Raw genomic sequence first — 144,179 nt, 5'->3', positions numbered from 1 at the left:
AGTTGATTTGCTCCAGAGGATAAACTGAAAATGCCCAGATTCAAGCCCAGGTTTCACCAGCTGTTATGGAGTTCAAATTCCCTCCTCCAAGTCTTACAGAATTGTATTAGTCTGCTCAAGCTGCTATAACAAGATATCACAGATGGGGTGGCTTAAACAACAGACACTTACTTGTCACAAGCAGGTTCCCTGATCGTCTCCAAATTGTCTTCAGAGTCCTTCTTCCTTTTTCTTGTAGAACAGCAATATCCACAGCTAAATAGCTCTGTGGTCCAGTCCTACAGGACTGAAGAAGTCTGACAGTTGTCCTTTATTTCATCTCATATTTTTTCTGTTCCCTGTCATTCAAACTGGCAGTGTCTTCACTGGTATAATTGCATCTCTGTTCTTAGCTTCTGTTGAAACGCCTGAGTAAGTCTGTGAGTCACACGCATGATCTCCATCAAACGGCTGTTCAGTCACTCTCTTAGTGTTCTCTTCGCAAGCTTTCTCACGTGTTGCAATATGGAGGGGCTGAGAAGTTCCCCAGTCTTTGAGTTCTACTTCTTTTTTGCTGAACAATCTCTTTTTCAATTTGTCTCTTTCCTTTCACATTTTACTATAAGTATTTGGGAGGAACAAAGCTCCTCCTTCAGTGTTTTGCTTAAAAACCTCCTCAGATAAATATCCAATTTCATCACTTGCAAGTTCTACAAACACTATAAACACTAGAAAACAGTTCAGCCAAGTTCTATGCCACTTTATAACAAGGACCACCTTTCCTCCAGTTTCCTATAACATGTTCCTCATTTCTGTCTGAGATCTCACCAGAATCGGTTTTAGCATGTCTATCCTGCACCTCAAATCTTGTCCAGCCTCTACCCATTACCCAGTTACAAAGCTGCTTCCACATGTTTAGGTATTCGTTACAACAGTGTCCCTCTTCCTAGTAGCAAAATCTGCATTAGTGTGCTCGGGCTGCTATAACAAAATACCACAGACTGGGTAGCTTAAACAACAGATATTTATTTCTCACAGTTCTGGAGGAAGTTCAAGATCAAGGTGTTGGCAAATTTAGTTGCTGGTGAGGACCCTTTTCCTTACTCGCAGCCAGCCACCTCCTCACTGTGTCCTCACATGGCAAATCTCTCTGTCTCTCTCTCTCTCTTCCTCTTCTTATCAAGTCACTAATTCCATCATGAAGGTCCCACCCTCATGACCTTATCTGACGCTAATTACTTTCCTAAGGCCCCCATTTCCAAATGCCATCACAGTGGAGGTTAGGGCTCCAGCATACAAATTTGGGGTGGGGAGACTACAATTCAGTCCACAGCAATAATTTTTTTTTTCACAGCAATAATTTAACGTTGACATTTTTACTAAAGCCTCTCCTGGTCCTAGGAGCCCTCTCTCCTATATTATTTGACATCCACGAATATTTTTAAGGAAAAGCAGGAATAGCTGCATCTTCCATTTTCCTCTATCCCTCTTCTTTAATTCCTAAATATTTGGTCAAATGATAACTGCTAGTATTTGTTGAGAATTTGCCATGTGCCAGGCACTGCTCTAAGTAATTTACAGGTATTATTAACCCTCATAACAAACCTACAAGATAGGGTTCTCTTCATAAGCTTTCTCACTTTTTACAATATGGGATTGGTATTACTAATAACCTTATTTAAGGGAATTCCCTGTTGGTACAGTGGTTAGGACCCCGTGCTTTCACCACTGCGGGCGCAGGTTCAGTCCCTGGTGGGGGAACTAAGATTCCTCAAACTGTGCGGCACGCCCCCCAAAAAGTAAAAAACCATATTTAAAAGATGAGAGAGTGGAGGCACAGAGAGTTAAGTAACGTGCTCAGGGTCTAGAACTGAAAGATCCAGAATTTAAACACAAGCTGTCTAACTGGAGAGCCCACCTCTTAATCATTATACCATATGTCTCTGATCATGTTACATGCTGCCACACCTCTGTGTGTGTTCCCTCTAAAATTCCCTTCGTGCCCCGTTCCATCATATAGCAAGCTGCTACTCACCCTTCAAGTTCATGAAGTCTTTCCCTGATTCCACTGGGAGAGTTAGACCTGGGCTCTCCTCTCTGTCCCCACAGCACGCAGCCCATAACATGGGAACGTTTCTCCAGCACTCCTGTGATGGTAGTTCACGTACCCATCCTCACCAGACCAGGCAAGGCACAGGATCCTCAGCGCAGGTCTACGTCGTCCTCATCTTTGTAACCCCAAAACCATGCACATGGGGTTTAGTACATTGTTGTCATTCAAAAAATTATTGTTGAAGTTAAAACTAAAAAGCAGAATTTGGTAATAAACTGTTTGAAATCAACAAACTCAGTAAACTGCTTGAGTTCTGACCTCATAATGAAATAGCTGAAGTCTAATTTTTCTGCTGCAAATTTGTCAAGGATGAAATAGGATCCTGGATCCTATCAACTCCTCCTGGGAAATGTTTCTTTTCTTTACCACCGTCCTCCTCAGCTCTTGCCTGAACGACTGCAATGGCCCCCTCATGGGCCCCCTGTCCCTTGTCTTTCCCATTCCAATTCACTCCCCTAGGCACTACCAGAATGATCTACATAAGCAGATCCAACCATATCACTTTGCTGGTGCTTTATTTAAGCTATGCTTTGGTTTATCCAAGCACACCTTCTAGTATGCTTACCTTGGTACTATCCTTTCAATGTACCCACCTCCCTCTCTCCTTCCACACACCCAAGGGTGGCCAGCATACTCTGTTGTGGGTTATTGGTGCAACCCCACTCACCCAGCTGCAGTGATGCATTTTTAAATACTTAAATAGCATCACATTTCAACATCAGCATTCAGGGTTGAGGGAAGATGCTGAAATCATCTTGCAGGCTCAAAGTAGAGAAATTTTAAACTCATTGGTTTTCCATGCTGACCAAGTTCTATTTGGCTGGAAGCAAACAAATCAATTGCATCACTTTTCACTTAATTAGCCTTGAAGCTGCTGGCCTGGGCATTCTCCCTGCCAAGCCAGCACAGCCATGCCTGCTTCATTCCCCTCCCCATTAATCAACAGAAGGTGTCACCCCTCCACAGTTAACTCCTAGTCCTATAGCCATGTCCCCTGGCCTCCTGTAGCCCTTCACTCACATCTACATTGTGAAGCTTATCTCATTCTGCCTCATGGAGTAGATATCTGTCTCCTCACCAAGCTCCAAGTCTGAAGAGGCAAAGAAAATGCTCACTCATTATTTAGCCCCAGGACCTGGCATAGAGCTGATACTCAATTAATTTTCAATAAATGATGTCACATCCCGGAGGAAAATTCCCAAAGCCATGCTTAAGAATTAAATTTCTCATTCCACTTCAATAATTGGACAGGTGTCCTGCTGGTTCTCAACACAGGGCACCCTCTCCCCCTTTTCTCTTTAGGTGGGTGGGTACACAACACTCGCTATGCATCCAGCTACCAGAAGTTCAAGCCACACCCTGGCATCTGACTGACATCCTCTACCCAGTCCATGTGGATAAACTCCTCCTTGGGTTGTTAAAAAAAAAAAAGTAACCAGCCTAAGGTCTTGCTAGTCTTAGAGGCATTCAGAGAGTTCAAGGATAATTATGAGATGGAGAACATGAGTGCTCTTTTTTGTGGGTCAGTGATCTTTGGATGGTCCTAAAAAGAATCCAACCCACATCCCCTCCTTGATCCTAGTCTTCTCATGAACCAATGACTGCCAACAATAATTCCATTTGTGCTCCTAATCTAAGGCCAACCTCCTTTTATACAGTGTATCCTATTCCCTCTTACTTATGGAAGGACATCACTCTAGCAACTGTCCTTATTCTCTCCAGTATCATTATATTTTTCTCTCTTTACTGAATCATGTCTCTCATTATACAAAAGCACTGTAATAAGTGAAGAAAAAAGAGAGAGAGGATTTGGAAAGTAAGAAACAAAACTCATTATGTACTAATAATATGACTTCTCCACATAAAACCCAGAGAAGAAGAGAGAATAATATGAGAGGTTAGCAAGGTTTCCAATTTTTTAAATGAAAAGCATCTCTATATTAAAAATAATTACCCCAAAATATAGTTGTTAAAAATTATATGATATCAGGAGTAAAGCATGAACAAGATATTTTGGATTTAATTATAAAGCCTAATTTAATGGCATAAAAGAAGACTGAAATAAATTAAGTGATATACCAGATTAATGGGTGGGAAGATTCAACACATTAAAGATGACAAATTCTCTCCAAACTTAATCTAAATTATCAGTGAAGTCCCAATCAAAACTCCAACAAAGTTTTTGGCAAAACTTGATAAGCTAATGCACATATTTATATGGAGGAGTAAAAACTCAAGAATAACCAAGAGAGTTTTGAAGAAGAAAAATATGGAGGGACCTCACCTTATCAGTGGACTTGTTATTACACAATAAAAATTAAAATAGTATGGCAGGCATGGAGGTTGCCTGCGCAATATCCGTTCCCCCTTATTCCTCTCTAACAAAATCCCAATTTTGTTTAGGGTGGCAATGTAAACAGTCAAAATGACTCACCTTCTCAGACTCTCTTGCAGCTATTGTGTCCATGTGACTCAGGTCTAACCAACATGATAGGTTTACTGATTGGAAATGCTATTATCTGAAAAGTAAAAGGAGGACTTGGTGATATATGTCTTTTCCCTTTGCCTTTATTCTTTCTTCCTCCATAGAATGAAAGTGCTGTACATGAAAGTGCAGGAACCATCTTGTGACCATGAGGAAGGAAGATAGATACACAACAAGATTAGTGGAACAGGAGGAGGAATTCTGGAGGGTTTTTTTCCTTCTCTCTTCTTACCTCTGTTTTTTGCTTACTTTCCTACTTCCCTATTTTATTCTCCTTCTTGCTTGTAGTTTTCACTTCCCTTTTCACACTTCTCTTTTTGGGGGGTAGGGGGGCAGCACCGTGGCTTGTGGGGGTCTTAGTTCCCCAACCGGGGATCGGGGATTGAACCAAGTTCCCAGCAGTGAGAGCGCAGGGTCCTAACCACTGGACTTCCAGGGAATACCCTTGCACTTCTCTTTTCTTCCTTCCTGTTTTAAAGAAAAACTTTAAAAGAAAATATCTATGACTTTTTTGTAGAGAAAAATATGTATGACATATTTATGATATTGGGGTAAGAAAACATTTCTTAAACAACACACAAAATCACTGACCACAAAAGCAAAAAAACCCAAAAACCTATGAATTTAACTAAAGTATAATTTTAAATATCTATACAACAAAAGTTACCCACCAAGAAAAGATTGACAGGAAGAGAAATAAATGAAAGCATAGCTAGATAAGGTGATGAGGGAAGGTAAACTGAGATTGGAAGGACCATGTAAAGAGCATGAAAGAGATTGTTATAAGCAAAGGAAGTCTCTGTGCAAGGCCCCAGAGTTAGGAAGGGCTTGGTAGTTAGGAACTAAAAGTGACCAGGGTGACAGGAGGTAGAGACAAAGAAGGAGAGTCATGGGCAATAAAGTTGAAGAGACAAACAAGGGAAAGTCCCACGGGCCTTGTAAGCCACAGAGTAAGAAGTGTGGACTGACTTGTGCAACAGGAAGTTCTTAAATGGCTATGAGCAAGGGGACCCACAAGTTCCATGAGCTGATCACTTACAGCACAGTGCAAATAATGATTGAAGAAGGATGACTTACAAGGAGCTCTGAAGACCTACTTGCTTCACATGTTGAGACCAAAATTATGAGGACACATTCTCTAAGTCATCAGAGATCTAACAGAAGGAAGAAAAGGAATCCAAAAATGATACCACACCCCCAGATATATACATATACATGTGATCTTCATCTGGAATGGCTGAGAACTAAGGTTGCTGAGGTGGGAGGCCAGGGCTGAAGGAAGGATTCAGAGTGGGGGAACTAGGTGGGTGACAAGGAACTGGCCTGGACTGTTAGGCAGCCAGAAAAGGAAAGCCAGACTGGCTTATATCAAGATTATTCAGGATATTTTGACATTTGGGGACAAAACTAGGCGGGAAAGCTGAGCTGAAGACTCTTGACCTGAGTCAAAGCCATTTAGATGTGCTTTAGTGGTCCTGTTTCAGGGCAATTGCTGCTCACTGGCTGATAAAGACAAAAGCAAACCATCTCTGAAGGAAGCTTCCCATATTGGGCCTCAAGAACTCCTACAAACTAAGATCAAGCAATGAGCTCACATTTTTTTTTTAAGTATTAAATGCATGAGAGGCCACTATGAGTGAGAATAAGCTGAAACAAGAATCCGTAGATTTAGATCCCCAGGAACCCCAAGGATGTGAGAATATATTTTTTAAATAGTTATGTATAATGTGTTTAAAGAAATAAAAGATGCAATTACAAAGACGAGAACTCAAGAAGCTATTAGGAAAGAAGAAATAAGTTTGGAGTAAAAACAAATGGAACCATTAAAAAATGAAAAATATAAAATTAAAATCTCAATGGACAGGCTAAACAGCAGTTAAGATGCAATTTAGGAGAGAATCAGTGAACTAGAAGATATCCAAAGAATTGTCAGAATATACCAAAGAGAAATCAGGAGGAAGAAAATACAAAGGAGGGGTTTGCAGGCATTGAGAATAGAGTGAGAAAGTCTAACATATATATAATTGGAATCTCAGAAGGAGAGAACAAGGAGAAGGCAAGAGAGGCAATATTCAAGACTCCACAAATTTGATAGGACTAATAAAAAGTATAGGTCCCAAAATGCAGGAAGTAAAAACATCCCAGATATGAAAAATAAAAGAAAATCCACACTTAGTATAGTAGTAAAACTGCATAACACAAAAGACAAAGACAAGATTTTGAAAACAGCCTGACAACAATGGCAGTTTACTTACAAAGGCATAGCCATTAGAAAGACAGCTGACTTCTCCATGGCAAAAATCAAAATTAAAAACAGTGGAGTTACAACTTAAGTACGTTGAGAGAAAATAACTAACAATTAAGAGGATATACCCAGCAGGAAGAGGGTGTGGAGAAAAGGGAACCCTCATACACTGTTGGTGGGAATGTAAATTGATACAGCCACTATGGAGAACAGTATGGAGGTTCCTTAAAAAACTAAAAATAGAACTACCATATGACCCAGCAATCCCACTACTTGGCATATACCCCGAGAAAACCATAATTCAAAAAGAGTCATGTACCACAATGTTCACTGCAGCTCTATTTACAATAGCCAGGACATAGAAGCAACCTAAGTGTCCATCAACAGGTGAATGGATAAAGAAGATGTGGCACATATATACAATGGAATATTACTCAGCCATAAAAAGGAACGAAATTGAGTTATTTGTAGTGAGGTGAATGAACCTAGAGTCTGTCATACAGAGTGAAGTAAGTCAGAAAGAGAAAAAACAAATACCGTATGCTAACACATATATAAGGAATCTAAAAAAAAAAAAAAAAAAGATCATGAAGAACCTAGGGGCAAGATGGGAATAAAGACTCAGACCTACTAGAGAATGGACTTGAGGACACAGGGAGAGGGAATGGTAAGCTGGGACAAAGTGAGAGAGTGGTAGTGTATATATGGACATATATACACTACCAAATGTAAAATAGATAGCTAGTGGGAAGCAGTCGCATAGCACAGAGAGATCAGCTCGGCGCTTTGTGACCAGCTAGAAGGGTGGGATAGGGAGGGTGGGAGGGAGGGAGACACAAGACGGAAGAGATATGGGGATATATGTTTATGTATAACTGATTCACTTCGTTATAAAGCAGAAACTAACACACCATTGTAAAGCAATTATACTCCAATAAAAATGTTAAAAAAAAAAGAGGATATACTCAGCAAAATTATGTTTAAAGAGGGTAAAAGAATAACATTTACAGACAAATAGAAACTGAGAGTTTACTACCAAGAAACTTCTCTAATTGACATACTTCAAAAAAAAAAGAGAAAAAGATCCAGAAAGATGACCTGAGATGCAAAAAAGAATGGAGAGCAAAGGAAACCATAAATATGTAGATAAATTCAAACACTGTGTAAATAAAATAAGAATAATTGTTTTATTTGTGGGATTAAAAAGTTTAGGACTAGAAAATGAACTTGGATAATGTATAAATTGATGGGCAAAGATTGGAAATAAAGTGTTTCAAAATCCTTAGAGTATTTGGAAACTGGGGTCAAGATACTGTTTAGTGTGTTTTAATGATTGAAGAATGGCAAGACTGGAATTGGGGAGACCCATTAAGAGGTGGTTGCAGCAGTCCAGTAGCGAAATAATGGTTTCCTGGACTAAGACATGGCAGTAAAACTGAAAAGAAACAGATATTTTCAAGATTTATTTTAGAGAGAGAAGATATGGGAGGAGCCAAGGATAACTTCTGGTTTTGAATTGAGTTATTGAGTAGATGGTGGTGTTAAATGAGATGGAGATGCCTGGATCAGTAAGGTGGGTGAAGGAGAAGTTAAGTGTCCCATTTGGCATGGTAAATTTCAGAAGTAGGGCAATTCTGTAGTTTTAAGTAGAATTCTGAGCTGGGGAGATCAATGTGGTCATCATTAGCATAGAGATGTCTTTTTAAATTCATGAAATTGGATAAAATTACTTAGGGAACGAATTTAGAGAAAGATTGAAGGATATAAGGCATGTCTTAAGGTCCATTTGCCTTTAGAGGTCAGGTAGAGCAGAAAGAGTCATCAAACAGAGATGCAGGGGACAAGTAAGAGGAAAAGAGGAGAGAGTGGTGTTACCAGATCCAAGAGGGGAAAGGGTTTCAAGAGTGATTTCAGTATGCTGAGAGGGTCAAGGGCGACGGGAACAGAAGCCATGATCTTGACAAGAGTTCATTTAAAGAAGTGTGGTGAGCGGAGGAATTGAGTGGGAGAAGAAGAAGCAGCGAAGTATATGAGACCTGTTCATAAAGGTTGGGTATGAAATGAAGCAGAGAGATAGAATAGTACCTACATAGAAAAGTGAGGTCATTGGAAAAGTTTTTTTAGATTTGGAATTATCCGTGTTCCTGTATAGTATAGGAATGATTCAACAGAGAGGGGGAGGCTGCTGATGCTGGAGAGAAAATGAATCATCAAAGCGATGCAATCCCTCAGAGAACAAGAGGAGATGAGATCCAGAGAACAGTGGAAATATTGGCTTTTAATGGGAAAAGAGATGCATCCTATATGGCTAAGCTGAGGGAAGAGAATGTATTTACATTTTTAGGTCTAGTTGTAGGAAGATGAAGGGGTTCATATCTGACAGCTTCTATTTTCTCAGTATAGCCTAAGGCACCATGATCACCTGGGGGTGAGGAAGAAGGAGCTACAAGTAGTTGAGGGGAAAGGTGTGAAACACTATCCCCCTTCCTCTATATCACAGCACTCCACTTATTTCCTTTGTGGAGCTATAACAATCTTTAAGAATCTTGTTTATTTTTCCATTTACTCATTTACTCTCTGTCTCCCCTACTAAAATGTAAGCTCCATGAGGGGCAGGAACCAGGTCTGCCATGTTTAGATGGATCCAGTGTTTAGCAGGGTGCCCAGCACATAGTACGTCCTGAAAAAATATTAGCTGGAAGTTGAATGAATAAACATATTAGCATATTCATTGCTTGATGATTATAAGGGAATTAAAATCTCCTAAGTGGAGGTTGTTCTGAGACCATTGTTGAATCACCTGCCAGCAGCACCTCCACTCCCAGCCCATTCCCAGCCCCACCACCAGCTCCACTCGGGTTTCAGGGCCAGTCAAGACCCTCTTGAGATCCATCCACTCTCAGTACCTAACACAGAGTCCACACACAGCCTGACACCTGGCACTGAACAACCCTTGCCTCCTACTCTCACTGGCTGGAACCTGAAAAGTGGCAGGCGCTTGAGGAAAATCCTGACAACCTCCAATACCACCAAAAAAAATTTTTTTTGCCCTTTCTATCATAAGCAGATGGAATTTAAGATGGCTGTGACTGTCTATTGTTCTTAAGTACATTACACCAGGATCGGGGCGGGGTGGGGGCCTTTCTGAATAGACACTTTGGAAGATGAAGCAAATGTAACAATGACATTTAAAGCCTCTTTATTTAGAAACCAGGCTGGCTTGATCTTTATGCTTCTATCAGCATCCCAAAGGAGGCAACAGAGTTAAAATTTGATGTCTCGACAGGTCCATGATTTCTGCTCCAGGGAAGGTAATAAAAGGCCTCACGACACCCCTTCCCACTCTCACCATCTCCACCACCACAACTCCCAGGTCTTGGTGGTGCTCACAAGGCTTGACTGTGAGCTGTGAGCAACCCCTCTGGATCTGCCTCCAAAGTCTGGGACTGTTCACACATCTGAAAATTCCACCTTCAACAGAAGCCTGGACAAAGTGCAGATGTCTGATGATTGTTCAGTGCTAAATTGGAAAAGGAATAAAAGAGCAGTGAGAACCTTCTAACAATCTCTCAGATTCCTGAAACTTCTTATTGTTGTTAAAGGATTAAATAAGATTTGACCTTTGGAAGGGAGTCATCTTATTTTTGTCTGATTCTAAAACAGTGATACACAAGACCACAAATATGCTCACACACACACATCCTCAGACCCCTGCAAGGTTAGGAGTAAGCATAGGGGTTAGCAGCCTTGACTAGTATACATCACCCATCAACAGGAATGAGAGAAGACTCTTCCTATACATATGGGATGCAAAGAACTATGTCCCACACACCATGTTGACTCCATTCCCCTCATTGCTCTCTCCCTTGCCTGAAATGTCCACTGTATACACCCCACCAGTCTGCTTATATTTCAAGTCTCACTTCTTCCATGAAGCCCTCTCCAAATTCTCCAACACTTCTCTGAGCTTCTACGTTACTGACCCTAGTCATTGAGTATATACTGCCTCTTAATGTTATTTAAGTGCTTCAGATATTTTATCTCATCTGCCCAACAAGAACAGGGTAACTTTTACATATTGCATTCCCCCAGTGCCACCAGGGTACTGGACACAACTGCACATGCTCAGTAAGAATTCAATGCATATTTTCTCACTAGTCATATGATCAATGGGTGTATACAGATGGAAAATCACACAACAGTAATAATAACAACACCAATATCTACTATATTTGAGCATCACTATAGATCAGGTACCATGCTGAGCACTTTCTAAGTATCACCTAATTTAAATTTATCAACAACTCTATGAAGTAGATTCTATTTTTATCCCCACTTTACAAATGGAGAAATTGAGCTTTAACCCAAATTAGGTATTTTGACCAAAAAACTGATTCCAGAAATATGTGTGTATATTTTTTAAATAGGGAATTACAGGCTCAAGCAATACTTTCCAAACAGATTCACAAAATACTGGCCCTGGAAAGGACTTCAGAGCTCATCGAGTCCAACTGTCTTGTCTTATAGATGAAGGAAACACATGCCAGGGATGTGCAGCTAGTAAGAAGCAAAGGTAAGACTAGAACTGATTCCCTTACTGCCAGGGTATGTGGTTTCTACTATTTGCAATCCTACCCAAATATGTTATCTTTTCTCCTCCTCCACACACCTTTAACATCTTCAGGTTCTGTGCCTAGCACACATGGTTCAGATATCTTGGGTCCAGAGTCTGCTGCCACAACCCATCTGGAGTGAGCTAGGCTTTCTTCAACGCTCCTTACCCTACCATCCTTTCCCTACCATCTCCCCCCTTCAACACCTCCTCCCCTGGCCTGGACTCCTGACCCCAGACTGCATTCCCCCCACCTTTGCCCTTAACCAAAGCTTCTCTGTGGCCAAGCAGAGCCGTTAGAATGCTATTCAGGCTGCCAAGAAGCAGACGGTAACACAGACGGTGACACAGGCAGTCCAATCAGGACAAATGCCTCGACTGAAACCAAATTACCTTCCACATGAGCCAGAGAGGGGATTTATACCCCTGCCTCCATCTGGCCTTGCATGGCAGCCTCTGCCTGCCCTGGGTGGGGAAGGAAGGGAAGCGGCTAATTGCATCAGGGCCCTCTAATCCAGTCACAATTTAATCAAGCTTGGGGCTGTCAGCAGCAATGCAGTTTTCAAAAGTCACTTGGATCTCCTGAGTTGTCACTGCCAGAGCTGCCCACATCAATCTCTCTGGAGCCAGAAGCTACCAGACTCATGTGCCCATTAGACCAGGGACTAGCAAAAAGGTCAGCATTCCAGACACACCAAACCAGATCGGAGCAGTCCCCAGATGTTTCACTCAAAGGGAAACTGGGCGTAGACCTCTCAAGGAAGAGCCTGACAAGAGGAGCAAACAGCTCTCTTCTGCTTCCAGGAGGTAAGTATTTTCCTTAATGTCTAATTGTTAACACGGATGGTCATGTACACTAGGACTGACAAAATGTTTCCCAATAAAAAGGCAGAAACAACTCTGAGGAAAGTGTCTTTCTTTCTTTAAAGTTAACAGGGACAAATACAATAACTGACCTCCCCAGGCTCCAATCTCCCCTCTCTCCATTCCGTCCTTCAAAAAATAAATTCATTGGTGTATATAACAAATCTCACTTGAGCATCCAATCTGTGGGCCACTGAGGGACAAGATGAATAAGACCTGGTCCCTGGGAAATGAACATGGAGCAGACCATTTCAGTGTGATATGGGCAATAAATGGGCATGTGAAGTGGGCACTCAGGAGTTGAAAGCGTCACGTCACTCTCCTGCACAAAAGCTTACAAGCGCTCTGCACATTCTCCGTAATTGCAGCAGTCAAGTGCTCTTTTCACCAGTATCCCTGCTGTCTTCTTTCCAGGTCCAGAGTGGCATTGTCCTTCCCTCCCCTCCCCATGACCGTATGACTTATCTTGACCAACAAAATGTAAGTGAAAGTGACATGTTATTTTTTGGTGGAAGCCTTTAAGTACTGGTGTGCAAATTTCCATGTCCTCTTCCTCCTACCATAGCAAATTACAATGTTCTACATGGTGGAAACTCCATCAATATGAGCCCGGATTGAGGAGGACAGGGAACAGGTTCCTTGCTGACCTGAGATGGACTTACAGCATCAGTTAAAATTAAGCTTTGTTGATTTAAGCCTCTGAGATTTCAGTCTGGTTTTTCCTGCAGGATAATAGCCCATCCAGACTCCTTAGGCTGGCCTTCAAGGCCTTTCCATACATCAGAGTACCTACTCTTCTAAGCTTTTGTTTCATAATACTTACATGAATCTATACTCTTAGTCTATTTACCATCTTCCAGCCATATCCAGCACCATCTGACAAGCAGACCTTTTCTCATGCTAGTCTTCTGGCCTGAAATGCCACTCTCCCATCTAAATCCTATCAGCCTTATAAAATCCAGTTTAGTAACTCTCTCTCCCGAGAGGTCTTCCTTGATGGCCTGAGTTAGAAATGAGTCGTACCGTGAATTCCAATAGTTCTTTAAGTATTCCATTCGTGGGTATTTCCCTTACAATTTTCTAGAATCTTTGGTCACTTATTGTCTGTGTCCCTGCTAGATAGACTGTGAATTCCTTGAGAACAGGGCTTGGGGTCTCATTGGTCTCTGTGACCCACACTCCATTTAACCTGCACTTTGAGTGCCTTATACATCATACCCCATGACCATTATTTGCACAGGCTAGAACACTCCCTAAGCCAGTTTTCATGAGTCCTTTTGTCTTATTCTATATAGAAAATATGATGAGCTCTCTCAGTCACATTATAAATCTGAGCCACTACTAAATTCAACCTCCCAGTCTTTATCTTAAAATTCTATCTTCTAGCCCACTTTCTTAACCCTCTTCATTTTCTTTTCACCTCCATCCTCAACACTAGTTGTTGCTTTCTTCTAGAGGCCATTTTTCACCAAGACACTAAGCTGTTATTTCATGAGTTATGACTTCTGATGGATTGAGGCACAGGCACTGAGCAGTTCCCCAGCCAAGTAGTTCCCTCTGCACCTAGCCTCCAGCACAACACAGATTCAGCCTCTGCAGCACTGCAGATTGCTACACACCATGGACCTCCAGGTTGCTTGAGAATAGCTGAAACTGTAAGTGATAAATACTGTAATTGCCAGCTTGCAGGGTTTTTTATGAGGGTTAGAGACAAGCCTGGACAATGCCTGCTACACAACAGGCACTCAGTAAGTGACAGCCATTGTTCTACAAGACAGCCTCAGTGAGGTCACACATGGACACTCACAGGTGCCCTAACATAGTGGCCATAGTGAGACCTAAGGCATGGCCAGCAAGGCTTCTTCTTCCTCACAATGCCCCACCAGCCCTGGTTGGTTCTTTCTCTCTTCCTCCCTCCCTCTTTCTCTCTCTCTCTCTCACGCACACACACACAGAGACTCCCCCACTCCCTGTATAGTACCTCAAATTCCAACACTAGAAATTCTATCATTTATGTTTGAAAATATTATATCCTGAAAATATATAATATATATTATATTATATAATATATATCCTGGATATATATTATATCCAGGAAAGAACCCTAGGAAAACTAAAATAGTTTTATGTAGCAATGTAAGCCTTCATCATGCAACATCTCATAGATGATTCCATAACCAGGAGCCAATCCAGGGAGTGGGCCATAAGATCAGGCACACCTCCCACTGTTGGGATAATGGGGAGAGGGAGACCCAGAAATATAGAAAGAGAATCATTGGCCTTCAGATCTAAAGCAATCTTGGAAGTCATTTAGGCCAACCCTTCATCACATATATGAGGACACTGAGTCCCAAGGATGTGAAGTGATTGCCCATAGTTCCAGACCCTTAGCAAGAATGCTGGTTCCCCATCCCAGACCTCCTGACCCCCTGTTTGCTGTTCTTCCTACACCATGCATCTCCTGGAGACCAAAGATGGAAGACCATTTTGCTGGGTCCCACCCTTCACCACCATCCTTACCTCCTTCTCTCCCCTGCCCTGGGTGTCTCATCCTACAGAAGTTCACACACCCACACAGCAATCCCCTTTTCTATACTACCACCATTGACAGAAAATTCCAGCAATTTTTTTTTGAGCTGATGGGGAGTAGAGGAAAGAACCAAAAAAAGGGGCTTCCCACACATATAAAGCCCTGCAGGCCCCAGGGAAACATACAGCTGCTCTAGCTTTCTGATTTGAGCTGTTAGTAAGGATTCCAGAATTTCAGCTGCTAACAGCAGCAATGGAAGTCTTGCCTGCTCAGCCTCCCACATCTGCTCCTGGGCTCCAGAAGGGGGAGAGGAGCCCAGCCTGGAAGGCCTCTGAGCAGATGGCAGCTCTGTTCCCTGCAGATGACTTCACTGGACTAATTATGACTGATGAGGGGATAGGGAAGCCTCCTTGCTGATGATAATTAGCCAGGATAAATAAACTGAGCCCTGCTCGGAGGTCTGGGAGGACATGAAATATTAATATTAATGACTGCTGATCACAGAGCACCTACTAAGTGCAAGCACTTTACAAAACTTTTTTTGGTTAATCCCCACTATAAGCCTGTAGGTGTAGGTTTTATGATTTCATTTTACATGAAAAAAGAAAAAAGAAACTAAAGTTCAGAAACTACTAAGGCAACAAGCACAAGATCACACAAGCAGTAGGTAGCAGCTTCAGGGTTCAGACATGAGTCTGACCAGCAGGGGATCCTATGTTTTTTCTGGGGTGCGACACACATACCCATGATACCACTGGTGATCCAACAATGTGGGTCCCTTTAACCAATATGAATCCAGCCCCTGCTCTGTGACAGATACTAAAATAGCCCTGAGCATCCAAAAACAAATAAGACACCATCCCTCACCCAGGGGCTCACAGTCAAGAGGAAAAACAAAAAGAGACATCAACAGTAATTACACCACCAAGTGGGAAATGCCTTTGCAGAGTTAGGTAGTCAATTGCATGATTTTTTTTTAGTCTACTTCTTTTCCAATGTCCTCAGGACCCTAAGGGGTCATAAGGGCCACACATAAATAATAAAATGCTTTTGAGATAAAGGGGAAAAGATGTAATAAATTCAGGAAAGAAAGAAGAGAAAAGAGAATTATATATCTATGTGTTAGAATCCCCAAACTAAGCTAAGAAAATACAATAGGGCACTTGCCACAGTCACTCAGGTCCTAGGAGTGTTGGCTACCAATGACCAGTGCCTCCTCCCATGGCTCAAAAACTTTTATAGAAGATACAAGATCACTCAAGTCAGACATCCACCTTTCTTGTTTGAAAAGAGACCCTCACCTCATATCTTCCCATCGTTGGTCTTAAAAGGTCATCAGGCCTCCCCATTGCAATCATTTTTCCCCCTGAAAAGTAAGACTGGAAGTACAGCAATTCCATACTCATATCAGTTAGTTCCTATAAGGATCTAAAGAGGTTGGATGGTCATCTTCCAGGATGGGACAAAAGGCTTCCTGCACTGAATTAGTCAGAGAATTAAATAGTCTATAAGACCCCATTCCACTCCAAGGTCCTATGCTATGTAAGGTGATCCCAGACAAAGAAAAGGATGAGAAAAAATCCAGTTAAGGCTTTGAAGTTATTGGAAGATGACAAAGGACCAAAAATGAAAAGGTGAAGAATGTCATAGGCCATTTTCATTTGTGAGTCTATTTACTGAGCACAATTATTCACCAGGCAGCAGTTCTTATGAGCAGTGGCCAATATAAACCAGAAATTGTCACCCTCAAGACACACACATTTTAGTGGAAGGAAACAGACAATAGGCACATAAACAAAGAAATGTAATAAGGTAATTTCAGGCACCAGTAAATTCTAAGAAGAAAGTAAATAGGATAATGGGATGTAGAGGTATTGTGAAGCTGGCTAACTAGAAAGCACGGGTAGAGGCTTCCTGAGAAGGTGACATTCAAGTTGGATTATGAATGATGAGAAAGAGGTAGCTCAAAAAAGACCTGGGGGAAGAACATTGCCCAGTGACAGAGTAAGGCTGGTATGTTCAAAACCAATGCTGCTGGATCTAGGGAACCAGGAGGAACATGGAGAGAGAGCTAGGTGGGTGTCAGATAATAAAAGATCTTACAGGTCATGATAAGGAGTTTTATTTTATTCCCATTACAATGGCAAGTCATTGGAGGTATTTAAGCAGCAGAGTGACATGATCTGATTTATGCTTTAGAAAGATAATTCTGGCTGCTATATGTCATTTGGAGGGAAAGAGTGGAGGCAGAAGGACAAGTTAAACTATTATGAGTGGGACTCTGTACACTAAAAAATCATCTCCAATGTTGAAGCAAAGTTTATCTCATAAATATAAGGATAGTCCAATACTAAGAAATCTATGAATATACTGTATCACAAGTTACATATGACAAAAGCGTATGATTATTTCAATAGGTGTGAAAAGAACATTTAATAAAATTTGAATACACTTCAAATAAACAACATTTTAAGATGTGAGACTAGATGAGTTGTTTCTCAACATGATACAGAGATACTATTTTCAGCTGGCATCATATTTGTGTGTAAAATACTAGAGGCCCAAAACAAAGATGCCCACCATTTCTATTATGGTTTATTATGTTGTTTATAAAGTTCTAGACAATTCAATGAGACATGAAACATAATAAGAAGCATGCATTTGGAGAGCAGAAAATTATCATTATTGATAGAGAGTATGATTTATTTTCCTGCTGAGAATGTAACCCTTGGCATGAGCCTAGGTGCCAGGTGCTTCTGATATTTTATCTCAGCAAATCCCACAACACATTAGGGGTGACACCTTTCTTCTCTTTTGATAGATGAAGATAAGTAATCTTCCTAGCTATTAAGCTGAGATTTGAACATAATTTTGTGATTACAAAGTCTGTGTTCTTACACCATGTTGCCAAAACAAAAAGATAACTCAGAAGCTGCCAGCACTTCCTCTTTCCTGAGGTCCCAGAGCTGTGGAAATTTCAGCCCCGCTCTGGGATCAAGGTAGAAGCTAAAGCTCACCAGAATCTCAGAAGTCCTAGCGCCGGAGAAAGGATGGCTGGCAGCTGCCTCCTTCCCTGCATCCCGTGGGCCATTCCAACTGGAAAGAGGCCCCAGAGCCTCAGCTACTCAGCACAAATAATGCTGAGGAATTTTGCATTTAAGTGTGAGTCTTAGCCCTTCCAGGGAATATTTAAATTTTAAAAGAAGAACGTTTTTCACCCAGATGAGTCTACAATTGCTTGAATTGTGTGAACAATATTTCAACTGTGGGAGGGGTGGGTCTTTGGAGTTTCTCCTGCTTCCTCCAAGCTGCTGCCACAGTCACCTTCCCTTATGCTAGAAGAGGCTAGCACCTTGGCCTACACCTCTGGAAGTGTGCTGACCCTCTGCCCAGAAGTCATGTGTTGTTGCATAAGGTGACTTGAAGAAAGAGGCCAGGCTTTTGAGGTATGACTGCATAACTTGGCTTGTCTCTTCAGATGCAAAGGAGGCTCAACCCCACATTGAGGGTTGCCAAGACTTGTCCCAAACCAAGGAACTCTGATATGTGAAGCTCCAAGTTCCTGCCAGGATTATGGAACTTTCTCTTTCCATTCCAGATGATATCAGAATAAAGCATAACTCCTTCCATTTTCAATAAATCCTCAATTCAAAAAATTGAGGCCTATGGACTCTCCAAGATAGATGGAACTGACATCCCTACATTTTCCTCGTTACTCTTGAAATGTGATGTAATGTGTCATGGGCAACAGGCAGTTCAGCAGCTGCCTCACATCTTCCTGCACCCACAGTTTGTAAGTCCAAACTGGCCTCTTCCTAGTTGTCAGACTCCTTGAAGCTTTTCATTTTCCTTTGGATGTTTTCTTTCCTTCCACCATGAACAACACAAAACCCACCTGCAAGCGGCTGCTGCAAGCTGGCCCTTCTCCCATCTCAGCCCTCCATCATGGAGCAGGTATGAAGCTTGGATATGGTAGAAAGGAGAGGGGCAGATGGAGAGGACATGAGGAGGGGAGGAAAAGGAGGGAAGAAGGGCCAAGAGGGTGCCAACAGAAGACTGAATCCACAGGGTGACAGCACTTGGCACCAGCCTTGTCTCAGAAGCATGAATCCTAAGGGAAGTTTCTCTGTCATAGCCTGAAGCACCTGTCACTGTACCATGAGGACCAAGCTATTCCCAATTTTCTCAACTCATATTCCAGCCAAGCACTGAGGAATGTAGTGTTTCCCTGCCCTGGAACCTCAGGAAATCTGCCCTCAAGGAGGCCTCCCATTTCCTCCTGGGAAGAAATGGCCAGCATTGCCTAACTCTGTTCCCCATCTCAGAACCCTGGACAGCTCCCTGCAGGCTCTGCAGACCCTGCAGCCACGGCAGCCCATTCCTTTCAGAGATTTCCAACAAAACTACACAGTCTGCCTCTCTTGTATTCCAGTCCCATAAACAATAGAGACAGACAGTTTTTAAAAAAATAAATTTGTGGGGTGCTTCCCTGGTGGCGCAGCAGTTGAGAATCCGCCTGCCAATGTAGGAGACATGGGTTCGAGCCCTGGTCCGGGAAGATCCCACATGCCGCAGAGCAACTAAGCCCGTGCGCCACAACTACTGAGCCCTTGTGCCACAACTACTGAAGCCTGTGCGCCTAGAGCCTGTGCTCCGCAACAAGAGAAGCCACTGCAATGAGAAGCCTGTGCACCGCAACGAAGAGTAGCCCCCGCTCGCCTCAACTAGAGAAAGCCCGCACGCAGCAACAAAGACCCAACACAGCCAAAAATAAATAAATAAATAAATTTATGAAATAAATAAATAAATAAATAAATTTGTGGCCACCTAATCCACAGGCAGTGTTGAGTATTCTGCAGAACACGAAGTCTATTTAAACATGGCTCCCATGTCCCCCCCAAGTTGCCCTGTTTATCATTTATGACAAGATGTTTATTAGCAGCAGATCAGTAAACGGTGAGTGAACATCTGAAAACAGGGTTAAAATGTTCATTGCAGCTCTATTTACAATAGCCAGGACATGGAAGCAACCTAAGTGTCCATCAACAGGTGAATGGATAAAGAAGATGTGGCACATATATACAATGGAATATTACTCAGCCATAAAAAGAAATGAAATTGAGTTATTTGTAGTGAGGTGGATGGACCTAGAGTCTGTCTGTCATACAGAGTGAAGTAAGTCAGAAAGAGAAAAACAAAGGTCATGAAGAACCTAGGGGCAAGACGGGAGTAAAGACACAGACCTACTAGAGAATGGACTTGAGGATATGGGGAGGGGGAGGGGTGAGATGTGACAGGGTGAGAGAGTGTTATGGACATATATACACTACCAAATGTAAAATAGATAGCTAGTGGGAAGCAGCCGCAGAGCACAGGGAGATCAGCTCGGTGCTTTGTGACCACCTAGAGGGGTGGGATAGGGAGGGTGGGAGGGAGGGAGACGCAAGAGGGAAGAGATACGGGAACATATGTATATGTATAACTGATTCACTTTGGTATAAAGCAGAAACTAACACACCATTGTAAAGCAATTATACTCCAATAAAGATGTTAAAAAAACAAAAAAATAAAATAAAATAAAATAAAATCCTGTAAATCACAACTCTGCATAGGCAGCCACCAGCCCTGGGACAATCCCTCCTTTCATGGCTCTGGAAACTGTGGCAGGTATCCATCTGCACTGGAGTCATTTACCCTGCTCAGGTGCTGCATAGTAGGATGTGAAGGGCTTTTTCCTAGGTAGACTCACTTTGTCCCCTCCTCACTTCTTTTGTAGAGTCCCTACTATGTGCCAGATGCTGCACTCAGTGTCAAGACCTGAAAACGGCACTAGCCTTCAAGGGACTCATGATCCATGAGCAAGAGGCGGGGGACCAACACTGCAGTTGCATTGTTTGCTCTCTGAAGGACCCAGTCCCCCACTTCTTTCTGTGTTTCTGTTTCCTATCATCACCATGCCCCCTAAGCTCATATTTATTATAGAGGACCCAGTTTGTATGTGTCCTGAGGTGAGCTTAGCCATGGATGGCTCAACATTAGTGATGACCTTCCAGATTCTTTTTTTTTTTTTTTTTTTTTTTTTTTAAATTTTTTTTTTTTTTTTTTTTTAAACTTTTGGGTTTATTTATTTATTTATTTTTTTATTTTATTTATGGCTGTGTTGGGTCTTCGTTTCTGTGCGAGGGCTTTCTCTAGTTGCGGCAAGTGGGGGCCACTCTTCATCGCGGTGCGCGGGCCTCTCATTGTCGCGGGCTCTCTTGTTGCAGAGCTCAGGCTCCAGACGCGCAGGCTCAGTAATTGTGGCTCACGGGCCTAGCTGCTCCGCGGCATGTGGGATCTTCCCAGACCAGGGCTCGAACCCGTGTCCCCTGCATTGGCAGGCAGACTCTCAACCACTGCGCCACCAGGGAAGCCCCCCAGATTCTTATAGGCCGCAGAGAGGAGGGTTTGGCCATACTTAAAGAACTATTCATTTAACTTCAATACTATCTTCATGGCAAAGGTCACATCATTATAGTGCTTTACCTACATGGCCAACTGGACCCACTGCTACAGCTGCTTCCAGTCTCCCGTGTTGCTCAAGGTACAATGTTGCAATGTACCTCACATCTCGCCTGTCATACCTCCTGCCTCGTGCATCCCACCCCCGACACTGAGGAACCACTGAGCCCTGCTAAGCTCCTGTGCATACACACTGGCTGGCCCACAAGGTTTCTGCTGCAGGCAGGCAAGGAAGGAAGGTGTGACACTGGCCTATGCCACGACGTATGTCATCAGATCAGGCTTCCCCAGCAGCTGCCCACAGAAACCAGATAATACAACCTAGGAATACAAAGGAATTAAGGCCCTGTAGGGGAGAAATTTAAGCTATCACAGCAGCAAGATAGGAAAAAATAACGAATCAATTCTTCTCCCTTCCTCCTCCCAACAGACTATTACCAGACTCAGTATTTCTGTACAACCTCTCCAGAGACCTCCGATTTGATGCATCAATAGCTATGCTTTTTGGTAAACTGTAGCCAGTTTGGTAACACACTTCCTTGTATTTGCTTTCCCTTCCACTTTGCCTCATTTCCCTTTCTCCCTCACTGTCACTTCCCTGGGATTGCACTCTTGCACCCTTATAGAGCATGAACTCATAAGTTTTTTTTCAGTCTCTGTTTCCTAGGAAACTCAGGCTAAGACACTTCTCAACCAATCTGGAAGCTAAAAATACCAAGATAAATATGACCTAGATGCTGACTTCAAAAAGCTTTAAGTCTATTCCATGGCACCAACACATTCGTAGTTTTAATATGATTTGGTATCATAATAGAAATGCATATTGGGAGCAAAAAGGAGGATATCAGGTCTAGTCGGGAATGCTGAGCTAAGCCTTGAAAAATTTGTGAGACTGTCTTATAAGAGAAGGCCATACAGGACAAGGGAATGGCATATGAAAAGGCTTGGAGGGGGAATTCCCTGGTGGTCCAGTGGTTAGGACTCCGCACTTTCACTGCCAAGGGCGTGGGTTCAATCCTTGGTCGGGGAACTAAGATCTCACAAGCCACGCTGTGTGGCCAAAAGAAAAAGAAAAAAGGCTTGGAGAGATTAAACCTTTCTAAATCTCCTGCCAAATATTTCTTCAAGTGTTCCTCATTCAGAAGTCCCTTGCTCAATGTCCATCAATAGATGAATGGATAAAGAAGATATGGTACATATATACACAATGGAATATTACTCAGCCATAAAAAGAATGAAATAATGCCATTTGTAGCAATATGGATAGACCTAGAGATTATCACAGTAAGTGAAGTAAATCAGACAGAGAAAGACAAATATCATATAGTACCTCTTATATGTGGAATCTAAAAAGAAAAGGATACAAATGAACTTATTTATGAAACAGAAATAGACTCAGACATAGAAACAAACTTTTGGGTACCAAAGGGGAAAGGGAGGGTATATAAATTAGGAGTTTGGGATTAACAGATACACACTACTATATATAAAATAGATAAACAACAAGGACCTACTGTATAACTTAGGGAACCATATGCAGTATCTTTTTAAAATTTTATTTTATTTATTTATTTTTATACAGCAGGTTCTTATTAGTTATCTATTTTATACGTATTAGTGTATACATGTCAATCCCAATCTCCCAATTCATCCCACCACCACCACACACCACCCACTTTCCCCCCTTGGTGTCCATAAGTTTGTTCTCTACATCTGTGTCTCTATTTCTGCCTTGCAAACCGGTTCCTCTGTACCATTTTTCTAGATTCCACATATATGCATTATATATTCAATATCTTGTAATAACCTACATTGGAAACGAATCTGTGTTGGGCGCTCCTTCAGTGCTTAGCCAGGCATTTATTGTTCTGCCTTAGCCTTCACTTCCTGCTTGCATGGATCCTAATGGTCAGCCACAGGTGGAAGCATAGGGTCTTCTCAGGTTTTTCCTGAGCATGTGTCCAGCCATGAGCATGTGTGTGGCCTTCTAGATGCCCCAGTATATACGGGGAGGTTTTCAAAGTCTTTATTCTGCATCTCCTTCCCCAAGCTTCGTCCTTTCAGGATTTCCCATCTGCCTCTGTTTGCCCTGACTGTTCTCCCTTGCCACAGGTGGCTACAGCTAGTATATTCACCTTTACATGCTTTCAACAAACACCACCCAGGGAAGTCACTTCAACCCTGAAAAAGTTCCAAGGCAGGAGAAACAAAGGCAAGCCCTTGAGCCTATTTTCCAGGGAACCACAAGACAGGTCAAAACACACAGCACAGCTCTTTGAAAGAAAGGTCCACGTTGCTCCCTCTGGAAGCAGAAAGCTTCTGCAGAAATGCAGATCACCGTCCTCACGGCTGCTGTCCAGCTGAGAAGCGGGGATTTGTAAGTGGGTGACTTAAAACCATAGTGCTCCCTTCCCCAACTTCAGCAGCTTCTTTCTTCATTAAGCATTCCCCTGATGATTGTAAGTTTTTTAGGAGATTCCAGAGTTCTGAAAAAGTTGATTCTGACAGTTTTTGTCAGTTTAATCATTCCTTTAGTGGAGAGACATAGTTTTTCAGTTCCCTACTGTCATTTTTGGTGACATGCTTACTCTGTATATGTTTCAATGTTTCTATAATAAAATGTTTTTGTAAAAGCTTCAGGTAACTCTGATAAATTATAATAACTTCCCCTCAACCGAGTTTTCAAAAATCACTAGTTTAAGTGAATTCCGGCTTTCTCTCTTCTCGTCTGAGCAACTTTAACTCACTGCCCCCTTGTGGTCCTTTAGGGTTAACGAACCACCCTTCATCAGTGTCCTCCAAGTCTCCAGACACTTCATGTTATTTTCTGTATCTACCAGGGCATCCTGTGTCATCCATCTCTGTTGGTTCATCTGCAGCCCCTGGAGAATCTAGAAGTGATGAGACATAACACAGTGTGCCTAGAACAAGACTTACTGGACAGGTGTCAGTTTTCGTCCTTCCCCATTGTGAGCAACCTGTCTTCAGTTTTTCTCTGTCCTTGCATCATTTTTTTCTTATGATAAGCAGCACACAGAAATGATAATGAGGAAACTGCACCCAGATAAGCACATCTGCAATCTCAAGGACAATGCACTGCTAAACAAGGTTTGGTTTTATTGTTGTTATTTTGTCTTGCTTTTAACCACTGTGGAAGTTACTTAACTCCCACTCCCCAGAATCTTCACCAGACCCTTGGCAGATAGGCACCGAAAGGATTAGGTTTTTCTCTTCTTGAACATATTTCAAGGAAAGCTTTTCTAACAGCCACATACGCTGCTAAGCAGCTGAGTACTTTTGAATGCTTTCTCTGACTTCTCTCTCTCTCTCTTTTTTTTTTTTTTTTTTTTATTTAACCATTTTAGAGGATGTTTCTGGCCACCTAGAGGGAACTCTTGAGTAACAAACAGATCTCCATGTGCTTGTTTTTCCTAAAGCAGATGCATGTAGCACCTGGCAGCTGAGTGATTTGAGGAAAACAGCTTCTTGTCACACCTCTCTGCACTCCATCAGCCCTGGGAATCATTAGAGATTTCAGAAACGGTGGCATGGAGCTTGGCATTGCCAGTTCTTACTTTTCGCAGAACGATGGGGAATGTGAGCTCCTTTGATTCTTCTTTCTCTTTTCTACAGCTTCCTGGTTTCATCTCAGAAGAACAAGATGGGAGTACATGCCTTCTTCTTTGTTAATATCTTGTTAATGTGTGACTCTATACATCATGCTACTCTGTGCCCAAAAGAAACCAGTGTCTCCTCACTGCCAGCAAATTAAATCCAATATCTTTCCAAGTCTCAAACAACTGAACCTGACCTCTTTTCCTAATCCTATTTCACACTGTCTAGGATGCTATGATCCAGGCAAAATCAATCATCGTCCATTTTCAGAACTTGCCCCTCGTGATGCCCTTTGTGCAACTGCGTGCATGTCATCTCCTCCACCTCAAGTACCCTCTCACCGCATTGTGCCGCTGAGCAGCCCACCAGCTTTCTGGAGGCAGCGCAAACCTCAGGCCAACTCAGAGCTCACTTCCCTCTTCCCCAAAGTGGATGCCTAATTTCCTACGTGTCACATTCTGCTTCGTATTACAGCTATTGGTCAGCTACATCCGTCTCTTCCACTGCGTTAAAAGTTTCTATTAGGTAGGGAAGGTGGTAGAGCCACTTTTGGTGCTGACAATATGTCATAGACACTCAACAATGTTCTCCTGAATGAATGAAAGTTAAATAAAAGGAAAAAGAAATAGCATGCCAGTCATTTCTCAGGCTTCCAGCAGCTCCCAAGTAAAATTAAGCCAATATCTATTTCCTTCCGATACTCTATTTAGTGCCATGGAGACAGTGAGTTTCCCAATCCAAGTCCTAGCCAGCCAGTGTAGTGCTCGTTGAATTGACTGATCAATGCTAAGGGATTGGAAAGACTCCATTCCAGATGCCTTGCCTCTTCTCTTGCTAATTATCTTCAATGTCTCCTGAACAAACTGCTCCATGATCAGTAACTTCATCTTCTGCAGAGAAAGCACCAGGGTCTAACTTAAGATGTCTGAAAAACAGCTCCATCCTTTCCCACCTCCAACAGGGATAAGAGGGCAGTCAACAGGCCTGAGAATGGGGCCTCAACACTAAGTGGGTTTAACACACAGAAAGGAAGCCTGCAAGAGCTCAAAGGAATCTTTATGACTATCTGGCCCAATGTTCTCCTTTTACACACAAGGAAAATGAAGACGAAGGAAGGGAGGTGGTTCCTTAAGCGTAGAAATGGGACTGGAACACTGGAGTCCTGGTTCCCAGGACTGTCCTTACCATTAATTATGCCAGTGTTTTCCCAAATCAACCTGAGCACACAAATCACCTTTGTGTTAAGAATCATCAGAACTTTGTTACCCCTGGGTTATGGGTGATGCAGAAAATGCAGACTAAAAGGTTTCATGCTTAGGGGGTTGGAAAAGGAGAGGGGCTTAAACAGAGGAAGGGAAATCACAAGCTGATGGTAGAATTGCAGAGGGGGGTGGAGAGGAGTTCAACTTTAGAAACGTTGACAGCTGCAAACCAAGCACCGAGCTAGGCACTGCAGGCAACACAGAAGGGCAGCAAAACGTTTTATGATCTGATTGTTAAAAACTAGACTAGGGGGTGCCACACCAGTGGCTTGGAATTAAGCCCTACTGGCATTTGGAGGAGAGGAAATGACCATGATTACTAAATGATTAGTAAAGGCTTTCTTGGAAGAAGTAGTGCTTGAGTCAGACCTTGAAGAGAGAGCAGGGCTTACACGGTGCTGCAGAGGCGTGAGGAGCTAGAATACGGGGAGGAGGAGCAAGGTGCAGGGGCGTTTGAGACAAGCCATCATCAATTAAGGGATCAAGGAGATGAGAAAAAATATCAGAGTTAGTTAAGTAAATTATGCCTCCTGGGGCTTCCCTGGTGGCTCAGTGGTTGGGAGTCCGCCTGTCAATGCGGGGGACACGGGTTCAAGCCCTGGTCCGGGAAGATCCCACATGCCGCGGAGCGACTGGGCCCGTGCGCCACGGCTGCTGGGCCTGCGCTCTGGAGCCCGCGAGCCACAACTACTGAAGCCTGTGCACCTAGAGCCCGTGCTGCACAACAAGAGAGGCCCCCGCTCACCGCAACTGGAGAAAGCCTGCGCACAGCAACGAAGACACAACACAGCCAAAAATAGATAAATAAATAAATTTATAAAAAAGAAAAAAAATAAGAAATACACACCTAGGTATTTATAGATGAAATTATGTGAAAAAAAAAAGTATGCCTCCCTCCGCTGGTCTCTTTCACTTGCCTCCTCTTGGTGCTCCGTCCACAGCCCTGCATGCTCACTTTCCCACCCGTGTCGCCCAGGGCCTGCTCATGGACAGCACCCCACTTGGATCTGTCCTGCCCTAGACATCTCCCCTATTCTCATCCTTCTCAGCCCCTCTCCCCAACTCCTAGCATAAACCATACCTGTTCCATTGCTGATCACCTGCTGGCCTTTCCAAATGACTGGCGGATGAAACGATTACCAAAGGGTCAATGATAGAAAGTAACTCAAGATATTATTCCAATAATAACAGTTAGTTAACAGTTACCGAAGGTTTACTCTGTGCCAGGGCCTGTGCCCAACAAATGACACATAGCATCTCATTAGTACTCACAGTTTATACTTATATAATAAATAGTGTTATTATTGGCATTTAGCAGAAGAGTAAATGGGCTTGGTAGACCAAACAAGGCACCCCCTCCAAAATGCCCACATCCTAATCACCAGAACCTAGCAATATGGTACTTTCCATGGCAAAAAAAAAAAAAGTTAAAGATCTTGAGATGGAGAGATTATCCTAGATAACCACAAGGGTCCTTCTAAGAGGGAGGTAGAAGCACCAGAGTCAGACTGGAGGCGTGACGGTGGAAACAGAGGAAAGCTTAGTGCACCTTGAAGATGGAGGTAGGGGTCATGAGCCTGGGAACAAGGCAGCCTCTACAAGCTGGAAAAAGCAAGGAATTCCATTCTCCCCTTGAGCCTCCAGAAGGAACGAAAACCTGCCAACACCTTGATTTAACCCATAAGACCCATTTCAGATGTCTGACCTCCAGCCTGTAAGATAATAAATTTGTGTCATTTTGAGCTATAAATTTGTGGTAGTTTGCTACAGCAGCAATAGAAAACCAATACACTGCATTTTCACAATACTTGCACTTAAACAGAGACCTTTCCCATCTTAACTCAGTGCAGTTTCTTCAAACAAAGAAAATTTTGTAAAATCTGGCAGACCAGCAGGGGAGACGTGTATAAGTGTGTGTGTGTGTGTGTGTGTGTGTGTGTCAGTCTGTCTTGTGGAGTGTGAGCAGGAAAGTGTTATAAGGAGTAGGTGTTGGAGTATCTGGAAAATCGTCCAAATGGCAACAATCTGTCCTCCTGGAGAGAATTCCCTGGGTGGTTAATGTCACACCCAGAACGAGATTCTGATCCAGGGACCTAAAGAGCCCTGGGCAGGATGGACCACGAGGAGTCCTTACTCCTTGTGGGGCTTTCATATCACTCTCGCCGCCTTTGTGCTGGCATTGGTGACTGCCAGCTTTGTTCACCAGGAGGCTGCTGTCAACCTGACTAATTAGGGTGGTGCAAAGATCAGAAATGGGAACCGTAAAAGGAAAACTGCTGAGCAGTTGGCTGCTCATTAGAGGAGGGCTGTGTCTATCACTCCCCATTAATAAAGGAAAGGTGGGACTTTGTGTCAGATCTCAGCTCTAATATTGCCTGACTGGCTTTTATCGGCCATAGGAGACTCTGGGCAGGAGATGCTGGAACTGTTCTAAAGCACTTTACTACACAAGATTTACTTTGCACTCACCAGGGCAAGAGTAAAGTGGCTGTGCTGGTGGTTACCTGGAGTGGAGGCATCTGAGCATTTTTAATCAGTTATTGGGGGAAAGAAGTAAAAGCTACCCTGTGATGTGATAAGACTCAAATGACACTTTACCTCTGTGGTTTTCCCCCAAAACTCATATCCCAGACTAGTCCTGAGACAATCATCAGACAAATCCCAATTAAGGGACAGTTTGCAAAATATCTAGCCAGGTTTCCTCAAACTATTGCATATACTGGCAGCTACCGAGACTGCCATTCCCCAGAGTGTGTGAAAGCCCTGGCTCCCTGCTATTGGTCCCTTACCACCAAGGCTCCCCCAAAAGCCTTAGGATCCAGGCAGGCAGTTCTCCTAACTTCAGAAATAACCATGATAAGTGAGCACCTAGACTTGCACATTCAGGGCTCAGAAGACAGGAGTCATGACCTTAGGCAAGTTGCCCCCTCTGCAAGGCCATCTCCCCATATGTCAAATGAAGCAGTCGGTTTAGATCAGCACTTGTCAATCTCTAACTGCAGATGCATCGTCTGAGGAACTTGTGGAGTATCTGAGGTCCAGAGTCTTCGTTTATAACAAGTGTCTAGATGAGGCCGATGTTACTGGACCATGGACCACGTTTTGAGAAGCAAGGGTCTGGATCCATGGTTTTCAAGTAGAGATGATTTTGCCCCATAGGAGACATTTGGTCATGTCTGGAGACACATTTGGGTGTCACAGCTGGAAGGTAAGTACTACTGGCATCTAGTGGAGAAAGACCAGGAATGCTGCTAAACATCCTACAATGCACAACAAAGAATTTTTCAGCCCAAAATGTCAATAGTGCTGAGTTTGAGAAACCCTGGTCTAGATCAGTGTGATCCAGATCATTCTTAGTGTGGGTAAGAATCACCTGGATGACGTGTTAGAACACAGATTGTGGGCCCCTTCCCCGGCGTTTCTGATTCAGTAAATCTGGAGTGGAACCTGAGGCTTTGCACCTAGAACATGTTCCCAGGTGGTGTGATGCTGCTGGCCCCAGCTCGCGCTTGGGGAACCACTGGTGTTGATGAAGGCTAAACTCCTTGCAGCTCTAGCATGCCTTGCTTCTCCCACTGCCCACACCGAGGAGGCAGCAGCTCCTTACCTAGAAGCCCCACTGCAGTCAGAACTTGTTGATTCCAAGGTAAGAACTGGCATGGCTCCCCTGTGAGAACATTAGATCTAGAGATAAGGCAGCATTAAGAGTGTGGAGGGGGATCGACTCCATCTTGAGGAATATTCCTGATACATCTCGCCTCATGTTTAGGTGGATCCACTTTTCAAAGAAACCAAGGACTGTCCTTGTTTTGAGGCTGAAAACAAAATATCGGGAGGACAGCCTACTTCCAATTTTACTGCCCCATTTTTTGTTGCTCACAAGTCACCCATTAAATGTCAGAACCACGGTATTCAGCTAATAGGCAATGAAAGTTGGCTGGCTATCCGTCGAGGAGGACATCTTGGTGGGCCCATGAGATAGCTCACGGTGTCACCAAGCCAACCCAACCCTCCACCCTCTCCCCATAAAACAGCACAGAAAAAGCTATCCCACTTAATCAGGATGACCTGGGAATGAATATGTGTGCTCTCACCGCCCTGTTTGCCCACTTCTCTGTGTGAACTTAGGCGAGTCACTTCTCCTCTCTAAGCCTTCGTTTATGATCTGCAGATGAGAATGACACAAGTACTCCACAGGGCCATGGTGAGGATTCCTGCGTGAGGCAATTGTTATTGATTCCCTATTGTGTGCCGGCACCATTCTAAGCATCGAGGTTACAGCAGTGAACAAAACAGACAAAAAGACCTGCCCTGCTCGCTCACAGTAGGCCCTCAAAACTTTTTTATTGAATTTACCCAAGGAAAATGAATGGGGGCTCCTCTCCCTAGGAGATCTGTCAAACGCAGCCTCCAGTTCACTCACAAAGAAAAGCTCCGACAGGCAAGGCAGCTGAAGCAGAGAAACTGGAGCCCAGTGAGGCCATCTAACCAGGATGATTTATCTTTAGTTCAATATGGTACAGGGCTGCGGCTCCTGGAGCTTTAAATATTAAGGGTTTCATTATGACTATTTCATTATCCCGATCAGTGCTTTGTAGGAGACAAAGTAGCTCAGTGTGACCAGGCGGCAGGTGAGGCCCACTGGGGTCAGAAATGGGGTCGTGTTGGGCAGGGAATTGAGAGCTCAGGGCAGCAGGACTGTGTCTCGAGCAGTGATATGGAACAGGCCTCACTTTGTGCCAGCCACTGCCGGGCACTGGGGACATGGTAGCACTCGGGAGGGGTGCAGAGTGTTTGGCCCTGCAGCAGACTGTCAGACCCTGCTCAAGGATGGCTGAGAGCCAGAGTCCTTTCTGGGTGAAGGCTTCTTCTAGAAGACAGCCATGAGCTTCTGGCTGGTCCACACAGCAGGTTGGTCCAGAGCCTCTGCCGGCCCAAGGTCTGGTTCAGTTCAATGGGGCCAGCAGCCTAAGCCAACCCCCCGCCCTTAGCCTGCCTCCTGCCCTCCCTCACGACTCCCCTTTTAGAGACCGACCTGGGTTGCTTCTCTTGTTACCTCCTCCCAAGGTAAGATCTCCCCCAGTTGTCTGGGCCTTTCTAGCCACATCTTTCGATACTTACCCAGCCTGTGTCCCTTTCTCTCTGTCCCCACTCCCTGCTATTCATGTCTTACTAGATGTGATCAGCTAGCCCCAGGGCTGGGGTTAGTGGATGCATCTTTACAGGTGTTGACCCTCCTGCAACATTGATTCCCTAAGCATAAGTTTAAATATTTTCTACAAATCTTCTGGAGACTCTTAACCCAAGGGGATAACAGATGTGGAAATTTGTGACTATGGAAAAATGCAGGGGGATTAAAGATAAGATGGGAGGGAATTTACTTAGAGCTGCGATGGGCTGCTAAAGTCACAATTACCCTAAGAGACAGATAGTATTGACGCAAATTTTTACAAATGAAGAATCTGTGGATAAGAGAGCTCAAGGGACTTTCTCAAGGGTCACACGGCTAGCAAAAGACCCATCAGGATTTTCTGAGTCTAAAATTGCAAGCCCGGGGCTTCCCTGGTGGCGCAGTGGTTGAGAATCTGCCTGCCAATGCAGGGGACACGGGTTCGAGCCCTGGTCTGGGAAGATCCCACATGCCGCGGAGCAACAAGGCCCATGAGCCACAATTACTGAGCCTGTGCGTCTCGAGCCTGTGCTCCGCAACAAGAGAGACTGCGATAGTGAGAGGCCCACGCACCGCGATGAAGAGTGGTCCCCGCTCGCCGCAACTAGAGAAAGCCCTTGCACAGAAACGAAGACCCAACACAGTCAAAAATAAATAAATAAATAAAAATTAAAAAAAAAAAATTGCAAGCCCATCACCTATCATGGGAAGAGGGAGAACTAGTGCTGATAAAACGTGGATGGGTGAGCCTGGAGAGACGAGGATTTCCCCTAACATCTGCAATGAATCCACTCTCGTACTATTTTTTTTTTTCTGATAAGGGGTTCATTTTTTTTAAAATTTTTATTGAAATATAGTTGATTTACAGTGTTGTGTTAGTTTCAGGTGTACAGTAAATTGATTCAGTTATATATATATATATTTAAATTATCTTCCATTATTCGTTATTACTACTGCGCTATACCGTAAGCCTGCATTGTTTTATCTATTTTATATATAGTAGCGTGTACATGTTAATCCCAACCTCCTAATTTATCCCACTCCCCCCCATCCCCACTTTGGTCAACTAAGTTTGTTTTCTATGTCTGTGTGTCTATTTCTGTCTTGTAAATAAGTTCATTTGTATCCTTTTCTTAGATTTCACATCTAAGTGGTATCATATGATATTTGTGCGCTCCCTCACTTTCATCCTAGCTCCCCAAAGCCCTAGACCCTGGGGTGGAGCTGAAGCAGTTAGAGGAGGAGGCCAAGCAGTAGGGCCCAGCCTGTGCCGATGGTGCGGATGAAAACAGTTCAGGTATTCCCTGGATCCAAGCAGCCGCCTTACCTGAGAGCTCAGAGGTCCAAACCAGCCAGTCTGACTCCGGGCAGCTGGCCCTCCGCAGAGCCGCTTCTCCAGCCTCTGCCCTGGGGGCCGACTGAAGCTCCGCTGGCCAGATGAGCAAGCTTCAGCCTAACAGCTGGTGGAGGCTTACAATGTCAGCCCTCCCGACACTGGCATTTTCACAGCCATCTTCACGTTGCCACACTGGAGAGAGGCAGACATGTTTGAGAGAGAAGCAGGGCCTTTCCTAGACCCAGAAAAGTTTTTGATTCCCCGAGCGCTCTTATTTCTTACGTAAGTCTCCCCACCAAGGCTGCTTCTCGTTTCTTCCCTCTGGGTGGGAAGGGCTCGCAAGGCAGCTTAGCCTCAGCTGGGGCTCCTAATTAGGCAAGAGGTCTAGCTGATGGGCTCCCCCGGCTCTTCCCCAGCCCAGGCTGGAGTCTGGGAGGGGTCCCTGATGCCCTTTCTGCTGCCTCCCTCCTCCTGACTGGGGGCCACTCTCTTGCACCTCAGCCCCACCTCCCTCCTCCCTCCTCCCCAACCCTGCCTTGGATTTCTATGCCTCAGACCCAGTGCCTCTGACTACTACACTCCTGCCAGCTCCAGAGCAGATTTGCTAATCGTGTCCCCCACGTCCCCTCCCCTGGCATGTGGGATCATCACATCACACCCACACGTGCCCATGGTGAGAAGGAAAGGGCCTCGGGTTCAGAGCTACATGACCCAGGTGTGATCCCAGCTCCACGTGGGATCTTGTTAACTGTGTGGGCTTGCTCAGGACCCGTCATCTCTGAGCCTCAGTTTACTCACCTGAGAAAGGGGAAGGAAAGTAAGACCTGCCTGTCTCTTAGAGCTCTTGTGAAAGTCAAATAACATCATGCATCTAGGGGGTCAATAAATAATATTCCCATCCTCCCTTCCTGAGCCTAGAACTAGTTAAGAAAAAAAGACAAAACTGAAGCAGAGTGAATTTTTAAAATCAGTTTAGGGGACTTCCCGAGTGGTCCAGTGGTTAAGATTCCACGCTTCTGCTGCAGGGGGAGTGGGTTCAATCCCTTGCTGGGGAACTAAGATGCCACATGCTGTGTGGCACGGCCAACAAATTAAAAATAATAAAATAAAATCAGTTTAATTGGTAGAGCTGAATTGGAGAATGTGGATTGAATTCGTGGCCAATTTGTGGCTAATATATCCCTCCTGCATTCGTGCATGGCACTCTGGGCTAATGGATGTACCATTTTTATCTCCAAGAATCACCCAGGAGACCTGAGGCAGGTATGACTCTTACCTGTTACAGAAGAGGGACTAAGGCCCAGAGGGATTAGGAATCTTGCCTAAGCTCACACAACTAGTAAGTTGCACAGCTGGGTTCTGAACCTGAGTTAATCGATTGCAAAGCCCAGGCTCTCACCACCAGCCAGCAGGTGAGAGACTTTCCTGCTACTAGAGGCAGAGGCACTGGACAACGGTCTCGACCTACAGCTAACGCTTCCACTTTTCAGGGCGATTTCCCGTGCCTTATCTCATTTCATTCATTCACCTATTCAACAAATATGTACTGAGCCTGTCCGTATGCTAGACAATTGGCTGAGGGTTTGGCAGGAAGCAACGCAAAGTCCCTGCCCACAAAAGCGTACATTCTAGTGAGGAGACAGACCCCAAAGAATTATCTATAGAAGGTAAGATAAGTAGGTGGATATAGGCCTAGCCATAGACAATCTCAATGAAAAAATTAAATCAGGGTTAAAGGATAGACAGAGGGACAAGGATAGCTGCTCTGAGCGTCACATCCAACAGAACCCAAATGAAGTGAGAGAATGTGAGTATCAGAGGAAGGGCATTCCAGGCGGAAGGAACGGCCAACGCAAAGTTCCCGAGAATGGAGCAGTGCAGTGATCAAGGGCTAGCAAGTAAGACATTGTGTCTGCAAAAGAGCAAGAAGGAGGGTGGTAGGAGGTGAGGTCTTAGGGCTGGGGGCAGGAAGGGGGCAGTGAGGGGAATACGTAGCCTTGTTGGTCACAGGAAAGACTTTGGATTTTTTTTCTTAAATGTGTTGGAACCTGGAGGATTACAGAACAAGTAGGTGTCTTGATTTGATTCACATTCTTAAAATATGGCTGCGGCTTTTCCGGGGAGAACAGGTTATAAAGGGCAAGAGTGGAAGCAGAGTCCTAGCCCAGTTACAATCCTGATCCTAGCCGGGGACCTCGGCATGGGAGGCAGCAGAGCAACACAGAAGGTCCGGCTAGAGGCTCAGCACCAGCCACGGAACCGTCCTTGGTTCCCCGCCCCTCTTTCGTCAAGATGGCAGGCCAGATGCACCATCTAACGCTTGCTGTGTATTTTTCGAATGACATTTCCCCAGTAGTGAAAACACCGCGTGCCACTTTAATGCAAGATGGTGGGACAAAGGCAGAACACTGAGGGAGGCGCCTCAATTCGCTCCCATTCAGGGAGCTACGCTGTGTGCCCCACCAAGAGGCTGGGGACGCTTCATTTCAATACATGTTCCTGAGCACCTTCTTGCCAGGTGTTGGCTGGGGCACCAAGCTGCACATTACAGGGTGTTGTGCTCTTAGCCTGGTGGTGGGGAGAGAGGCTGGGGGACACAAGAGAAGGAGTGAAGGATGAAGCCAGGAGTAAGGGAGAGGGACCAGGAGAAGGTCTTTAATGTGTGTGCCCTGAACAGGTCTAGGGGATGACCATGTATAAACAGAGGCAGGCAGGTGTGCAGAAGCATGGGCCCCAAGCAGTCCTGTGCAGGGGGAGTCCCTGTGGCCTGAACAACAGGAGCTGTAGCAGAAACAACTAATATTTACTGAGCAATGTGCCAGGCAAGCCGTGCACGAAGAGCTTAAAGGCAATTGCTCACTTGATCCTCCCAACACTGGGAGGCAGGCGGTACCACAGCCGCATCATACGGGGTGAGGAAACAGGCTCTGAGGGCTTAAGTGAGTTGACCAAGATTATTTAGTAAGAAGAGGAATTTAAAAAAAAATTTTTTTTTAGTTTTTATTGAAGTATAACACACATACAGAAAAGATTACAAATCCTAAGTGTTACAAAACAGAAACAGATTCACAGATTTAGAAAACAAATTTATGGTTACCAAAGGGGAAAGGTAGGGGGGAGGGATAAATTAGGAGTTTGGGATTAACATACACACACTGCTATATTTAAAATAGATAACCAACAAGTACCTACTGGATTTCACAGGGGACTCTACTCAATATTCTGTAATAAACTAAACAGGAAAAGAATTTGAAAAAGAATTGATATATGTATATGTATAATTGAATCACTTTGCTGTACACCTGAAACTAACACAACATTGTAAATCAACTATACTCCAATATAAAATAAAAATTAAAAAAATAAATTAAATTAAAATTTTTTTTTATTGAAGTATAACACACGTACAGAAAAGATTACATATCCTAAGTGTACAGATGGATAAATCATCACAAAGAGAATACACCTCGTAACTACCAGCCAGGTCAAGAAACCGAATCTCACCCTTCCAAAACCTCTCTCCGGCCCCTTCCCCAACTCTTCCTTTCCCTCCTCCCCAAAGGTGAGCACTATCCTGAATTCTGAATCCCTAGATTCGTTTTTGGAGTGGAGGTTTGCACCCAGGTCTGCGGGGCTCCTGAGGCCAGGGTTTTTAGGAGGCACAGGACTAGGTGGATGGACGTCCCCCAGTCTGGTTGGGTCTGCACACCACTGCCAGGACTGTCTCCCTCAACCACATCCCATTCTGTGCCATTCTCCTTGCAGTGTCCTTGGTGGCACCGGAAGGCAGGTGACAGCTCTAGAGCGAACTCTGGAAACAGGTGTGGGAGCTGCCTGCATCCAGGCCAGAGTCCCTCCCTGGGCTCAGTGACAGGGATACGCACGAGACCTTAGGTCAGTGAGGTTGTCCACGTCCCTTCTTCAGGAACATATGATTTAATGACAAGTCTGTCCTTTAGGAGAGAGCAAATCGATAGCCCTGAGCAGTGTCCTTGAACAGATATAACCATATTCTCAAAGCTAAGAGTTTTTATTTTGTGAAATGTGAAGAAAACTTGGGGCGGGGGGAGGGGGAATGGGGAGTTAGTGTTTAAGGCAGAGAGTTTCAGTTTAGGAAGGTAAAGGATTTGGGACATGGATGATGGTGAGAGTTGCACAACCGTGTGAATGTACTTGGTGCCACTGAACCGTACAGCTGAATATAGTTAAAATGGTATGTTTTATGTTATGTGACTTTTACCACAATAAAAACAACATTAAAAAAAAAAGCTATATAGTCACTGCAGAATAAAATAAAAAGACTCCAGTTTGTCAACAGGACAATAAAACACACCCTCCGTTCCCCCACCTCACCCCCTAGTCTCTGTTCTGGTCCAAAAACAAAAAAGAAGCGTAAACTTTGCTGAGATAGTGATTAGCTTGGGTTCTTCTGAAGCCCTGAGTAACACAAGCTCTAACCCATGTGCTGCCCCCTTCACCCCCAAGCATATTTCGGCCAGATCCTTAATACAGAATTCTGTGGTCCACTCCCCTCTTGACAAATCTTATTTTTCTTGTGTCCTTTCACTCAGGACAAGATGAACCCCTGACTTTCTCAGGCAGCACCCATCAAGGCCCTGCTCCCCTTCCCTGGCCGTCCTGACCAGAGGATTTTGGATGGAAGCAGTCTAGTGAAGGAATATTCCTCCCCTCTAAGCCATTGTGAGCTCAGGGGGGAGCCACCTGAAGGGAGATGGGCCAAGCCACAGACCCGAGTAAAAGAACTGCGGGTGGAGTTGGAGAGGTCAGTGAAGAGGGACTTTAAAGTGCAGCTGTGATCGATACTGTCCCAAATGGGGATGTTATCGGGAACATGAGGCCCAGGCCAGGTGGCCGAGGTAACCATTTCCTGGTCAGGTGAGCAGGAAAACTAGCTTAGTGGAGAGCAGCGGAGCACTTGTAAAGCTCTCCAGGTGGGGGAGATTGGGAGGCAAGAACCCTGTCTTTGGGACGCAGGACACAGAGGAGGCAGCAGAGTGTAAGGTATAGAGTTGAAGCTCTGCAATCAGAAAAACGTGGGTTCCAATGCCAGCACCTCCATGCATTGCTGACTTGGCATAATTTACTTAACCTCTCCTAAACCTCAGTTCCTTTCATGGAAAGTGGGGTAATATAATCCACCTCATATGTCAAGTGAGATTTAAAATAAAATAATGTATTTCAGCGACAGACACACAGCAGAGCCTAGGTACCTGGTTGATCAATGAAATGATTAGGAGAAATTTCAATTACGCCCCCTGGTGGAATTAAGCCTATCACATTGGAAAATGGAAGGAGCATTTAGGAGACGGCGTGTCTATAGGATGTCATGGTTAACACACACACACACACACACACACACACACACACATGCAGACACACTCACAAGAAAATGTCTGCATAGAAATCTCATTTTAACTAAAGTTTTAAAAACAGTGATTGTGATCAAATTTATTAACACATTGTTTTTAGGCTTTTTTTAAAATTTTTATTTATGGCTGTGTTGGGTCTTCGTTTCTGTGCGAGGGCTTTCTCTAGTTGCGGCGAGCGGGGGCCACTCTTCATCGCGGTGCACGGGCCTCTCACTATCGCGGCCTCTCTTGTTGCGGAGCACAGGCTCCAGACGCGCAGGCTCAGTAATTGTGGCTCACGGGCCCAGTCGCTCCGCGGCATGTGGGATCCTCCCAGACCAGGGCTCGAACCCGTGTCCCCTGCATTGGCAGGCAGATTCTCAACCACTGCGCCACCAGGGAAGCCCTAACACATTGTTTTTAAAAGAGACTCTGGGGGACTTCCCTGGTGGCACAGTGGTTAAGAATCCGCCTGCCAATGAAGGGGACACTGGTTCGATCCCTGGTCTGGGAAGATCCCACATGCTGCGGAGCAACTAAGCCCGTGCACCACAACTACTGAGCCTGCACTCTAGAGCCCGCAAGCCACAACTACTGAGCCCATGAGCCACAACTACTGAAGCCCATGCGCCTAGAGCCCATGCTCCACAACAAGAGAAGCCACCGTAGTGAGAAGCCCGTGGACTGCAACAAAGAGTAGCCCCCGCTCACCGCAACTAGAGAAAGCCCGTGAACAACAGCAAAGACCCATCACAGCCAAAAATAAATAAATAAAATAAATAAATTTATTGAATTAATTAATTAAATTAAATAGACTCTGGTGGCAAAGAAATCCAAGAATCCCCACAGGGGTGTTCCCTGATGGGGCAGGAAGATAGCATGGTAACATGTCTCCAGGCTGTCCTCCTCTCCCCTCTTTCCATGGACCATGGGAAGGTACCTTGAGTCTCCCGTTGGCTAGAGGACTTGGTCCCCTTCCCTCAGCTGTGAGTGGGATAGGAAGGCCCGCACTAGCCACAGGTTCGTTTATCACATTTGTCCCGAAAAGTGACAGAGGATTTTCCTCTTGGAGCTTGTTTCAGGGATTAGGACAGAGTCACACTCCACCCACACTGTCCTACTTCCCCCTCGATGTCATCTTCCTCAAGGCCCCTGCGTGGGGAAGGAAAAGAGCCCCTCTCCTCAGGCTGAGGCAGACCCCTCCCACAGAGCCTGAGACAGGAACTCCTGCTGCAGGAGGCCTCCCTTCTTGGATGTCAGGCTGCATCAGACCCAGGGAACATCAGAGCACGAGGCTCAGCCCAGCACTTCACTGACACTGCTGTTTCCTTGGCTCCGAACCAGCTGGTACACATCAACCAGCTGTGGGCCTCCTTTTCTGGAAGAGCTTACATTCTTTTTTTTTTTATCTTTTTTTTTCTTTTGGCTGTATTTGGTCTTTGTTGCTGCACACAGGCTTTCTCTAGTTGCGGCGAGCGGGGCTACTCTTCATTGCAGTGCACAGGTTTCCCATTGCGGTGGCTTTTCTTGTTGCGGAGCAGGGGCTCTAGGGCCCGCAGGCTTCAGTAGTTGTGTCACGTGGGCTCAGTAGTTGTGGCGCACGGACTTCATTGCTCCGCGGCATGTGGGATCTTCCTGGATCAGGGCTCGAGCCCGTGTCCCCTTCGTTGGCAGGTGGATTCTTAACCACTGCGCCACCAGGGAAGTCCTTACATTCTAATTCATTCAACAAATGCCCAAGTGGGCCTAACCTTCCCTGAAGGAATTTTAGAGAAATTTATATGAACAATTATTTTAATGCCTCCTAAGTTTATGGCACTTATGAATTTTCAAAGCATTTTAACCTTTAATACTTCACTTAAATGTGACACCATTCTGGGAGGTGGTAAGGACCGATATTATGATCCCTAAATGAAATTGAGGCTTAGAGAACAGTTAATCCAGGGTCACGTAACTAGTCAACTGCAAAGTGAGGCCTAGGAGGAAAACCTGATGGGAATGATAAGATATATACACACGAAACAACTGTAAGAAGAAGTTGGGTGAGACTGGGAGGGGGTGATACGCTCCTGGAGGCTCCTGTCTCATAAACTGACCAATCTGAGTCCTGCAGGGAAGAGGTCAGTGGTTCCTCCTTCTTAAGACTCCCTGGGTCGGGCTTCCCTGGTGGCGCAGTGGTTAAGAATCCGCCTGCCAATGCAGGGGACACAGGTTCGAGCCCTGGTCCGGGAAGATCCCACATGCCGCTGAGCAACTAAGCCCGTGCGCCACAACTACTGAGCCTGCACTGTAGAGCCTGCAAGCCACAACTACTGAGCCTGTGTGCCACAACTACTGAAGCCTGTGCACCTAGAGCCCATGCTCCACAACAGGAGAAGCCACCACAGTTAGAAGCCCGCACACCACAACAAAGACTCGCTGCAACTAGAGAAAGCCCGTGCGCAGCAACGAAGACCCAACACAGCCAAAAATAAAATAAACAAATAAATTAAAAAAAAAAAAAGACTCCCTGGGTCTAGGAACTTGAATGTGCACATACCATTCTGCCTCGGATACATGCTGTGTCTATACGTGAGTGGCCACTGGCCATTTATGAGGTCCCTGAGGGCAGAGAAGGCTTGGCACAGTATCTGGCACATGACAGGCGTTCAATGTTTTTGAATTGACTGCCTTCCAGCTGTTCTGAAGGTTAAAGCAGGACTTGACTTGCTGTGGCTCACTCTTGCCATCTAGTGGCCAGTTCTAAGAGAAACAGACCACAGATGGAGCCGAGTTTCCCAAGCCAATCTGGCTGCAGCATAGTCACACCTAGTCTACAGCCCATTTTTCTGGTCAGGACCAACTCAGACAGATTTCCGTGACACTCTTTAAAAATATGTGTGCATCTCATGCTAACACTGTGCCTGGCTCCAAAACAAAAGTCAAGTAAATGGCCAACTATTAGGCACGGATTATGTGGACAAGTATTGTATGTGCAGGAGCACATGAAGGTATGAGAAAAGCACATTTCACAGTTCCTGAACTTAAAGAGCCTACAGTTTAACTTGGAGTAACACACTCCACACCCTAGGCATCCCAGCACACTCACATACTTAGAACAATGGAAGTTTTGGAACTCCCAGTAAGACTTGATCCTGTAGACAAAGCAGAATTTTTCTGGAGAAAATAAGTTTGAAAGAAACCAATGGGATACTTTTATTTTTTTCACTATTGTGAGTCAGATAAGCAGAAAACCCTCTTGCTATAAAATACTAGAAGTTCTAGATAAAATACCAAAAAATGTCTTGCTTAATGCATAGTGGAGTACATAAGAAAATTAAAAATTTTTACAGGGGCCAAGAATAGAAATTGAAAACGTAAGGATAAGATACTGTAGAATATCAACAAGCAGATTTGTCATAAGATGAAATAGTTTTTCTAAAAGCTAAAAATATGGTCAATGAAATTAAAAACTCAATGGATAAGTTTTAGACAACAGACTGAACATGGCTAAAGAGACAATAAGTGAATTGGAAATAGATCTGAGAAACTTTGCAAAAGTAGTTAAAAAAGGAAAAAAGAGAATGAGAGTAAGAGACTTAGAGAAAAGAATAAATGTAATACATGTAACTACAGATCCAGAGGGTTAAAGGTGAGGAGGCACATTAAAAAAGATAATAGCTATGAACTTTCCAGAATATATGAGACACAGAGCTCTTGCCAATCAGGAAGCACAAGTAGGATAAATAAAAATAGATCCACGTCTCAACACTTCAACGCAAATTGCAGAACATCAAAGACAAAGAGAAGTCTTTTTTTAAAAAAAGACAGGAGAAAAATATGTTCCAAATGTTGAGAGGAAATATACAGCTAAATTATCTTTCAAAAGTGAAAGTGAAATAGACAGTTTCCAACAAAGAGCATACCACTAACACCCTTTGTAAAAGTATCACTAAAGGGTGTACTTTAGAGAAAAAATTGAACCTGGAACTAAGAAGAACAATGCAAAATGAAGTAGTGAGCAAAGGCATTATAAAACTCTGGGTAAATATAAAACAAGCACTGACAGCATAAAACAATAGTGATTTTTTAAAAACAATAAATGATAACTAACTTAGGGGATATAAAAGCAAGGTGAATATAATGGAAAAGAATCTGAAAAAGAATATATATATATATCTGAATCACTTTGCTGTACACCTGAAACACTGTAAATCAACTATACCTCAGTAAAATGAATACATAAATATTAAAAATAAAAAACATTAATTTTTCATTAAAAATTAAAAAGCAAGATAGAAATAAAACTTAGTAATGCTGACATGTAAGCTGGACTGCGTGATCAGAGTTAAAACTTTCTAAAGCTCATATTGTTTGGTAGGAGATTAGAGATTTTTTCAAGTCAAGTATGCCTGTCAATTTTAAAAGATAATCACCAAAGTAAGAAAAATATGAGTAATTTCCAAACCTGTAGAGATTATGAAAGTGAATACAGAAATCTCAAGAACTTTTCATTAAATATGATAGATTAAACCACTGTTATATCTCTGCTCGCTCCTGAAACTACTCTAAACATAGTATTAACATTAATAAGTAAGTTTAGCAAGGTTGCAAGATAAAAAACCGGTATACAAAAATCCATAGTATTTCTATATGCTAGCAACAGACAATTGGAAATTAGAATTTTTAAAAATACTATTTACAATAGCACCAAAAATTATGAAATACATAGGAAAAAATCTGATAAAAAATGTACAAAATCTGTAAACTGAAAACTACAAAGTATTGCTGAGAGAAATCAAAGAGCAAAATAAGTGGAGAGATATACCTTGTTCATAGGTCATGATGACGTATTGAAGATCATTTAAAAATCAAAATGGAGTAACTCTGGTTCAAACATTCAAAATGGAGCCAGATGGCCACTGTGGATGTGGTTTCAGACATGTTTCTGCATCACTGAGAACTTAAATTTTCTGAACTCTATCAAACTCAAGGACGCCACCAGTTGTTTTCAAAATAGTATTTGCTAGCAGCTTCCAGCTGCAATCTTGTAACTATGTGACCATTTCGGATCCCAATCAATCCTTGCTTAATAAGCACCCTTACTTCTTCCCAGCTCCAATACCAAGTTTTGACAAACAATTTATATAACTTTGCGGTATTTGCCTGTATAAGCTTCCCCCATTTTGTAGTCCACAGAATACAATTCAAGTGCTTCTTGAATCTGTGTCTCCCAGGCTATAGTCCTCAGCTTGGCTCAAATAAAACTCTTTTCTATTCCTATCATAGATTGTTTGTTGATTACTTGCATTGACAGTCAAAAAACAAAACATTGTTAAGATGTCAGTTCTCCCCAAACTAATCTGAGTCTCCAACGCCATCCCAATTAAGGTCCCAACAGGACATTTTGTGGAAATTGACAAGCTGACTCTAAAATTCATATAGAAATGCAAAGGACCTAGAATAGCCAAAACAATTTTGAAAATGAACAAAATTGAAGGGCTTATACTACCTGATTTCAAGGCTTATTATAAAGCTACAGTCATCAAGACAATGTGGTATTGACATCAAATAGACAAATAGATCAGTGGAGCAGAGTCCAGAAACAGACACACAAATATGAACAGCTGATTTTTTGCAAAGGTACAAAGACAATTCAATGGAAGAGAGTCTTCAACAGTGGTGCTGTTGAAAAATGGATGTCACATGCAAAATAATGAACTTCCATCTATACCTCACACCATAAACAAAAATTAACTCAAAATGGATCACAGACCTAAATGTAAAACCTAAAACTGTAAAATTTCTAGAAGACAAACCAAGAGAAAAATTTTGTGACATTGGATTACACAAAAATTTCTTAGATATGACTCGAAAAGTGTAATCAATAAAAATTTTTTGATAAATCAGACCATCAAATTTTTAACATTAGCTCTTGAAATGACACTGTCATAGAACAGACAAACCACAGAATAGGAGAAAATACAATTGACCTTGAATAACACAGGGGTTAGGGGCACCAACCCTCCACGCAGTCAAAAATCCATGTATTGCCTTATAGTCAGCCCTCCACATACAATGTTCCACATCTGTGGATTCAACCAACTGGGGAATCTTGTAATACTTTGATATGTATTTATGGGGAAAAAAATCCACGTATAAGTGGACCCGCACAGTTCAAACCCATGTTGTTCAAGGGTCAACTGTACTTACAAAGCACATATTTAAAAAGGATGTGTATTCAAAACATATAAAGAACTGTCAAAATTCAATAAGAAAACAAACAGAAAGGGCAAAAATTTGATATACACAACATGGATCCATATCAAAATTATTCTGAGTGAAAAAGCCAGACCAAAAAAAAAGGAGTACATAGTGTATGACTCCACTTATATAAAATTCTAGAAAATACAAGATAGTCTATAGTGAGAAAGCCGATCAATAGTTACTTGGGGGAAGAGGAGGAAGGACGCTTATGAGTAAACTTCAGGGAATGATGGATATATTTACTATCTTGATTGTGTTGATGGTTTCATGAATATATACATATGTCAAATTTTATCTAATTGTAAACTTTAAATATGTGCAGCTTATGTCACTTATAATAAACTTTAAATATGTGCAGCTTACGTCACTTATACCTTCATAACTTTTTTAAAAAACAAAGCAAAAAATTACATTAACAGCTATCATTTATTGAGAACTTGTCATGTTTGATTGTTTTTTTGCTTATATTATCTTTGCACATTTCTATGTTACTCAGAGTAGGAATGACTCAGCTAAAAGACCACATTTCTCAATCTCCCTAGCACGCAGATACGGACATAGGCTAAGTTCTGGCCAATGAGATATGAGCAGAAGTGTGTGATACTTCTGAAAAGTCTGTCTTAACAAGAATAAGCCATGTCCTTCTTTTCCTCCTTCTGTATGGAATGCAAACCTGTTGACTGGAGCTCTAGCAGCCTTTTTGGAACACAAAGTAATCTTGAAAATATAAACCAAGTGCTGATAATAGAAACAGAAGCCTGAGTCCCTGACAACATGATGAAACCACCATGTTTGCCTTGAACTTCCTGTCCCTAGACTTGTTTTGTGAGAAAAATAAACTACCTTGCTTAAAGCCAATTATTTGGGGCACTTCGTTAGTTTGTTTTGTTGTTGTATGCAACTGAACCTAATCCTAACTGACAGAGCCTCTTTCAGTGATGCTTGGTATGTTGGAGCTACTTCTCAGACTTTGGGAAGGTTAGATCCTGTGACAGGTTGACACTTTGACCAGAGGTAAAGAAACAAACATTGTCTTCATGCTTCCTGCAGGTTCACGGACACTGCCCCAAAGCCACGCTCTCTGAGTGGCTGACGCAGGCTTTCACTCCATTAATCCACTTTGCTGTTTTCATCTGCTCTCACCTCCTTTCTGGCTATGTACAGACATCTTATTTTCCTCACCCACACATTGGTCTGAGTCCAGCTTGATCATTTCTTAATACCACTTTGGCCCAGTTACACTTTCCACTGAAAATAAATAACACATTTTATGTTTGTATGACAGCTTTTATTGCTCTAATTCATGTTATAGCTGTTCTTTCACATGATCTACTAAACCATTAAGTTGAGGAGGGCAGAGAGGAGTCTCTCATTTCTCAGATGGAGAGGCCTGGCAGGAGAAGTGATGTGACTTGCCAACATCCCAAGGAAAGAGTGGAAGCTCAGACCAGATGAGGTTCCCTGACTCTGTGCCCATCTTGCACTGCATGCAGAGCTCTCCGCCCTCATTCATTTATTCCCCTTTGTTTTTCAAAAGTTTGTCAAACACCTGCTCTGTGGCAGAACTAAGCCATGTCAAGCATTGGGTTGGGATACTAAGAGTAGCCAGACATGTTCTATGCTCTCAAGGAGCTCCCCATGCAGGAAAGACAACTTTTTACACACGCAGACAGTACCGTGGACAAGCATGCAGCATCTCTACCTAGTGACTGAGCTGAGGTGAAGACAATTCCCTGGTGTCTTCCCTTATCTGTATTTAGGAAAAAAACAGAAGATTCTGGGATTTCCCCCTTTTCTCCTTTCATTACCAGTCACTTCTGCCTTCCATTTCATAATCATCTCCTTTGGACCTCTGTGCGATAAATGGATTTTTTGTGTTCCCATCTATTCAATATCATCTCATAGATTTTGCCTTATTTTCCTTTTCACAAGTTTTCTTTTTATTTCCCTCCACTCTGAATTGGTCATTTCATCCTCATCCATTGCTGAACCAACATATGTTCTTCCTGCTGTGAGGTGACCCTCCACTTCTGTCATCACTGAATTCCCCTTGAGCCCTTCACTCCTCTGGGATTTTCTCTCTTTGGCTGTTTTCCTAGCCCTCTTCACGGGCTTTCAGAGGGGGCACTCCCAACACTTAGGTCTCTCCTGAAGAACTCAAGGCCTTCGGGACCCAGGGCTGGAAAAATGTAATCTTTCCTGAAGGGTAACATAAAGGCAGAAGCCCCACTAGACAAAGGCCTAACCAAGGCCTGGCTCTCTAGTTAACTAGCCATGACCTTGGGCAGGTCACTTCCTCTCTCTGGACCCCAGTACCCACTTTGGTAAAAAGAGAGTATTTAACGGGAGCCTTGCCTGACCCAGACACAATATAATTCTAACTATACTGACCTGCACTGTCCAATAAGGCAGCCACTAGCCATGTAGCCATTGAGCCCTTGAAATGTGCCCAGTCCAAATCAAGATGTGCTGTGAGTGTGTGGTAGACACTAGATAACAAAGACTTTGTACAAAAAGAAAATGCAAAATATCTCATGAGTAATATTTATATAGATTACACGTTGAAATAATGGTATTTTGGATATACTGGGTTAAATAAAATATAATGTTAAAATTAATTAATTTTTTTTACTCTTTTAAGTGTGGTTTCAAGAACATTTTCAATTACACTAGGGTTGCTCGTTGTGTGTCCGCTGGCCAGCACTCAGACAGCTGTCACACAAGCCCAGTGCCATGGCTGGGTCCTGACTCACTCAACCCAAGACACATAGTAAAAGGGGACAAATTCATCTACCTTAGTCACCAGGTGACCTGGAAGATTTGGATCTAGACCAGTGTTTCTTAATCTGAGGATTAAGGACAGAAGCCTTGGGCAGAATTCAGGTAGTCTATGATCTTTAAAATTTACATCTTTATTTTCACTGGCCTCTACTTGAAATTTTAGCCTTTCCTTCCATTATGAATGTAGGAAACAAACCACAGGAATGAATATTAGTTGTACTTGGACTTGTTTGTCAGCAATAGAAATCAGAGTTATGTTCCTAACACCTTACAGTTGCCGCAGAATTTCAAAATACGATTTAGTTTCATCACTATGATACCATGTAGTAGTTATTAGACCTGTCACTGAATCTTGTTATTTGATGTGTTAATAAAGAAGCACACGTATCACAGATTTGTTTTTATATTTTGGTAACTGTGTTTCAATATAATTTATTTTCTTAAATTTCTTTGGATGTTATTTCATACGTGTAAAAACATTATTCTGACAGGTGTCCTTAGACTGCTAGAGGGGTCCATGGCACAAAAAAAGACTGAAAAGCCTAATCAAGAAACACAAGGCACGTTCATTGGCTGGAGTACCAGGGGGGACCCCTAACCCTGAAGGGGCTGCTAGGACAACATAGGCTGTCCCACTGGAGAGGCCCAGTGCCCCCTCAGCTTGTTTGCCCCACAGACAGAATCTTCAGCTATAGAACAAGAGAACAAAATATCTGACCCCTTTGTTTTGGTGCCAAGGCTTCTGGATATTCACCATTTTGAGGTCCTAAAAAGCACATCATCAAGTATTTGGATCCATTTAAAATAACTAAATGATATGTACAACAGGTATCCTTCCTTATTCCATCCCCGAATCCAACTCCCATCTCTGAGCCTCACACACCCCTGGGAGGTGTCAGGGTCAACAAGAGGGCCAGAAATGGGTGGGTTTCAGCCTGGGAGGCTCATAGCCCTGGGGGCGGGCTAAATCTCTGAAACTATTGGGTTGGTCTTTGCATCAAAATACCCTATTGTGGTTTTGCTAAACCCTCCTCCAGCAACTCTGAGATTAGCCCTGGGGCAGGGCTCCAGCAGTAGCTACAGAGAAATCTGGTTTAGGAATTATTCCCCAAGCCAGCCAGCCTCTCCCAGATGCCCTGAGCTACTAAGAAAAAGCGTTTTAGGAACTCAGTCTCACCCACTGCAGTCCAATTACTAAGAGTATAAGGACAGCCGCCACTCCCTGGACACTTTACACGCAGGCAGTCCTGCCTGTGTACAAGCTCTCATTCAACACTGAGCAAAGCAGGGGTCCTTATCCCTAGAGTACAGCCTGCACAAGACCACATAGCCGTTACGTGAAAGAGTCAACATTTACACTAGATCTGTCAACTCCACAGTGATTTCGCCCAACAGGCTTGAAGTCTCCCTTTGACTTGAAGCCAGACAACACTGAAATCATTGAGCAGAAGGTGGAATCCCTTTTACAGAACTCAGCTGACCCCCAACTAACCAAATACAATTTTTAAAAGATGTTCGATTCTCTCTCTTCATTCTCCTGCCTTCCACCCACCCAGGTCCTTCTTCCTGTAGCTGCCAAAAAGAATCAGTCCAATGGCAGTGGTCCGCCCCAACTTCTGCCACCAACGCCTGCCCTGGAGAAGCTCTAAAGGACTACAGGAGGAGGAACTTTTGTTTCAAACCCTGAAATCAAGTCCACTGCAGACCTACAGCCCAGTGAGTAGTAGGATCCGGACCCAGTTGTTTTGCCTCTGGGCCTTAGGTTCCTCATCTGTAAAATGAAGGGCTTTGACTTCAATGGCTTCAAAGAAAACCCTGAGAATTCTCAAGGGAGAAGCTGCTTTTCTGCTTTCCACATTAGACTTCAAGGAAGACTTCATGAAGGGCTCCATGACTAAAAGCATGCTTGAAGGCACTGGGCTAGATGACTTCTAAAAGCTTGCCCTGCTCCCAGGACATCTTAGGAACTTTCCCAGGGCAGACATGCAGCCGTAGTTTAGTGTCCCCTGGTGCCGGGTTTTGGGGGTGGTGGGGGGTGTCTTACAACCTAAGAGGCAGTGCTGGACTTGAATGAGCTTCTGAGAAGCCTTTAATCCCCCTTTCCAGTCCCCATGCAGGCAGCGAAGGGCTTTAAACAGCACAGATGACATTTCCGGGAGAAATGGGCTCCCCAGTGCTGGTGAACATCACAGATTTAAACGGTCTACGTGATTAAATACACAAGGTCCTGGGTTTTCAACTCTGCCTATGCATCTGACTCACCTGTAGTCTGTTATAAAAGATCTCCCTAGACCTACAGAATCAGAATTCTCAGGAGTGGATCACAGTAGTGTCTTTATCAAGCCCCGGTGATGATGATGGCCAGCTTGGGGAACCACTAGAGTAGACTGCAGCAACAGAGAAACTAAGAAGTAGGAGCTGATGCTCCTACCTGCCCTAGTGAAGGCTTTAATAAAGATCTTCCAGGAAAAAAAAAAAAAAAAAAAAAAAGAAATCACATCAGTAGTTAGACTTCTAGGCCCTCTGACCATTCTCTTCGAAACCGTGATAGCCAAGCAAATAGTATTAGTCCAGCAACCCAAGGCATCCCCCCACCCCCGTTGAGAACTGAGTTCCACCACTAGATGGCAGACACGCACCAGGCAGCCTCCTCCTACAGCATGTCCTACTTCCTAGCTTCCTCGGTAGAACTGGAGCAGGACCACATTCCTTACATACTTTGCAGGACTGTTTGAAGGCTGGAAAAGTCTGATGTGAGTGTTATCAGGAAAGTTGGGAAATTTCAAGAACTGAAAAGAAAGCACATGTTGTACATGGTGCCCACTGATAAAGAGGAATCTGGAAATATCCTCAACTCTAATTCCCTTAGTGAGAGCATCCTGGGCTTGTCAGATAAAACCCCATGAAGCACATGAGCTTGTAAGGCAGAGGCCAGGCTGGCTTTCCCTGGCCCAGGGCAGTCAGCACTTAACACCGTGGTGAACCCCAGGCCATTTTCATCCCCTGCATCACAGGCACCACTGACCTAGTCCCAGCAAATCCTCATTGTAAAAGGGGATGCCAAGCATGGATTGGACTGTGCGAAAAATGAGTTTGTGTAAGGCACAGTTTCATGTTCTCCCACCCTTAAGCTCCATCCGTTCATCTGAGGAGATATGTCTAGATAAATCTTTAGTCCTAGCTCAAATTGATTCAGTTGGCTAGTTTGTTATTTTAGTTCACGGTGTAATTGAAAAGATACATAAGCATATATGCAGGTATAGCCCAAGATTTAGCAGGAAGGGTAACTTCATTCTGGGTTTTAGCAAATGTGTTTAAACTCTGCTTTAAAATAGAAATCTAAACATCCCCCAGCCCCAGACGATGACAGAAATCAATCCCTATGGTCCCATCCTCTCAAAGCTTTCCCACATCCTAGGTCTCCTTCTCCACCTCTTGTCTTTAAAACTTTTATGCAGGTCCTAACAGGTTTCTTTCGGTCTGAGCCGATGTGGTTTGATTAAAGCAGCACTCACTGGTCAAAAGGGTGAGTCCAGGATGCAGAGCAGAAAGTGGCTCAAAGGATGCTGTGACAGGCGGGTGGGAGGCAAAGCAAATCACTCAAGGGCTTCACTGGCCTGCACAACTGTGCCTCAAATTACAACAAGGAAGCAGAACTGAATTCTGAGAAATGAGCAGAGTCCCAAGCAAAGCATCCAACTCCAGACGTGGTCCACAGATAGGGGAAATGTGAGAGCAATGCACAGAGCAAACTGGATCACAGCTAAAGCGGCTTGCACAACCATGACTCACGTCTACATCTGCCTGCAGGTAATAATCGAGCCTGATAATACACACCTAAGTGTTATGTAAAAACACAGCGGCCTTCTGAGGATGGATTCCTCTTAAATCCAAGTTCTTTTGGATCTGAATTCCTTGAAGGATTTGCCTCTGTCCTTGGAACAAGTGGCTGGAAATAGCAGGGCAACTCTGCACATCAATGAGGGTCATTTGGTGCCTGGGAGGCAGCAGGTGAAGGGATGAAAGGGAAGCTGAGAAAAGGGGGGGCCGGGGGGAAGGGGTGCTACAAAGAGCACAAAAGCCAATTACTTTAATTATTTTAAAATCCTCGGTGGTGGGTGACCTAGATCTTTCAGTAACAAGAGATAGATGATTATCTGCATTTGATTGATGTATGACTATAAACTAAATAGATATAGTCATCCAGGGTAATCACACACACATATATGTATGTGTATTCAACTTGAAGTTGTTCCCATTGTCATAATGTCAGATTTCCTCCACCCAACCCCAATAAAGTTTTCTTTATTTAGAAGGTTTTGTTCTGGCTTTTATTGTGAAAGCTGAGGAAGGGATGGGGAAGGGAGGGCAGGGAGGGAGGAGACTGCACAAACCGGATGACCTCAGAGGGAGCCGAGCCAGCCAGAGCCAGCGAAGAGAAGCCTCCCAGGGACCTTGACCCGGCTTCGGAAGCAGAGCAGAAACGCACAAGTGCACACATGGTGACCTGGGTGCAGCCCAGGAGGGCAGGCATAGTGACAGCAGGCTGGTGCCCGTATCCGCACAGCGAAGGCCTGGAGGCGCTACTTTCCCATCAGCTCGCTGGTCTCAGCCACTGTTCCTCCTGCCCAAGCACCACAAAGAAGGCAAGAGTGGGTTCTTCTCTGTTCAGTCTTTATTTACAGCAAAGTACAGAGTATGTGGTCATTTATGTAACTGCTAACAATAAAGGCAGGGCAGTAGAAAGAAAAGGGGGAAGCGCAAGCATCTAAAAGACAAAAAGAAGCCTACGTCTTTATTTACCTACTCACCCTGTTCCTAAGGCAGGACTGGCTAGGCACTCACTGCCTCTAAGGGTGGCCGGATGCTGACCTGTAACCAGCCCCCTGTCCCGGGAGGGCCGCAGAAGGCCCAGAGACCAAGAACAGAGGGGACTCAGCTCCAGGCTCACCTCGATGGTTTCCCCAGCCTGCTCTCCCTCTCGTTTGCTCGGACACCGAGACTTTCCCCACTCCACCCTGAGGTCAGGGTGAAGGGGAGGAGTGGCAGAGAGGTCCAGTCAGCCCTTCTCAGAAGCCCAGCCCTGGGACCCAGAACCTCCCTAGCCTGCCTCGCCCACACGGTTGTGGACAGGCAGGTGGGAGACTCCAGGGCAGAGGAAAACACTTCCCTGCAAGAGGCTACTACTTCCCTCCCATAGCCTCGGGCCCTAGTGCAGGTCAAGGATGTTAAATCAGGGAAGCCACACAAGGACAGCAAAGGAGGTGATACACAAACGAGCTGGGCTCCAGTCCCTCCCGCACACAAGCCTTAGCCTGACCTAGTGGCCTCATGAGACTGGCAACCCACCCTGGGCACAGAGACAAGTGTCCAAGCCAGCCCAGGAGAGGCAAGAAGCCAGTGTCCTTGACTGCCCAGCAGCCAAGACCACAGTGGGTTGCCGCAGAGACAACAGGTTCTGAAGGGTGAACCGGAGACCTTTCCCTGCCACCCTCCCCAGCCTGTTCTTCAGAGACCACTGCCTCTTTGAGGGCCTACCCTAACCATTCCAAATCAAAGGACACCTGAGGTCACAACACTGCATCTTCCGTACACACACTGCCATCTCTCTGCTCCTATTGGTCTCAGGCTGCCCAAGAACAAGAAACCCAGGGCAGCAGAAGCTCCACTGGGGTGAAGGAGCATGGGACCAGGCCTTCCCATGACACAATGCCTGTTCCCTAAACACATGGTCCTCGGACAACACCTGCGCAGCTGGGAGAAGCAAGCACCACCGGGTACGTCTGAAGCCAGGGGACTCCTATGTACACACGACCAACACTGCCCCGCTCTGCTCATCCATATCGCCTCCCCGGGCAGCAAAGGGTACCCAGATGACTCACGTCATGATTTCTGGCCTAATGACTCTATCTGACTCTCCAATGGAATCAGAGATCCAGTGACTCTTAAAATACCAAGTCCGGGACTTGCCACATAGAAAGCTCAAATTCAGATACTCAGTTGGCTAAACGCTGGGGTCACCACACAAAGGCAGAGCTTCCTGTCCCCTCCTTGCCCCAGACGTACTATGTCACAGAACCAGAGGAGTCGTCAGCACGGCCCAGTGAGCCCCCAACCAAGACACCAAGAATTGGTGATGGTTTTACCCAGAGGCAGGGCAGCCCTAGAGCTGCTTCCAGCGAGGACAGGGCTTCTCGGAGACACTGGAGGCTTGGTCCCAACACCATGGGTAGATGAGGAAGCGGCTAAGTGAGTCAAGGCTCAGAGATGAGAAGAATCCATCTTCCGAGGCAGTGGGATAGACAGCCAAGGCACTGAATGGTTTGGCACCTGGGAGCTTCAAGTAAAGTTGACCATGCTACCATCGAAGGGCCGAGGCTCTCCCAGACAGGGACGGGCTTCCCCTGAGCACAGACAGGCCCCACCCAACAAGGCAGGAGACCCTTGGGTCCTCAGGATCCTAATCCAGGCCTGCCATCTGCCCTTCATCTCAGAACCGCACAAGGCATGACTGGAAAGATAACCAATACTGACTCGGAAACACGCACTCCGGAGCTTGGCCATCCCGCCAGGTACCGGCCTTCAGAGCAGGCACCCCGGGAGCCTCCCCTTCTCCAACCAGGCAGCTGCTGCCCTTGGGGGGCTCCCTCAGAGCCTGCAGCACAGTCTCCTGAAGGTCTCAGGGGTGGCAGAGCCCTGCTGGGGATTAGGTTTGACTTTCTGACACAGCCCAACAGAGTTAAGAGTCAAATGGAGTCCAGAAAAGGGGAAGCAAACCGCATGGTGCTGTTTGCTTCCGTGTGACTAGAGTTAACTGCATCAGTTTATCTGAATGGCTCAAGGGGCTATGAAAGCAATGGAAGGAGAAGGGTTCCCCAGAACGTTTCAGGCTGTGGCAGTCACAAGGGCATAACTAAGGGCATAGCCTACCGAGCACTGAGATGGTCCACACTGAGGTGAAAAGGTTCTGGCTCTTCTGCAGTTAAAAGGTGACGCTTTAGGCCTCTATAATCACACCTCTTCCTTCTCGCTTGGTCCCCTGCTTCCTCCACCCCTCCCCACCAGGAATCTTCAGGAATCTGTACTTCTTGCAAAGAAGGAAGTTTTCACCAAGAGGGAGCCCTTGGAAAAGCTGGAATTCTCCACCCCAAACGTTTTCAGCCTAAGACTCCAACTTGTGACTTAAAAACGCCACTCCCCTTCCCCGCCCCTCGTGCCCGGCAGCTGCCATGTGACACGGCAGCATGGTAAATAAGTCAATCAATGTGGCTGTGATGCTGCCAGTGACGGTCCCTGTTATCCCCACCTCGCTGCAAATCCCCACGCTTCGGGGAACAAAAGCTACAGGCTCCCTACACGGCAGAGCTCTCTTGCCACCCTGTGAGGGGCAGGCTGCCAGCAGAGGTCCTCAACCAAAGCCCAGACTGCAAGGTCCACTGTGCACTCCACAGCTTGGGGGACAGCCCAAGGAATCTCATGGGTGACCTCCCTGGGAAGCACCAGCATCTCAGACGATACGACAGGCATAGTCCCACTCCCTCCTTCCCCACTCAATCAGGAAGCGACCCCATCACATCCCCACCAGGGAAGGAGAGCGAGGCAGCTCTGGCTTTCGGAGAGACTGAGAAGCGGTTGAGTCAGGAAGGAAGCGTGGAGCTACCAGAGCAGTCAGAGGTGGGCAGGGGCAAGAAGAAAACGCAGAAGACTCGTTCCCCTCAGTGGGCCCCTTCCCTGAGTTTGATTTTTGAGTTGAGGTCTTGCCTAATTTCAACTCAAAAAAAAAAAAAAAACAGAAAAGAAAAGAGGATCTCTCATCAACATTATCCTAAAGCTCCAGCACCGAGAAGGTGGCATCTGGCAAGGGAAGTGATCAAAAGTTCCAAACTCCACTTCCAACGAGTCCCACAGACAGTGAGAGCCGCGAGCCGTGAGCCTCCCTCCCAGATGCCTGAGCCTGTCCCACCTGGAACCCACCAGGCAACTTCCCTTTGGTGAAACTCCAGCTCCAGCCCCCAAAACACTCAAGTACAGGCCCTCCTGCAGAATACTTACGGCAAACAGCTGTACAGTATTTGTACATTTACACAAAAATAGATCCTTTTCTATATATATATATATGTATTTATAACTGGTTACACGTTGAAGTCATAATTAGGCATCACCAGTAGTAGTTGGCACAGTTTGTCATTTAAGCTCAGGGTCAAGTTCTGTTTCATTTCGCTGCTCCGAAGTACCAAAAAAAAAAAAAACAAAAAAACAAAAGGCATTTCATCCCCATGGTGTTTTCTTAAATACAGCAATGTCATAGGAAACCATATGTATAGATGCACAGTGCCTCCTGCCCCCTCCTCCTGTCCCTTGGAGATCGGGGCCAGGGGCTGAGGAGACGGGGGTCAGTGCGGCCGGCTGCTGGACTCCGAGGCCTGCCTCTTGCGTGAAGGGGTATAGCCATTGAGATAGCCGTTGGTCTGCCGTTTGGAGATCCCTCCGTTCAGGATGTCCTGGATGTGCTGCACGATGAGGTTGATGGCCACTGTGGGGCAGAGACCAGCAGAGTGTTAGGGACACGGGGAGGGTGGGAGCACGTCTGTGGGGCTGTATGTCTGTTTGGGTGGACGGCACTCAGGAACCAAAGGCTAAAAACTGTTCCAGCAAGCTGGCTCTGCCGCTTGCGAGCAGATCATGCCACCTCCCCAAGCCTCCATCAGGGCTAATATGACCCCCGCAGGGGCATTCTCGGAGTAGGACAATGTAGGACGCGATCAGAGGCACGGACTGGATGAAAGCAATCGACCCAAATTCTGGACATGAGGTCTGGCCTTCGCTCTGACACCATCAATTAGCTGTGAGACCCTTCCACTGGGTCCCCATCCCATGCAGCTCCCCATCCCAAGGACAGGGACCCCACAGAAGGCCCTCTCTTCCAAAGGTCAAATGGGACTCTCTTTCCTTAGCCTTGGAAATAAATCATATGCTTCAAGCAAATGATCAATGTTAACATCACCAAAAATGGGATAAACATCAAGTGCTCTCTGAGGTGATGCCCCAAGAACACCCCTCCCCCAGGGTATTCTCCAGACTATATAAGCTGAAGCTAATCATGAGGACACAAAGGCAAACCCAAGCTGAGTGCCATTCTACAAAACAATGGGCCTGTACTCCTCAAAAATATCAGTGTCATAAAAAACAAAGAAAGGCTGAGGAAAGTTAAGGAGATTAAGTCAATATTAATTGTCCTGGATGTGATGGGTGCATTGTGCCTATGTAAATGAAAATGGCTGTGTCTTTAAGAAATATACAGTGAAATTTTCACTGCTGTGACTAACTCCCAAAAGGCTCGGCAAAAAATTAACTTTTTAAACAGAGGAAAATTGAAATAAATGATAAAGAGAATGAGAAGACAGGGTCTTCTCACAATTCAACTCTGCCCCATTATGCCTAAGTCCAGGGATAGTCCTACTTTCTAGACAAGTCAAAGCTAACGCATAAATGCATTAGTGGTAGAAATCCCTTTCCCTTTAGGAAAGGCTACCTTAGTGGCAGGTCATTCTAAATTAGATTAAGAAGGAAATCTGCTTTTGCTAAAAAATGGCCTCAGATACAAGGCAGCCAGGTATCATCACTGGAAATGACAGTAGAAGGTAATCTATTGCCCTCTGATTGTTGCCAGAGAAGCACAAGTTCACGTCTGTCCCCATTTATGTACGTGTATATTCACAGGGGCCTGTCCCGGAGGCCAGACGCATAGGTATAAATACCTTTCTGGCTCACAGCAGCAGCGAGTGGCTCACCCACATCTATAGAGCCTTGTTTGGTTACCACATCCTACCCCAAAGTATAACTGACAAAGGGTAGAAGTTATGCCCCATGGGATGGCACCCCATGAGGACTCACCTAGATTATCTGCACCTCTAGGAATGATCACATCAGCATATTTCTTTGTCTGTGGAGAAAGATATTTACAATGCATTAAATGCATTACAATGTGTTAAAGAGAGAAGCTGGCCCAAGCCACTCTCTAAGGGAATGTGGGGAAAGGGCCAGCCTTCTCCAACCAATCCCAGAGAGTAGCAGCTTGTGGCTTTAAACCTAATACATTTTATCCATTTTATCTAATTTATAATAAATTGGCTTTTCCCTGAGTTCTCATTAGCATTTAACATTGTTTCAGCTTACAATCTGCACAGAGAACATGGTCTTTGAAACCAAATATATAATTGCCTCTTCACCACTAGGAAAACCATCGGTTAGTAAAACCAAACTTAAAGGGGAGCAATTCACTTTGGATTTCTATACACAGTTTATCTAGCACGAGGGTAAACCCCAAAAAAAGTAATCGCCATTGATGACCATTTTCCCTGGCTCTGTTATGACACAGCCTTAAAAAAAAGAAAGAAAGAAAGAAAGAAAGAAAAAAAAGCCCACAGACTCTCTTTTTTTTTGTAAAGTTTACTGACATTTTGTGGACCATTTTACAAATAACTTGTGCCCTGGTGAGACCACATAAACGATGCCTTAGGACACGGGCATCTTTACTCTGTGCAGCTTCCACGCCACAACTGCTGAATCGCGACCGAGGCCCAACTTGAACCAGGCAGACAGTTTATCAGGCCCAAGTTCCTGGCTGATGCGGGAATGAGCTGCTCTTCCCTGAGCTGAGTGGCTGGACGGGAGAAACAGGTAGAACAACCTAGAAAATATTTATGTAAAATTCTTAGCTCCATTACAACTAAGTTAAACAGCAGAAAGTTGGCAGTAAACTCTAATCTATGTCCAGTAATCAGTTTCCTTTGTATTCTTATTATTAAGTTAAAAAGAGCAGGAGAGGTCCTCAGATGGATGGATAGAATTGCACAGCTCCACAGCCACCTCTGCCCTCTTCCCAGAAACCTAATCCTGTGACCCAATCCTCTCCAGGGGAATGAACAGGGCATCAGCGTTACTCAGGCTGACTCAAAGCCTGCCTGGTTCCTGACTGAAACAAATGTCAAGTCTGTTTTGATGCAAAACCTACTAACAGACTTAAAGAAACAAAGAGGCCCCCGGGGTGGGGGGATGGGTGGGGGAGGGGTGCGGATGAACTGGGAGATTGGGACTGACGTATATACACTACCATGTGTAAAACAGATAGCTAGTGGGAACCTGCTGCACAGCACAGGGAGCTCAGCTCGGTGCTCTGTGGTGACCTAGATGGCTGGGATGGTGGGGAGGTCTAAGAGGGAGGGGATATAGGTATACGTATAGCTGATTCACTTCATTGTACAGCAGGAACTAACACAACATTGTAAAGCGATTATACTCCAATAAAAATAAAAAAAGAAAGAAAGAAAGACGGTTTAGGATCATATTTTTCCACGAGAGGAAAAAGAAGTTAATTATTAGGAGAAGCAGAGAAATCCCCACACTCGGCCACACTCTACACCTCTCATCTCCCTGAAGGCATCACCCAAGGCCAGACGAAGACCCAACCTCTCTCGCTTTCTCTCAGAACTTAACCTCACCACTCCAAACCTCATGTCCCTGAGGCCTTCCCTCAACGTTCGCCTGTCTTTCATGAGGAAGCTGGGGTGTTTCCTAGGCTGAGGGTTAATTCGCTAAAAGCTGAGAATTCCCCCGCCCTCACCCTTCCTTCTCTGAAAGCCAGCTCACTAGAGAGTTCCCAGCTGCCGTGGGGAGGCCTGACAGAGCCTGTGCTAGGGCAGAAGTACAGAAGCCTGTTCCAATATGGCGAACCTCCCAAATGGGAACTTACACAGGGACCAATGACAAGCTCGAAACGGGGCTCAGATGTAGTGGCAGAAGAGATTCAGAAGGGAATACCTTGTAGCTGAGGCCTCCTACACCAGTACTCCAACCATCACAGACCTTCTGAAGACCCAAGTGGCTGAGTCTATCCTTGGATACTGATGCACCCTCGATAAAGGGTCTCACACCATGAGCCTACCAAGCAAGAAGTGTACAGCTTGCTGGACTCAGACAGCAGGATCCTGAAGGGGTACCCCAGAAAAAGAGTGGCAGGACAGAGCTCTTGCAGAACACAGTGATAGGAAACAAAGCGCCAAAGGCTGCCCTTTCTTAGGACTTGAAGATAGAGGAGGGAATGAGTGAAGTCCCAGCCAGGGAGCTCAACTTACAGACCTTTATTTGTTTGATTACATTTTAAAGACTAAATTCAATGAAAAACAAGAACACAACTCACTGGCAAGCAGAATTCCTCAAAGGCAGGCTTGACGAATGTAATGTACTGAGATAAAATCTGCTCAAGGTCCCTCCCTCTTTCGCTGATGTCCCTTAATACTAGAAGAGAAGGAAAAACAAGAATCAAGAAAACAGTGCATGAGTCAATGCATGTCCGCCTTTCACAAGGCCGACCAGGATCACACAGGCTTCACAATGACTCTGGATGATTCACAAGCCGGATTCCTGAGAGACTTGACCAAGAGCCAGTCAGCAGCAGCTTTGGGAAAAACAAGTTGCATTTTCACGTCTTGCTACGGTCAAATCCAGCTATGCTCTCCAAAGCAAAAGGTTGTCCAGGAAAGGCCAATAGTCTTCTGATTTCAAGCAACATTTGACCCAAATAAAACTTCATTGCGAACCCCAGAAAAAGGCAGGACAAACGCATAATAGGAAGTGGACTGGACCCAGAGAGGTGGCGGGGCTTCCTGGAAAAGGGTGCGGGTTGCCCGGAGACTTCTCCTTTGCCCACCCTGATCCCGTACCCTTACACTTACTTACCTGTGTTCAGGACGGCAACCCTCTGCTGATGTGCCACCTCCACCTGCCCGGCTCCCACCCACACTTGAGCCCCTACAGGGGGTAGAAGTGGGGCAGAGGGCCCAGCTGTGGCCAGCCACTCCTGCCCACCTCAAGCACAGAGGTCTGCAAAGGGAAGACCTCTTAGTGAAAGATGAGAAAACCATGGTGTAAGAAACCGTGGGCTGGAGCTGTGAAGCTGCCCAGATGGACCCAAACTCACCACCTTCTACCTTCTTCCTCCTGGGGGGGCTGTTATTCGGGGACTTGCAACAAACACTGCTTTTAATACAGTCTTTCATCAAAACATGGAAAAGCATTCAGAATCCTGGTTCCGCCACTGTACACTAACCTCCCTGGGCCTGAGTTTCCCCCAAACTCAGCAAGTGAGTTTGAGTCCCATAATCAAAAACAGCCGTCCCTACAAATGTTTTCAATCTTGGCTATTAACTCTTTCCCTCCCACCCCAAAAGGGTATCAAATCCATCTACAATCATTTGCAAAGGGCTCTCAGCTCCTCTCAATCATTTCTCAGGTAATCGTTTCAGTGTGGGATGAAACTCGCTGTAAACAAACATAGGGAATACTTCTAAGTGAATTTCTGGAAAGCCACGTCTGTAAATAATTCTGTGTTTACACACAGGCGTGCACACAGGAACACACGCACGTGGGGGAGCGCAGGTAACAGGGAGAGCCTGTGGTTATGGCCCAGGCTGGCATGAAGTCTGCACGATCAGGTGGCTAGAAAACTGTCAGGAAGACCCCATTCCAGAAACCCGGGTAATAAATATACTGCTATCACCATTGACTTCTCTACCGGCTCCTCAAATCACAGGGAGTTTTCCCCCGCATGAGCCCTGGCAATAAAACGGTTGGTTGGTCCCAAAACCGTCAGGATTTGCCTCACAAACCCTGCCGCCTGTGCACCCAGCCCAGCCAGGAAATGGTCTTCTCAGGCATTTGGACACGGGGCCCTGCTCCAGCTGCCACCGCCGCTGCTCTGTCAGGGACGCTCGGCCAAGTAGGAGCCCCAACAGGTGCCACGTGGCTCAGCCCCACAGGCCTCCAAGAGCTCGGGCACTCAGGCCAACGGGCTGAGCTCACCAAAACACACAGCCCGTGCGGCCTCCAGCTCTTCACACGTCTCCAGATAAGGTCCAAAGAAAAAAGGAAGCCAGACCAAAAGGGTATCAGAGCTGGGGGGAAAAAAGCAAACACACGCCCGCGCTTATTAAGCAGCTTTGACTCAAAAGCCCTGCAAAAGCCTGATGCCGGGTTTGTTTCACAAGACGTGCATTTCACACAACTGCTGACAGCTTCAGCACTGTGGGAACCCCTGTCCTTCCCCCAGAACACACACACACACACACACACACACACACACACACACTCCCCTTTCACATCGCTCTGCCACTGCCCTCAGCCCAGGCCTGCAGCTCTCTTGTGCCTTGCAGACCCGAGAGCATCACCTGTCATGTCACGGGAGACAGGAACGTACCAGGGGGAAAGCAGTGAACGCAGGTGAGTCACACCTGCGTCCGCTGAAGCCCAAAGCCACTTCTTGCCCCATCAGCTACAGCTATGGGGGCAAAACTGACCCAGTTTTAATCCTGACTCCATTAACTACTACCTCTGTGGTCTTAGACAAGTTACTTAACATCTTTGGAGCTCATTTTCCTTAACTGTAAAGCAGAGCCCATAATAGCAACTTTCTCACAAAGCGGTCACTTAGGAAGACAGGGAGATATACATAAAACTCTTCAGCACCGTGGCTGGCACATGGTGTGTATTCAATAAGCCTAAGTTTCTATGATTATGAAGACAACAGGACCTGAGGAAGCTCTGGGAGAGGGATGGCTCCCTGAGACAGCAGACTATCGGGAGGATGGGAACTGTGAACTCAGGTGAGCAGGCTGGACCCAGTGGGGGTGGGAGTCCCTCAGAGCAGCTGGGAAGGCGGGGGGCGGTGGGCGGGGGCTGCAGTGCAGGAGTGGGGGGCGGACACGTGGGAAGACAGGATGGAGAGGGAGAAACAGGAAGACAGGGAGGAGGCATCCTCCAGCTTCCACCCTGGAAAAGGAGATGGCAGTGGGTCGGCATGTTGCCCAGACGCTGGGAACACGCAAAACCAGAAGGCATCGCCCACCTCTGCTCCCAAGAGCCTTCCATCGAATTATTACCTTAAACAGACGGGACCCCTCTTGAAGCCAAGGACAACTCGGGGCCAGCCAGTTCACTGCACTGAAACGCCTTCCTCCTCAGAGTCAGGAAACGGGGCCAAGCCAACAACTAAGTCAGAACAAGGTCTGGGCACAAACCGGAAACTCCAGGGACTTAGAACCAGCTTCCTCGTCATCACTCTGACCCTGGCATATTTGCTGGGCTGGTATAGGCCCTCTCAGAGGGGCCCTGCAGGGTAAAGGGCAGGAAACGACAGGTCTACCCGTCCCTGCTTGGCTTCCACTCAGCCCTTCCAAATCAGCTAGTGCTGCTTCGCATCAGCCAAAGCCGAGAACCAAACGTAGAAGGACCCAGAATAAACACAATTCCTCCACGGCTGTCAATTCACTTAAAAAATTCCTTGAGGAGATGTGTTACCCTAGTAAAAGAACACATTGACTATGTCAAGGCTCACTGCAGCCCTAATTCCGTGTAAACTGGGCACAGAGAGCCATGGCGGGAGAGACTAGGGGTCAGCAGTCCCAGGGCCCCCGCCTCACGTCTTCCCTGTCCCTAATTCAAGGGTTGGTTAAATTCACAGAGAGAGGGAAGGCGAAGGCAAGCTCTGCTGGGAGGAAACCAACTCCCTAGAAATACAAGGGGGTCCCTGGGAAGGAAGGAAGCCCTTCCAAGGCTATGAGACTTGATGCAGACCTCCCTCCCACACGAGGGTCAACTTGGAATGTGCCCAGGAGGATGTAACCCACAGACGGGTGAAATCATAGCGCTCACTCAAGTCTCCAGGAATGTTCTTTTGCCCCACAGCTCCCGACTAACCCTCCCTCCCTCTCCCTTACCCACAAAGCACATGCCAGGCATATTTTTTGTCCTAGGTGGACAGAGAGTGAATTTGTAGAAACAGCTTTTGCTGAGAGTGACTAAGCAGTGGGTGACATGACAAGACAGCGGAACGGAAAGAAGGCAGCGACCTGCCCCAGGGGCACCAGGGGAGGCAGGGGGTGAAGAGAACTGACCCTAAGAAATCCCCAGAGAAGGCCACCATCACCTCAGGTCTCTCCCCCATTTCACATAAGGATCTCAGGACAAGAAAAGGAGGGAGACGTTTCTGTTTAATCTACCCTAGGATTATTTGTTTGAGTGAATCAGAGTCCAAGGATGTTGCCACTCCACAAAACGTGGTTCTAATTTCCTGTGCAATTTCTTGCACTTGCTCCTCCCTCAGGCATCACTCCATCCCCTGGGACTTTAGTACCACCTGCTGGACTAATGATGGTACCAGCCCAGGTGTCACCAGCTCCTGAGGACATGACTACTCAGAGGTTCTGACAAGTCCTGAGAGAACACTCGGAAAACATAACATCATAATCTCAGGTGAAGCAGGTTTCTGATCTGCCACATTGATATTTATCAACTAATGCCACCACCAGGCATTTTACCTGCATTACCTCTGATCGGCACAACTATCTCAGGAGTACTAACTAATCCTTACATGATCAACCAATAGGAAAATAAGGTACAGAGAGATTAAAGCATAATCCGCCCAAGGTCACACATCTACTAAATGGTGAAACCAGGATTTAAATAATGTCCAGTTTAGGGGGGAAAACCGCGGTGGGGTGGGGATGGTGGTGTCCTGAACTGGGCGATTGGGAGTGACATGTATACACTGATGTGTACAAAATTGATGATGGATATAAACAAACAAACAAACAAATAAAAAGTCCAGTTCATCTGACTCCAATTTTCCCCCCAGTGATGCCTCCCAAATTTGGCAAGCTAATATGGACATCCGAGCAGATCAGCCTAGGTAGGACCTGGGTTTGTGGATGAAGATGATAAACCAGACCCTGGGGCAGATGCATAAGCAATTGTCAGGCTCAAGCCTCAATTCTCTGTCAAAAAAGATCACGCAATTCTTTTTTTTTTTTTTTTTGCAATTCTTCTCTGGCCTGTGTAACCCTAAAACACAGGCCTGTCCCCTTCATATTACCCATTTAAATAAAAAAACCCATGCCTGGGAGGTCACAAGAGCCACCAAAGTCACAAAGTTAGCAAGGGGCTCTGCTGGGACTAGAATTCTCCTTTTTTCCATCAGGTTACTCCCCCTGCCCGACACCACCGGGGAGGGGAAGTACAGCTCCCCTGACTTAATAGAGTGTGACTCCTATTACTTCTTAGGAGGGCAAAACCCAGGGAGTCATTTCTCTAGATTCTGCCATTTCCACTTATAGTTCTTGTGACAAGAGTACTGAACTGGATAAACTAAAAATCTGTTTCATGAACCGGAAAAGAGGAAACTTCACAGACTTTGAGGTCAGAAGGCTCTGGGCTGGAGCTTATGAAATTTGACTCTGCCAACGACTTGCTCTGCGACTAGGAGCTAACCCTGGCGTTTCCTGTGTCACTCCTCTTCCGCACGATGGGGACTGAAACCTTAAGTCAGCTTTCATCCCCCTCCTCAGTCACCCACACCCCACTGCCTTGGCTGGGGTCCCGTCAGCTCTAACTCTGCTAGGAACCTTTCTCATCTCTCCCCAACTCTCCATTGCCCCTCACACCACCCACGGGCGACAGCCCTACCTGTTGTCCAGATCAGCAAGACAGTCCTAACAAGCCATGGTGTCTCTGTTTGCGGTACATGCCTTCCTGGGCTGCCTACGCCATCACCCCGCCACATCCAAGTCCAGAACCCACTTCCCCCACAAAGCCTCCCAAGCTCTCTGGTGGAAGCAAGCCCTCTGCTTCGTGTCCCGCAGAGCTGAATTCACAGGCTCCGCTCTCCCACCAGCAAGCAGTTTGGTGTCTTCAGCACACACGGAAGGAAGACCTGCAGAGAGAACAACTGACTTTGCTCCCAAGCTGGGTGGACAGAGTGACCAAACCTCCACAGAACTTTCCGGAAAGCGAAGGGTGAGAGAAGCGAGCAGGTGGGACCAGCTGCCCAGAGTTTCAGGCAGAGGGTGTTCCTGCCACCCCCCCCAGATGTCCTACAGTGAGTTCCCATCTTGATTCTGACACCTGTGGGGAAATCATAAGGACCTGAGCATTTAACCAAACTTTTCCCCAGCAAAACCAAAATGTAAACTTCTTATGTCATCTCTGTGACCTCACGAGCCTTTCGTTACCTGAAACAATAAGTGACTAATCCCTTCTCAGATGTCACCAAATGTTTGGGCAGCAGGACATCCCTGGGACTAGACTGACTCAGTTGGGCTGGGCCACGCAGCCACGAGGCTGCCTCGGGGAAGGCACGGGCCCCAGAATAGGGGAGGGCAGGGGCCTGTCACAGGCCACCGACAGGGCCATCAGAGGCTTTTGGAACGCACCTCTGCGGGAGAGCCGGGTGTCCGCATCTGTGTCCACGAAAAGCTTCATCTGGAACAGGTCTCGCACTTCCTGGGAGTAGAAGGCCAGGATCCCTTCGAAGAGCACCACGTCCGCAGGATAGACGGTAACCGTCTCCTCCTTCCTGCAAACCAGAGCAGATGATGGGCCGAGCCAGGCGGGGGGAGCCCGGGAGGAGGAAACAAGAGAAGCTGTCTGGGAGTCTGGGGTCCCAGCCCCTTGACTGAAAGGGCGCTGAGAGGGTTTAGCTAACACAGCCTTACAGAGCCCTCACACCACCACGGGAGACCCAAGAATGAGCACCAGGACGGCTGGAGCAAAGGTCTCCTGTGACCAGTTCTTCTGAGCTTTCGCCATAAAGCAGATGGGTAGACACCTTTCTCCTTGGAATAAAAAACCTGCTGTTGGGACCTCCCTGGCGGTCCAGTGGTTAAGACTCTGCGCTTCCAATGCAGGACACGCAGGTTCGGTCCCTGGTCGGGGAACTAAGATCCCACATGCCACACAGCACGGTCAAAAAAACAAAAAAACCTGCTGTTGAATGAAGAATAAAGGCAGACAAAAGAAGATGTGATCACTTTTTTTTTTTTTTTCCCTCCGAAGGCGTCTCCAGGAATGCTCTCAGTCCTGGCATTTATGGAACCTAACACTCTGAACTTTCAAAAACAGAAACTCACAGTGTTCTCCCAACAACTCCACCCCCTCCCCCAGTGCTGAGGCAACTGGGAGGAAGAAGGAAGGGGCAGATGGAGGGAGGGGAAAAGAAAGCTTTAGGTAAGAGGGTGGGAAGGGGAAAGGATTTCTGTGGAGGGAAAGAGTCCCAGTCCTGCCAGGTTTGGCTCTGCCCGGCTCCTACAACTGTCTTCCTTATCAGTAAAGCAGGGACACACATTACCTCATCCATCTACCCACAGGATTGGGAAGCCCAAGGCAGATACTACTGTCAACACGACTTTTCAAAAGCCAGGGGAGTGAAACCAAATGGATAACTGGGACCTGCTGGGGTCCAGCTCCGCCCCGTCTCAACTTTCACTGCAATCTTATCTTTTGCTTCTGTCGGAAAACCACCTTGCACTTTACCTCAAAATTCACTAAAAGGGAAGTAATGATGCCACTCCAAGGTTTACCACTCACCCTAACTAGCAGACATTTGTGAAGAAACATTTGTGAAGAAAACCAAACAGTTATTTCAAAAGTTCCTTAAGATGATAGGTTTTATCTGTGCAAACACAGTGAAGTCAGCAGCAGCTGGCCACTAAGGAGGGACTTCCTTCCCATAAACATGCTTTGATTCTTTATTGGCTCAGTCCCTTGGGTTCCTGTCTAAATTCTAAGGCAGCACTGCTGGAGCAACTACCAAGGTGGCAGAATATGGAGCATAAAAGACAGCAGAAAAGCACCAGGTTAGTGCAATTAGGAGACTCTCTAGGATGGCGGTATTAATTCTGGATGCACACAGAACCATCTGGGGAGCTTTTAAAAATAGTTATACCTGGACCCTACTCCCCTGGGGCTCTGATTTCATTAGTCTGGGGTGGAGCTAGAGCATCGATATTTTTTAAAAGCTCCCCAGCTATTTCTTTTTTTTTTTTTTTAAGTCATGAAACTTTATTTACTTAACAGCAGAGGTTCGAAGTATATTGAGCGGATAAAAATACCAGGAGAAACTGCATCCACGTTGGTATTGGAGAGACGCCTAACTTCTGTATTTTAGAAACTGACAGATGAAGTAGCAATAAAGAAGGAAATGGAAAGTATGAATAACACAGTTAGCAAGCATGTATGTTTGTGCGTGCACACAACTTTGTACAAAACTTGGAAATACAACTGCAGCAGGCACAAAAATTAACTGTTAGGCCACAATGGAATATTAACCAATTCCAAAAAGTAGAACTCACTTGTGTATTTCTTTTTATTTATCCTGCTTGGGATTTGCTGGGCTTCTTGAATCTGTGGATTTAGTGAGTTTCATTAGTTCTGGGGAAAATTAAGCTACTGTCTCTTCAGATATTGCCTTTATTCTCTTTCTTTCCTTCTCATTAAATATTTTCCAGGTCTTTTCACTGTCTTTCGTATCTCTTAATCTCTTTTCTGTTTTTTTTCCTGTCTTTTTCTTTCCTTAATGCATTAATGAATGATTTCTTCAGATCAATCCCCTAGTGTTTGAACTGGGTTTTTTTAGGTCCATTTTGCTGCTAAATATGTCTACTGAGTTTTAAAAACGTGCCATTGTGTTTTCCATTTCTAGAAGCAATGTTCTTTTTCCATATTTGATACATTATTTTTAATTATTTTTCTTTTTTTTTAAATTTACATTTTCTTCTCCCAGTTTCATTGAGATATAATTGACATAAAGCATTGTATAAGTTTAAGGTGTACAACATAATGATTTGACTTACATACATCATAAAATGATTACCACAATAATGGTAATAATGTTTAGTGAACATCTATCATCTCATATAAATGAAATATTTAAAGAAACATTAAAAGAAATATTAAAGAAATAGAAAATTTTTTTGTGAAGGAACTCAGGATTTAGTCTCTTAACAACTTTCATATATAACGTACAACAGTGATAATTATCTTTATCATGTTGTACATTACATCCCTAGTACTTATTTATCTTATAGCTAGAGTATATACCTTTTGACTATCTAGTTCTCCCTTCCCCTGCAAGCCCATCTCCCCATTTCCCCACCTCCCCCAACTCCCCACACTGGTAGCAATAAGTTTGATCTCTTTTTCTATGAGTTTGTTTTTTGAAGTATAATTGACATACAATACTACGTTAGTTGCTGGTACACAACACAGTGATTTCATATTTCTATACATTTCCAAATCATTACCATGGTAAGTCTAGTTGTCATCTGTCACCATACAAAGATATTACATTATTATTATTGAGTATATTCCCCACATCGTACACTTCATACCTGTGATTCATTTATTTCATAGCTGGAAGTCTGTACCTCCTAATCTCCCTCACCATTTCTTCTTCCCTTACCCCCTTCCCCTCTGGCAACCACTCGTTTGTTCTCTGTATCTATGATGCTGTTTCTGTTTTCTTGTTTGTTCATTTGTTTTTAGATTCCACATAATACGTGAAATCATACAGTATTTGTCTTTCTCTGTCTGACTGATTTCACTTAGCATAATACCCTCTAAGTCCACCCACGCTGTCGCAAATGACAAGATGTCAGCCCTTTTTTAAAAATGTTCCCCAGGTATGTCTACTGTGCAGCCAGGGTTGAGACACGCCAACCCTAGAAGAATGTCAGGTACTGGAAAACAGGGTGCTCATTGTGGTTTAGGATAAGGAACCAAACTGGGCAGAGTTCAGAAGCAAGATGGATAGAAAAAAGGATCAACGAGTGAGTGAAATAATGAGTCACTCTAGGCAGCTGCCCTGGGCCAAGAAGAGGGCAGAAAGGCTCTGCTGGGAAACAAAACACATGTGTGGGATTCCTAGGGCTCCATTTGGAATACACAGAGTGAGTGCAATGACCGTGCTAATTTACCCAGACTGGCACTGTGTGGCAGTGCTGATCAGCTTGCCTAACTGATAAACACTAAAAAGGAACAGGTGGTTTTCCAACTCAACAGTCATGCCTCTTCAGTCCTGGGACAGTAAGGAGAACAAACTGCCTGCTCTGTGGGTGGTGCCCCAAAAAGTTGAAATCAATCACTTCCCAAGTCCACATGTAGGTCTAGGTGGGAGAAAATTTAGAAATAGCTTCGAGCTAAAAACAACATTTATTGAGCACCTACTAGCCCAGGATGTGCCAGGAACCTATGGTGCAATATTCTGTTTAGGAATTTAGAGATGGGCTGGGAGGTTCACATAAGAAACCTGGAGTATTAGAGCATTTGGGATTACCTAGCCCAACCTTCTCATTTGACAATTATTCCTTACGATAAAGAAGGGGAAGACCAGAGAAAGGTATTTACAGAGAATAGGTGACTTCTCAGTTTCAGCCCAACATTTGTTTGTAGTCACCATGAAAGGCCCATGGGTGGGTTGGGATCAGTTAACCCTGGACAGCTGGGTCCCTCACAAGTGGCCCTTAAGAGTTGGGGGGGACTGCTGTGGTCTTAGGTGGTTCCAAAGCTTCATGCAAGAGATGGGCTCTGGGCCACTAAAGAACAGGATTTTAAAATAAAAGGTATGAGAGAGGAATCTGGAGAAAAAAGGGAAACACATCTGGATGGGCAACTCTGCAGGGGTTTTTTTGTTGTTGTTAATACGTGAACTGGATGGAGCTCGTGCTGCACAACGTACTCTTCTTCACCTCCTGCCCCCCGACTACACTGGTCAGGCCCTGACTCCTGCCAACTGCCCTCACTCCACTCCCTTCCATCGGCCCCATATCAGTCTCTCACCTGGGCCACTCCAAGGGCTTCATAAACAGCATTGTGAATCCTCGTTCCTGCCACCAGAATGACCTCTCCATTCCTACATAACTGCCATCTATGGATGCCTACTGCCAACACGTTTGTCCTCTGGCCCTGGGGTCCATGGTCCTTCCTGATCTGACGCCTGCCTGCCTCCCAGCCTCCTCCACCTCCTGCCGCTCTCCCCACACACTGACCCCCATCCCTCCACACCTAACCTACTGCAATTCCCCACCAAGCTTGCCCCTGAAATGCCTCCCTACCCATCACCTTGGAAATCCCTTTCCCAACAACTTCTCATGCTTTCCAATGCACAGCTTAAATATCATCTCCTTTACACAACCTGCACTAAATAATCCAGCCCTTCTTCCCTCCTACTCCTCCACATCCCCGTGCCTCAGTCGTCAGGCTGCACTGTAATTCTGTAGCAGTACCCCGCCCAGGACCTGAGAGGTGGTGGGCTAGACTGTCTCTTGTCAACTTGACATCACCACCACTCCCCCAAGGCTAGAAACTACAATTCCCAGAATCCCTTTCCCTATATGGTCCCAGCTACTTTGCCAATGGAAAACCTAGAAGATGAAAGTGATTAACACAACACTGTAAATCAACTATACATGAATAAAATAAATTTTTAAAATTAAATTTAAAAAGAAGATGAAAGTGAAACAAAATCTGTAATTTTTAGGAGATCATAATAGCTAGACAAGGAAACTGCAGACACTCCATAAGTTCCCATTCAGAGGCTGTGGGCCCGGATGGATGCAGCAGATTCTTGGACTTTGCATGAACCTAGCTTCTTCTCCAGATGGCAGCTCAGGCTGCCATCACTGGGGACGAATGTCTCTGATTCTCTGGCTGCGGCCTCCCAGATCTTTGCTCTCCCAGCCCCCTCATTATTCATGTTAGCTCCAGTTCCCTATTCTAAACACCCCTTTATTCCTGCACAGTCTGTAGAGGTTTGATATAGGAGGCATATCTTGTTCTTTGAATGTCCTGCACAGCAGAATCGGGTCCATAGTAGGAAGTACTTCAGTAGCTACCAGTGAGGGATGAAGGTGAGAGCCAAAGCAGCCCGGCTTTCCATCACAATGTGCTCTCTCTTTTCTCCTCCTCCAACCGAATCTTTGCCACACCCTCAAGTTCTGAGAGAGTTCATGAGAAGAGCACACAACATGTGAGCTAACTGCATTAAAGGCGGAGATGTGTCCTAAAGGAACACACAGGGAGATGAAGATTGGGCTTTTTTTTTCTTTTTTTAAAATTTTTATTTATTTATTTATTTATTTTTGGCTGTGTTGGTTGGGTCTTCTTTTCTGTGCGAGGGCTTTCTCTAGTTGCGGCAAGCGGGGGCCACTCTTCATCGCGGTGCGCGGGCCTCTCACTATCGCGGCCTCTCTTGTTGCGGAGCACAGGCTCCAGACGCGCAGGCTCAGTAGTTGTGGCTCACGGGCCTAGTCGCTCCGCGGCACGCGGGATCCTCCCAGACCAGGGCTCGAACTCGTGTACCCTGCATTGGCAGGCGAATTCTCAACCACTGCGCCACCAGGGAAGCCCCGGGCTTTTAATTATAGAAACATTTGGTAGTAGAAACATTTTAATTATAGAAACATTTGTTTTTAATTATAGAAATATTTGGTATGAAATCTAATTTCCCATTTTTAAAAAATCAACTCAAGAGAGAGTGGGATAAAGAAACCAAGAAGGAAAATGAAAAGCGGGAGGGAGAAACTTTCAAAAGAGCCCAGAGCTAAAAACGACACTTACTGAGCCACTACTAAGGAGCTACACGTGGTGTGACACACCATTTAGGAGTGTCGAGTGTGCCTGGGAGGTCCCCCGAAGGAGACAAAGTGAGCAGAGAGCTCTGTGTAGCTCTGAAGGAGCTCGGGGTCTGGCTAGCAGGAGGGAAGTCCTCCAGAAGCCCCTTCCCACCACTCAAGAGGGAAGGAGGCTGTAATGGAGGTCAAGCCACTCTGCTATTCCTTATTAGGAGCATGAAAATCGACAAATGGAAAGGACAGGTCTGACGTGATTGAGAAGCTCTCTGGTGGGTCTAGTCTTTGGTGACCCCAGTGCCCTCACACCTCCCCACACAGCTCGATCCCAAGTAAACCAGGAGAGCAGAAAGAACAGCTTCCTTTCTTCTTCTTCCTGTTTTTCCTCTACCACACCCCCTTGCGTTTGTTCCAGGAACAACAGCTTGGGCATGTGGGTGAGGACGAATGCGCAGTCCCTCACCTGAGTCCAAATTCACAAATCTATCCCTTCAGAGTTAACAGAGCATGATGATCATGATTGGACTGTTCCAGGAAGCACCTGGATGAATTCCTGACGCCGTGCACCTACAGGCATGCTGATGCCACCGCCCTGTCACTGACAGGCTGCAGTGGGCACCAGGCACATGGGGGCGGTGGGGGTGCGGGGGGTGGGGTGGGGGCGGGAAGAAGCCTGGAACTTCTGGGGATGCTCTGGGGAGCAACAGGTAATAATCCCCAGCCCAGAGCAGCTCACTTACCGGGAATGGGAGACAAAGTCATACACAGGAATCTGGACTGTTTTCCCTTCGGTGATTTCTCTGAGTGTCTTGAAGATGAGTTCATTGTCAAAGGCATCTGAAGGAAATCAAACTATTAAGATGTTTCTTAATTGTAAAATGATTTCTCCTATAATGATGAACAGGGCATCCCTATAAACCTATTATTTCACATATGTGTATCACACTCTAGAGAAGCATCCCCTCCCCGCAAAAAAGCCAGATTTCTACCCAAAGCAGAATGCGAATTCCCTGCATCTCAAACCAAAGTGTATAAATGAGTTCTGAAAAGTGGATTCTTTTTTTTTTTGGCTTGCCATTCCATCTCTGGCCTCAGACATCTCTCTCCCCTCTCTAAATCCAGCACATGATAACCTGGAAAGCATAGTCACAACTAGGGGACTGCAGCACGCATCACACCAAGTTTTGACTTCCACAGTTACAAGAACTCCAAACCAGCTAAAGGGGCAGTGTGCTCATCTGGGACCGTCAGGGCAAAAACCATTCAGGCCGCCATCCTGGACCCTCCACCCCACTCTGCCAGTCGGTGAGTTTAACACACGAGCCATGTACACGCACGTGCTGGGTGCTGGCGGGAGGGTGTGACACAGGCTGCTGTGGATCAGGAGGCGGGAGAACCAGCTGTGTGTGTGCGCTAACCTGTGTCTGGCCCACCTGGAGTAATAGGCTTCTCCAAGAGTCACCCTTGTTCAGACACAGATTCTATCAGTATTTAAGGCGCCAAGCACCAGAGGATGCGTTGCAAAGTGTTTCTTTCCTATAAGCCCCACCGCAAGCCCGCAAGGTACCTATCAGTCCTCCATTTTGTGGATGGGAAACAGAGAGGTTAAGCAACTTCTTCAACCAATCCCCCCCCCCCCACACGCCCTTCAATGCCCCGACTCACCCGGGTGATCAAAATTGAACTGGCCCTTCAAGGCTTTGGCCTTCTGCTCTGAAGTGAGGACACGGTAGAAGCTATCCTGGCTCAGGATGACCACCTGCTTCTGGCGATAGTCCACCTCATTCTGTCCCAGGAGCTGCACAATCTTAGCACAAACGGAAGACTGTAAGGAGAGAAGGGAACACCACGGAATAAGGGAGGTCCAGTCACTGAGCTGATGTGTGCGCCCTGAGCAAGGGGGCCTTTGGAAGGAAGAACCCCAAGGCTACCATATCTTGGATGATGCATTAGGGGAAGGGAGGAAACGTCTGCTGAGAAGGAATTCAGGGGCCCCGAAAGTCTCTTCCTCTCTTTCCTTAACACAATTTACTACGCTCAGGTATCACAGTGAAGGCAGGGGGAGGAGGGCAGTAATCTCTAACTCCTCTTCCATAAAGCCTTCCCCAAAGCTACTAATAAAAGGTGACACTATTTTATTCTTCCTTGCTTGCACCCTGGGATAGATACACAAAAAAGACAGCAGAAAGTGGGGAAAGGGCACACTGAGGCTGTGCTGATGGGCCAAAGGGCCTCTGGGTCATGAAGTGACTGGGCATTTGCTAGATATCTCACAGCCCCTGCACATCTCTTTATGCCAAAGGAATCTCATAGCAGAGAGCTTGACTGGTTGGCGGTAAGGCCAAGGTCATGGCTTCCATCCTACTTCTGTTTGTTTCTTTTGCTCTGGTCCAGAGCCGTGGACTTCATCGCCCTCACAGTACCCCGGGCAGCCTTGTCACACATCTGTGCCCCTGCTTTTAGAGCTGGAGACATAAACATAACCAATACCTGAAACAACCTAGGGGTATCCCAACTAAGAGTACGGATGCCAGTTCCAGATGAACTCAAACCTACGTGCTTTGTGTTGTGTTGCTAGTAATACACATATCTGACTCCTTTTCTCTCCAATAACATACGCTCTTTGTAAAAGGAAAATTATAAAACCAAGTGCATTCAAAAGAATGAGATAGTGAAAGATTGTATTTACCAAATAACTCTTTTCTTTTTTTTTTTTCATTTGATACAAAGATTATTTGAAAAATAAGAATGTCTACATTACAAAACCTCTAGAAGCTGTAACTCAAGCCCCCTCTGGAACTGGGTGACCTAATTACAAGCGATGAAAAAATGAGCAGTTAGAGGTTTCTTGGGCTCAGCCTTAGAAGCCTTACTATTGAACTTATTTTACCAACTGATTTTACAGGGAAAAACCAGGAAACTTTTAAAAATTCTTATGAAGAATGTATTTGATTTGTCCAAGCATAAGGAAAACTGGTCATTCCTGTTGTACTAGCAAGTGTAAATTAAAACTATTTTGAATTATACTCCAATAAAGATGTTAAAAAAAAAAAAAACTATTTTGCACAATATGTCCTGTTGTACACGTGGTGAAACACACTGCCATATTATAAGGATCTGTGGGGGAAAAATATTTTGACTCAACTGTTAATTATTAGAAAATTATTTTATGACACCTTTACACATTAACACACAAAAAAGCATTTAAAACTACTTAGGATTTTTGGAACTACAGATGTGCCAAAAGAAAAAAAAAAAAAGAATCACAGGAAGGCATAAAGCTTGCACATGACTTAAACTACATTCAAAAATGAAAATGCTACAACAGAATCAAAGGTTCTATGCAATCAAAACCTCTAAGTTTTTAAACATGTATAGGCCCATAATTTCCTTTTCCTAGCTTCCATCTGCTTCTTACATCACAAGGCTATGAGAGGGCAACGTTTATACCTGCAGCCTTCACTAGTAGATAGAATTCCTTCCAGAAGTCCAAAGAACAAAAATGAAAACAGGGATTCATGGAGCCAGATATATATAATCTATCAGGTTATTCAAATAATGGTATTTTTTTATTTGTAGCTAAAACACATTAAATGTGTTTTTTTTTTTACTAAGAATAGTAATCCCACCACTGCCAGGAAAGCATATAAGGAAGTTACACTACTTAATTTCACAGATAAACCATCATTTCCCTTAACCCAGGCACAACCTAGGACAGAACCTATCCAATGGCCAATAAAACTGGTTAATGAACATACAGTAGGTACAATTCTAGAACATCAGTGCTCATTACACCCTCTATCAAGAGTAAAGATGGCTGGGGAATTCCCTGGTGGTCCAGTAGTTAGGACTCAGCGCTTTCACTGCCGGGGCCTGGGTTCGATCCCTGGTCGGGGAACTAAGATCCTGAAAGCCACGTGGCGTGGCCAAAGCAAAGCAAACAAACAAACAAAAAAAGAGAGTAAAGATGGCTGTTTTGTTGGTCCACAGCTGCTTGTCTCAGCTCTATGTTTTCAAGGACTGAGCTGGTGATCGTTCTTTCCACAAACATACCACAACCAACTGCTAACATTTTAACTGATTATTGGTTAGGTGTCAGGCCCTAGGCCAAGTGCTCCATTACAGCTACCCCCAGAAGTCACAAGTGTTACCCTTCACAGATGTGGACACCAAATTAAAGGACTTGGCTACAGTCATACAATCCTGGTTCCTTTCCTCTTCAACTTAAAAGTAGTCAGGGACTTCCCTGGTGGCGCAGTGGTTAAGAATCCGCCTGCCAATGCAGGGGACACGGGTTCGAGCCCTGGTCCAGGAAGATCCCACATGCCATGGATGCAACTAAGCCCGTGTGCCACAACTACTGAGCCTGCTCTCTAGAGCCTGCGAGTCACAACTACTGAGCCCGTGTGCCACAACTACTGAAGCCCGTGTGCCTAGAGCCCGTGCTCCGCAACAAGAGAAGCCACCAAAATGAGAAGCCCGCGTGAGCAATGAAGAGTAGTTCCCACTCGCTGCAACTAGAGAAAGCCTACACGCAACAACAAAGACCCAATGCAGCCCAAAATAAATATAAATAAAATAAATAAATTTATTAAAAAAAAAAAAAAGTAGCCAGAAGTGGGGGGTGGGATAAATTAGGAGTTTGGGATTAACATATATACACTACTACATATAAAATAGACAAATGACAAGGATTTACTGTATAGCACAAGCAACTATATATATTCAATATCTTGTAATACCTATAATGGAAAAGAATCTGAAAAATAGATATAGATATATGTATAAGTGAATCACTTTGCTGCACACCTGGAACTAACACGACACTGTAAGTCAACTATGCTTCAAAAGAAAAAAAAAAAAAAAGGTAGTCAGAAGTTCCAAGCAGAAGAAACCCTTTTATCATTCAGGAGATAAACACCACTGCATGAAAAGCAAAGAAACACTTGCCTGTAGGTTAATTTAGATTTTTCTAGTATTTTCTTCTTTCTGGAACTTGTTAAAGCTGGGCCCAAAATATCTAGATAACTGTCAAATCGGGGCGACAGATACTTGGGGAGGGGTTCATTGCTTCTACTGGTTCTTAGGTTTGAATCTTCACACAATCAGGAGGAAGAAGTCCTACAGAGGACGTCTGCAATGAGTGAATGGCTTTTTCCTTACTGAAGGTCCTCCTTTTATGTCTCCTTCACTTTAATTTCCCTTTTCTCTAACCCTACCCTTTTCAAAAGGATGAAATGGAGCTGCAAGGTGTCTTGTTCCCTCAAGAAAGGAAGTAAGTCATTAATGACTAGGGTTTGAGAAGAAGGCAGGCAATCAGGAGCTTGTAGAATGCTAAAAATGGGAGACAGTGCAATTGTCTGTGGTGAGCTAAGACTTATTAAATAATTATAGTCACAAAACCACAAGTACCATATGATCCCACTCAGGAGGTATGTAGAGTAGCCAAACTCATAGAAACAGAAGGTAGAATGGAGGTTGCCAGGGGCTGGGGGAGGTGGGGTAGTGGGGAGCTGTGTAATGGATATAGTTTCAGTGTTACATGATGAAAAAGTTCTGGAGATTGGGTGTCCAACAATGTGAATATACTTAACACTACTGAAACGTACACTTAAACATGGTTTAAGATGGTAAATTTTATGTTATGTATATTTTACCACAATTAAAAATAATAATTATTATTATAAGAAGAGTCCACATTTAAGGGGCAGTTTCTCGCTATGTGCTGATACTGGGCTCAACATTTTTAAATCATCCCATTTACTTATTACAACCGTGTGTGCTGGCCATTATTATTATACCCACTCTACTTACGGTGAAGCCTAAGGTGAAGTGACTTCCCCAAGTCAAGTGGCAGTGGAGCCAGGATTCCAACGCGAGGAGCCCAACCCCAGAGCCCACCCTCCTTCCAGCTGCACCTCCCAGGCAAACTGGTACCACCCGTGGGGCTGGAGGTAAACTCAGTTTTGCATGGTATCTCCACATGAACCACGATGTATCCAGAATGTCTTCTGTCCCTGCCACTTCTACTATACTATTTTAAAAGAAGAGGGGGTGGGGGACAGGACACACAGCCACAAGCCAGCTGGGGTTGCTGTCTGAATACAAAGTTAAGATCAATGAGGTTAGCTTTAGAAAAGGAAAAAAAGAAATCATATGGAAGACTCAGGGAAGGTGATTTATAATTTCTTCACTCCTGTGCCATTTTGAAGATATTATCTCAATTGTTTTACAACAAGATACTATTTTACCTTTTTTTTTTCTTAATGAGAAAACTGAAGCTTAGAGATTTCAATCAAGCTAAATGACTTGCTCAAGGTCATGGAGCCGAATCTCAAGCCACAGATCTTCTAATTGCAAAGGCACAATTCTTTTCACTATTCCAAACTGAAGCAGCTTTGGCATCAGCCCCAATACTCTCTATAAGTTTACTCCACTTCCAGAGAACAGGGAGGGAACTGGTTAGAAACGTAATTCTGTTTTGTCCCACTGTATCATTAAAGTCAACTTTCATAGAATTTCATGTGACTCAAGGCAGGCAAGTGATATCAAAAAGAAGCTAAAAGCACACACACACACACACACACACACACGCTCAAGGTATTTGGAACCTAAATTTGGATTATATTCAACAAATCCAGCTGTTAGGAGCCAGAAATTTGGAGGGTCCGGAAAATTCTCTGAAGAAAAATCTGTAGGACTAAATCTCACAAACAACTACAGTGATGGAGAACAACTCACAATGACTTTAAGATTCTTTCCCACATTGTAATTCCAAGAACATGTCAACACTGGACTTCATCATTAGGCCAGTCCACCAGATGTGCTAACCAATATGGCGGACTCCCTTCTCGGGGACACTTCCCATTCATTCGGGAAGACCCAGGAGCAGTCAGTCAACAGCCAACCAACAGGCCCTTCAAGCTAGCGGTTTCCAACAGGGCAGCTGGTGAGTCTGCACAGGTTCCCATATTGCTATAGGAAGTACAGCAGTTCTCTAAACTGATTCTCACGTAGGAGGTGGCTCAGACAGTCTAGACACCACCTTAGTGTGCCATTTCTAGCATGTGTGTGTCTTCTAAGATCTTCCTTAAGATCCTCTTGTCCAATCCCAATATTGCCAAATGAGGAAAACAAACGAAACAAACAGAGCAAATGAGCTCTGGTGGCCTTTTTGTTGGGTGAACCACCAACCACCCCAACACATAACCTGGATGGAGCCCAAGATGGTCAGCTGAGAGCAACATAGCTCAGCCCTACAGAGGGCTTCAGGCTGGGTGTGTCCCCAGGGGACGGGGTTGGTATTTCTCATGCGCAACCTTACAGAAGAGTACAGGCTGAGGGTTATGCTGCCCAACACGCAAGAATTGCATCAAGCTGTCTGTCCCGCTCACAGTGAGCTGCTTCATTATCAGAGGGAGCGCTGCTGAGATGGAGGAAAACCTAGCAACCACACAGCACGCAGCTTAAAATAGTCAGCCAGCTTCAGGTGAGGCACCTGACTCATCACTCCCTCCCCACCCTTCAGAATGGGTTGTGGGCATCAGTTAACACCTGCCCTGAAGGCACCACCCAGCAGCTAAGAGTGCAAGAAGGCCAGATGCTTAGCCTCCTCAGGCAGGAAGACCCCATCTAACTCCGTCACTCTGGGACTGGGTACAAGTCACCTCGATAACTCTTAAAAGCAGCTTTCCCTGTCACTATCATCAAGTAAGAAACACACCGCTGGAACCTCCCTGGTGGTGCAGTGGTTAAGAATCTGCCTGCCAATGCAGGGGACACGGGTTCGATCCCTGGTCCGGGAACATCCCACATGCCGCGGAGCAACTAAGCCCGTGCGCCACAACTACTGAGCCTGCGCTGTAGAGCCCACGAGCCACAACTACTGAAGCCCGCGCGCCTAGAGCCCGTGCTCTGTAACGAGAAAAGCCACCGCAATGAGAAGTCTGCACACTGCAATGAAGACCCAACACAGCCAAAAATAAATTAATTAAGTTAAAAAAAAAAAAGAAAAAGAAAAAAGAAACACACCACTAACTTATATGGTGCTCAGCACGGCCCCCAGACATTACATCACACCTTTGGGGGCTGGGGTTGCTCCCCATGTAGCTCAGAAGCTCTAATGTACAAGTATGAGAAAACCAAAGCCCCAGTAATTTGCCCTGAGACAGAACAGAGCTCAAATCTGCTGACTCAATTCCTGGTCAAGCCAACTATATGGAAGCAATAGGCAGGTGTCACTCAATGCTTCCCCGGGAATATCGGTAAGGCCAACCAGCCTTGGGTCCATAGATGACCCCAGAACCCATGCACTGCTAAATGGGTTCTCCTAGCTACAACTACAATACCACCACCACATACACATACACACACAAATAAATAAGATCTAAATCAGAAACTCACTAAGTTGTTATGTGATAAAAAGGGTCTTAGACATCAAGAGGTAGCCACAGATCAGTTCAATCACTAAGAGGCGTTGGTGAGCATAGCTGCCTTACAGTAACTAAGAGCTCCTGGAACACAGGAACCAGTTATGACTCAGCTTTTATTCCCAGGGCCTGGCAGGCCTTGGCACCTGGGGGGCTCACTCAAATGTAGTTAAATGGATGACCACAGGAAATGTCTGAATTGATGGCCCAACAGTTTTCTTTTTCCTTCAGACCTGGAATTTCAAAACTATAGTTTGCCCTGCTCATCCTTAGCATCAGCCTTGATTCCATCCTAAAACGTATCACATACTCAGGTAGAGAGACAACTAGTTGTGTACCCAAATCTTAGCCCCCGAGTTTTAGCTGCGCACATGACTACATTTCCCAGCCTCCCTTACAGCCTGTGATTGTACTAAGTTCTGACCAATTAGACCAATTGTGAAATGGAAGCTTCTAGAATCTCCTAAAAGGATAAGGGTCCCCTTTTGACTCTCTCTTTCCTGTTGGCTGGAATGAAGACTTGATTGCTGGAGCTCAAGTGGCCACACTGTAGGATTGATATCATGCTAACTAAGGGTAGTGAAGCAGCTAAATAAAGGAGCCACAGACTCAAAGGGTCATGGAACTAAGATAGGAATGAGGTAAATTATCTTGTTTAAACCCTGTTGTTTGAAGTTTTCTGTCTCTTTCAACTTAAATAATCCTAATGTCAACACCCACATGCCCAGTATACCTTAGTGTAAATGTCCTCTTGAAAGCTGCAGCAATTCTCCTGTCCTGGGCCAAGAGTCTGCCTTATTCATCACAGGCGTCACGAGCATCCCCTCAGACAAGTAATTTCTTTGTGAGTTTTAAAAGGTGAGGTGAGGAGCATTTTGCCTGGACCAATGTTCCCAGACTACTGCGCACCTCTCTGCCACCTGCCAGTCTCTTTCTCTGTATTTACCCTGATGTGTCAGAGTGGAGTTAAACATCCTCCTCATCTTTTAGCACATTACTTGTGCTGCAGGCCAAGCACTCCATAGAGGAAGCTGCAGCTGGGAGGGGGGAAACCAGATTATAAACAGTACTAGATGAAAACGCCCCACAATGGAAGCTATCACTTGTGTGTGTGTGTGTGTGTGTGTGTGTGTGTGTGTGTGTTTAAATTGGAGTATTAATTGCTTTACGATGTTGTATTAGTTTCTGCTGTACAACAAAATGAATCAGCTATATGTATACATATGTCCTCTCCCTCTTGGACCTCCCTCCCCCGCCGCATCCCACCCATCTAGGTCATCACAGAGCACAGTTTTAATTCCTGATCCGTGTTGGTACTGCAAAGGTAGTCCAGCCTAGAAAATCCCAGGTATTAGCCTGCAGCTGAGAAAAATTCTAGCTGATCAACAGTCACCAATATAAACATATTCCCAGGACTTTTCAGTGAATTGTCCATCTAAGCTCTATTCCTAGCAAAGACATTTAAAATAATTCACTTCTGGGTTTGTAAAATTACCTAGTTGGCTCTGTTCTCTTTGGAGTCACGAGCCCCTGCAGAGAAACCCCCTCAAAGAACACTCACTCATGAAATTAAACTTGTTTAGAATCAACTGAGGGATGATGAACAATAGCTAACAAACAGACGCCAGGAACTGTTCTAAGAACTTTACATTTACTATGTTATTTAATCCTCGAACCAACTCTATGAGGTGAGTGGTCTTACTGTGCCCATCTTACATACAGGAAATGGAGGTACAGAGGTAGATTAAGTGACTTGGCCCAAGATCACACAGCGAGAGAGCAGCTGAGCCGGTCTTCACATTCAGGCAGGCTGGCTTCAGGACGCCGGCTCTTAACAACCACACACACTGCCTGCCTTGCCACTGCATCAGAAGGGGACAGAAACCTCTTCTCTTCCCGAGAGCCACAGTGACCCTACAACACAGGTGCAGTGTCCACAACAAAAAATACAGGAGCTGCCAGGAACAGAACACTTTCAGCATGGCTCTGTAATTTCCTCCCCTCGGGCTCCAAAGCACGGGCTTGCTGGACTTCCTTAGAAGTTAGTTTTCCTGAGAAATATTTTACTAGGAAAAGAGTAAGACAAGTCACTTCTGATCCCCCACTTTGTTGTATACTTGAAACTAACACAACACTGTAAAATAACTATACTTCAGTTAAAAAAACTCAGGCAAAACATCAGGCAAGGGGCTTCCCTGGTGGCGCAGTTGTTAAGAATCCGCCTGCCAATGCAGGGGACACGGGTTCGAGCCTTGGTCCCGGAAGATCCCACATGCCGCGGAGCAGCTGGGCCCGTGAGCCACAACTACTGAGCCTGCGCGTCTGGAGCCTGTGCTCCGCAACGAGAGGCCGCGATAGTGAGAGGCCCGCGCACCACGATGAAGAGTGGCCCCCGCTTGCCACAAGTAGAGAAAGCCCTCGCACAGAAACGAAGACCCAACACAGCCATAAATAAATAAATAAATAAAATTTAAAAAGAGATAAGCAAAACATTCTCTCTATAAATTTGATCTTTAAAAAAAAAAACATCAGGCAAGACAGGACTGTGCTTGTGCTCAAGTGGCGATGCAGGCCTCACCACCGGGTTACAATTATTCGGTATAAAACAATGATTGATTTCAGCCTCCTCTTGCTGATTCTGAGCCTGAATATGGAATCTGTGGACACTTCTTTGTATTCCCCACAGGACAAACACAAAAGGCACCACCACCACTCTCCCCACTCCTAAAAAAATGGAATGCATCTAGGCTTATTGCTAGCTTCGATGAATTTGCTCCTTATGAAGCCCTCTGCAAAAGGTAGAAGCAAGAGGAGGCATGCTGGAGGGTCAATTCTCACTGCCTCATAGGTGCAAGTGAGGCTGGGTCTCTTTTTTTCCCCTTTTACTTGAGGGGCAGGAGGCAAACTGAGATGGTAAAACCCAGCCAACCGAACCCCCTGTCCGAGGAAAAGCTGAGCACGTCTTTGGACGAGGGGTGCCAAAGCCCACCCACTTCGTACAGTTTGGCTTACGAAGCAAGGATAATATGCCTATTACAGAAATTATGGCCCAGGACTTGAAGTCCTTCTGGAGAGAGGCACAAAAAAGAAAGCTGACTCCCCCCCTGTTTTTAAAAAATGAATGGATAAAAAGGCGAGGACAATGTGCCAGTTGGATCCTTGGCTGAATCTTTGCAAATTGAAGGCCACACATGGGTAAACGTTTACGTGGACTAAACAGCACAAGACTGCTTTGTTGTACAAAGCATATTTGAGTTAACTCTTCCTTTCCAGTAATCCTTATCCAAATTGTGGAAAACCAGAAGTTAGACTATCTGGCGGTCAAAAGATTTTTTTTTTTTTTTTAATTTTCTCTTTAGGGTTCCTCTAGCACCTGCGTCTAACTGCAGCACAGCAGGGAGAGGAAACCAAAAGCGTGTGCCACGCACCCACTTCTCCTTCCTTTTGGAAAGTCTCTTTCACTGTCCTTGAAAACCAAACTTCCCACTTATTCCTCATAGCGTCTGAAGAAAGGGGTTCAAATCCTCTATTAAGAGATTCAATTGCCTCAAGTTATCCCTTCCAGATTTTGATGGATTCATCATTCATCAACTACCTCCTTGGCCCCCAAACTCCTCTGGAATCCAAAAATAAATAAATAAAAGAATTCCCAAAGCTACACACCATGTTACTCTACAAAGTATGGTGAGTTTACCACAATGTAAATCATCATAAGTCATCAGGGCTAATCTACTGTTGGCAGATAAGAGGCGTTAAAGCACATATCCTTTGCAGAGAATGATTTTCTTTTATTAATTTGTGAAACTGAAGCAACTATCAGTAGACACAGGCCAAACTTTTGTTTTAGACTTACACAAATAAGCCCACTTGCTTGACAGAGGAAGGACAGTCTTTTCCAGAAATAGTGCTGGACCAACTGGACATTTATTGGCAAAAAAAATGAACCTTGACCTAAACCTCATACCTGATATACAAATTAACTCAAAATGGATCACGGGCTTATGTAAAACAGAAAACTTATTAGGGGGAATTCCCTGATGGTTCAGTGGTTAAGACTTGGTGCTTTCACTGCCAGGGCCCGGGTTCAATCCCTGGTGGGGGAACTAAGATCCTGCAAGCCACGTGGCACAGCCAAAAAAAGAAAGTCTTCAGGATCTAGTGCTTGGCAAAGATTTCTTAGACTTGACACCATAAGCATGACCCATAAAAGGGAAAGCTGATAAACTGAATTTTGTCAAAAGTAAACTTGGCTCTGTGAAACCTCTCTCTTAAGGGGATGAAAAGACAAGCTACAGACTGGGAGAAAATACTCACAAAGCACATATCAAACAAAAGACTAGTATCTTATATAAAAAATTCTCAAAATTCAACAGTAAAATACAAACACTCCTACTAGAACATGGGCAAAAGACATGAAGAAGCATTTCACCCAAGAGGGTATAGAGATGGCAAATACGCACATGAAAAGATGCTCAATATCATTTAGCCGTTAGGGAAATGTAAATTTAAACCTGGATGACATTTCACTACATACCTATCAGCACAGCTAGAATAAAAAATAGTGACCACACCAAATGTTGGTGACGGGAAGGAAAGCGACCACTCACACGCTGCTGGTAGACATGTAAATGGCTCACATCCTCAGGAAAACAATTCAGCACTTTAAAAACTAAACGTGCAACTACGATATGATCCTGCAATTGTACTCCTTCCTGGGCATTTATATAGCCCAGAGAAATGAAAACATGTTCACACAGAGGCTTGTACGCATATGTTCACAGAAGCTTTAGTCATAATAGCCAGAAACTGGAAATCACCCAGAAGTTCTCCAGTGGGTGAATGCTTAAACAAACTGGTGACATACACCAAGGAGCACCAGTGAGCAATGAAAACGAATGAACTCCTACCTACCTGTAGGAATCTCCAGAGAATTATGCTAAAGGCGCGGGGGAGGGGGGGTAATGTATGATTCCATTTATGTAACATTCTAGCAATGACAAAATGATGGAAATGCAGAAGAGGTTACTGGTTGACAGAGGTGAGGGACGATGGGGGATCGCAGTGGTGGGAGAAGGCAGGGGTGGCTAATAAAGGGCAACATGAAGGAGGGATCCTGTGGTGATGAAATGTTCTATATCTTCACTTTATTGAGGTCAGTGCCCTGTAAGATATTACCATTGGGGAAACTGAGTAAAGGGTACATGGGATCTCTCTGCTTTATTTCTTACAACTGTATGTGAATCTACAATTATCTCCCAAAAAAGTTTATCTGAAAAAAAGATCAATGACCATCCATCTTTTGTGATTCAACTTCTGTCGTGGGTTGAATTGTGGCCCCCCAAAAAGATATGACCATGTCCTAAACCCTGGAACCTCAGAATGTGACCTTATTTGGCATAAAGGTCTTTGCAAATGTAACTAAGGTTGAGGGTCTCAAGATGAGACCATCCTTGGAATGGATGGGCCCTAAACCCAATGACAAGTGTCCTTGTAGGAAACAGAAAAGGAGGAAATACAGAGACATGAGGGAACACCACGTGAAGATGAAGGCAGAGATTGGAGTGATGTATCTATAAGCCAAGGAACTCCACCAGAAGCTAGGACAGGAGCACAGAACAGATTCTCTTTCAGAGCCTTCGGAAGAAACCAATGCTGCTGAACATCTACATTTTGGACTTCTGGCCTCCAGAAATGTAAGAGAATAAATTTCTGTTGTTTTAAGCCACCACGTTTGTGACAATTTGTTACTGCAGCACTAGAAAGCTCATACACCTGTCATTTTTCAATGGGTGAGTTCAATTTCTCTCGTTTTTTAAATCACAGAAAATATGAGCACGTTCTTCAACTTCTATTAATGTATACTCTTGGATACAATTTTTTTTTCTTCTTCCAGAGGATATATTCCATAAGGATATGTATCATTTCATTCTATAATCTTTTCCTGCAGAATTTTTCCTGATGTTTTCCATTTGCTCTAAGTGTAAACTATTACTAGCTGGCATATAGGAGTGTCACCTTCATCAAATATCCTGGTTAATAATTATCATACATGCTAAAGAGACTCAACCAATTTTTAAAGATTTCAACTACACTCAAAAGAAACTAGACTGAGCACTAGGCTAAATCTACTGTTTCCTTGGTAACTAAGAAGTTGCTTTTAGATCCAGCAATGTGCTTCAGGGTCTTCAAAATGAGTACCAATTATTAGGCTGCAGATGTGTAAAAAGTGCCATTTTGTATCGTGATAGAAATGCCCTAAGCTTCTGAGCGAGATAGGTTTAAAAAAAAAAAAAAAAAAAAAAGGCCGAGATGGACAAAAACTACCACTTAGCACAAAGTTCTAAAAGGTGAAAAATGGGTCCTTTTGAATCAGGCTGGGCACACGGGACCTGGCTTGATTCCTGACTTTACCACACCTACACCAGTTATGTGTCAGACAACTCAACCTCTCAGACCATTAACTGTCCTTGTTGCAAATGGTAGGAATGACAGCCATTCCACAAATGGGCTCTAAGTGTTAACAGGTCAATATATATAAGATAGTGGCTAACACAAAATACATGCTCAATAAAAATTATTCTTGTCTCTAAAACCCCTTAAATTTTCATTTATACAAATATTTCCTAGAAACAATCTATTGGGAAACTTTTTATTTTGTAACTCAGTTGAAGACTTCATCCTGATTCACGGCCATTCATTTTATTTTCTTCACATCTATGAAACCGTACAGGACTACATTCTGTCTCCAGCTCAGAATTCTGTCATTTGTCCCTGCTTCATTGTTAAACCTTGGTGATCTAAAACCTGAGCTGAAATTCTAGGTTGTTGTTGGGTTTTTTGTGGGGTTTTTTGTTTTTTTGATTTTTTTAGTTTTTATCTTGGTTTTTCTACTTACTTAATCTCTATTACCCTTTTCAAGGCAGTTAGCTTTTTAAGAGGCAATATCTGAAACACGGTACAAAATCTAAAAGGTATGAAACAGCACAAAGTGTGAAGTCTGCCTTCTTCCCACCCCACATCCCAACCACCTTTCTGACTTTCTTGCAGGTGCTGTTTTCAGTTTTCATGTACATCCTTTGAGAGGCGGTCACTGCATATAAAAAACAGAAGTGTGTGCAAACTTTTCAAACAAACACTAACACAATGCTGTACCTTCATTCACTCATATATTTTGAAGATTTTCTCATCAGTGCATTTAAGACCTCCTCCTTTACAAGTGCATACATTCCACTGTATGAATGGAACCGCAGCTAGTCTTCCACTGATAAACATTTCAGTCGTGCCCAACTTTTTCTAAAACAAGCATCATGTATGGGCAAATGTATACACCTGTCAGATACATTTCTAGTAGTGGATCTGCTAGGGCAAAGAATCTGTATTTTTTAAAATTTCCATACATAAGCCCAGATATCCCCCAGCATCAGTGATTTACATACATCTATTTCCTCATACTCTTAGTATCTAACTTAATGTTATCTACCTATTTAATTTACGTTTCCATTTTAGGTGAGGCTAAACATCTTTTATATGCCTAAAAGCCTTTGTTTTTCTTTTTCTGAAACCAGTCTGTTGATATCCTATCCTCACTTCTCTGTTGAGTTACTGATCTTTTCTTTATTGAAAAGCTCTTGATATCAATTAAGAAAATTGACCATTTCTCATTTGTATTACAAATATCCTTTCCAGTGAACTTTTACCCTTAAAAAAGGGTTGTTTCCTGAAGAAAATTTTTATTTGTGTAGTTAAATTGATTAACTTCGTAATGCTTTTATCATGTTGTATTTTAAAAAGACTTCCTCATGCAGAAATTTATAATCAATTCCCCCGAGTTTTCTTCTTCTTAGGGACCCTTTCTTGGCCTTCAACTCCCAAGATCCCAACCAGATCAAAGGAGGACCACAAGAGGGCACCAATCCAGAGGCTCTCTGAACCCTGAACCTACAGGCCAGACACCCAGGGAGCACCGAGGGCAAAAAACTGAAAGGAAATTAGATCTAACAGAGTGGGTTGTAAGGAACTTCCTGTGCACATGCAAAGAGTTACAGAAAAACCTGCTGCTGTGTCCCTCTGGAATTCATCCGGAAAGAGACACAGGATCTGCTTTCAACCCTCTGGTCCACAGCTGCACACATGTTGAGATCAGACTTGTGTTGTGGCACCACTTTTAGGGGAGAAATCTGCAGCAGGTTTAGAGTCCATCACAGATGAAGGCCATGTGCAAAGTTATCTTTCTTTCAAACAAGGTAATATCTTCCCACCAGCATGAAACCCTGTTTCTTCTCTACCGTGACAAATAGCTAAAGTAAGCGCACACATCCCCACTGAAAAACCCCCCACAAACTAAAGACTAACGGGGAATTCCAGTCCAAACAAGCCTCCTATAAAGAATACATATATAACTAAAGATAACAGATTAAGAAGCACATTATATACCATGTGTTTCTCATCTTACCTTGATAATGTCCTTCTCTTTCCCCCCTTCTCACTTGAAATGGCTCCTGCAGATTCCCAGACTTGTGTTGTGGGAATTCCCAGACTTGTGTTGCACAGGAAGTACCCACAGGGAAGCTTCCTGCAGTGTGCTGTCTCTCCATAATGCAGTGAGAGGCTTGAATCTCTTCCTCCTATATCAGTCAAACAGAACCCTCTTGCCAGAGACTGTGGCTCCATAACTCCTGTGAGTGGCAGCTAAGCATCTTCTTTCATAAATTAAAGTTATCTTTCAACATATTGTATTAGGAAAACTGAATATCCACAGGAAGGGAGGGAGGGAGGAAGGAAGGAAGGAAGGAAGAGGGAGGGAGGAAGGAAGGAAGGAAGGGAAGGAGGGAGGAAGAGGGAGGGAGGGAGGGAAGGAAGGAAAAGGAGGAGGAAAGAGGGAGGGAGGGAAGGAAGGAAGGAAGGAAGAGGAGGGAGGGAGGAAGGAAGGAAGGAAGAGGGAGGGAGGGAGGGAAGGGAAAAAAGAACTGGAACCATACCTTATACAATATACAAAAATTAACTCTTAATGGACCAAAGGCCTAAACGTAAGATTTGAAACCACAAAACTCTTAGAAGAAAACACAGGAGGAAAGCATCATGATGTTGGATTTGGCAATTATTTTTTGTTTGGATATGAAACCAAAGGCACAGGCAACAAGAGAAAAAAATAAGATGGACCTCATCAAAAGTAAAACCTTTTGACCATCAAAGGACACTATGAACAGAGTAAAAAAGCAACCTAAGGAATGGGAGAAAATATTTTCAAATCATATATCTGATAAGGGATTGGTACCCAGAATACACAAAGAACTCTTACAATGACAACGACAAAAAAAAAACAGATTAAAAAATGATCAAGACTTGAACAGACACTTCTAAGAATATATGAGTGGCCGATAAGCACATGAAAAGATGCTCAACATCACTAATCATTAGGGAAACGAAAACCAATACCACAGTGAGATACCTCTTCACATCCATTAGGATGGCTATTAGCAGAAGAAAATAACAAGTGATGGCAAGGATATAGAGAAACTGGAACCCTGTGCACTGCTGGTAGGACTGTAAAATGGTGCAACCACTGTGGAAGACAGTACAGTGATTCCTCAAAACACTAAACATAGAATTACCATAAGCTCCAACAATTCCAGTTCTAGATACATACCCAAAAGAACTGAAAGAAAGGAACAGATACTTGTACACCCATGTTCAAAGCAGCATTATTCACAATAGCCAAAAGATGGAAGCAGCCCAAGTGTCTATTGATGGATGAATGGATAAACAAAATGTGGTATATAACCATACAATGGAATATCTAGTCACCCTTAAAAAGGAAGCAAATTTTGACACCCGCTACAACATGGATGAAACTTAATTCCTGGAAGAATTAAGCCAAATGAAATAAGCCAATCACAAAAGGATAAATACTGTATGATTTGCTTATGAGGTACCTAGAATAATCAAATTCACAGAGACAGAAAGTAGAATGGTGGTTTCCAGGGGCTGGGGGGAGAGGGAAATGAGGAGTCATTGTTTAACAAGTACAGAGTTTTAAGTTGGAGAAGATGGAAAAGTTCTGGAGATGAATGATGGTAAATACATTCACAACAATTTAATGCCATAGAACTGTACACTTCAAAATGGTTCAAACGGTAAATTTTATGTTATGTGTATTTTGCCGCAATAAAAACTTATCTATTATTTATATTACTAACCTTGTATCACCAAACTAGGGACAAGGGTCTGATCTCATTCATCTTTGTACACCTGTCCCAGTGCCAAGCCCTCAATAAAAGTATACTGAGCCAAAGTCACATTTCTCATGTAGAGTCTAAAACCAAGATGTCTTCCAGCTTCAGGTTCAGAGTACTGAAAAGCAGCCCCTGAAGCCATGATTTGGGGGGAGGGGCGAGACACACACCATGTCTTATAACCCTTTTCTCAGTTATAGAAATCAATTCTCTCATTAACAAATACTTAACAAAAAAAATTTAAAAATCAATAGTTTGCATTACTAGTTACCAACTTCAAGCCAAGCTCTTAAAAGGTGTTTACTTCCTGGTATATGCCAAAAACACAGCATATACTCTAATCTCTCAGAGTTAACTTCCTCTTTCAAGAAGACTTAAAAGATTGCTCCTTGAAAGTATCTTTGCTCCCCCCTCCTCCTCCTTTTCTTCCTCTCCCTACTCCCCACACTGGCCAACCACTCAGTTTTCTGCAGCCCTTCTTCCGTTTCCAGCCACACACCAACTAACTGCTAAGAAGAAAGCCCAGGTTAGCGAAAAGAGAATTAGATCAGGCTTGGTCTCACACCTACACGGAAGTAAGAATCCTGACGTGAGTCCTGCCATCACTGGTGGAAGTCAAGTCTGACCACAAGCGTGTTCTGTGATTAGTTATCACGGCTGTGGTCACCCTAGTTAACCACCCCCTGGCTTTTCCAAGCTCTCTCATGGGGTCCTCGGCTATGATGGGAGGTCTGCTCCTTTCAGATCACCTCTACTGTCTTCTCATGGTGGACACTCTGAAATGGAATGAACAGTCAGTGGCTCGCTTTTGTACGAGAGAGGGTTTTTTAAAAAAAGAAAAAAAAAAAAGACAATCTAGTGTGTACATGTCAATCTCAAACTCCCAATCTATCCCTCCCCCACCGGAACCTTAAGTTCTTTCTCTAATCTGTGAGTCTGTTTCTGTTTTGTAAATAAGTTCATTTTTATCATTTTTTTTAGATTCCACATAGAGCCATATCATGTGATATTTGTCTTTTGTCTGTCTGACTTGACTTCACTTAGTATGATAATCCTTCTATATTTAAAAGAGGTAACCAACAAGGACCTACTGTATAGCACAGGGAACTCTGCTCAATATTCTCTAACAACCTAAATGGGAAAAGAATTTGAGAAAGAATAGATACATGTATATTAAATAAATAAACAGATAGATAAAGGCAATATAATATAGGTCTCTCTTTTCACATGAAAAAATAAGGAATATATAAATAGGGCTGAGTTTTCGAGAAGGAACTCACCCCGCCCCACCCCCAAAAGAAGCAAGAGCAAAAAATGCTAGGAACAACCGGTTTTCTCGTTTTTTCTTCTACGGCTCTCACTGCTGCGCTCACCACGCCTGCTGCAGAGGGTGGGGGAGACCCTTACTGCATTGCTGCCCTGGCGACACACTGCATCTGGGGCCCAGCTGTCCTGGGAAACTACTCACAATGCTGCCAATGTCATGCACCGAGGATTTTGTTCCCGGCTTGGCAAGAGCATGAAAAACATTCATCCTTTTAACCTATAATTAGACTTCTAGGAATTTATTCTAAGGAAATAATTAAAGAGGAACAAAAAATTTATGAAGATGTTCATCAATGCAAAAAAGTTAATGACAACCTACTTAGTCAACAATGAGGGGAGTGGGTTTGTTAAATAAATTCTTGTACATTGCACATAAAATATAACACAGGTACCAGGCCATGTTTGCAAAACAATTTTGGTAATATGGGAAAATGCTCAGGATATATTAAGTTTTTAAAAGCTATGTTTTTCTCAGTTTTGTCCAAAAACAAAATAAGGTCCATGGATGTATATATATTACAGTTCAGAAAGAAATTTAATAATTTTAACAATGGTTAGGTCTGGGTGAAGCAAGTATAAATCATTTTTCTTCCTCCTTATACTATTTTACTTATTTTTTACACACCAAATGATAAAGTTCAAACAGAAAGAGGTCCAATCCAAAACCCCATACACAAGATGCTGATACCCATACAAATAATAAAATGACATTTGTTTCTGAAATGTTATTTTTAAAAATCAGTCTATTTATTTTAAAAAGACTGCTAAGAGGAAAAGCTGTGCACTCTGGTAAGGTTTACAACCCATTATCATTAGGACAGGTAGAGATGGAAAAAATTCTGTGGTTTCCTATTCTCATTTGGCACCCTGAGTCTGACCATTACAAAAGAACAAAGAATGCACAAAAACAGGTGGCAGATCCAGGACCCTGATATGAAGGGTCACTTACCAAGTTGTTGGAAAAATAAGGGGGCAACTATTAAAAAATAAATGACATGACTTTTTATAATACATGTAAGGTGATTGCCGTATTTCACAAATACATAATGTAACTGATATATACCATATGTGCTTTCTATAGACATTGCAGACAACTTACTTCTTTATTACAGACAAACCAGTTTGCAAACCAGCAATTAGGAAGCACTAGATCATCTCTATGACTCTACTACTAATATTCTGAATTTCTAAACACCCTGTTGGAAGTTATTCAGGCTCAACCATACTACAGTCAAGTCTAAAACTAATTTCGAGCATGCTTTTTTAGCATCTGGTTCCAGTGACTCCCCTTTAACCCACAGAAGGTCCTGACTTGAAAAGAATGTTTCCTTCTTTACAAAATACCCTACAAGCAGTCCCCAACTTACAAACACACTGCCACCCAAAAGTTCACTGGCTGTGCAAAAATGGAACACATTTTTCCACATAAATGAGTGAGGATTAGGTTCCCAGCATAGCTTCTAATGTCATTTAACCCATACTGACGATCAGTCTACAAAACAAGAGAAAGCAATACTGCTGCATTGCTAAGATTTAAGTAGAAAAGAACACCAGTACAACTGAGTAAATGCTGCTGCTTGAGGACATAGACCTATGCTTCTAAAGCTTTTTTCTTCATGCTACTCACAGAAAATGGCCAGCGTGGCTGGTTCTTCAACACATAACCCGTCCACCATCTCTCCGGAGGTCTCTACTCCAAACCTCTTGGCCTCACTAGTTTTCTGTGTCTCCAGAGACGAGCCCTCAAGTGCATAAATCCCCCTTAGGGTCAACCTGCAAAGCACATCTTTAGCATAGCTGGGAACCAGGCACAGGAGAAGGCAGCAGCCTCTAAATGGAGGTCTCAATAGCTGTGCATCTGTTGTCTTGGGGCCCAAAGGCTCACACATAATTACATGTTTCCTAAGTTCCAGATCTGGCTGGGGGCAGTTGGGAACCAGACAGTAAAATTATCACTAAGTAGCCAAATGCCTAGCAAGGTCCCTGATTTAGATAAAGCTCTACTTTTTCTACCCAGGGAGATCCTCAATTATAAGTTACTCCTTATTTTTGCCCACAAATCTAAGAAGCTTCCCTTCCAGATTTCAAGTCAAAGGGACACTAACTAACAGTAATTGTTGAGTGCCTCTGTGTGGCACTATTTTATTCTCATTTAAGGGTCTAAGTGTCTTGTCAAGGCCACTCAGCAATGACATCGGACCTGTGACCTGAAACTAGACCCCACCTGGTGGATCTGAAGTCCTTGGAGGCAGAGTCAATGCCAGGAGTCAACAGCCAGCAACAGGTTGAGGGCACTATTATGGTAAGAAAAACAAAAAACAAAAGCTGACACAAGTCTCAGACTGCAGCAGCTCCATTCACTAATTGCTCCCTGCGGAAACAAAGGGGTGCTTGGGATGTTTTTCGATCACTTCTCCCTAAAATTAAGTTTTCCCAAGTGTTGGTACTTAAAGGGGACTCTCTGAAATGTGCCACCCTCGAGGTTCCGGGGGCAGGGTTGGGGGGGGGGGGGTGTTGGGGTTTTTACTCCCCAGGACCTCACACTTCCAGGCATCTCAGGTCGCCATTCCCTGAGCAGCAGAGATGTGGCCAGACTACAACCCTACGGATGCTTTCCGGATGCGGCCCTGTCCTGGCCCTGGCTGCCTTAGCAAGGGCAACCTCACGCTTCCCTGAGTGTTTTTGAAGCAGCAGGAAGAGACACTTCAGAGCACAGGTGACAGGATTAGCTTCCGAGAATAGTACCATCTGAGACCACTCAAGAGGAAGGGAAAATAGAAAATGAGACTGTGCATAGGAATAAAGAGACCGAAGAGAGCACATACCTGGGGACTTGAATGTTTTCAGTCAAGTATTTAGTAAGGATTTCTACCAAGGCTCCTAAGAGGACTGATGGCTTTCTTTTCAGTAAGCAAGGACTTCCAAGTGGGACTCATTAAAGAATAAAAAAAAAAACAAAATGATGAGGGTCTCCTATCAGGAATCCTCTCTCCCGAGGGTCACCCGATAATTATCAATCAGTTTACTGAAAATGATAATATAATTTACTGAAATTTAAAAGTGGCTTCATGAAATTGGCATGTATTCCCCTGGAGGCAGAAGAGCATTGTGAAGACAAAACAGGCTTGCATTACACAGATCTGTGCTTGAATCCGGATGTGGATGGGTGACCTTGAGCAAAGTGATTCACCTCCTTTAGCCTCAGTTCCTTCATCCACAGGATGGCCAGGTAGGGGACACCTATCTTATAGGAATGTACAAGCATTCAATAAACCAGAGCTAATTCATTTTACTGGTGCTAAGACGCAAATTATATTTGACAAGTTGCTTTCTTTTCTTTTTCAAAACAAAAAGCAGTTTCAAGCACTTACTTATGCCTGGTAAAGTATGGGGCATTTATGGAAAATCGTGTAGACTTAATCCCTACTCTCTTGGAGTTTATCATCACAATCCCAAGGACACTAACAAACAAGGGATATTAGATTAGATATTAGATAAGATGAAGAATTTACTCTGTATAAACGTCACGCATAATTGCAGGGAGGTGAGCTAGAGTCCTGCGGTCATAGTACTCTCTCTTTTTAACAACAGTGAAAAGACTTCAACAGAGAAAAAGGCAGCTCAATGGTGGTGGTGTTGCAGCCTTAGCAACAATTTCAAGGAAGGAGGGGGACAAAGGTGGGGGAAAAGAACAACTAAGAAGTGGATCCTGGACTTCCTTGGTGGCGCAGTGGTTAAGAATCCGCTTGCCAATGCAGGGGACACAGGTTCGAGCCCTGGTCCGGGAAGATCTCACATGCCGCAAAGCAACCAAGCCGATGCACCACAACTACTGAGCCTGCGCTCTAGAGCCCGTGAGCCACAACTACTGAGCCCACGTGCCATAACTACTGAAGCCCGTGTGCCTACAGCCTGCGCACCGCAACGAAGAGTAGCCCCTGCTAGCCACAACTAGAGAAAGCCCGCGCACAGCAACGAAGACCAACACAGCCAAAAAATTGATTAATTAATTTAAAAAAAAAACAGTTTAATAAAAAAGAAGTGGATCCTGAAAGGCAGGTAGTTAACACTGGAAACAGAGCAAACATCTCAAACCTGCCCTGCAGCGCACCAGGCATGCTTGGAGTTAAGGTACAGATGGGCTTCAGATGAAAGGTACAGATGAAAGTCCAGAGCTCCCATAGAACGGGAGGGGTCTTTCCTACTGCAAATGCGATGGTGATGTGAGCTGATTCGAAGCTGGGAGCGATGAATACAGACAGCCCCGGCACACAGCAACCTACAAGGAGGCTGGGGAAAGGGGGAGGGCACTGCAGTGGGATGGGAGGGCTACTGTCAAGGGGAGGCAAGGTGGGCAGGGAGGGCGGAGTGTTCACCAGAGAGGGTGAGGGACCCTCCCCCGGGATTCGAGTTTGGGAAGGGACTTTCTCTTCACTCCAGTTGAGCCTGCTAACAGGGTGATGTTTGGGTCTGAAATGCAGGGGAAGGTTTATATACATAAATTTATATAGATTTTATTACAGTCCTCCATTCCCTGTGTCATAAATGTCACCACCCAGTGAACTGTCTTATCTTTCTCAGTCTTCAAATCAAATGGCAGGGAGTCAGCACCAGTATCACCTGTAAATCTGTAGAATGGGATTTGAAATGGGACAACTGCCAGTTCAGTAGATTCTGTGACATGTCCAGACACTTCTGCTGCAAGGCCTGGTATAACCCTCCTGGACTCAACCTTTCCCTCCAGGGACAAGTTCCCAGGCCTATCAGAGCAGCTGCTGCTGGCTTGCTCATCTGTCAGCAAAAATCGAGCTAATGTAGGCAAGGCTGCCAAGGGGGCAGACAGGGAACCACAGCCACTTTCTGCATGGCACCCAGGTCAGCACAACCAGACCCACTGACACCTGCAGCAGGCACAGGGCAAGCAGGAAGAGCTGGACAGACACACGTGTGAATCCCCGGGTCCATCCCTTATTGGCTGAGCAACCTTGGGCAGGCTACTTAACCTCTCTGAGTCTCCACTTCGTCCCCTGAAACAGAGGACCAGAACCTCACCTCAGGATAGAAGTAAATGGGCAGCTTTCTATCTTCAGGTGCACGCTGCACAGTGGCTAGAACACTCAATAATGCTTGTGGTCTCACAAACCAACCTCATGCACATACCTCATGTACCCTAACTTGAGATTTTTTGTAATGGTCTGGAAAACAAACCTTTCTCTAGTCCTCCTACCATTCACCTCCCTCACTTTCTCAGAGTGCTGATTCTAGAGGCCAAGATCCAAGATCCTCAGAACTCCTCCTGTACCGCTGTCTCCATCCCTCCAGCAGACACAGACACAGGGAAACAACATAGGGAATTCACTCCGAGAGGACACAGCTGGCCTGGTGAGAGCCTGTAACCCTTTAATGTGCGAGGCTGACACTGACAGCCTAAGGAAAGAGCTGGGAGGGGTAAAAAAAAAAAAAAAAAAAAAAAAAAAGGAGAAAGGAAGGGGGGGGGGGGTGGCCAGAATGACAGTCAGATGACAGCCAGAGCAGCACGTAAAGGACATGTGGGGTACAGTGGCAATGGGACATCATTCAAATGCCTCCGCTTGGCACACAGAGCTGCCAAGCTGGCCTCTACTGGCTGTTCCTGCCTCTCGCTTCTGCCATGTACCCGGTGTGAGCACAAACCGCTGTTCCCAGCCCTCCAGTTCTGTCTGGAACGCCACCCTGCGAGTGTCCCCACCCACCTTTCCAATCTGGCAAACTCCTGCTCATCTTTCCTACTCCAGCTCAGTCACCGTCTCCGCCTTCTCCAACCCCCCACCCCTGCGATGACATCTCCCTCTGGGTGTTCCCACATCATGTCACTTACCCAACTGCACGGCCATCGCTTGTTATCAGTTATCTGTCTTCTCCTATTGCCTAACTCGTCTTTGTATGCCAGGTACTAGGGACTCAACAGGCACTCAGTGTTGGCTGAATAAATGGATGACTCAGGTGGTATTCAGTACCATAGCTTGCCTCCTGCTCTGACGGAGCCTCATCAGCTTAGTGGAAACCAGGATTCAGCGAGATGAGGGTTCAAGTACCAGCTCTACCACCTGCTAGCCATATGTGACCGGGCAAGACACTTGGGGAGACACTCATTTCTGAACCTCAGTTTTTCATGTATTAAAAGGAGGGATAAATAATACTGTCCACCTTACATGACTGTGATTGACCTCAGGATCTCGAGAAAGCAGGTAGAAGAGAACTCTGGGAACTGTTCAGGCAAATGCTTTCCCAAGCCCCTAAAAAATGTTCTCTCCGCAGAGAATGAAGCCACATCACCTGTATGAGGCCTTCTCAGTCTCATCTCTGTAGACAGGTTGCCAAATGCTAAAAAGAAAGCCCTGGAGCCCATGAAGGTTGCGTTTAACGCATATTCTTCATTCTCAGGCTCTAAATGCTGGTCCCGGGTGACATCTGAAACTGCCAAAGGAGTGACATTTGACTCTGGAAGTGTTTTCCAATTAATTTATCTATCAAAGCTTTCCAGCTCCCCCTAGGTGAGTCCAAAGCTGAAGAGTTAGGAAGGTTAACAGTTAAATCACCACCTGGCCAACTAAACACAAGCAAAGCTGACACAATCACATGTCACAACTCCTAGTTCACTTACTGAAGTCATTCCAAGTTTCTCTTCCTAGGAGACACGCCTCTGGCCAGTTGCAGGGTATATACACACAGGAATGTCAACTAAGAAATTAAGACTGAGAGGGACTTCCCTGGTGGCACAGTGGTTAAGAATCTGCCTGCCAATGCAGGGGACATGGGTTCGAGCCCTGGTCAGGGAAGATCCCACATGCTGCGGAGCAACTAAGCCCGTGTGCCACAACTACTGAGCCCGCGAGCCACAACTACTAAAGCCCACACGCCTAGAGCCCCTGCTCCACTACAAGAAAAGCCACCACAATGAGAAGCCCGCGCACCGCAACAAAGAGTAGCCCCGGCTCGCCGCAACCAGAGAAAGCCCACGCACAGCAACAAAGACCCAACACAGCCAAAAATAAGTAAATAAATAAAATTAAAAAAAGAAAAAAAAAGACTGAGAACCAAGGTTGGAGTAGTTAAAAAGAGGGAAAAAAATTTTAATTTTAAGACCAATGCTTTTAAAGATCATTACAAGTTACTTAGAGGAAAAAACTGAAATGACAACAAACAAAACTCACTTAACACCTAAAATGCCAGGTATTAGGCATACAGCAGTCACTTAATATTTGCTGAAGAAATTAACCCATCAGATGGTACCTAGTACTATAAGTTGCCTACTGCTTTGATGGACCTTGATTATCTTAGTATAAACCAGGTTTCAAAAAGAAGATTGAAGTGCTGGCTGTGCCATTCACTAGTTGTATGAGCTTGGGGAAGACACTTATTTCTGAGCCTTAGTTTTATCATCTATAGTAAGTGGGATGGCGTATCTATTTTATATAAAATGTAACATACTGTTTAGAACACATAATACATAATACCTTCTACCCTGGAAAACGCATATCGCCTTATCATGGAGAGTTCTTTAGGGTTTAAAAACATTTTCATACCTATTTTCACCTTTTATTCTCGTAACACCTGACTGCCACAGATTCCTTTCTACTTTATAGAGATGATCAAACATCTTGGAAGTTACTCGACCTGCACCAGGACACACACAGAGGCCGAGCAGAGCGCAGATTCAGAGTATTTTGACTTCTCTACTCTGCGGCTCTTCCCGGGGGCCATGCTGGCCAGGGCAGGGAAACAGAGCTCCAAGTCTCCCAGGACCAGGCTGGCCCCTCTCTTCACCTCTGCCCCCACGTTCTACATCACAGGTACCCTGCCTCCACGTGCCACAGCCTCAGACACGGCGACTCTGGCGCATCACCCAAAGCAAGGTTCAAACAGCACGTGTTCCACCACCCCACCTGTGTTCGGACATCTACGAAAACCGTGGGATGCACAGGCGGACAGAGGTCACGTGGGTCCCAGTTAGACAAGACAGAAGGAGCTTGTGACAGAAAATGCAAAAACTGGGAAGTAACTGAACCCACATGTGAAAACAGTTTTACTTCCTAACGTGGTGGACTGTGTGCCAGCTGAAATGTGTTTAACTGTGAGCTGTTCTGAAACAAGATGCAAGGAAGTAGGATCTGTTGCTATATATATATATAAGTGACTTACTGGGGGACATCTTTGCTGCAAAGTAAATGGAGATTCAGAGAGACCAGGAATAGACATTTATGGAATGAATTCAGAAAGCCTGACTCCTTGGAACTAACCTTCACACACTAAGGCCTACAATATGGGGAAAGAGGTCCTGAAGAGAGCTAATTGGACCCTGCCGATTACAATCTATATCATTCCAGAGATGAAAAATGTCCTTTTCCTTTGTTTTACAAGTGTCCAACTATCCAAGGTAAAACAGTTCAGAACAGGCAGAAAAAAATACAGGTTGGCAAGCATTTCGCACAGGGTGAAAAAGTGGCAATCATCATTTTCTCCAGCAAGATACTTTATTCTGTCCCTTCTCTTTTCATTGTCCCTGTGTGCAAGGTACCTAGCAAACTGTTAATTACACCTTCAGAAGGGACTTACATAACTTTTCAAAACCAGTTAAAATCTTTTCAACTATGTCCTTCTAAAATAGGGTCCAATAAGTGTTGGGAAGCTGTAGGAAAAACAGAAGCATAAAGGAAAGAGTTCGGGGACTGAAATAAAGAGAGTAAGGTATTATTTATGGACTCAAAAAGATACGGTGCAGCCAAATAAAAAAGAGAGAAAAGAAAAGATATGGTCGGGACTTCCCTGGTGGTCCAGTGGTTAAGACTCCACACTCCCAATGCAGCAAGCCTGGGTTCCATCCCTGGTCAGGGAACTAAGATCCCACATAACACGTCAAAGCCCGCATGCTGCAACTGCTGAGCCCACGTGCCACAGCTAGAGAAGCCCCTGAACCACAACGAAGGCCCGGCGCAGCCAAAAATGAATAAATAAATGATTTTTTTTTAATTAACTTAAAAAAAAAGATATGGTGAAGTAAGAGCTATGGTGGGGGGGGTGCTTTAGAGTGAAGAGCTGAACAAAAATCAGGACATCAAGAGAGGAAAATACAAATTTCTTTTTTTAAACTATGAAGATTCAAAAGATACATTTTTTTTTTTTTTTAAAAGGAGGCTGAGTTAGCAACGTACAGTCTAACTCTAAGAGGTGGGGCTGGGGGAGGGGACACAGGTCATTGAAAAGGCCACTGGCATGAAGCTACACAGCTACACTGGTCGGGTTGGTCATAGGCCTTACACTACCTGTCAGTTCTCTGCATTATTCGAGTGATCAAGTCCTGGAGGGAAACCAGAGAAACCAAAGTTTACTTCCCCATGGGATGCGTGGGAATCACCTGAATGAAGTTATTAGCTCATATCCTAGGACCAGAGCCCCTTGTTCCCCATCCCTCCCTGTGGCATGGGTGGTTTCAGAAGCTAAGCCCCTTCTTCTTGTGTGGGATGGTGTACGCATTCTCTGGCCCGCCGCCACACTCCATGGTGCCTTGGGGGAAAGCCATTCCAGAATCCACTGCTTGACTGCTTCCTACCTCTCCCTCAGGAACTCTCAGCAGGCATTCTACCTCACCACTGGAACCCCCAAATGAAGGGAGATACGAATGCGACCCCACCTCCCCCAGTCTTCACACTTCCCTGGGAGCAGGGGGTTCTGACAGCTCAGCTCTAGTTGAGAAGGCTGGTGAAAAAGCGGTACCCAAGATTCTATCTAAAACTGCTAAGGAAGAAAGTTTGAAAGATGAGATCTTTACATTTGGATAACTACATACAAGTGCTCCCATAAACGGACATTCCAAGAGCTCTGATGGCTTATCCAGAGCCTTGTGTTTGTGCAAGTTAAGAACTCCCAAGGAGATAACTCACTTGTCCCCAGTTGTGAAATACTCATGAAGGGAGACACAACTAGGGCATGGAGATGGAAATGAAAAGTTCCAGAATATCACTAGTACCTTAACCTTGTGTCACGAGGGGCCCAAAATAAACACTTTCCATTATCTTCACAGGTTATAAGCACCAAACAGAGGAGGGAGTAGAGAAGAAAAGCTCTCTGTGAAATGCATTCTGACGGAGGATGACATTCAGGGAGGGAGGTGATTCCTTTTTGGATAAAGACCCTTTCTGCAAACGCCCAGCTGGGGAGGGGAGAGATGGAAAGAGAACCCACTGGATTTAGCAGGCAGACATGATACTTAGCGTGCTTTAAAAGACATAACTATTTGGTATACTGGCATGCTTGGTTTATTTTTCATGGAGAGACAAAAAATATCTCATAAATATGCCTGACAAGTTCAGGGTTGGAGATGCAATAGGGGAATATCCTTCTCCTTTGACTTTGCAAAAAACAGATGGGCATTAAAATCACTGAGATGGTCTGCTTTACACTGAGTTGCTCCCCAGCACCCAAATTTTCCCATCCCGCCCTCCCATCTCTGACCAGATCCAGGAGAGAAAAACTGTCAGTAGGTTGGGCTCTTCCTGGTGCCTCCAGGCGCTAATCCGAAAGCCTGACGGCAATCCATAGCTTTAAAGTCTGTTCTCTATGATTCATGTGGTTCTGCAAAACTCTGGGAAGGTGGCCGCTCAGAGCTCACAGACGCCAGGCTGGAACCCTGATATTCACATGACACATAACTCACAACGAAAGGGACAACTTAGAAGAAAAGAAACCAGAGCCAGGGCCCTGAGAGGGGCACAGCCTGGGGAACAAGAGCCTTGACGAGGGAGACCTCGCTTTGATACTTGAGAGATGTTTGACTCAAAGCCACAGCAAGAGCTGTACCGGCTTGAGTTTGATTCTCATCACTCTATAAGAGGACTTTCCAGAATGTCCCAGTTAAGCCAGACGGTACCAGGTATCCAGGCTGGGCACGGAGGTCACCCCTAAGAACATCACCCAGACCCAGTTAAAAAAAAAAAAAACTGGGGCACAAAATGAAAGCTTCCTTCCAAACATTCAAAAGGAAACTAAGACAAAGGAAAGAGACTGAGAATTTGTGTGCTTATGGATGAAGCCAGGAGACAAAAGAATAAACCAGAGAGAAGAACCATCATCACAATGCACCTTTCACAATGTTTCCCCTGGGGGTTGACGGACATGACCGGATCTCAGAGATACCCAGGTGCGCTGGGTCAGCTCCAAAGATGAGACACAGATCACAGAGGGAAAAGAATCTTGTGTTTACCTTCCCAAAGATTCAGACTATGTGACCTGGAAGGGAATTTCAAAGCTGTCTAATCCAGTTCCCCTCAACATGGACCTAAAGAAGGTGTCTGTTCTGGCATATGGAGCAATCTTGGGTTCTTTTCCTGGCTATTCCTTACCATTTCTGGGTCACCCCAGTCAAACCTCTTACCTGTTAATCCAGTCCATCTCTCTGAGTAATGAGTGTTAGTAATTATACCTTCTTGATATAGAAGATGACCAAGTTACAGAGGCTTATGACTTACTATTAACTATTCAGCAAAACCTGGTAAAGGCTGAATGAAAAATGTGGAGGAAGGCACCACACCAAGAACAGAAAGGGAAGAAGAACTACTGTGAACAAGAAAATCCTCTGCTACTCACTCCAAGAGACATGCTTTCCCAGCTAAAACCAGTTTTCCAGTGTGTATAAACCCTCACTACAATTACCCTACAAAACTGGTCACTAACCCCCAACACAAAAAGAGCCAAGAGGGAGGCGATATATGTATACATAGAGCTGATTCACTCTGTCATACAGCAGAAACTAACACAACATTGTAAAGTAATTATACTGCAAAAAAAAAAAAAAAAGGTTAGAGCCAAAGATGAGAAAAGGAACTTTGTCTTAAGCAGGAATTAATCTTGTGTTTCTCTCTCAGTGCTGCATCTGATCATTCTGTATAAAACAGTCATTAGTACCTGAGCACTGGCTTCCTCCTCTCTCTCCACCTTCCCACCCTCCCCCCACTCCGGCCCTGCCCTGCCCCTTTCCCGCTACATCTCAGAGGCCAGCAAGTCCCAGACCAGGATCCCTTCAGGACTACTTGATTAACTGCAGCTCCAGAGAGAAATTCTGCTTTGGGTCTTGTTGTCCCCCACCCCTGTCCCAAATCCAGAACCCACACTTTCACCATGAACTACACAAAGACAATGTTTTGTCTCCAGTTAGGATTCTCAGAGCAGAGGCACCGCACCACCTGACCTCCTGTCTGGTTCGTTGGTAAACACTTGAGACCCACAAAACCACAACTCCTCCTTTGTCCTTAGCTCCGCCCCTCCCCCCATGCTGGGTAAACTGTGCCAAGCATTATAGAAGTAAATCAACATTGACATTCCATCTGTGAGAATCTGCCTAGTCCTTCTGTTGAGTGCACTTTGAAGACTCTGCTCTTCCCTACTGTCATTCGTATTTCCTTTTCATAATCATATTAGCAGTTTGCCTTTTCCCACATTGGGCTCATTTCATTCCACACCCACCTAGGCAGTCCCACCTTGTGCTTCCCTGAAACCTGGCATATTTTCTGAAGCCTAAGGATAAGGACCTGAAGGGCAGCTAGTACCAAAAGCTAACAGACTCACAGACATCCATGTCTGCTCCAAACTCCCAGTCTATCTAAAGCTCAATGTTTCTTCTAGAAATTCAACCTCTACCAATTCTAAGATTCCTGTATGGTTATATGAACGAATGAGGTAAAACTGAACAGCCGAGGAGAAAAATAAGCGAGCCACAAAATACATCTAAGCAGTTAGCAACCGCATGACAACCTTTAACTTCATAACTGACAGCAAATCAACAATACCCCCTTCATTTTTTTTCAATTCAAAATAGCAGTTGAAATATTCAGTAACACCCAACACTATCCCACAACTCAGCTATGAACAAAGTTTATATGATCATAATAATGTAAAACACTAAATGTCGCTCTGCATATATACACTACCAAATGAAAAATAGATAGCTAGTGGGAAGCAGCTGCATAGCACAGGGAGATCAGCTCGGTGCTTTGTGACCACCTAGAGGGGTGGGATAGGGAGGGTGGGAGGGAGGCTCAAGAGGGAGGGGATATGAGGATATATGTATACATATAGCTGATTCACTGATACAGCAGAAACTAACACAACATTGTATAGCAATTACACTCCAATAAAGATGTAAAAAAAAACCCAAAACTGATTCACTTTGCTGTACAGCAGAAACTAACACAACATTGTAAATCAACTATACTCCAATAAAAATTAATTAATAAAAAAGAAAATTTATGGGACTTCCCTGGTGGCGCAGTGGTTAAGAATCTGCCTGCCAATTCAGGGGACATGGGTTCGATCCCTGGTCCGGGAAGATCCCACATGCTGTGGAGCAGCTAAGCCTGTGTGCCACAAATACCGAGCCTGCACTCTAGAGCCCGTGAGCCACAACTACTGAGCCCACGTGCTGCAACTACTGAAGCCTGCGCGCCTAGAGCCTGTGTTCCGCAACAAGAGAAACCACAGCAATAAGAAGCCCATGCACCGCAATGAAGCGTAGCCCCCACTCGCCGCAACTAGAGAAAGCCCGCGCACAGCAACGAAGACCCAATGCAGCCAAAAATCAATCAATCAATAAATAAAAATTAAAAAAAAAGAAAATTTATTTTTTTAACAAGAAAAAATAAATAAATAAATGTCGCTCTAACTGAAACTTGTTATAATTATATTAGAAGAAGAGACGTAGGGAAGAGGTGTTAGTTAAAACCTCATCATCTACAACAGGGAGTCAATAAAGAATGTTTAATATTGGGAGAGGAAAAATCAGAAAATAGCAGTGAAAATATGATTTTTTTGAAATTCGGAAATAGTGAAATAATCAAAAGAACTGAAAGTGTTTGTCTCTGGGAAATGGGATGGAGTGAAGGAGAAAGGACTCCTTATTTAGGGTTATAAGCCTTTCTGCAGAGGTAGTTATCCTTATTGTCATCATCATCTTCCTCAAAGCTAACGTCTATTGGCTGTTTACTATATACCAGTAACATTTCAACTGCCATCTCTGTAATATTTCACCTCTTTTGAGAGGTACATTTTGGTACCCATTTTACAGATGAGGAAAATGAGGCACAGCAAGCAACTTTCCTCAAGCCCATTGCACTAGGCAGGAGCGGAGCAAAGGCAGAACTATTTGTCTTTTTATACCAAATACATTTTTTTAACTTTTACCAAGTAATAACATACAGGTTAAATTTTTAATCAGGTACCTTCACAAAAGCAGCAGCATTTGGAAATAAAAACAGCCAGTTAAATATGAGGGTGTGAGCTATTTCCAGACTACATGATAAAAGGCTCAGATGGGGACGAAAGTGGGCATGACAGTGGTGTCACACCAAAATGTTTATTTAATCTGAACAGGTGTCCCCTGTATACAGGCTGAGCCCACACATTCTCCTCAATTAGTGAGAACCTCTGTGCCCTAATGAGGAAACGTCCAAACTGCCCTCTCTAGAGTTTTACTCACACCCACCTCATTTCCTCAGACTAGAAAAAAGTATTTCCAATTTCTAAATCAAGTCAGCCTCCAGGACCGCTGCAGCCTGAGAATGAGAGTGTGTTAATACCTGTATCAAAAAGGGCTCTTTGTGTCCTCATGCTCCATTCTGGGATGGAAAGCTCCTCCAGCAAAATGTGCACACTTAACAAGATTCTACATAGTTTAAGAAATTGATGGCCCTTCTGGAACACCATCCTAGGGCCCCAGGCTAACCTAAGAGCCCCTGCCCTTCAGGGAAAGCCTCTGCTCCCACTGGAAGGGAAGAGACGGAAAGACATGACTTAACCACTTCCCAAACGTTAATATAAAAGGTTGTTATTACACAAAGAAAATTTTAAACAGTCTTTTTTTTCTCATCAGCACAATTATAGGAACTAGGAAAAGACCACAGTCAGTAACCAGGATGCTCAGACCTCCAAATAAGGTATATCCTTAGAATTTAGCAACATTAACTTTCTTTACAGGGATGACATCTTCTAGTAAGAATCAACAGAAAATAGATGGCAGCAGCCATCTGGAGGAGCACCCCTCTCCCCAGGATATTGCTGATGAAGCTAAAATGTTCCCCAAATCTCAAGACTGACATTTAGGTAACGTAAAACAATTTCAGTGCCGTTCATTGTTGCACAGCTAAGATAATGTCATAGCTCAAGGGACATGTCCCCAAGGAGTCATGGAGGAAAAGAAATGTTTCCCAAGAGGGGTAACATTTATGTAAAAGGACTCTATCTGTGAATAAGTGTATGCTTGTAATTGAAAAAATCTTTATGAGGAAACCAACCAAATTGTACTGCAGAAGGGTGCTGAAGGAGGACTTCATTTCCACTTTTTGCTTGGTATATTTCATGTTCATTCCACACACCCAGTGCAGAGCACCACACTGGGAGCTGCAGGAAGCAAAGCCACCTGTCCTATCCAGCTTACACTGAGACTCAGCAGAACAGAGTGGGGTTTTTGGACTCTGGAGCCAAGCTGCTTGGATTTAAATTTCATTACTACCACATAGTGCTTACGGACTTGAGACAGTTACTTAACTTCTCTGTACTACAATCTCCTCATCTGGAAATCGGGGATAATTACAGTAACGTACCTCTCGGGGCTCTTAGAAGGATTTAAGGAGTTAATAAAACACTTGGAACAGTACACAGTCAGTGCTCAGAAAAATATTAGCTATTATTTGTAAAAGTATTTTGAAAAGAAATAGAAAATCAACATACGTACAAATAATTTCAAAAAGCGATGCAAGGAAAATAAAATAAGGCAGTGGAATAGAGTGACTGCAGGCACTCCAACATGTCATGCTGATGTTTTACAAGAGCATGTGTTACTTCTGATTAAGAAAAAAAAGAAGTGGCAAAAGATGATAAAAGTTGTACTTTCTAATAAATTAAAAGACTGTGCCTGGGAATTTCCTGGCGGTCCAATGGTTAGAACTCCATGCTTTCATTGCAGGGGGCATGGGTTTGATCCCTGGTTGGGGAACCAAGATCCTGCAAGCCGTGGGGCGTGGCTGGAAAAAAAATTAAATTAAATTAAATTTAAAAATTTTAAAAAAGACTGTGCCACCCCTCAAAACACCAGTGACCCAACAACTTCTTGAAATTGAAATATCTACCTAGGAGCTCAATAGAAAAGCAATGGTTTTTCCTATAAATACAGGGTTCATTTAAAGCTGACTTCTTTTTCACACTCATGTATAATAACTTTTGACATGAACTAGCAGTTTATAAATTCAAGAGATGAAAGTTTTCTGCACTAGTCCCATGTTCTAAAACATCAGTGCCCAGTCCATCTGCCATCCCCATGCCTGCCCCTCTCCTTTCACACCCCTACACACTCACATGACAGGCACAGCAGAAGGTAAACCAGATGCAACATCAACAGGTGTGGGACTTCCCAGGTGGTGCAGTGGTTAAGAATCCGCCTGGCAATACAGGGGACATGGGTTCGATAGCTGGTCTGGGAAGATCCCACATGCCGCAGAGCGATTAAGGCCGTGCACCACAACTACTGAGCCTGTGCTCTAGAGCCTGTGAGCCACAACTACTGAGCCCACGTGCCACAACTACTGAGCCCACACGCCTAGAGCCCATGCTCCACAACAAGAGAAGCCACCGTAATGAGAAGCCCACACAACACAACAAAGAGTAGCCCCCAGCTCGCCGCAACTAGAGAAAGCCCGCATGAAGCAACGAAGATCCAATGCAGCCAAAAATTAATTAATTAATTAATTAATTAATTTCAAAAAGACCTGCCTATAAATTATTAAAAAAAACAGTAAAAAACACAAACACATGGAGGCTAAACAATACGTTACTAAATAACCAAGAGATCACTGAAGAAATCAAAGAGGAAATCAAAAAATACCTAGAGACAAATGACAATGAAAACACAACGACCCAAAACCTTGGGATGCAGCAAAAGCAGTTCAAAGAGGGAAGTTTATAGCTATACAAGCCTACCTAAAGAAACAACAAAAATCTCAAGTAAACAATCTAAACTTACACCTAAAGGAACTAGAGAAAGAAGAACAAACAAAACCCAAAGTTAGTAGAAGGAAAGAAATCATAAAGATCAGAGCAGAAATAAATGAAATAGAAACAAAGAAAACAATAGCAAAGATCAATAAAACTAAAAGCTGGTTCTTCGAGAAGATAAACAAAATTGATAAGCCATTAGCCAGACTCATCAAGAAAAAGAGGGAGAGGACTCAAATCAATAAAATTAGAAATGAAAAAGGAGAAGTTACAACAGACACCACAGAAATACAAAGCATCCTAAGAGACTACTGCAAGCAACTCTATGCCAATAAAATGGACAACCTGGAAGAAATGGACAAATTCTTAGAAAGGTATACCTTCCAAGAATGAACCAGGAAGAAATAGAAAATATGAACACACCAATCACAAGTAATGAAATTGAAACTGTGATTAAAAATCTTCCAACAAACAAAAGTCCAGGACCAGATGGCTTCACAGGTGAATTCTATCAAACATTTAGAGAAGAGCTAACACCCATCCTTCTCAAACTCTTCCAAAAAATTGCAGAGGAAGGAACACTCCCAAACTCATTCTATGAGGCCAACATCACCCTGATACCAAAACCAGACAAAGATACTACAAAAAAAGAAAATTACAGACCAATATCACTGATGAATATAGATGCAAAAATCCTCAACAAAATACTAGCAAACAGAATCCAACAACACATTAAAAGGATCATAAACTATGATCAAGTGGGATTTATCCCAGGGATGCAAGGATTCTTCAATATATGCAAATCAATCAATGTGATACACCATATTAACAAACTGAAGAATAAAAACCATATGATCATCTCAATAGATGCAGAAGAAGCTTTTGATAAAATTCAACACCCATTAATGATAAAAACTCTCCAGAAAGTGGGCATAGAGGGAACCTACCTCAACATAATAAAGGCCAGATATGACAAACCCACAGCAAACATCATTCTCAACGGTGAAAAACTGAAAGCATTTCCTCTAAGATCAGGAATGAGACAAGGATGTCCACTCTCACCACTATTATTCAACATAGTTTTGGAAGTCCTAGCCATGGCAATCAGAGAAGAAAAAGAAATAAAAGGAATAAAAATTGGAAAAGAAGAAGTAAAACTGTCACTGTTTGCAGATGACATGATACTATACATAGAGAATACTAAAAATGCCACCAGAAAACTACTAGAGCTAATCAATGAATTTGGTAATGTTGCAGGATACAAAATTAATGCACAGAAATCTCTTGCATTCCTATACACTAATGATGAAAAATCTGAAAGAGAAATTATGGAAACACTCCCATTTACCGTTGCAACAAAAAGAATAAAATACCTAGGAATAAACCTACCTAGGGAGACAAAAGACCTGTATGCAGAAAACTATAAGACACTGATGAAAGAAATTAAAGATGATACCAACAGATGGAGAGATATACCATGTTCTTGGATTGGAAGAATCAATATTGTGAAAATGACTATATTACCCAAAGCAATCTACAGATTCAATGCAATCCCTATCAAATTACCAATGGCATTTTTTACGGAACTAGAACAAATCACCTTAAAATTTGTATGGAGACACAAAAGACCCCAAATAGCCGAAGCAGTCTCAGGGAAAAAAACGGAGCTGGAGGAATCAGACTCCCTGACTTCAGACTATACTATAAAGCTACAGTAATCAAGACAATATGGTACTGGCACAAAAACAGAAACACAGATCAATGTAACGAGATAGAAAGCCCAGAGATAAACCCAGGCACCTATGGTCAACTAATCTATGACAAAGGAGGCAAAGATATACAATGGAGAAAAGACAGTCTCTTCAATAAGTGTGCTGGGAAAACTGGACAGCTACCTGTAAAAGAATGAAATTAGAATACTCCCTAACCCCATACACAAAAATAAACTCAAAATGGATTCGAGACCTAAATATAAGACTGGACACTATAAAACTCTTAGCGGAAAACATAGGAAGAACACTGACATAAATCACAGCAAGATCTTTTTTGATCCACCTCCTAGAGTAATGGAAATCAAAACAAAAATAAACAAATGGGACCTAATGAAACTTCAAAGCTTTTGCACAGCAAAGGAAACTATAAACAAGACGAAAAGACCATCCTCAGAATGGGAGAAAATATTTGCATACAAATCAACGGACAAAGGATTAATCTCCAAAATTTATAAACAGCTCATTCAGCTCAATATTAAAGAAATAAACAACCCAATCCAAAAATGGGCAGAAGACCTAAACAGACATTTCTCCAAAGAAGACATACAGACGGCCACGAAGCACATGAAAAGATGCTCAACATCACTAATTATTAGAGAAATGCAAATCAAAACTACAATGAGGTATCACCTCACACCAGTTAGAATGGGCATCATCAGAAAATCTACAGACAACAAATGCTGGAGAGGGTGTGGAGAAAAGGGAACCCTCTTGCACTGGTGGTGGGAATGTAAATGGATACAGCCACTACGGAGAACAGTATGGAGGTTCCTTAAAAAACTAAAAAAAGATTTACCATATGATCTAGCAATCCCACTACTGGGCATATACCCAGAGAAAACCGTAATTCAAAAAGACACATGCACCCGAATGTTCATTCCAGCACTATTTACAATAGCCAGGTCATGGAAGCAACCTAAATGCCCATCAACAGACGAATGGATAAAGAAGTTGTGGTACATATATACAATGGAATATTACTCAGCCATAAAAAGGAACGAAATTGGGTCATTTGTTGAGAAGTGGATGGATCTAGAGACTGTCATACAGAGTGAAGTAAGTCAGAAAGAGAAAAACAAATATCGTATATTAACGCATGTATGTGGAACCTAGAAAAATGGTACAGATGAGCCGGTTTGCAGGGCAGAAGTTGAGACACAGAAGTAGAGAACAGATATATGGACACCAAGGGGGGAAAACTGCGGTGAGGTGGGGATGGTGGTGCGCTGAATTGGGCGATTGGGATTGACATGTATACACTGATGTGTATAAAATTGATGACTAATAAGAACCTGCAGTATAAAAAAACAAACAAGCAAAACAACTAATACTAAACTTTCATTGGGTTATTTGTATGGAAATATGTTAATATAAATGTTTCAGACATTACATGAAATTTCTAAAAATCTTATATGTTCTGGTATAATGTTATAAGTCATAATTCTAGTTATTACTTTAAAATGTATATCTCAGAAATAACTTATAAAAAAATTAAAAAATAAAATAAAATCAACAAGTGTGCCTCCTGCTAGTATACTTCCTACCAACACTAGTTTAATGTTCAGCTCTGCAGAGAGCAACTGCCATGAACATCTGTGCCACATCAACCAAGAACTATATATATGTGAGATTAATTTTTCAGATCTCAAATTCTGATGTTAGAATGAAAAAAAAAAATTTATCCAGGTGAACCCACACATAACTCAATCCTACACTCGTAGCAAAACAAACAAAAAAACAAAGAAAACCCTCATACCTATGATATTCTAGGCATAGTAGAAATGAAAGACATTGCTCTTAAAACTCAGTCCGCTGGGAAGAAAAATAAGCAAACAGCAAACAGCGTGCTAGAGGGAGGAGAACACAGGATGGGAACCTCAATTCAGAGCACAGTGGACGGCCAGAGAACACCTCCCAGGGTTTTGAAGGGACGGGACAAAAGGGGAGGGGACAACATGTGAAGAAGAAGCAGCCACATGTCCAGAGGTGTGGAGGTGAGCTCTCCAAGATCTGGGAACTGTAAGCTGACATCTGGGTTGGAAAGGACAGGCATGGTGTATGTATGGAGAGAAACAGGAAGTAAGCCTGGAGAGACTAAACCATGGCTTAGGTGGGAGGCAATGCTGACGGCAGACTGAAGGCGAAGAAGAGCCACTAAAGCATTTTTGGGGAGTGACAGGCATGATCACTCCAGCAACAGTGTGGAGAATGTCTTGAAAGAAGTCCAGATTGGCGGCTGGGAAGTCAGCCACTGGAGAGTTATCCAGGCAAGAAATGATGGATGCAGGCGAGGGAGGGAGGGGGTAATTCCAAGGGAAATTCAGCAAGTAGAACTGGTGGGACCCCGGGAGCCAGGATGGGTGTGGGAGGATGGAGGAGCGCTGGAGAGAGATGACTTGCGGTTTCTTTCCCATGCATTTGTGCGGAGAGAAAATACGGGTAGTGCAGCACCTGTGGCTGGGAGCAGTTGAGACTGGGTACTAGGGACTAGGCGTCTAGTTCTGAATAAACTTAGTTCATGAACATCAAAGGGCAATGCCCAGGACACAGCTGGATAAGTGGGAAAGGAACCCAGGAACAGACTCAGGGCAGGAAATCACCTGGGAGTCATCAACAAATGGAGGATACAGAGTATGCAGAGGGTGCAAACCAGTGAGCCAAGGAGGGGGTTCTGAGGCATGACACATTCACAGGCAGAAAAAACCCTCAGAGGTGGAAGAACCATGAGACAGGGAGAAAGTCAGCCTAGAGTGGTGAAATCAAAGAACTTTCCCCAGGGACTTCCTTGGTGGCGCAGTGATTAAGAATCCGCCTGCCAGTGCAGGGGACATGGGTTCAAGCCCTGGTCTGGGAAGATCCCACATGCCGCAGAGCAACTAAGCCCGTGCACCACAACTACTGAGCCTGCGCTCTACAGCCCGCGAGACACGACTACTGAGCCCACGTGCCACAACTACTGAGCCCGCATGCCTAGAGCCCGTGCTCCGCAACAAGCCACCTCAATCAATGAGAAGCCTGCACACCGCAACCAAGAGCAGCCCCCGCTGGCGGCAACTAGAGAAAGCCCGCGTGCAGCAACAAAGACCCAACACAGCCAAAAGTAAATTAATTTAAAAAAAAAACTTTCGTCAGAGGAATTGGTCATTGTCAATTGTTACAGAAAAGTAAACTAAGGAATCAACAGCTTTAATGGGCCTTAGGGACTAGGTGATTATTGGTGACTTTAGCAAGAAAAGCTTTACCATAGCCATTAACATTCTCCAACTCCTCTTAACTTCCGACAACACTTACTGACTGTACCATTTACTCGGCACTTGTCACACCTTCAATAATCAGACCGAAGTCCTTTCTATGCAAGAGGCTAGGAATACAAAGATGCACAACCTGCATTCCAGGATCCTGGAATCTGGAAGTCAGAGGTCTTGGATGGACCTGGAGGGTATCATGCTTAGTGAAATAAGTCAGAGAAAGACAAATACCATATATTATCACTTATATGTCTAATCTAAAAAATAAAACAAACTAGTGAATATAACAACAACAACAAAAACCCAACTCACAGATATAGAGAACAAACTAGTGGTTACCAGTGGGGAGAGGGAAGCGGGGAGGGATAAGATAGGGGTAGAGGATTAAGAGGTACCAACTGCTATGAATAGAATAAATAAGCTTCAAGGATATATTGTATAGCACAGGGATTACAGCCAATATTTTACAGTAACTATAAATGGAGTATAATCTACAAAAATTTTGAATTGCTATATTGTACACCTGAACTAATATAATACTGTAAGTCAACTATATCTCAAAAATAAATAATTTTTTTTTTAAATATGGGGGGAAAAAGTCAGAGGTCTAACAGCTGAGCACAGTACTACAAAAGGGTAAATGCCATAGGAGAAGAGTAAAGGGATTATATTTAGTTGGGTTTGGAAGACATTTATTAAACACCTACCACGTAGTTAGGTAGTAGGTTAGCACCCGTGAGTCAGACCTAGACATGTGAGCCCCATGAGGTCAAGGGCTTTATCTAATCACTGTTGTAGTCCCAGTACTTAACAGCGTGCCTGGCACTTTGTCAGAAATCAATAAATATTTACAGAATGAACCAATGAATGGAAGACAAGACCTTTTCTCTCAGAGGCAGACAAGGGTGAAAGCTTCAGTGGCTTTATTTTCATATGTATGTATCTCCTATACAAGACCAAGTTCCTAGAGTCCCACAAGTCATACATGGTAACTCTACAGCTATGAAACACTGCCTCACATCTAGCAGACAATCAAGAGACAACTGAGAGGAGGGTAGTGATGGCAAGGGACTTGCAGTGATGCTGGTCACAATATATTTCTTAACTTGGGCAAGTACCTACACAGGTGCAGTCACTTTGTGATTAATTCACTGAACCACACACTTGTAATTTACACCCATTCCTGTATGTTCTATTTTTAATTAAAAGGGTTTTTTTTTTTTTAAGAAAGTAATGTTAGGGAATTCCCTGGTGGTCCAGCAGTTAGGACTCCATGCTTCTACTTCAGGGGGTGCAGGTTTGATCCCTGGTCAGGGAACTAAGTTCCCACAAGCCACGTGGCACAGCCAAAAAAAAAGAAGGAATGTTAATTAATTGCTTTTTTTCCCCATAACTACCCTTTATAAAACAAGTCCATCTTAACAGCTACAGAACAGGATCGCTAAGGCCTCCAGCAAGTTGGGGATGAGAAAAAGAACACTGAGAAGTCAACATGTGACTAGTCATGGCCTTATCAGCAAAGAGGACAGGCCATGGCCTCAAGGAGACAGCATCACGGTTAGCAAGTGGGAATCACAATGCCCTAATGGGTCCTCATCACTATCAACACCGCAACGCCTGAACAGCGCCAGGCTCATGTGCTCAGGGAGCCGTGCTGGTCAGAAGTGTCAGCAGGATGGCCAAAGAGCCTGCAGTGACAGCACGGCTGCTGCAGAGCAGGAACCACGGTGCAGGAGAACAGGTCCCCTGTAGACTCCCTGCGATGTATGTACTCCTGCTCCTTCTCATGGAACCCTAGCAACTCTCCAAATGAGACATGATTTCCTTTTCACAGATGGAGAAAGGGGTTCGGAAGAAACAGATGAAGAGTGGTGGAACTGGGACGTTAACACAAGCACGCTGACTCCAAAGCCCATCGAGCTGTCTGGACCTACTGGAGATCTACTGCAATCCCTGCTGCAAGGAGAGACATCATAAAGCTTTGATTCTATCACACCAAGACCTTGAACCCCACAAAGACCTGCAAAAGGAGCCTCATGGCAGGCTGGGGATTAGCTCTTCTCAGATGTACAAAACACAAGCTTTTCCACTTCCAGCATGACGTCCCGTGATCGTGTCCCTCCAGAACCCAAATGATCAATCCAGCACAGCCTCTAGCTTGTGTTCTCCAGAGTCAGACAAGGAGGGCTCTGCCTCCAATGCCTTCAGAAGAGTACTCACTGCCCCTTATTCAATTGCTATGTGTCACTCAGTCGTCTGCTCCTTATGCTTTCAGAGGTTTACTTTCTCAGGACTTCCTTGGTGGTGCAGTGGTTAAAACTCCATGCTCCCAATGCAGGCGGCCCAGTCCTGGTCAGGGAACTAGATCCCACATGCATGCCACAGCTAAGGAGTCCATGTGTGGCAACTAAGGAGCCTGCCTACCGCAACTAAGACCCAGCACAACCAAAATAAATTAATTAATAAGTAAATATTTTTTAAAAATTTACTTTCTCTGCAAGGGGGGTAGAGGAAAATGAAACCACTGACTAATTAAAATAGCATGTTTTACAACTTAAATGTCTATCGACATATGAATGGATAAAGAAGATGTGGTACGAATATACAATGGAATACCACTCATCCATAAAAAAGAATGAAATAATGCCATTTGCAGCAACATGTATGGACCTAGAGATTATCATGCTAAGTGAAGTCAGACAGAGAAAGACAAATACCATATGATATCACTTACATGTGGAATCTAAAATATGACACAAATGAACTTATCTATGAAACAGAAACAGACTCAAAGACATAGAGAATAGACCTGTGGTTGCCAAGGGGGGTTGGGGGAAGGATAGATTGGGAATTTGAGATCAGCAGATGCAAACTATTATATATAGAATGAATAAACAACAAGGTCTGACTGTATAGCACAGGGAACTCTATTCAATATCCTGTGATAAACCATAATGGAAAACAATATGAAAAAGAATGTATACATATGTATAACTGAATCACTTTGCTGTACAGCAGAAATTAACACAACATTGTGAATCAACTGTACTTCAATAAAATAAAATAAAATAAATTTTTAATGCATGTTTTACCTCATTAGAAAAATCAACAGGTCCCCAGGAAATGCAGCCCACCTGAAACAGCAGGGCTCTTAACCAATCTCCTCACCAAACTCAACTACTGGAGAAATTCTGGAGAAAGTTCGTGCAGACAACCAATACACCATACAACAGAAACAGGTCCTCAGAAACCCTCCACTGGGACTTCCCTGCTGGTGCAGTGGTTAAGAATCTGCTTGCCAATGCAGGGGACACGGGTTTGATCCCTGGTCCGGGAAGATCCCACATGCCACGGAGCAACTAAGCCCGTGCGCCGCAACTACTGAGCCTGCACTCTAGAGCCCGTGAGCCACAACCACGGAGCCCACATGTCACAACTAGTGAAGCCCCTGTGCTCTAGGGCACACATGCTGCAACTACTGAGCCTGTGTGCTGCAACTACTGAAGTCTGTGCGCCTAGAGCCCGTGCTCCGCAACAAGAGAAGCCACCATAATGAGAAGCCCGTGCACCACAACGAAGAGTAGTCCCCACCCGCCGCAACTAGAGAAAGACCCGGCGCAGCAACGAAGACCCAACACAGCCAAAAAAATTAAAATTAAAAAAAAAAAAGAAAAGAAACCTTCCACTGAGACAAAGGGCAGTCATACCACAGCTGCTTTGATAAATGCCACGCTGATTCCAATGCACCTGTTGGCAGAGGTGCTAACCCATCAGCTGCACAGATGGGGCAGGCTACCCGTGGCTCCTGGGTATTTGCCCTGGGTTCCAAGTTCTATTCCTGTGCAGAACTACTTATTATCAGTCCTATCATAAATTTACTAGAACAGTGAAGACCATAACTGTTTCAGTTTACAAAGTATCTGCATTTCTTTTGTCAAAAAAAAGAAAACATTTTAAATAGTAGCATCTCAGATCTTAACACTGCTGTTTTACAGCAGAAACTAAAGTTTGTAATACATATAATTATGTCTCATCTGTGTTGATGAAAGGAAGAACACCAATAACCCCAATGGGACAATACAAAATTACACACATAGCTTCGGACAGTGTCTGTCATGTCAAATCTCTCTAATTCAGTAAGGACATACTCTGTTGCCTACAAGCCACACTAAACTCAAAAGAACCTAAAAAGCTACCATGTTTTCCCACCCTATGGCTCTGCTCAGCACTTCTGCAACTCCAATCCATGCTATGAAAGGCCTATATTCAGAGGAATGCAAGCTGCCCAAAGCAGAGATAGTTTTTCTCAAAAGATGATGCATCTACCTTCCTCTAAGATAGAGAAGATAATCGTTTTGGTTTAAAAGATATACTCTTCTAGCATTTCTTGAGTTAAAGTAAAAATCTAGTTCATATCAACAAGCATTTCATTAAACAAAATTAGGTGGCATCCCTAATATGAATTTGACAGCAAGATATTAAGGTTCATTATATATTTTTTAAATGCGCCATTAAACAGGCACCTAAGCCATCTAGCATGTACACTGACACCGAGCTCTGTGGTTGGCAATGTGCCCACAATCCTATCCTGGTGAAGTGATGTCCAAGAGGAAGTACAAATGTGACCAGCAAAGGGACAGTGATCTCCCAGCAACAGCCAAAGCAACTGGGTTTAAGTGCTGAAAACTAGTATTAGAAGGGATAACTGAGCAAGGAAATAATGAACTCTTCATCCATTTTCCAACAAATATTTGAGTGCCCACTGGGTGCAATTCTAAATAAGGTGACCAAGGAGGTGAGAGAGTTAACTATTCAGATGTCTGAAGAAAGTGCTGTCCCTGCAGAATGAACAGCCAATGCAAAGGCCCATTTGTAGGACCCTGTGGATCTTTGTAAGGACTTTGGCTTTTATTGAGAGTAAAATAGGAAGCTACTGCAAGGTTGTGAGTAGAAGCAGGGAAACTGCTATCCAACCTTCCTTCATTTTAACAGAATCACTCTGGCTGCTACGATAAGAAGAGAACAGGAAGATAAGAGTAGATCAGGGAGCTCTTAGATAGCCTCAACCACCAGAGGGCAGACAGCAGAAGCAAGAAAAACTACAATCCTGCAGCCTGTGGAACAAAAACCATATTCACAGAAAGATAGACAAGATGAAAAGGCAGAGGGCTATATACCAGATGAAGGGACAAGATAAAACCCCAGAAAAACAACTAAATGAAGTGGAGACAGGCAACCTTCCAGAAAAAGAATTCAGAATAATGATAGTGAAGATGATCCAGGACCTCGGAATAAGAATGGAGGCAAAGATCGAGAAGATGCAAGAAATGTTTAACAAAGACCTAGAAGAATTAAAGAACAAACAAACAGAGATGACCAATACAATAACTGAAATGAAAACTACACTAGAAGGAATCAATAGCAGAATAACTGAGGCAGAAGAACGGATAAGTGACCTGGAAGACAGAATGGTGGAATTCACTGCTGCAGAACACACTAAAGAAAAAAGAATGAAAAGAAATGAAGACAGCCTAAGAGACCCTCTGGGACAACATTAAACACAACAACATTCGCATTATAGGGGTCCCAGAAGGAGAAGAGAGAGAGAAAGGACCAGAGAAAATATTTGAAGAGATTATAGTCGAAAACTTCCCTAACATGGGAAAGGAAATAGCCACCCAAGTCCAGGAAGCGCAGAGAGTCCCATACAGGATAAACCCAAGGAGAAACACGCCGAGATACATAGTAATCAAAGTGGCAGAAATTAAAGACAAAGAAAAATTATTGAAAGCAGCAAGGCAAAAATGACAAATAACATACAAAGGAGCTCCCATAAGGTTAACAGCTGATTTCTCAGCAGAAACTCTACAAGCCAGAAGGGAGTGGCATGATATACTTAAAGTGATGAAAGGGAAGAACCTACAACCAAGACTACTCTACCCGGCAAGGATCTCATTTAGATTTGATGGAGAAATCAAAAGCTTTAGAGACAAGCAAAAGCTAAGAGAATTCAGCACCACCAAACCAGCTCTACAACAAATGCTAAAGGAACTTCTCTAAGTGGGAAACACAAGAGAAGAAAAGGACCTACAAAAACAAACCCAAAACAATTAAGAAAATGGTCATAGGAACATACATATCGATAACTACCTTAAACGTGAATGGATTAAATGCTCCAACCAAAAGACACAGGCTTGCTGAATGGATACAAAAACAAGACTCATATATATGCTGTCTACAAGAGACCCACTTCAGACCTAGGGACACATACAGACTGAAAGTGAGGGGATGGAAAAAGATATTCCATGCAAATGGAAATCAAAAGAAAGCTGGAGTAACTATACTCATATCAGATAAAATAGACTTTAAAATAAAGAATGTTACAAGAGACAAGGAAGGACACTACATAATGATCAAGGGATCAGTCCAAGAAGAAGATATAACAATTATAAATATATATGCACCCAACATAGGAGCACCTCAATACATAAGGCAACTGCTAACAGCTATAAAAGAGGAAATTGACAGTAACACAATAATAGTGGGGGACTTTTAACACCTCACTTACACCAATGGACAGATCATCCAAAATGAAAATAAATAAGGAAACAGAAGCTTTAAATGACACAATAGACCAGATAGATTTAATTGATATTTATAGGACATTCCATCCAAAAACAGCAGATTACACATTCTTCTCAAGTGCACACGGAACATTCTCCAGGATAGATCACATCTTGGGTCACAAATCAAGCCTCAGTAAATTTAAGAAGATTGAAATCATATCAAGCATCTTTTCTGACCACACCGCTATGAGATTAGAAATGAATTACAGGGAAAAAAGCGTAAAAAACACAAACACATGGAGGCTAAACAATACGTTACTAAATAACTAAGAGATCACTGAAGAAATCAAAGAGGAAATCAAAAAATACCTAGAGACAAATGACAATGAAAACACGACTATCCAAAACCTATGGGATGCAGCAAAAGCAGTTCTAAGAGGGAAGTTTATAGCTATACAAGCCTACCTAAAGAAACAACAAAAATCTCAAGTAAACAATCTAACTTTACATCTAAAGGAACTAGAGAAAGAAGAACAAACAAAACCCAAAGTTAGCAGAAGGAAAGAAATCATAAAGATCAGAGCGGAAATAAATGAAATAGAAACAAAGAAAACAATAGCAAAGATCAATAAAACTAAAAGTTGGTTCTTTGAGAAGATAAACAAAATTGATAAGCCATTAGCCAGACTCAACAAGAAAAAGAGGGAGAGGACTCAAATCAATAAAATAAAATAAAATAAAAATAAATTTAAAAAAAAAGAGTAGATCAGGGAGATGAGTCAGGATTCTACTGCAATGACCCAGCTGTGAGATGCTGGTGGCTTGGACCAGAGTGGAAGCAGTGGAGATGAAAAGTGGTCAGATTGTGGACATGTAGGTATGGAGGTAAGGTCAACAAGATTCCTTAATGGATTGGATACAAGTGAATACAAGAGGAGTCAAGAATGGCTCCAAAGTCTTAGGCCTGAGCAACTAGAAGGCTGAAAATGTCATCAACTGAGATGGGGAAGGCTGCAGGTTGAGCACATTTGAGGGAAGAGCAGGAGTTAAATATTGGACGTATTGAGACTCCTGTTATACATCTAAGTGAAGATGTCAGGGAGTTGAGAAGAGTCCTTAATGTTTGGTTATTTAACAAACACTTATTGAGAACTCACATAGACTGTTTTTAGCCCATTTGTGAGCCTCGCTCAGGCAACAGTGAGGTAAACATAGTCTCTGATGCTGAGAGCTCCGTCTAGAGAGGAAGACAGACTAAAGAAGCAAGGACTGCCCTGGGTGGGGGAGAATTTTACAATGGAGGTCTGGTAGGACGCTTTAGCAGCACAGCAGAGGGTCACTCCATCATGCCAGCCTAGGAGGACTGCCTAGGAGACAGAGACACCAATGGAAAGATGAGCAGGGGCTATCCGGGTAAGGAAAAGGAAGGAGGATGGAGGGAGGAAGGGACTCTAGTGAAAAGGAGCAACATCTATCTGTGAGAGAAAGCACACAGGGCCCCAGGACCTCCGAGAAATCCAGTTCAGGTGGGTGTTGGCAAGGGCCAAGAGATGACAGTCCTTCAGAACCCCACCAAAAGATTACAAATGCCAACCGCATCATAGAGGTTCGGAGTTGAAGATTTGAAAAGTACTTGATCTGTGTGACCAGTAGTAAGAAAACAATTATAGGATACTCAAGGCAAGCTGTGGAATTGTGAAACGCTAAGAGCTGTAAGGACCCTCTTCTATAGATGAATATACCTAATAAATAACTGGCAAAGTTGGACCGAAACCCAAGTTTCCTAAATCAGTGGCCATAAACTGATTTGAAGTACTAGTGCCGATACTAAAAAGTGAATGACCTAATGAGTGGGTAACAAATGCTTTTACAATTCTGGAGGCTTCCAGTTTTCTGCTTTCAACAAAATTAAAGGGAGGTGAGTGGCAAGCTGGCTGATTCATAAACACACATCAGGTTCTGACATATAAATAGAAAGATGAAAACTGGGTGACCTTGATATAACAGAAGTTCTTCCATTCCCATCTACTTACGTCAACAAAGTTTCTCAAAGTTTACATCTAAACAAGCAAAAAATCTTATTCTAGCATTAAGTAGGAATCATCCCCCAATACATGAAATAATTGGGTGGGGGAGCTCCACCTGTCTCATCAAGTTGCTTTCCGACATAATTCTACCTTTTGTGCCTAATTACTTATCAAAATGTATATCTACTTGATCTGATTAATTTATGCTAATAACTGTACTGATGCAATCCAAAGGAAATTAACACTGAAGAGACTTATGAGAACAGGAAATAAAGATCATTCCAATGTACATACATATTTTTGTTGCAGAAGGATGACAGAGTGATCGATAAAAAATTTTCAAGCATAAAAATAAATTAACATTTTGCGGAGGAAGTGGAATTGAAATAAGATTTCAAGGAGAAAAAAATGAAAAATTAACATTTCTGATTCAATGAAGAGCTTATTCATGTATTTCTAAAATGGATGGTAATAGGTCAAATTATTACAGTATTTAGAGCACATTTAAGAGAATGAAACAATTATTATTTTAAAACGTCAACATTTACAATATATCAGAAATTACATACTTTGCTACTCTTTACTCATGTGATGAAAAAAACTGATGTCAAAACCATGTGACAGGGATAAAGAATTCTCCAAAATTCTCTTAGCAGAAATGGATGCAAACATGTTTAAAGACCACAGTTCAAAATCACAGGTCAGCGCCCTTAGCATCCCATTCTACTACAAGCTCTGTGTAGAGCCTGAGAGAGACGACCAACCTGCACAGACAGAGCTCACCCTCCACCATGCGGGAGGAGGCAACCCTACAGACAACTGCAGAACTCTGGACTTCCTACAGGACAGGCAAACAAACAGAGGATGTTTGCTGAGATATGACAAAACAGCTCTCCAGCTGAGGGGAAGGGAGGTATGGATATCAGACCAGACAGCATACTTACAGCCTGATTAAAGCAATAAAGAAGCACAACTCAACTTCAACAACACACACACAAAATTCTTATGCTTCTACCATGTATGTACCAGGCAAAATTCTTACCTTACCAAAGCTCTACAGTAATGTGCCACAAGTCATACAAAAAGCAAGTGGTAGAATCTTCTGTCACTATTATTGCAAAAGTGAATGCTCCACCAAAATGAAATGTGGGATCACACGGGATGGTGGTGGTGTGATGAATTGGGAGACTGGGATTGACATATATACACTAATATGTATAAAATGGATAACTACTAAGAACCTGCTGTATAAAAAAAACAAAAAAGAAAACATTAAATGGAGCATCTTGGTTTGCAAAAATAGCTGATGGACAACAACGAAGATGAAAATTTTCTAGCTGCATAATTGGGGGATGGGACTCTCATGATTTTATAAATACTGCAAATGATGAGTTTCTTGTACTTGGATCATTTTGGGGAATAACTTTTTTAAATACAGTCATGAAATCAAGATTCATGATACTTAACTTAGAACCAAACTTTCAGCCTTATATTATCACTAAGAGTAATATCACCAAGATCATCCAAGATTCATGAATCACCACATTTGAAATAAGATTTTTAAAAATAAAACATTCAGTAAGAACCAAAAGTCTTTATACTGCTAAAGAAACCACAATTTTTAAGTGTTTATCTCATTTTTCTTATCCTTTCATAATCCCTATTTTTGTTTTTAATTATATTGATTATACTTACATAATTTGCATATTCAGATACATGATACATTACAATAACAAGATGATCAAATGCTTTAATGATAAATTGGTTTAATGATAAAAAGTTTAATGGACAAGAAAGCACATAAACACACACACACACACAGAATATACTCTCAAGTGTTTTTATTGATTTAAAAAATTGAGACACATGTCTAAAAGACCTTAGAGATCTTAAGCAATTCCAACAACACCATCTCAGATCCCACTAGCAAAAAAGGTCAGGTCTTCAGCCATGAAATTCCCAAACACAACCTGTCTCCATCACAGGACCTCATGAGAGCAAGACTCAACAAAGAAATAATATCAATGAAAAGACAACCTACAGTACTTCCCTGGTGGTGCAGTGGATAAGAATCCCCCTGCCAATGCAGGGGACAGGGGTTCGAGCCCTGGTCCAGGAAGATCCCACATGCCGCGGAGCAACTAAGCCCGTGCTCCACAACTGCTGAGCCTGCACCCTAAAGCCCGTGCACCACAACTGCTGAGCCTGCACCCTAAAGCCCGCGAGCCACAACTACTGAAGCCCCCATGCCGCAACTACTGAAGCCTGCGTGCCTAGAGCCTGTGCTCCGCAACAAGAGAAGCCACCGCAATAAGAAGCCTGCGCACCGCAACCAAGAGTAGCCCCCGCTCACCACACCTAGAGAAAGCCCGCGCACAGAAATGAAGACCCAACGCAGTCAAAAATAAATAAAATTAAATCTTAAAATAAATAAATAAATAAATATATAAAGCAACATAACTCAAAAGATAATTAAAAAAAAAAAAAGAAAAGACAACCTACAGAATGGGAGAAAATATTTGCAAATGATGCAACTGACAAGGGATTAATTTCTAAAATTATATAAACAGCTCATATAGCTCAATATAAAAAAAAAATCAAAAAATGGGCAGAAAACCTAAATAGACATTTCTCCAAAGAAGACATACAGATAGCCAACAGGCACATGAAAAGATGCTCAACATCACTAATTATTAGAGAAATGTACATCAAAACTACAATGAGGTATCACACCTCACATTGGTCAGAATGGCCATCATCAAAAAGTCTACAAACAACAAATGCTGGAGAAAAGGGAACCCTCCTACACTGTTGGTGGGAATGTTTAAAAAAAATAAAAAATAAATAATATCAGGCAGAAGACCTAAGCAAATGCTATAGGTACAGTGAGCTGGAGTTAGGTGAGCACAGACAGTGTGCATCAGAAACACACTTCAAAGACTTTCCAACAAGAAATGAGGCAGCAGCTGAGGAAAGGAAGCAGCAGCAAGACCTGCTGCTTGGGCTTCATTCTAGCAGGCATGTGCTAGGCACTGGCACAATGAACAAGAGGGAATTTCAGGCAGAGCAAACAGCAAGTGTGAAGAGCCCTGGGCAGGGGGGAAGCATGATGGGCCAAGCTGGGGATGTGGCTGGAATCGAGAGCAAAGGGGAGAGTGGCAGGAGGTCAGCAGGGCCAGATCACGTCAGACCTCCCAGGCAGCAGCTTGAGGCGGTACAAAGCAGACAATGCCAGCTCTGAGAAAACAGCAAAAGAACCAAAGCAGTCCCATGGTTCTGGGAGCACCTGATGGAGGGAGGGTGCGGAATGAGTGATCTGGCTGGATGGGGATGGCTGCCGAGGTTCCAGGAACCCGGCAATGGGAGCCGAGGAGCCGGAGGTCCAGGGAGCATTCCAGAGCGCTCCAAAAGCAGATGCTGACTCATGGTCGGGCCGAGCTGAGGTGACAGCCCCCACCTCTGAGGGGACTGCAATGTCCTCTCTTGGTCTGTATTATTCATACACTGTCAGACTGACCTCCCTCAAAATACGTCTGAAGGCTGGTCCCTGCTTGTGGAGAAAGTTCAAAACAGGCATAGATTTAGTAAAGGAAAAACCTGGATTCCAATCCGAGTTCTATCACTTACTAGCTACACATGACCTCAGGCAAGTCAAAAATTCTCCTAACACCTTCCAGTGTTATCCATCAATGGGGAAGACACCTGCCTCACTTCAAAAGGAAGAGATAAGGAAATGCTTTAATGATAAATTGGCTTGATTGAGCTGTTTAAGCAGCTTGTAACTATAAAATACTGACAAAGACTTTCTCTCATATTTCCTTATAACCTGACTTCCTCTTAATACAGTATTCTGCACAATGACATTCAACAAATATTCATTTAGTACATACTAATTAAATGCTAGGCTCTGAATAAGCAATACCAATGCACAGTACTAGGGTTCAGGGGTTTTTATTACTGCCTAGTCACTGCAACACGAATAGCACAGTTAAATATGGTTTCAACTGTGGCTTCAAAGCCTAATTCAAATAGTCTTATGAATTAAAAGAATAAAAGGATAATTACAAATGATGGTCTACCTAACTCAGTTCAACAAATGCTGTATCAAACACTGTAATGGGCATTAAGGCAGAAATAAATGAGATGCTCTTATAGAACTTTTACTATAGTGGGGGAAGCAGTCAACAAATAACCCCAGCACTAGGCAAAATGTGGTGAAACTATGGAAGCATTAGAGACAAAAAATAATTCTGATTAAGAAAATGGATAACAAAGTTCCCTGTGGGAAGTATTAACAGAACTGAAACCTTGAAAGGATTAGAGGCCATTCCAGAGAGAAGACCAGGAGCAAAAGTATAAATGAAAGCAGTTCCACAGATGTATGTGTGTGCATTTGGGTGTGGGGAAGGGAGACAAGAGTGGACAAATAAATAGTCTGGTGGGACTTCCCTGGTGGCGCAGTGGTTAGAAATCTGCCTGCCAATGCAGGGGACACGGGATTTGAGCCCTGGTCCGGGAAGATCCCACATGCTGCAGAGCAACTAAACCCATGCGCCACAACTACTGAGCCTGTGCTCTATCAGCCCGCGAGCCACAACTACTGAAGCCTGCGTGCCTATAGCCTGTGCTCTGCAACAAGAGAAGCCACCCCAATGAGAAGCCCATACACTGCAACGAAGAGTAGCCTCCGCTTGCCGCAACTAGAGAAAGCCCGCACGCACAGCAAGGAAGACCCAACACAGCCATAGGTAAATAAATAAATATATTTTAAAAAAATTTTTAAATAAATAAATAAATAGTCTGGGACCACATTTGGGTGCCAGGGGGATGTGCACTGTGCTGAAATAGCTGACCTATAGCCTGGGCAATGGAGAAGCATCCAAAGTTTCCAAAAAGGAGAGTGACACAGTCAGAGCTACACTAAGGAAGACCACTCTGACAGCAGTGCAGACCGAGAAGCTATTTCAATTGGCCAAGAAGTCACAGGGCAGTAAACAGCAAAAATAAAGAGAGGGAATGGCACCTTAAGTCATGGATATATATATATATTCAGGTAAAGAAGTTTAAACTGTTTTTCTTCCCCATCCAGTGTTACTTCTTGCTCTCTCTAGACCTGTCCTTTAGGAGGAAATATGAGAATGTGATTTTTAACATAGATCAGAATTACTTTCTCAACCCACCACAATTTCAAGATGAGTTTTTAACAATAATTTGCCATGTCAGCCTAGCAAACCTTACTCTAGAGCTCTAATTAATCTTCATGTATAAAACAAACTTTAAAAATGTGATGTATGGGACTTCCCTGGCGGTCCAGTGGTTAAGACTCTACGCTTCCAATGCAGGGGGTGCGCGTTCGATCCCTGGTGGGGGAACTAAGATCCCACATGCTGCGTGGCATGGCCAAAACAAACAAAAAAATGTAATATATGGACCACAATCGCTATTTTTGCCTTCTACAACCAAAATAACTTAGGCTAAGATAAAATACTTGTTAACTCAGGGCAGCAACAACATTGAGACAAATTAGAGCTCTCAAGAAAAGCTGAACAGGGAGTTGTTTTCTCTTATAAAGGAGGGGAAAAAGCAATCAAGATCTATATTGCCGGGCCACTGAGTACAAAGCAATCTGCATTTCCATTTCCTTTTGGGTCAAGTACCTCTGAAACCATTCTGTAGCCATTTCCAAGTAGCCCCTTTCCAGGTTGAAGGTGTAAACTTGTGTTCTCCGGGCATGCCTTAGTCAATTCTTCTTAAACAAGGCCAATAGCTGGGATGAATATATGATCTGAATTCATTATTTTCTCATCCGTAAGTGATGAGATGAAGTGTTGGACTCCAGGGCCTCTGAGGTTCCTTCTAGCTCTAAAACTGTCCTTTTTTGTTGATGTCCTTGGGCCCTTTGCCTTCTCCCAAATTCCTTTAACAGGCACAGAGCAAATATGCAGGGGGTAGAGTATCGACTTTGCTTCCAGGCCCTCCTGTACCACAATGTTCAGACTTGAGGCTTCCAAAGGAGGTCCAGTTTGTTAATGCTGACCATCCTTTAAAACAAAAACAAAAACAAAAACTTCAAATTCCTTGGAGAAAAGGCACTAAGGCCTGGACTAAAGAATCAAGACATAATTGCAGCAAACTGACTGCAGTAAAGAATTTTTGAAGTCCAATGCTCCTTTGGGCTTTTTTTAGTAACAAAAAAATTATAAAATCTTACAATGACAAAGTATTTGTTAATGCCCAAAAGATACAACATGCTTTAAAAACTGCATGAAAATAGACCCTTTCTTGGGAGTATCTTCCTCCTTGATGAGAAATAGGGACAGCAGAGTTAAGAGATCCCTTAATGGCTCATTCCTAGCTCCTACTTGACACGTTACCAAATAACACATTTATACTGATTATCCACTGAGAAAAGGTGATGATTGAGGAACACACAAGAATAAGAAGCGAGTTAGTTCACCTTTTAGGATCTTAGTTTCCACCTCTGTAGTGACTAAATTATTTAGATGATTACCAAGGTCATTTTGTTCCTAAATGCTACACTCATCTGCCAGTTTCGGTCTCCTTCCCCCTAGGAGGGCTGGATCTCAGGTTAATATTTGGGTCCAACTATGTGCCAGGCATCATTCTAGGAGCGCTGGGAATACGGCCATCAACAACAAAAAAGGCCCCACATAACACGAATATACTATGGAAAGGGCGGGGGGTGGGGTGCGGAGGGGGACTGAGAAAATTCTAATATAACAGGTACATTTCCTAAAAGAGCTGGCATCCTGGTTTGGCTTTGACTTACTAGTAATAGTACCAATAAAAAACATGTAAAAATTTAAAAAGGCATTCAACCAGGGGCAAATTCAACATAAACTTATGGGACACAAAGCAGGCATATCCCAAGCCCTGGGAGCTACAGCCGAGATTAACTAATCAATAAAGAAGTTCCATAGCGCCAGCTGCCGTGCCTGGGCCCCCTGCGCCAAAGTAGTCCAGACCTGGAGGGAAAAATGTAAAACCAAAATGGAGGAGGGGCTACGGCAGAGTCTGCTCCGGAGCAAAAACCTCGTGGCTCACTTCTCATGGCGCCAACCAGCCTTCCTGCTCCGCTCTCCCTGACCCTAGGAGGCATCATCCCACCTCGCCAAACCCAGCGCTCAGCACCTATCTCTCGCAGGCTCCCCTTGAGGAGCCCGGGCACCAAATGAACTTGTTAAACAGTAGGGAAAACAAGTAGCCACATCTTAAAGGCAGGGGAGCAAAGAAAAACATCTGAGAGGACTCCACCCTTCTCCACCTGCACAAAAAGCCGCGGGCAAAGCTAAGAAAGCATATCCCTAGTCTCTCCTTGCCTTGCTGAAAAAACAAAGAAAGCAGGCTCCTAGAGGATTCAGACAGCCAGAGGACGACCCCGTTCCGCGGATGCAAGACGCGTACGGCCCCAGACATCTAAGAGCATGGGGCCAGCACAACTTTCTCATTGAAGCCGACCGCGTTTCCTCTTAAAACCCCCCAAAAAGAGAAGCCCCGACTATGATCATTTCATTGATGTCGCCTCGCCTATTAGGCTCTCAGGATTTTACCCGGAAACCCCTGCAATCCCCGGCCCCGGCGTCCAGCCCAAGTGGGGCTCCCCTTTCCCGGGACGCCGCCTCGCACGTTCTCGCAGCCCTCCCGGTCGGGCTACCCGGCTCGCTCCGCCCCTGGCACCGGGGTTGCGTCGCCGGGCGAGCACATCAACGCCAGGCCGAGGGAAGACGGGTGTACCGGGGGTTCGTAGAGGACCCCGCTTAAAGCCCTCTCCCCCACGACGGACTTGCAAAACAATAAGCATCCGTTTTCTCTGCCCCTCCCCCATAGGACCTCGGCCACGAATTACCGCCGCCGGGGAGCGTGCCAGCCCTGTGATCGGTGGCCGGAGTACCCCTGGAACCTCAGATGGCCCGAGTCCCCGGCCGCCCGTCCCCTGCCGCGGCGCCCGGAGTCTGCGCGGGGAAGACTCTGCACTGGAGCGCGGCCAGCAGCGGAGGCGCGCGGGCCACGCGGTGGCTGCAGGAACTGACATGGCCCGCGGCCGCCGGCCACATGCGGCGCCGCCGGGCCGGGGCCGGGGTGGGGAGAGGTGGGGAGGAGAAGAGAGCGCGGCCCCGGGGCCCCGCCGTACCTTGCCGCTGGCCGTGCCCCCGCTAACGCCGATCAGGAAGGGCTCGCCGCCGTTGGGCTGCTGGTGGTTCTGTAGGGTCTGCTCGCTGTCCCCGGCCATGGCTCGCGCCGCCCCTCCTCCCGCTGCCTGTGCGAACGGACGCACGGTCCCCGCCCGCGCCGGGCTCCCTCCGCTTCCTGCAGCCTCCGCTGGGCGCTGCCCAGGTCGAGGCTGACGCGGCTCCCTGCGCACCGCTTGGATCCCGGTGCTGGAGCTGGCTTTCCCGGAGGAGCCGAGAGCCTTCCTCTGCCGGCTGCGGCCGCCTCGGTTTACATCCCAGGCAGAGGTCAGCGTGATGCTGCTGCTCCAATCCGGGCGGACAGCGCACTGCTATTCGCCGAGGCAGCGGCGGCGAGGCGTCTGCCCCAGCCTCCGCCCCTCCCGGGCCCCGCCGCCGCCGCCGCCTGGGGTCTCTGGGAAAGGTGTGAGCCCGACCCTTCTCCCAACCCGCCTGCTTAACCCTTTCCGCGACGACGACCTGCGGCGGGCCCTACGGAAAAGAAAGGAGCCTTCTGCGTTTTAATTGGGTATGCTCCCACCTATTTCAAAAGGGATAAAAAGCTAAAAGGACAGATCAAATAATGGAGGAGATGCCTGAGGTTTGAGAAGCAAAATTAAAACAAGCTTGGAAGGTTAAGATGAAACAAAGAGTTAATGTCATTTACCCATTATCCAGACTAAAAACTTGTGTTCCGAAAATGAGATTTTTTTTTTCCCCTCCCGTTTGCCAAAATAATATGTCAGCCGCTGGCTTTAAATATTTCCTCTCTTGGAAACCCCCAAACACCATCCTCCTTAAACGGCGACTCTCTGGAGTCCTTCCTAGAGAAAGGTAATTTGAGGAGCTCATCTGAGGGAAGCCCTCCCTCCTAACATCAACGCCCTTTCTAACCATAGTTCGAAATCCCAAACACTGAGGTTCCTGTGGAGTTAGGGCTGTGGAAACGTTAAAATAATACTTAATGTCACGTTGACTTATTAATACCTTTAAGTGAACTGGTTTTTCAGAGATGGGGAATTAGGCACTTGGTTACAAAGGCAGTAGCTGCTGATGACTCAGAGCAGCGCCACCTCTGGAGCCAGATTTCTGCATTGACGTGCAGTTCCCTGAGCAAGTTACTTAATCTCCCTTGCTCAATGTTCTCATCTGTTAAGTGGGAATAATAATGGCAGTTACATGCTAGGATTATTATATTAAATGAACTATTATATTTAAAGTACTTAACGTAGTACCCTGCACAGGTACAAGACCCTATATAAATGATTTATGAGGAGAAGCCCCTAAAGGGCTGAAACTGGAAAGGGAACCTTCTTTGGGGCACAGGGGAGAAAGGGAGGACTAGACTAGTCACTTACAGCCGCTGCCCCTGTGAACCTGGGACTGGTATAAATGAGCTGATGGGGGTCCTACAGTCTAAAGGAGAAGTTAAGTCTATAGCATCCTCTTTCAAAACTTAGCAAGTTACCTAAAATTCAGAATTATTTTGAAAAAAAATTACTAAAGAAAATTGAGTATTAGAAAAAACAAATGTTCGTTTCACTTTTTAAATATTTCAGGTAACCATCCAAAACCAAATTCCACAGAAGCTCAGACAGGAAACTAAGCTGGAGAGAGCAGCTACCTGGTACCCAGAGGCAGGCATTTGGGAGAGGTTAGCTAGAAGGATGCCTTATCAAATGCCTGTGGGGTGGGTGAGTTTTAGCTGATTCATGTGTTTGCTTCTCTTCCTCCAAGTTTTTCTCCACTAAAAAGATAAGATCTTCAAGGACTTTTGCAGAGCTCTTCACAGCCCAAGATACGGCCTATTGGAATTTGGAACTTGATGGACTCATAGCTAAGGGAATATTAGGTAGCTGAAAGGAAGAAGAAGAGGATAAAACAATGCCATGTCCTCCATGAACTTTCCCCAACTCTCTGCCTTTTTTATCATTCCTATAACTTTTTTCTACAATATTTTATCATAAAAATTTTCAGACATACAGTTGAAAAATTTTACAGTAAACACTGATATAGCCACTACCTAGATTCTGCTGTTAACATTGTACTATACTTGTTTTATCACACTAGTTGTCTACCCATCCTTTATCACATTTTTATTATTTTTATTATAGTTTGTTTCCCTTTGTTACTCCAAACTGCTTTATACATTTCTTGCTTTGTCTGTCTATTTTTTTTTTAATCTTTTTTTTTAAATTTATTTATTTTATTTATTTATTTTTGGCTGTGTTGGGTCTTTGTTGCTGCGCGCGGGCTTTCTCTAGTTGCGGCAAGCGGGGGCCACTCTTCGCTTCGGTGTGCGAGCTTCTCACTGTGGTGTCTTCTCTTGTTGCAGAGCATGGGCTCTAGGCACGAGGGCTTCAGTAGCTGTGGTTCACGGGCTCTAGAGCACAGGCTCTGTAGTTGTGGCGCACGGGCTTAGTTGCTCCGCGGCATGTGGGATCTTCCCCAACCAGGGCTCGAACCCATGTCCCCTTCATTGACAGGTGGATTCTTAACCACTGTGCCACCAGGGAAGCCCCTGTTTGTCTGTTTTTAACTACTATATCCCTAGCACCTAAAACAGTTTCTGAGACATAGTAGGACCTTCATAAATATTTGTTGAATGAATGGACACCATATCTCATTTCTACATTCCCAAGGCCCACAGAGCAGAATAATTGGAAATAGGAAGCACTCAATACATGTTTGTTGAATGAATGGATGAATGAATGAATGAACAAATATGAAAGAGGTAAGAAAATACCAACAAGTAAACTTCACTTCCACCACTTTGGAAGGAAATGTGATTTTCCCCAGATTGCATTTATGTGGTTACTATTATTTCTGAATGTTTTGTTTTCCTGGCATTCCAAGTAACTGTCTACCTCTAATCCTAGTATGTGCATCTATTAACTAGTTAAACTAACTCATTAACTGAGCTAACTCATTACTCTTATCTGCACCCTGTTTAATAATAATAATATTTGACATGAGTTAATATACATAAAAGTGCTCTGGGTACTTCCTTGGTGGCACAGTGGTTAAGAATCTGCCTGCCAATGCAGGGGACACGGGTTCGAACCCTGGTTGGGGAAAATCCCACATGCCGCGGAGCAACTAAGCCCGTGCGCCACAACTACAGAGCCTGCGCTCTAGAGCCCGTGAACCACAGCTACTGAAGCCCTCGTGCCTAGAGCCCGTGCTCTGCAACAAGAGAAGACACCACAATGAGAAGCTCGCACACCGAAGCGAAGAGTGGCCCCCCTTGCCGCAACTAGAGAAAGCCGGAGCGCAGCAACGAAGACCCAACGCAGCCAAAAATAAATAAATAAATAACTTTAAAAAAAAAATAGTGCTCTGAAAAAAAACAAAAGCTATGCATATAAAGGCCTAATCCAGCTGCACTCTGCACTCCGTGTTTTCACTTTGCTGTTTTTTCTCTATTCTGTCTCTAGGGCAGGCTCACCTACACATAAGGAAGTTCCCCTCGTCCATTTAAATTATTAAGAATATTCTCAGCACTGGTGACCTGAACAAGGACTTTTGCATCTTTGCTCTCTGAAAAGCAAGGCAGGCTGTCTGTGCTATTCCCTGTGCTGTGTCATCCTCTCTTGGGAGGCTGGTCACAAAATCCCACAGCTAGGGATGTTCAAATCATGTTTGAGCCTTCTCTAGCAATTACACTGCAGATTCTGGATTAAGTGATTTCCAGATGCCCTCCTTCCCCTCCCACTAAGAAAAAAAATTAAACATTTTCAATAAAATCCAGAGCTAGAACAGATTCAAGGGAACACATTTTCTCAGTATCTGTGAGAATTTTTTTAATACAAATTCAGATTTCAGTCTGATCAAGCTCTGGCCTAGTTAACATTTGGGAATGAAGTCAGCATGAGTGTGCAACTACAGCTGTAGCCAAAGAAGGAGAAAAGACCTTGCTGTTGACAGTCCTCTGTCTGCCTGCCTTCTCTCCTTAAAGCAGCTATAGTTCTGAACTAAACAAGCAACCTTACATTTTGCCTCCAACTGACAAATGCTACCTCTAGGTGCTTCATACACCATAGCTAACTCTCTAATTGCTTATCACATTTCCCAACCAGAAAAAAATGTTCTCACACTTCAGTATGTCTTCTGCAGCATGTTAGTTCCCTGTTTTGCCTTTCCAACTACCTCCTGCCTTTTATCAATCAGCAATTGCTTTGACAGGTCATAAGTACTGTTCTGAAAAGATGACCAGATGATATGAAAGCTACTTCAACATCTGGCTCTGTGATCTTAATCAATCCCGTTCTTGGATACTGTTAAGCAGCAGGATATAGCACAGTCTCAGAAAGAGCAGCATCTGCAGCCTCTGAAGGCAAATCCATGGGCCCCACCCCAGAGGTAGTAAACCTGAAACTCTGTGGAAGGAGCCAAGCAATTTGTCTTTCATAAGCCCTCCACTTGACTCTAGTGCCCACCAAAGTTTGAGAACTACTGATTTAGTGGAACAAAGACAGTGTGAGCTCTAGTCAGAAAAGAAAGTTTTGCATCCTTGCTTTGTTACTAACTTTGTAACCTTTGGCAAGTTACTTACTTTCTATAATCCTGGGTTTCTTCAACTGTTAAATGGTACCTGGCTCATAGGATGGTTGTGAAAATAATGAATCTATATCGGTATACATATAGTGGTTGTTAAATATCATTTCTCTTTCCCTCCTATTTCTGTCACAGGTCCCTGATTATTGCAAGAGTCATACCATTTAGAGATTAGGAATTCCAAAGGTAAGGACTCCTAATCCCCAAGGACACTTGAAACTAAAAATGAAAAGATAATGTCCAGAATAGGTAACTACAAGTAGAGCTTGCCTACAGCTAGAGAAGTTGGGGGATAAATAGGGAGTGGTGACTAATGGGTCCAGGATCTCTTTCTTAGGGTAATGGAAATGTTCTAAAATTAATTGTCATGATGGCTGCACAACTTTTGCCTAAGAACCATTGACTCATTAAGTTGGTGAATTGTATGGTATGTAAATTATATCTCAAAGCAGTTTCAAAAAATAGGTCTCAACCTGCAGTCTAGGAGGGGGAAGAGAATTTTCAGAATTGGGAACAGAAATGGCAAAGACACAGAAAAAAAGACTGAGAACTAAAAAGACAATGGTCAGGGGCTTCCCTGGTGGCGCAGTGGTTGAGAATCTGCCTGCCAATGCAGGGGACACGGGTTCGACCCCTGGTCTGGGAGGATCCCACAGGCCGTGGAGCAACTGGGCCCGTGAGCCACGATTACTGAGCCTGCGCGTCTGGAGCCTGTGCTCCGCAACAAGAGAGGCCGCGATGGTGAGAGGCCCGCGCACCGCGATGAAGAGTGGCCCCCGCTTGCCACAGCTGGAGAAAGCCCTCGTACAGAAATGAAGACCCAATGCAGCCAAAAAAAACCAAAAGAACAAAACAAAACAAAAAAGACAATGGTCAGAGGACTTTGTAACCTATAAAACAGTACCCAAATGCAAGTCGTTAATTTTGTTAAATTCAATATATTGATTTTTGCACATATGCTCTTCCCCTTCCTCAGAAAGATAATAGTCATACAAGGGCCCTTAAATTTTAGCTGGCCCAACTTCAGAAATCCCACATGCCCGCAGAAGTCTTCCCAGACTTTGAAAACGTTAACATATAGATTTTAGTTCTATAGGGATTTTCTGATTTTCTCTCCCTACCTTATAACAGGATTTTCTAGTGTGATTCTATGAAAATAAGACTTTAAATAAAGTAAGGAGTTCAGTTGTCTTGCCCAGCCAGCTCCCAGCATCACTATTTTGTTCACTCTCCATGTTCTAAGCCATTTAACTTCATTTTGTTCCCAGGTCTTATCTCAAACCTGCATCTGACCCTTTGCTTCTTTTCCTATCACCAGATTACCACCCTGCCCATCCCACTTTTCTACAATGACTTCCTTCACCTTCCTCAATTAGCTACAAGGTCACTTTCTCTGTAATTCATCTACTTCTACTTCTACCCCTCCCCCTCCACCCTGGGGCTGATGCTCTGTCCATTACATCATAATGGATGCATTGTGGTTGGTGATGTACAGTGCTGGGGACTAGGGTGACACAAGGGAGACCCCTAGGGTGCAAAATGTAAGGAGGCTCTGACTCTTGGATGGAGGAAGTGCTAGCGTAGGGTGGGCCTTAAAAAGAAGTCTTCTTTATGTGTTTGCTCTAGACGCCTTCCTTGCCTCACCCCAGTCCCAGCCCTGGTAATTGTCAACAGGAGAAGCAGAGGACAGTACAGCTAATGGCATCAACCTCAGAGCAGTAGCTACATTTGGTCTGGTGGCTTGGCTTGTATTTAGACTGGTGGCCAAGGATGGCAGGTTTGACTGTCCTCAGGGTGATGGACTGAGGTGCTAATTGGTGTTGGAAGCTAAATGAGATCGCAGATTTAGCAGATTAGTTTTTGCTCAGGGTTCAAATGGTATGTTGCTGAAAAGTTACTTTGGTATCTCGAAGCAACCTCTCCCCAGATCATTAAGAGAGAAAATTAGTTCAAATCTGCTTCATAATGAAATTACAGCTGTTTCTGGTGGCAAAGAGGCCTAAGGCTTTGAGTGATGGAACCTAGTGTTTCAGAAATATTTTTAGTCAGAGACTGAGAAAACTAAAAAAAGCAACCGATTCCCCAGGAACACACACACATACACACACAAGTATAATTTTTTTTTTTTTTTTAGTGGAGAGAATGCTATTTTTATTTATTTTATTTATTTATTTATTTATTTATTTGGCTGTGTTGGGTCTTCGTTTCTATGCGAGGGCTTTCTCTAGTTGCGGCAAGCGGGGGCCACTCTTCATTGCGGTGCGCGGGCCTCTCACTATCGCGGCCTCTCTTGTTGTAGGGCACAGGCTCCAGACGCGCAGGCTCAGTAGTTGTGGCTCACGGGCCTAGTTGCTCCACGGCATGTGGGATCTTCCCAGACCAGGGGTCGAACCCATGTCCCCTGCATTGGCAGGCAGATTCTCAACCACTGCGCCACCGGGGAAGCCCACAAGTAGAATTTTGAGTATAATTTACTCAGGGCTGACATAGCCCCAGTTTTCATCCTGGTGGCCAGGGGAGGTGGTGGGGGTGAGGACAACTTCTGAGGAGAGCACCTATTGCCAGCACAATGGAAGTGTTAATCTCTTTTTAAGGAATATGGGCCGCCTCTGTGAGCACAGAGGACCCAGGGGCATGGTGGTTGCCTAGGCAATATCCTCAAAGGCACCCATCCAGATGTCCCCACCCATATTTTAGGATCCTAGGTTTTTATCACCAAGGCCCTGACATTTTCCTACCAGTCCCGCCTTGGCTGACCAGCGTAAACAACTATTGATCTCTGAGCCTCTAACAATTAGGTCTTCAGCCTGCTGTTCAAATGTGCCTGCACTTCCACTGCAAAAGATCAGGACCTCTTTGTAAGCTACCAGAGGTTCTCTGACTCTCACACTTAACCATTAACTGCTTGCTAACAATAGCATGTCACAACTTAGCAGCAACCAGCCAGCTCTGGTCTTTGTAGGCATTGGTCCCCCATATTTTTTGAGAGGCCTGAAACATTGCTCCTGCCACAGCTTTCTCCGCCACCAGGACATTTTCACAGGCCACCACCAGTGAAACCTTTAGCAACTGAGCCACCATCTTGTGCCATGTCCCACCCCCCAACCAGGACAGCATCTTCTTCCTCTGCTGGGCAGTAAGTGAGCCAGTCCAAATCTCTGTCTGACCACCTATTTTCTTGGACCACTCTTGGTACCAGTGGTGCTAATCTGGGTCCTCTAAAAAGCAGATGCCAAGATGGGATTAAACACATGAAGATTAGGGGAAATGACTGTGAGAGGAAAGAGGGAGCTGGAAAAACGTGGAAGAGACCTCAGACTGCAATACAGACCTGGCCCTGAGTGAAGGAGAGAGGTAAGGAAGATGGGGCAGAAGCATGCTAGACTACTGTGCAGACTAAGAAAGGTTCAGCCAAGCTGTTGGGAGTCCTCAAGTTAAAGTTAACAATCAGAAGAGCCTCATCTCTCCTAGGAATGGACCTGCCTTAGTATTCCAGTGACATGGAGTATTCCAATTGGCTGACAGTCAGGGAGCAAATGCAGTACGTTAGCTGAGGCTCTTGGTCAGTTCTGTTCCTTGTGCGTGGAGTTCTTTGAGGCATTTCTCCTGGCCACCACATATGGAGAGTGAAGTGTTGAAATCTCTAACTAAAATTGTTGAATTATCTATTTTTCCTTTCAGTTATATCACTTTTTGCTACATGTATGTTGGGGCTCTTCTGTTAAGTACATATAAATTTATGAGTGGTCATATATATATAGATATATATAAAGGATATACATATCCTTTTCCATTACAAAATGTCCCTATTTATCTCTAGGAATATTCTATGCCCTAAAGCCTATTTTGTCTGACATTAATAAGCCACTCCAGCTCTCTTATGATTACTATTTGCATGGTATATCATTTTCCATCTTTTAGTTTTAACTTCTTTGTGTCTGTGAATCTAAAGTGTGTGTCTTGTGAACAGTATATAGTTGGATCTTGCTTCTTTATATAGCCTGACAATCTGTAGTAGATCTAACAGTATAATATAATAAGTCTGCTAGTAACATCTTCTCTCAGTTTTTGCTTGTCTGGTAATATCTTTATCTCAATTTCTTTCTCAAAGAATGGTTTTACTGGATATAGAATTCTTGGTTAAGAGGATGGTATTTTTTCCCCAGCCCCTTTTTTTTTTAACATCTTTATTGTAGTATAATTGCTTTATAATGGTGTGTTAGTTTCTGCTTTATAACGAAGTGAATCAGCTATACATATGCATATACCCCCATATCTCCTCCCTCTTGCATCTCCCTCCCACCCTCCCTATCCCACCCCTCTAGGTGGTCACAAAGCACCGAGCTGATCTCCCTGTGCTATGCGGCTGCTTCCCACTAGCTATCTGTTTTACATTTGGTAGTGTATATATGTCCATGACACTCTCTCACTTCGTCCCAGCTTACCCTTCCCCCTCCCCGTGTCCTCAAGTCCGTTCTCTACGTCTTCCCCAGCCCTTTTAATAAGTCATCCCACTGTCTTTCTGGCCTTCATTATTTCTAGTGAGAAGTTAGAAGTTAGTTAGTTAATTGTTTTCCCCCTATATATGATGAGTCATTTTCTCTTGCTGCTTTCAAGATTTTTCTCTTTGTCCCTGGCTTTCAGAAATTTGCCTCATATGTCTAGGTGTGGTTTTCTTTTAGTTTATCCTATTCAAATTTCATTGAGCTTTTGGATGTGTAAGTTAAAGTTTTTCATTAAATTTGGGAAGTTTTCAGCCATTATTTCTTGGAATATTTTTTCTACTCCTTTCTCTCTCCCCATCTTGGGACTCCCATTACATTTAAGTTGGAATGCTTGACTCCAAGGTTTCTAAGACCCTGTTTATTTTTCTTCAATCCTCTTTTTTCTCTGTTCTTTGGAGTGGATAATTTCTATTAGTCTATCTTCAGATTCACTGATTATTTCTTCTGTCATCTCAAATCTGCTGCTGGGACCATCTAGTGAATTTTTCATTTGAGTTATTATGCTTTTCAAATCTAGAATTTCCATTTGCTTCTTTTTTATACTGTTTCCTTATTGAGATTTGCTTTGTGTTGATTCATTGTTAGCATTTCTAAAATTATTTGAACATATTTATAATAGCTGCTTTGGAGTGTTTCCCTGCTAAAGCTAAAAGCTCGGCCCACTCATAGTTTCTTCTACCTGCTTTTTCCTCTGTATATGGGTAGAACTTTTCTGGGTTTTTTTGCATATCTAGTAGTTTTTGATTTAAAAAAATGGACATTTTAGATAATATATTGTAGGTACTCTGAGTTCCATTTTATATTTTTGAGGGTTGTTGGATTTTTTGATTTTTTGTTTAATAACATGCCTAGATTTAAATTGCAGAATCTATCTCCCTGATGTGCAGCCACTGATGTCTCTGCTGTTTTATTTTTTTTGTTAGTTTTTTATGTTTGCTTAAACTGGCTCTCTAGTGATTTCCTCTGTGACTGCATAGCTTACTGCTCAGTCAAGGCTTTGGGCAGAGGTTGTACTCAAACATCTTGAGCCAGTTAGGCTCCTACCCTCTGCTGACTCATATGTGTGTGGATTGGGGAATGCATTCAAAGTTTCAGCCTGTGCTCAAGTCTCCCTCATCTTTTACTTTTTGCTGGGCTCTCCGAGGTCTCTTGGATCTTCTCTAACCATGTGTAGTGTCTCAGTCAGCCAAGGATGTATGAGGAGCTTATCTCAGCTATTCTATGCCTGTCTCATTTCCAGAATTACCCTGTTAAATTTCTGGCTGCTTCACCACTTGCTCTGAACCTGAACCTCATCTTCAAGCTGGCAGAGCTGCTTGAAGCATTTTCCTTGTGCTCAACTAAGTCCACTGCTTATTGCTGGCAAGGCTGTGGGACTGTGGCCACTACACTGGATGGGATCTGACTCCTCTTGCAGAAGTGAGATTCTCTTGCAAAACTGAAAACTATCGAGTGAACTAAAACACAGCAAGATAAAATTCCAGGCTCTGATACTTTCATTAGTGAATTATACCAAACATTCAAAGGAGAGTTAATACCAAGATTTCACAAGCTCTACCAGAGAGAAGAAAAAAGATGGAACACTTAACAACTCATTTTATGAGACCAGCAGAACTTTAACACCAAAACCTGACAACATGTTACAAGAATGGAAAACTAAAGGTTAGTCTCTCTTATAAGCGTAATATATAAAAATCCTGAACATAAACCACAATTTTAAATCCATCAATACATAAAAAGGACAATCCATCACAAACAAGTTTTGTTTATTTAAAAAAAATGTAAGGTTAGTTTAATATTGGAAAAATCTGTACCTTCAATATTCTAGATCTGGCTCAAAAATGACATGCAACAAACAGGGTAACTTTATTTTTTTAAATTAATTTTTATTGGAGTATAGTTAATTTACAACATTGTGTTAGTTTCTGCTGTACAGCCAAGTGAATCAGTTATACATATGCCTATGTCTACTCTTTTTTAGATTCTTTTCCCATATAGGTCATTACAGAGTATTGAGTAGAGTTCCCTGTGCTATACAGTAGGTTCTTATTAGTTGTTTATTTTATATATAGTAGTTTGTATATGTCAGTCCCAATCTCCCAATTTATCCCTTCCGCCCCCTTTCTCCCTTGATAACCATAAGTTAGTTTTCTACATCTGTGACTCTATTTCTGTTTTGTAAATAAGTTCACTTGTACCATTTTTTTAGATTCTACATGTAAGCGATATCATATATTTGTCTTTCTCTGTCTGACTTACTTCACTCAGTAAGGGTATCTTTATATATGGATAAATCCTGTGATAAATAAGAAGGGGTAGGGTCCTTCATTACCTATCACTATGAAATGAACTCTTTCTTGAACACCTACAGCAGTGTTTCCCAAAATATGTGCCTTGGAACCGTAGTTCTGGGAGGAACAAAGGTATTGGGAACAAATTACACAAGTTTGGAAAAACCTGTGTAATACCCTCTGTTCCCACTTGTGCATTAGCATATTAAACACCCTGAGAAATACTGCAGTGAAGAAACTTATTTATGTTTGTTTAAACCAGTGTTTTACCAAAGTTACCAAAGCACAGAATCCTTTTTTTTCTGTATGCCTATTACTAAGGGGCAGAGCTAGTATTTTGTGGAGCTCACCCTAAGAAATGCTTGTCTATAGTAACCAAGGGTCCATACAGCAAATTATCTCCTACCAGGAACTAAAGAGTATTTTGCTAGCTTGGAAGTGGTCCTAAGAGACCTATTTACATTGAGAAAGATATTTATTGACTTCAGCTTTCTATTAGCTCAATATCTCATGTTTAATATTCAGTTATTAATAATTTATTATAATTGTGTTCTCACTTAAGTTATAGATGTTTAGTGTATAAAAATCAAGCAATGCAGAAAAGTTTTATATAGAATGCTAAAGTTCTCCTTAATCCCCTCCTTTAGAGATCATCATTATTAGCAGTTTAGTGTTATTATTCAGTTTTTAAAATTCATATTTTTTGCAAAGTTTTTTTACAATAATTGCTCACTAGCAGAGGATTTGGTCAGTTTTTCCTATCTAATGAAAATGCACACATTAATACCATTAAAACCTCTAAGCTTTCAAATAAATATGAAAATATCAGAGTTTAAAAATATATGTACAAAAGATGAACATTAAAAGTTAAATACAAAAGGGAAAATAAAAGAAGGAAAAAACCCTAGGAAAAGAAAGCCGATGACTGTGACATCTGATTAACTTGAAGCAAGAAATGGAACACACCAAAGATGGGAAACAAAGGGATAATTTATTTATTTCTGGATACACAAAACACTTATCTTTTGAATGCTCTGACAGTTTCATAAAAAACAGTTTTCACTATGGCTATTACAAATCAAGGCATACTTACACAGGAAAATATTCACAGGCATGAAATTACTGTTTACGCCAACAAGAGAAAATGGATAAAAGACATCAGTAGTTGACAGTTATGACTGATGGGGAGGAGGTGTCTCTCATTCACAATAATCCAGGATTTGGAATGAAATGAAGGTCAACAGAGGAGGGGCTCCAAGTAAGTGTCATCCTGTTGACACCTGAAGCACCACTGTCACCCAGGGAAACAACTAGGCATTCATTGTCCCCTTTCCATTGGTGGCGTTTCTAGGGATCAAGTGGGAATTGAAATGACAAGAAAAAGGGTTTTGTAAATAAGGCCATAGTAATTATCATACTGGATCAGTCTTATGGGTCATTTAATTCATGACAACATCTGACAATGGTGTCCAGGGCTATTTTGTGGAAGGGTCTCATTTTCCTCTATGCTGACAACTTCAAACGTTTCAGGTCCAGTTCCAACAATTATTTTCTTTTAAGGGCTCAGGCTGAAATGTCAGAGTGTTTATATCCTATTTTTCCAACTCTCAGATCAGTTTCACTTCCTCCTGTGGTTCTTTCTCTAGCTTTAATGTATCTTTCCTCTGGTGTGGACACAGAACTACATACTGTATTCTGGATGTGAATTCTTCTGTTTCCTTTACAATGCCATTCCTAATGACCTCACATTTTTGTTGCTCTTTGTGGCTGAAGAACCAGTCTGGACCAGCATGTTCAATAAACAAGATGATTGTCTCTGACCACCCCCCTTTCCTTGGTTTAGATGATAGTCAATCCTTCTTTAGGTTTGGTGGAAACAGCAAGTCAGGAGTCCTTGCCCATGGTCTGGTATTATCAATAATGAGCTATGCGACCTTATAAGTTATTTAATTTATTCATATATTAAATGAAAGGATTGACATTTAGGTGCTTTAAGTTCCCTCCCAGCTCTGAATTTATATAATTATGATATTGTAGCTTATCTACCATTTTTCTCTACATTCTTACACCTCATAGGAACTTTTAGCAGTATATTTCTATCTTGGCATTTCATTTACTGCAGTTGGTTAGTGTCAACTACAGATGTAAATATTTTACCTTAAAATCTCAAATCTTAATGTAACATACACTTCTCCATCAGTGTGTAAGTAACCATCTCCATTGTGCTTTTTAAAACCCCAACCCTTTATTTCCTAGCTGTAAATCACAACCCTAATGGCCATCATCAAAAAAATCTACAAACAATAAATGCTGGAGAGGGTGGGAGAAAAGAGAACCCTGCTACACTGTTGGTGAGAATGTAAATTGGTACAGCCACTATGGAGAACAGTATGGAGGTTCCTTAAAAAACTAAAAATAGAACTACCATACGACCCAGCAATCCCACTACTGGGCATAT

The 144,179-nt window shown here is 43.8% G+C and overlaps 1 protein-coding gene across 4 annotated transcripts; it reads right to left on the bottom strand.

The window, feature by feature from the left end:
- Positions 1-47,570: 47,570 nt before the first annotated feature.
- On the bottom strand, positions 47,571-130,759 carry UCK2 (uridine-cytidine kinase 2). Of its 4 annotated transcripts, none has more exons than XM_036867788.1 (8): positions 130,332-130,427; positions 127,837-128,220; positions 73,229-73,388; positions 72,304-72,400; positions 65,372-65,514; positions 59,308-59,405; positions 57,003-57,051; positions 47,571-55,641 (listed from the first exon to the last, which is right to left on the bottom strand). In XM_036867788.1, exons 2-8 carry the CDS (start codon positions 127,846-127,848, stop codon positions 55,502-55,504), a joined length of 699 nt encoding a protein of 232 aa, XP_036723683.1. In that variant the 5' UTR covers positions 127,849-128,220; positions 130,332-130,427; the 3' UTR covers positions 47,571-55,501. The 4 variants fall into 4 exon arrangements, with proteins under 4 accessions (XP_036723683.1, XP_036723692.1, XP_036723677.1 ...); XM_036867797.1 differs by lacking the exon at positions 130,332-130,427 and adding an exon at positions 130,047-130,127; XM_036867782.1 differs by lacking the exon at positions 127,837-128,220 and having other exon boundaries at positions 130,332-130,755.
- Positions 130,760-144,179: the final 13,420 nt, after the last annotated feature.

The sequence above is a fragment of the Balaenoptera musculus genome, chromosome 1 (assembly GCF_009873245.2).
Source record: "Balaenoptera musculus isolate JJ_BM4_2016_0621 chromosome 1, mBalMus1.pri.v3, whole genome shotgun sequence".
In the NCBI taxonomy this organism is placed as follows: Eukaryota; Metazoa; Chordata; class Mammalia; order Artiodactyla; family Balaenopteridae; genus Balaenoptera; species Balaenoptera musculus.
Note: the sequence above shows the minus strand (reverse complement) of the source record. Positions and strands in the feature narration are given on the sequence as shown.

Excerpts from the sequence above, each read along its gene's own strand:
- UCK2 (XM_036867782.1), bottom strand. The coding sequence starts at position 130,430 with ATGGCCGGGGACAGCGAGCAGACCCTACAGAACCACCAGCAGCCCAAC. Across the intron at positions 72,401-73,228 it reads GTTCAATTTTGATCACCCGG|ATGCCTTTGACAATGAACTC; the intron begins GTGAGTCGGGGC and ends GATTTCCTTCAG. Across the intron at positions 57,052-59,307 it reads TTGAGGAATTCTGCTTGCCA|ACAAAGAAATATGCTGATGT; the intron begins GTGAGTTGTGTT and ends CTTTCTCCACAG.